This window comes from Lygodium microphyllum, chromosome 28 (genome assembly GCF_053477565.2).
Source record: "Lygodium microphyllum isolate KBCC chromosome 28, Lygodium_microphyllum_v1.1.10, whole genome shotgun sequence".
Lineage (NCBI taxonomy): Eukaryota > Viridiplantae > Streptophyta > Polypodiopsida > Schizaeales > Lygodiaceae > Lygodium > Lygodium microphyllum.
Window position 1 is genome coordinate 72,189,563 of NC_141162.1, and position 124,402 is coordinate 72,313,964.

At 38.0% G+C, this 124,402-nt stretch overlaps 1 protein-coding gene and 1 long non-coding RNA gene across 9 annotated transcripts; one reads left to right on the forward strand and one right to left on the reverse strand.

Annotated features, from left to right (window-relative positions):
* Positions 1–77,470: 77,470 nt before the first annotated feature.
* On the reverse strand, positions 77,471–109,340 carry LOC148011587 (uncharacterized). Of its 3 annotated transcripts, none has more exons than XR_015689351.1 (3): positions 108,718–109,340; positions 108,300–108,398; positions 77,471–77,589 (listed from the first exon to the last, which is right to left on the reverse strand). It is a non-coding gene; the product is annotated as an uncharacterized LOC148011587 (long non-coding RNA). The 3 variants fall into 3 exon arrangements; XR_015689350.1 differs by lacking the exon at positions 77,471–77,589 and adding an exon at positions 106,284–106,543 and having other exon boundaries at positions 108,300–108,389; XR_015689352.1 differs by lacking the exon at positions 77,471–77,589 and adding an exon at positions 106,284–106,543 and having other exon boundaries at positions 108,300–108,389; positions 108,714–109,340.
* An 881-nt stretch (positions 109,341–110,221) lies between these two features.
* Positions 110,222–117,479, forward strand: LOC148011588 (uncharacterized). 6 transcript variants are annotated; one of them, XM_087670544.1, is made up of 4 exons: positions 110,225–112,312; positions 116,767–116,859; positions 116,950–117,017; positions 117,105–117,479. In XM_087670544.1, the coding sequence occupies exons 1-4, from the start codon at positions 111,491–111,493 to the stop codon at positions 117,226–117,228; spliced, it is 1,107 nt and encodes a 368-aa protein (XP_087526670.1). In that variant the 5' UTR covers positions 110,225–111,490; the 3' UTR covers positions 117,229–117,479. The 6 variants fall into 6 exon arrangements, 4 of the variants coding, with proteins under 4 accessions (XP_087526671.1, XP_087526672.1, XP_087526673.1 ...); XR_015689348.1 differs by lacking the exons at positions 116,950–117,017; positions 117,105–117,479 and adding an exon at positions 114,231–114,346 and having other exon boundaries at positions 110,222–112,312; positions 116,767–116,856; XR_015689349.1 differs by lacking the exons at positions 116,950–117,017; positions 117,105–117,479 and adding an exon at positions 114,231–114,317 and having other exon boundaries at positions 110,222–112,312; positions 116,767–116,786.
* The last annotated feature ends 6,923 nt before the right edge of the window (positions 117,480–124,402 follow it).

Consider the following 124,402-nt stretch of genomic DNA (forward strand, 5'->3'; position numbering starts at 1 on the left):
CAAAGAATCTCAAAACATTGGGCAAACATCCCCAAATTATTTGGGTATCAAATATCAAGCCTTGGGAGCATCATATAAGCTAAGAGCATGACATTTTCTTGTTATAAATCAACTCAGATTTATAAAAAATTATATGATCAGAACTTGGAAAATATGACATCATCATTGCATCCAAGTATGCCAAAACCCCAATTTAAACTCTTACCTTGCCTAAATCGGGTTCCAAATGCTCGAGATATAAGAAAAAATGGGATTTTTGAGCCAAATTTTGAAACATGTGCAAAAAAAAAAAGAGCTACTATTGTGGGGCCTACTGGTTATGCTAAGGATAAGGGGGCAAATGGGGGCATACAAGGTACCTAATGAAGCCAATGAACACTTGCAAAGAGCCTATGAGGGCCGAGGAGAGGCGGGACATGAAATCTTAGCTTGGGGGAAGAAGCCATGGCTGACATTGAAGCTCCAAGCTCTAGGTCTTCAAACCGGGCTGAAGTAATGTCGGCCCAAGCTCCATGATCAAGCTTTGATCCAAAGCTCTGATACCAGTTGAAGGGGATGCAATGACAGTGGAGAAGGAGAAGAGAAAGATGCAGGAGAGAAGAGCACACACAATGTAGGTATTGTCCAACTAAACTGACAGCCTTATTGCACTATCATATTATATATGAATAAAGAATGAGTGGTCACGGTATACACAGACATGCTCAGAGGCCTTTTACCCCAACATGGTCCTCAAATCTCCTAGTAGAGGTTTCCCAAATAGTTTTTGTGGATTCAGTTATACTAGACACTATGCTAATGTCTTACATGTATTAAGTTAATCTTCTAATTCCAAACGATAAGGATATAACTTGGTATGTCAGGGACGTTATTTTGCAAGCTGTTCTTTATGTCTGGCATTTGGAGTTATAGATGGATGAAAATTTTCAAGCCTATTCTTCCAAAGTGGTTGTATGTCTTGAGGTTTCTTAGCATTCCATGATAGAGTGTGTGGTATTGAATTAGAGACAATTGAAAGCTTTTGCATGATTACAAAATACTTACCAACTGAGGTAGGATCTTTTAGCTCATGTTTCTAAAAAATCCCCTTTTGATAACTCCTTTTTTGAAGCTTACAATCACCGATATGTTCTAGGTCCATCAATGCCTTCCTTGCTTATATTACCAATAGATGGCCCACAAATTTGATTCTTATCTACCCATACTTCAATTGACTCCCCATGTTATTTCTTCTCTTCTTTTCCAACTACAAGGTGCTCCCCACATTCCTATCTTTACTCATTTTCTAGTCATTATGGATCGTGTTTTCTCCCCTATTCCTATTGTTCTCCAGTATCTACTACATGTCTTTTCACTTTTCTAGCGTATTTCTTAACTCCTTTCTTATCCAATTTAGTTAAATTACATGAATCTCTATCTTTAACCCTTTCTTCTTTTTACAATTTGATCTATCCATCCCTTCATCCCTTGATGCTTGTTTCTCTTCCACCATCCACATCTTTTATTCCTAGTCCCCCTCAATTGTTGATTAGTAGTCACTCCAGTTTTGATTTGCAGATATAGAGATATAGAGGGTAGAGCCAAATTGATTCATTAACAAGACCTCAGATTAATTGGCCTATGATTCCAAGGGATTGGTAGACTCCTATGCAAGCTTATCAAAATTATTTGCAATTTACCAAGATCTATGATTAATCTACTAATTCTTTAATTAGATTAACTACTCATTTTACATGTTACCTAGTGTACATGCATCATCATTCTCATAATGACCAAAAGTCAATACCAAAGTTGTGTATGAATGCTAATGTGGATGTTGATCCTTGTCAGGAGCCTATCAGTTGGATATCTTGTATTTCCATGCTCTTTGTCTTCTAAGTAGATATCTTGTTCTTGTGGGGAGGATGTGTTGTTTGTAATTCTTTTAAAATCCTCGCAAGACATTTGTGGATGAATCCCTTTTCATGGATAGGTTCTAAAATCATTAGGCTTTTAAACGAGAATATATTTATTGATAATTTCTTTATGGATGTAATTGGTGATTGAGCTTTAATGGAATCTCTTTCCCTTCTCCCTTATTGGGGTGTCATTTAGATTTCTTTGTGTTATGTGTTAATGTATGGATATGTTTGATTTATGTTATTCTAGAGATATGGATCAAGAAAGCAAAAAAGATTTGAAGATGCCGATTTCGTGATATAGCTAAAGTTTTGGCAACTTACGGTGGAATGGAAAAATCTCTTATATCCTTTACTAAATTTTTTAGTTGAAAGCTAAGAATTGGGTTATGCTTCAAGGTGTTTTCCTTTCATCAATCTTTTTGATAGATCTAAGTCATTTTGGAGCTTGATGGGATCGAGGTTGGGGGTCCATGGATACTGATCAATTGAAGTTTGAGATAGAAGTATTGAGCTAGTTTTTAAACTTAGTATTCTTTCTTATTTCAAGGTCACGAGAACACTCCCTGATTAAGTATGGGGATATGTTGAGGGTTGAATTGACCTATTTTTTTGGACTAATTTTTGTTATTTTTGTGAGACAAGTGGCTAATTTTATGATGAATTGATTGATTTTTGTTGAGTTTGAAAGTGTTTTGGAGTATATTGAGATGGATTGAGAAGGTTTGAGAAGATCATGATGGTTCTTGGTTGAGATATGATGTTTCGATAGGTTCTGTAATGTGTCTATTTGGTTCTAATAGGGTCTATTTTGACTTTGTTTTGATTTTTTTTCTTTCTTTTTGTGAGATTGGGATTGCAAATGAGTCTTTTAAGGAATGATTGAGAGTGTTTTGGAAGGTTTTGGATGGATTGAAGTGGTTTTGGTTTGAGTTGTATGGTTTTTATGCATTTTGTAGGCCTTCTATGGTGTTTTGTAGAGCTTGTGTATCTGGTTTGTAAGTCTCTGTTTACTTTTATATGTGTTATGATGGATGGATGTTTAGCTTGGGGAATGTTTTGTAATCTTGAAAGAGGAAGAATACAAGCTTGAAATAGCTTGAAGAAGCAGAAGAAGTAGCTAAAGAAGACTTGAAGTGAAGACTGCAGTGATAGTGATAGTAGTGAGCTTCCAAGGGACATTGTAGTGGCTCTGGTGACTCTTCATATCAGGAATACCTCTTGGGAGGGGTATCTATGACCAATAGAGGATTATTGAGAGTTATTATTTGTTATTCTAATGTACTATTTAGAGAGAGAATATGTGTGAGAGAGAGAGAGTATGAGAGATAGCCAATTTTCTATGAGAAACAATGTATCTACATGAGAGAGATTGAGAGAAAGACTATGAAGACCATAAAGATGATGAAAGATGAATACTATGTGATGAATTCCATTCAAAGTTGATCATTTATTTGTGTCATTGTGGTTCTTTGATGGTCTCTATGAAGAATATGTTGAAGACGTATTGTGATAACATGGGAGATTTGCTATATGATGTTCCGTGAAGATTGGTGCTCTTTTTCTTCTTGCCATTGATTAACATATGAAAAACATGCTTGTTGGTGTGACAAGATAGATTTTCTTACAGTAGTTTCCTCATTTTCTTGGTGTTCCTCTTGGGGCTCCATAATGAAATATCTATTAGGAGTACATACTTTGGGCATTAAGTAGCTATGTATTTGCAATAATGAAAGAACACATGTTGGTAATATAAGATATAAATATATTAGCATAATTTAATAGTATCCCAATAAAAAATGTAATAATATTTTTTAAAATTATCCCAATATAGAGTTTTAATGTAATAAAATGAAAACATAATTTATGACACCGCAATGAAAGTGTAGAGCTCCTCCAAATGTAGAGGGTGATGATGCACCTTATGATGTTGGACATGATTGTGGGGGAAAGCAAGAGAGATGGAATGAAGATTGATAACACCATTCTTGTTTGAGGAGAGCAAGTCAAGATGGAGAAACTCAAGAAGGATATGTCTAAAAACGTGTGCATCCACAATACAAAGATGAAAGAAGGCATTATTAGCTCTGATAAAAAATGTAACAAATTCTTACAGACCTTTCCCTAGCAAAGCTTAAAACCAAGTTTGTAGAGTACTCTATTGCAAAGCTCTTTGTTAACTTATGGGTAATAACCCTAATGAATATGAGTTTGCAAAGTGGTTTTTAACCATCTTCCAAAGCAAAGTATCTATTCACCAACATAGATTCATTAATAATGGATTTTTCTTTAGTCTTCTTAGTTCTACACTAGATTGTGAGTATGTTCTTTGCAACATTGTAAGGTTTGCTAGAAATTTAGCCTACGTTATTCCATGTATGCTAACTTTTCTCCTAATGATATATACTTACATATGAATGTCCACTACAACAAATGAAGGCTTTAGCTTTGAAATATACAACACAAATACAAGCAAAAAATGGTTTCAAAAGTCAAACCCCACCATTGGTTTACTTATTAAGAAAAATATCAGAAAGTACATCAAAATAGTCCTCAATATAAGCATTGGAATACATGTTATATAGCCACAAGTATATTGATGATTATCTTGATACTAGTTTTGGCATATTATCTTGATACTAGTTTTGGCATACTTTTTTAACCTCATTCTAATGATAAGATACATTATATTGACATGTCTACTAACGTATATAGAGATTTGAGGGGGGGAAATAGTGATATGGCCCTCTAGGCATTAGATCCCTATTGTCCTTGTTTGATATCCTATTCGTCATGGATTGTTGTTTAAGCTTGTATAGTATCCCAAGTACTAATGAAGTAGTATTGCAATATATAAATGAAGTGCTTAAATGTATAACACAACAAAGATATTGTGAAGTACTTGAAAGTAGGAAGATAATACAATGATGTCCTAATAATATGATATCAATAGATATGTATAAATCCAAATGGTGCAATTGCAAAGAACACAACAAAGATAAGTCTATGAGGTACTTGAAAGTAGGAAGATAACACAATGATATCCTAGTAATATGATATCAAATAGATATGCATAAATCTAAATGGTGCAACTACAAAGCTCACAACAAGTTGTCTATATAAAAATATAACTCCTAATGCTAGAACTAGACATATATATAGTAGAGAATGATGAGATCTCGAATTGGAGATCTCATTATGATGCAAACCCCTCAACTTGACATTATAACAAGAACCAAACATAGATTATGAGAACCGTTGAATAAAACATAAAATGCCAACTTGTTCGTATATGATAATTGGCTACCTCTTCTCTCTATGATAACCATAGCTTGTCCATAAAAGTAATGTAATCCCATGGTGCACTACACACTCTATCTTTGGCTTTGTCACCAAATGACTAGTGTAGACATGCTAGAAAAAACATAAAGAGACAATGAATATTAGATGAAATAGAAATAATAATGAATTATTAAATTCAAGCCTAGAATATAGAAACTCAAAACGTAATACTTACAAAGTTTGCTTTGAAGGAAGCCCAATCCACTGCTTCCAAGATGCGATGATGACTGTACTACAACACGTGCATGTTGCCTCCTTTTGTTACCTCCACTTGTTGGAGCTTGCCTTTATCTCACCCTTGATCTTCTTCCATTGGTCCCAATCAAGCCACCTAAGCTTTTCTAACAAATCACAATAGGCTTCATGTGCCTTAGATCAAAGATGGACTAGGTGTTTGCAAGTGTATGTTTATATAGAATCATTTGAAAACTAGTTAGTAGGGTAGGAAACTATGGAAACCTATCATGGGGATTGTGCATGATGTAATATTTGTGGATGGGTCATGGTCTCTCCATTTCTGTGCAATGTTATGGTGGTACAAAACTTCACAATAAGCTCATGCAACTAAGTAGCCATACTAATCGAAAAAGAAATATGCTAGTCCAAGGGAACTTAATGTGGACCATGCATGACTTTCCTAGATATCTAAGCGTACAACACATACCTATGGATTCTTGAATAGTTAGTGCTAATTATGAATAACATACCTTTTTTAATCTAGAAGGCATCAAACATTCCATTACATCATATATTCTCTAAGGTGATGTGGTGTTGTCATCTAATAACTATTTTACACTCTTTGTATTGGCAAGGTACTCTCTAAATGAGAAATCTCTCATTCAAACAATTGGATTAAGCCTCCTCCAAACTAGAAGTCAGCATATCTATATAAGAGTAGGAAGTGTTGAATCTTATATAAGCTTATTACCCCATTCCTTTAAGGTTATGGTACCCTTAAATCTAAGTTTATTGTAACTTTTAAGTTTGTGTGAAATAGGCTTTTTAGATGCATAGCTTGAAGAAGCCCTCACACTAATTTAGTGTATGTGTAGTGTGAATCTACTTTAAGAATAAGCAAGGATTTTTCTTTCAGGTAGATTAGCCTAACCTAACTTGGGCTCTAGCTCATACATAGCCTAGTGTAGCCCTAGCCTATGTCTAGCATATGCTTACTCTAGGTACATGTCTAGATTTTGCTTACAACTATCATAAGCCTTAAAAGTAATTAAGCCCTATTCCAAAAATATAAGAACTTTTTAAAGAGCTACACTAATCTTAATCCTAATCTTAATTTTTAAATAGATAACCCTATTTCTAATCCTAATCCTATTTAGGAACTCTTGGAAATAATTAAATGATAATCCTTGTACTATTCCTAATGTTTATCCTAATCATGATTAAAACCTTGTAAAAATATTAGAATTCAAACAATTATAATTTTATTAGAAATTATTTAATCCTACATCAAATAGTTTTATTTATGTACTACTTAATATTGAAGCACATGCATTAAAAAGAAAGGTCATGTGTCATGCCTAATGTTAGGCTCGATGAAGACACCGACATTGAAGGTGTCTCCCTTTGGCCCCTTTGTACTCCAGGTCTCCCTCCACTAGTATGTCATGTACAAGCAAGTTTATAGTTCAATTTCAATCTCATAAATCTCTCTCTCTCTCTCTCTCTCTCTCTCTCTCTCTCTCTCTCTCTCTCTCTCTCTCTCTCTCTCTCTCTCTCTCTCTCTCTCTCTCTCTCTCTCTCTCTCTCTCTCTCTCTCACTCTCTCTCTATCTCACTCTAACTCTCTGTCAAACCTAATACATTAAAGAGAAAGTAAGTAAAACAACATTTAACCATAGTTTTCCAATCAAGAAAGGGTTAAAACAAATCACATTGTCATTTTTCCTTCTATTCATAATCTCACATATGCACATCATGCACACACACATACTTCCTTACCCTACATTAATTTTGCATTTAACCACCATGGTTTTTCGAAGTTTTTGAGGCCAAAATGGCCACATGAGGCTTGAGAAAAAGGGTGGGGCACCAATGTATGGTCACAATAACCAAAATTGAAGAGATGTGGCCAAAAAGTGAAAATGCATAAGCCTTAAACATTAAAAAAAAGAAAAACATGAGGTGAAGAAGTGTGGAAAACATGCGCCATATTTCTTGTAGATTGTTCATTGATCTCTCTCATCTTGTGTGTCTTCTGCATCATCTAACATGAGAAACTGATCCTAGTCACACCAAGATCTACAATCATATGTATTGCATTCACAATGAGATGAAGAATTCAAAATGCTAATTTAAATCTTTCTCTCTCCTCCTCCATAGCCATTGAGATGCATTTGTATGAGAAGGGGGATGGGAGATTGAGTATAAGACAAGAATGATATGCGAAGTGCAAGTGCTAACACATTATTGAAGCATTATGGAGGGCTTTTAAGTGTAATAGTGACTGTGGAGAGCATCAACGATGTTGGGGCACTCATCTTGTTAAGTATGTGTTTTAGTCTTCCTAGGTGTTAAGTATAAGTACTCAAAATTGAGACATAATTTGAATATGAAATGAAAAGCAATTTTAGTAGGAAGTGAATTCTTAATTTTCATTATAATTTTTAGTCAGTTATTTTTTATTTTTTATTGCATAAATAGAAAAAAATTATGGAAAATACATAAAAATAGAAAAATTTTAAAAATACCAATAACTAGGAAAAAATAAAGGACGCATGTTTAAAGTTAAAAACATCAATTTATATTAGTAAAATACAATTCATAATTAAAAACAACATTCTAATGCATGAAATAATGTTCTGAAAGCATGGGAATAGTTTGAGTTTTGTTTGTTGGCTTTGAGTTATAAAAGAAAACTTAAAACCAATCCTTTCATAATTAAAACAATCTATTTTTTGATGTATAATCATGGTCAAGATGGATTTGTCTTATTTATTTGCCCTAAGATAGCATGAAGCGGGAGAACTCGGTGCTTTAAGGATGTGTATCATAGATATAAAAGTGAAAGGGTTGTTTGCTTCACTTGCATTTTGTTTTTTCTTAAATATTAATTATGCATAAATCATACACTACATGCATTTAAAGCATTCTTTGCATATACCATTGCATAGCAATTTTTTTCACTTTGGTCAAGTGCAAGTGAGGAAATTCAAGCTCTTCTAGGTACATGGGTATCCCCACATCTACAATGGTGTCACAACAACCACCTTCGATACCCGCTTAGGTAGTCCAAATTCTAGTAGGTTCAATGGCCCTACTTGCTTTAGGGTACCCATCGCCTATATTTAACGGAGATCCAAATGAGAATACAGAATTGCATATTATGGATTTCTAGAAGCTGATGACTAGCTATCAAGTGAATGAACAAGCACATCATATGATGCTCTTTAGTATGACCTTAAAAGGGAATGTAGCCCAATGGGTTATCACCTTGCGATTAATTTAATTACCAATATGCAAAATTTTTAGACTACTTTTCGTAGGGAATTTTCCCCAAAAAAGGGCGGGCACTACTAGCGTATGTCCTTAATGAGACTCTAGGTTAGGAGTTTAATAAGAGTATACAAGTGTATGTTAAAAAGCTATACGAGGTCCTTTGGCACTTGGATGCAACTATTCCACTGTCTCTCTTGCTACTAAATTGTAGTTTTTCTTGAGAGGGTTGGATTTCACAATCCAACTACACTTGAGTAATACCACACAAGGATATTGATGTAGCTATAATTGCAACAAAGGGGGGTAAAGTGTAGAATCCAAGCTGCTTATCTGGCAAGACGGCAATCCCTCTCAACTCTTGGAGTGGTACAAATGCAATGCTAACTTGTTATAATCCATTACTTGCATTATTAGTAGTTTTATGAGCTCAAGAGAGGGGTCTAATCAAGGGTTTCTACAATTGCTAGCTTCTGGGATGCCAAATGCTATCCAATCAATGCCTATGATGTCTATAAGCAGTGGTGGGTAGGCTCATGTTGTGAACCAAGGGCTATACAAGCAACCAACCCCTTACAAATAGTTAAATCGAGTGTGGAGATAGCGGCTAAGGTTGTTAGTTATGAGTCTTCTACGTGTCATATCGTGTAATACCATTGATTCAATGTCTATTCCCACATCTATAGTGGCAGCACAATGGCCTTTTTCACCCATTGAGGTGGTCCAAATTTTAGTAGGTACAATGACCCTACTTACTTTAGGATGCCCATCACCTATATTAATGGAGATCCAAATGAGCATGTAGAATTGCATATTAAGGATTTCCAGAAGCTCATGTCTAACTATCAAGTGAATGAACAAGCACATCATATGATGTTGTTTAGTATGACCTTAAAAGGGAATGTGACTCAATGGTATTATCACCTTGCAATTGATTTAATTACCAACATGCAAGGGTTTTACATTTCTTTTTGTAGGGAACTTTCCACCAAAAAGGGTGGGCAAGATTGGCTTGCGTCCTTAATGAGACTCTTAGGAGTTTAGTGAGAGTATAAAATCATATGCTAAAAAGCTATGCGAGGTCTTTCAATGCTTGTAGGTAACTATTCCACTACTTGCTACTGCCAGGCTATATTTTTTTAAAAGAGGGTTGGGCTTTAGAATACAACTACACTTGAGTAACACCACACTTAATGATATTGATGCAACTATAACTACAATAGAGGGGGTAGAGTCTAGAATCCAAGTTTCTTGTGCAACAATAAAACAATCCAGGTCAATTCCTAGAGTGGTACTAAATGTAGTGCTAATCAATTGTAATACATTACTTGTATTATCTAGTAATTCTATAAGCCTATGTATAGAAGGGGAGTGGATAAAGTTTATCATCAATATGTGATGTTCGAGAATTTTAGAAGAATCCATGATTCATCAGATGATGGTCATTTTGTTGGATGGCTTGCTACCTAAAAGGCCTTATGTGCTGGATGATAATGCTGACAATTTTCCAATATGCATTTGAATATGTGAAACTTGTGATATTTACTGAAGACATGACACTTGGGAAAGCCCTAAAGTGGCCTCTTAACCCCATTTTGGTGACATTTCCCTTTCAAAAGTAGGGTATTGATTTCATTGGACCATTGCATTCTTCATCTACAACACATAAGCGATATATTATTGCGGTGACAAACTATTTTATGAAGTGGCCTAAAGCTTGCACCATGACAAAAATAATGCTAAGGAGATGGCAAGTTTTATTCTTGAGAAAATTGTATTCTATTTTGGTCCATCTAAAGAGCTTGTGTATGATTGTGGTATGCACTTTTTGAATAAGGTTATAGAAGTGTTGATTGAGGCTTTGAAAATTAATCATAATAAGACTACACCTTATAACCCCCAAGTGAATGGTAGGTAGAGAGCACTAATAAGAAACTTGTGGGGATTTTATCTAAGACTATATCAGAAGGCAAGTGTGATTGGGATAAAAAGCTTTATAAAGCTATTTGGGTATGAAATACAACCATTAAAAGCTCAAAAGACCATATTCCATTCAAGTTAGTATACGAGGAAGAGTTGCCTATGGTAAGCTCTAGTTTTGATTTTGATCATCATAAGTATGAATAGGATCCACATGGCATGGTGCATCAATGAATCTTTATTTTACACATGGTACTTTGATGAAACTTCTAAAGGGCCAGACAAGTATGCGAGTGTAGGAATTGTCATTAAGGACCCTTGCATAAGAGTGACCATGAACATGGGTGTTTATCTTTGTGATGTTTTTACGAACAACATGGCCAAATACAAGGCCTTATTTATTGGGACTAAATTTTGCAAAACATGGTGGTATTTTCCATTTGTTAGTGAAAGGTGACTCGTAATTAATGATCAATTAGTTGAATGAGACCTACAACATGTGAGATCCCATCCTTCCTATGTACCATTGTGTTGCTCTCGATGTGCTTGAGATATTTGTGCTGTTGATTTATCAATTGATCCCTTGTCAATAGAACAATTTTGTGGATTTCCTAGCAAATTATACCTACATTGAAGATGTATTTTTCAAATGTGGTCTCAAGGGTCTTTTCTGATTATTTGATGACATTAGCCTAGGGCTATGGAGATTGCTTGCTAAAATGTCCTCTTTTGACTAACGATGGGTAGTGTGGGTCATGAGTTAGGTGGTAATAGATCACCTTCTGATTCTTTCTTTGTGGAGGCACAGGATCATATATTGACATATCCATCAAACACCCCTTGCCATTTATGTAGGAGGATTGGCCAATAATTTGATGCATCTAGTATAGGGGCCTGATTACCCATTCCTTAGTCTAGGGGTTGCATATTAGGAGAATTTTATAGGGATCAAGGGAATGTTCTTAGTGCTATTGTGCTAAAAGTTATGCTATCTAGATGTATTTCATTAGGCAAAGGTGACCATTGCATTTCCCTCCTGTGGGTGCTTTAAACCTACAAGTTGTTTGTTAGTATCTTTTGTAGGTTAGTTCATTTGCAGTCAAGGAGAGTCTTACAAGCTACAATCATGATCCTTTTTAGCACTAGATGTCTCTATCACCTTGTCATTTGTTTATTTATTGTTTCTTTTGTGGCAATGGAGAAGGGATTATGTGAAATAAGTTTCATGGATCTAAAGGTGAGACTTAGATTAGGGTTTGAGTGGGCTTCCTATGGAGATGCCTCTATCAATTCTCCTATCTTGAGGGTGCTCATAAGTAGAGCATGAGTGTCATCTTAGCTAACTTGGCAAGAAACATTACCTTCAATAGGATAATGTAATGTGCTGCCCCAGCTTTCCTTGGCGGTACATTCTTAGTAGCTCATCAAGAGATGTCCTAGGAAGTGTTGTTCGAGATTTTGATAAAAACCTTAGAGTTCGCTAACTAGGCTTGCTTGAATCTACCCTGCATTGGAAGTTTTGGCCACTCCCATGAGGATCGACTTGAGTTGTCCTAGCCAATCTATTACTAGCGAATAATTAGTATTAACGGATCCTAATGTAATGCAAATCAGGCTTTCTGATTTTCTAATGGTCCAACAAGTGTAATTTTTATTCCTTTTTAGAAAAGCTCTCGACTTACCAAGACCACCTAACCATAGGTCTGGATATCAGGCTTTCTGGTTTTCTAATGGTCCATCAAGTGTAATTTTTATTCCTTTTTAGGAAAGCTCTCGGCTTACCAAGACCACCTAACCATAGGTCTAGATCTGCCGTCAGGGGTCCATCCTCCTACTTCCCTTGAGAGAGTAGTTTTAGTTATCTAATTATCTATTGCTTTAGGTTCAACATATAAAAATAGCTTCTCTGAATTATCTCTTGCTACAAATTTGTTACATGCCCTTAATTCACGACAGAAAAATAGAGTAAAGCAATTCCTTCTTAATAGTTCCTTTTAAAAAAATGACATTTTACAAATATTTTCTTACTCGAAGGTATTATTCTGTCCAAGTTTCGTTCCCCAACTAGTATTGGAACTTCCAAGAGACACTATTTGGAAATCGAAGGATAGTTGGCAATTTGTAAGAGCCTAAGGATTTTGTGACCAGAGCCCCCTGGGTACCCTCACCTCCTCTTGCCGACTAGAGTTCTCTATCACAAGACCTTTCGCATCATGACTGGTCTATTCTCACTAAAGCAAAACAAAAGAGAAAAACACATTGGAGTAGGTTTTACTCACATTGGTCTTAGGGAGTTCTAGTGCCATTAGGAACACTATCTCAGCCCAGTGATCTACACTCAGTCATCCATCTTTTAGCTTGATGATTTTTTAAAAGATTAGTACCTAGCTTGCAATCATAAGCATCTTTATTTTGAAAGCATTATACTTAAACTTCTAACATGTTTGTTTCCAAGACAAATCTTTTCTTTCCAAAACTCAATAATATCAGGACAAATTAGAATAAGTGGCTAAATTAACATAAGTGGCAATACTTGATAAGATCGAGACAATTTAGCATAAGTTGCAAAATAACTTCGAGATAAATTAGCATGAGTGGCAATACCTTCCAATAGTCTTCATGGACTTTCTCTTCCTTGGGGATTAGTTTGGATTGAATTTAAGCAAGAATTTCATACTTGAGGATAACTCCCTTGGAGTTTTGTGAGTCTTTGCCTACAATAAAAGAAAATCTTGGTTGCTTTAATTACAAACAATATTCTTTAGTAATTTCATCTCAAGGTCTCTTATATACCGAGGATTAGCATTCGTGATTACCCATTGGAGATTTCGTTTGATCAACACAAAAATCAAAAATATTAAATCTTTTAGCGATATAGTACCTCCCTTGTACTCGCCTAGGTTCATCTTGTATAGACCCAAGTTACCCCTTGGAATTCACGATCAAGAATTTCTCAAAGAAATTATATGCAAGAATCAAATAAAATCTTATTTTACACATGCAAGTTTTGTTGCTTGTTTATGGGATAAAGGTATGCTAGTTATTTTTATATAAGAAAAATTGTACATGAGGATCCATGAAGAGTGATTGGTTGATGGTATTTGTGACTTTGTTTGTAATCTCCATACTCGCCATTCCATTTGTAGTATTGTGTCTGCAATGTTATTGGTAACTCTTGCCTCCACAACCTTCATAACTTTAATCGCAAGATCACAAAAAGGGGAATTTGGCAAAGGAGCTTGGGGGTAATTAGATTGACAGAATTTTGATTTGATTGGGGGGAGGGGGGGGGGGGGGGGGGAGCGATTACCAAGATTTTTGAGAAATCAAGAAATGTCTTGATTTCACAATGGAATAGGATAAAAGGGATGGAGGAATTTAATTTGAGAGCTCGGGGAGTATCCTCCTTGTCTTCTTGATGAGAAATTCCCGTGCTCGCGCTTCTCTTGCCCCACTCCCTCTTGCTCTATACTCTTGAGAAAGGCCTCACCTCTCTTGCTCTTATTGCTCTCAACAACTCCCCATGCCTCTTATTTATAGCTAAATTGGAGAAGCAGGGTTGTAGCTAAGAAGAAGAGCTCTTTATGGAGGGGATCTTGGCAAAATCAGCAATCTGAAGCTTTCAAGATGCAATTTGATGCTGTGATTTGATATTTAAGATCTAGAGAGGCTACCAAAGATGCCATGTCTGATTCACCTGGCTCTCAGATGATCTTGCTTCATCTCAAGCCTCTCATTGAATTGAGGAGAGGGGGAGATTTCTGGAGTTAATTGTTGAATCTCTTGAACTGAAATCAGACTTTTTGGTACAAAATTGGAGATGCCAAATTGGGGGGAAATATTGTGTCATTTTTTTTCAAAAAAAAAGAGAGGGGGGGGAGTGGTGGCCAGATCTTCGTTATCTTCCTCTCTTAATCTTCTTCTTTTTCTTCATAAAGCTAAAGCTTTAGAGCTTTTGTGACTTATTCAACCTGCCAAGTTTAAAATGTGTTTGGTCAATTCAGAACTTACTAGTCATAACTACCATGTATATGGCAATCCTCATATAGAGATATTTGCAACTGTATCAAAATCCAAAGGTGTTGGGTTTACAAAATTTTGACTATTTTTTTTCGAGACTTCCTCTATTTAATGGTCTAGAATCCTTCAAGTATAATTGTAAGAAGTTGAAAATTTTTGAAATGAAAGTCGAGATATCATATCCTCTCCTCCTTAGAGGAATTGAGACATCCTCATCTCGAATGAAACTGGGGATATTGGTTACATAGTGATTCATGGTCAATCCAAGTGGCATCTTCTTGAGGATATGCTTTCTAGTAGATGAGATATTCTCTAAGGATTTTGCTTCTTAGAGTTTTCTCCCACATGTCAAGTATCTTTTTTTGTTGAAGTTTGAGGATTCCTTGATGGGGCATTACAATTTGTTGGTCATTAAGTACATGATCTGGGTTAGGAAGATATGCTTTCAATAGACTGACATGAAATACATGATGTACTTTCAAGTTATTAGGGAGTTCCAGCTTGTAGGCATTTGGACCTAGACACTTTAGCACCTTATATAGCCCATAATACATGGGACTTAGCTTCTTGAATTCCCCAAAATATAAGGAACTTTTCTTTGGGCAAACTCTTAAGAAAACCATGTTACCTTCTTTGAAGATGTGTTCTTGCCTTCATTGTTCGGCATATGCCTTTTGTTGATCCTTGGCAGCTTGAATATATTGCCTTATAGATTTCACTTGTTGATCCATTTCTTCTAGCATTTTTCTAGATGCTTCTATCCATAGGGTAGGATTAGAAAAATTTAATGGTGTAAGACAATCTTGCCCATATAGTGTCTGAAAAGGAGTCATTTGAATACTTTGATGGTATGATATATTGTAGGAAAATTCAACTAAGGGTAGGTATTGGATCTACCGTTTGGGATCCCTATTGCAATAAGCCCTTAGTATGTCCTCAATAACTTGGTTGACCCACTTTGTTTGACCATCGGTTTGGGAATGGTAAGGAATATTGAAGTAGAGCTGGGTTCTTAGAGATTTGAATAAACTCTTCCAAAAGTTTGAGGTGAAGAGAGAATCGCGGTTGTTGATGATTATTTAGGGTAATCCATGTAACTTAAAATTTTTCTTAATGAAAAGTGTGGTAATATTGAAAGCTTTGTAATTTGTTTTTATAGAAATAAGGTGTGTAACTTTTGTTAGCATATCAATGATTACCATTAAGGAATTATATCTTCCTTGTACTAGGGGTAATCCAACTATGAAGTCCATGTTGATATACTCCCATTTCATTTAAGGGATGTCAAGTGGCTGGAGCTTTCCTCGCATCTTGACACACTTGGCCCTAACTCATTGACCATTTAGGTATTTGGTGATATACTTGAGTACATCACCCTTGAGTCTTTCCTAGTAGAAGCTTCTTCTAATTGTATTAAGAGTCTTAGTATAACCAAGATAACCCAAAAATGGAAAATCGTGAGCTTCCTGGAGTATTTTCCTTTTGAGTTCCTGACTTGTACAAATGCATAGTCCTGCCTTGTAATAGGTGTCAAGATTGTGGGAGAGAAGGAAGGAGTCTCACTTGTAGCTTTCTTGCTTGCACAATGGGGGAATACACACAAGGGTAGAGGCTGAAAACAGTTTTCCTCTTCTTAGTTGTGTAAGCCAAAAGAACTCTCTTACAAAGAAATAGAAGAACCCTATATATGGGTCTCAAACCAAACTCAACTAACTAAGGTGGCATACTAACTGAGCCACGAACTAGAGTAGATAAGGATAGCTATCATGTAGCTATTATTCATGGGTGGTGTACCAACCGCGTCTGCAACTGACAAGTCGGTGACATAAATACACAACGGTCACCCTGGCGTATCACGAGTGGAGCTCGATATCTCAACACTCCCCCTCGAGCTCAATCCCAATTCCTACACACCAAGCAGGTCTTTGAACTTGCGGAGCTTCTCTGCGCCCAATGCCTTCGTAAATATGTCAGCTACCTAATCCTCTGTGCTGACATAAACTAGATCAATAAGACCTAGTAAAACCCTCTCCCGCACATAGTGATAATGCACCTCAATGTGCTTTGTTCTAGCATGATAGACTGGGTTATTTGCCAAGTGTATACTACTCATGTTGTCACAATAAATGACAACTGGCCCATCTGTAGACTGATGCATATCATAAAGTAGCTTATGCAATCAAGCTACCTCACATGCAGCCATTGCTGCACCCCTGTACTCAGCCTCTGTGCTCGACAAGGCAACTGTAGGCTGTTTCTTGCTGCTCCAAGTGACTGCAGCACTCCCAAAAGAGAACACATATCCACTGGTAGATCTTCTATTAGAAATACTACCAGCCCAATCAGCATCAGTGTATCCATGCAGTTGTATTTGAACCCCAGTCTCATAAAATAGTCCATACTGCAATGTGGACTTCACATACCTGAGTATGCGTCTAGCCGCATCCAAATGCGGTTTCCTTGGAGCCTGCATAAACTGACTTACCAATCCAATAGTATAACTCAAATCTGGCTTGGTAATAGTCATATAAATCAAACTTCCTACTATGCGTCTGTACATACTAGGGTCTTCCAGAAGCTCACCCGCATCTGTGCTCAGCTTCACATTCTGCTCCAAAGGAACTGAAATAGGCTTACAGCCTGTCATCCCATATTTGGACAGCATGTCCAATCCATATTGCCTCTGCAAGAGTTGTATCCCACTTGGTGATCTAATCACCTCAATGCCCAAGAAATAACGCAGCTCTCCCAAATCCTTCATCTCAAACTTCTGCTTCAATAGCATTTTCACATGAAGGATATCTTCATCACTGTCACCTGTCATAATCAAATCATCAACATAAATGACAAGTAGCATAATATCTTTCTCTGTTTTTCTCACATAAAGTGAGAAATCTGCCTTGGAAATCTGGAACCCAATAGTGACAAGATATTGTCCTATCTTGTCAGACCATGCTCTAGGTGCTTGCTTCAAGCCATACAAGGCTTTCTTCAACCTACAAACAAACTCAGGATGAATAGCATGCACATAACCTGGTGGCTGCTCCATATAGACCTCTTCTTGCAAATCACCATGCAAGAAGGCATTCTTTACATCCATCTGATGTAAAGACCATCCCTTTGATGCAGCCATAGCAATGACTGCTCTTACGGTTGCCATCCTTGCAACTGGACTGAATGTTTCTTCATAGCCAATGCCATATGTTTGTGCATACCCCTTGACTACTAATCTTGCCTTGTATCTGTTCACAGAACCATCTGCATTGTGCTTCACCTTATAAACCCACTTATAGCCAATTGCATTTTTACCTTTAGGCAAAGGTACCAATTCCCATGTAGCATTTGCTTCCAAGGCATCCATTTCTTCATCCATGGCTTTCTCCCATTTTTCTTTTCCCATGGCTTGCTCAAAAGAAGTGGGTTCTGGTTCCTGTATCACCTTGACCATATATGCATAGTGAATGGCTGTAAATCCATCATATTTCAGCCTATCCACAGGATACCTAACTCTGGTAGACCTGCGCAAAGTGGGTTCACTCCCAAGTGCTCTCAAAACATCCCTGGTCTTCCTTACTCCAGGTGTAACAATAGAAGGAATACCCAACTCATCATCAATGCTCTGTTCTCAGCCACTGGATTCACCATCCACATAAGAGTGACCTGCATTCACATCAAACATGCGCTGATCAACCTTCTCTTTTCCTTTTTGTGATACCTGCATACCACTATCTGCATTACTTTGAGAATATTCTCCTGATCTCAATCTGCCTGTCCATGGCGAAGAATGTGAACCACTGCAAGAGGACGCTCCACGTCCACTAATATTTTGTGACTGCTGCTGTGAATTCTGTGCAGCATTACCATTTTGTGCATCTACATCATCAATCATATTTATTGGTTTATACCAGCTACTCATCTCATCAAAAACAACATCTCTGCTCACTGTAAACTTACGAGTAGAAGGGTTATAGCATTTATACCCTTTTTGCTGCAGAGAGTAACCAATAAAGATGCACTTCTCAGCTTTTGGATCCAACTTGGATCTCAACTCATCTGGCACATGTACATAGGCAATGCAACTAAAAATTTTCAAATGAGAAATATCTGGTTTCCTACCAGTATACCTCTCCTCTGGAGTCATTCCATGTATTGCTGCAGTGGGAGTCCTGTTCATTATGTAGACTGCTGTAGCAACTGCTTCAGCCCAATAAAAATATGGCAGGTCTTTTTCATTAAGCATGGCATGAGATACCTCTCCAATATGCCTGTTGTTTCTTTCTGCAATTCCATTTTACTGTGGGGTATGACTGCATGAATATTGCTGCTTTATGCCATGCTCCTGCAAGAACCTTGCAAACTCATTTGAGAGGTACTCTCCCCCTCCATCTGACCTTAGGCATTTTACTTGGAGGCCTGTTTCTTTTTCAACCATAGCTTTAAGAGTTTTAAAATGCCCCAAAACTTCACTTTTCTTTTTCATAAAATACACCCAAACTTTTCTGCTATAGTCATCAATAAAACTGACAAAATAATGACAGCCTCCAAGAGATGTAGCTTTAGTAGTCCACACATCAGAGTGGATTAATTCCAATGGCTTCTTACTCTCTTGAACATGTCTAGGAAATGGTTTCCTTGCCTGTTTTCCAAACTGACAGGCTTCACATACCTTATGCATTTCTGCAACCTTGAATTTAGGCAATCCTGCAACAATATTTTGGGCATGCATTGATTTAAGTCGCTGTACATTAACATGATCGATGCGTTTATGCCAGATATCAATATCTGCAACTACACCGGTCCCATGTGTAAACATTGCTGCACTCAATTCAGACATGTCTGCATCCAATGTAAACATTCTGCCCTTCTTCTTTCCTTTTGCTATCAAGCGATCTTTATTTTTCATATCCTCAACAAAGCATCCATGAGGATTAAATCTGACCTGCAAGCCCTGCTCAACCATTTGACCAACAGAAACCAGATTCTTGGTGATATTCGGGACATGAAATACATCGGACAGGTATTTCTTTTTCCCATCGTACATAGACAAAGGAATTTTTCCAATCTGCACAACCGAATGTGGCAGTATCATCACCAGTCTCCACAAATCCTGGTTTTTCCATTTTCCTTGCATCCTCCATCCATTCTGCATGACCTGTCATGTGGTTTGATGCACCTGAGTCAACATACCATACATCATTGCTTTCTTCTGCACTTGTCACAGAATTGTTCATGTGCTGCACCATAAACAAATGCTCATTTCTGTCATCACCCTGTCTACTAGAAGATGCATAATTCCCTTGTTGCAGTTTTCCATTCATGATGTCATTCTGCTTTTTATAGCAGTCTTTAGCCATATGACCCATTTTACCACAATAGTAGCATTCAACATTATTGTTTGCATTTTGGCCTCTTTGCCATCCACCACAACCTCTTTGGCTCCCCCTGCCTCTAGAGTTACCACGTCCTCCTCCATAGGATTGGTTTTCTTGAGTTTGCTGCATATTCTGATTTCTACCACGGCCTCCAAATCGGCCTCCTCTACCTCTACCTCTACCTCTTCCAGCATTTGAGTAGAAGACAGTTTCTTTTGAAGTTCCTCCTGAAGAAGATGCACCACCATTTCTCTGCTCCTCAGAAATTAGAAGAGCAATTAACTCCTCAAAATCAGGAAATCTTTCACGAACTGAAATGGATGTCCGAAACTGTGCATAATCCTTTCCTAGACCATTCAAGGTCACAGAAACTAAATCATCATCTTCCACTGGCGACCCAATGGAAGCAAGTGCATGTGCAATCTTCTTCACCTTCATGTGGTAGTCATTGATGCTCATACTTTCTCTTTGCACATTATGCAACTCTTTCTTGAGCTGCATTTTTCTGGCTTGCGTATTTATGCTATACATTTTTAACAGAGTATCCCATGCCTCCTTTGGCGTACTTGCATCCTGAATATGCACAATCATAGAGTCTGAAATACTGATAGACAGCCAATACATAACTTTCCTAGCTCTCTCATGCCATGCTTTGAATGCCTGCATTTGCTGTTGATTGGGAACATCAGGAAGAACTGGTTCTTCTTCATTTCCTGCAACAAATTCCCAATATCCTTTTCCCATAAGGAAATTCGTCATTCTAAACTTCCATGCTTGGAAGTTGTTCTTGTCAAGCTTTTCAGTGACAATCTGTGAAAGAGAATCAGACGCCATTATAGAACACTGCAAAAAATTCTGTCACTGTAAAAAACACAGCTTCACCCTCACAAGGGTAAATCTGCAAAACTGGCGAAAGTGGTATTTGACCACACAGTCACTTCCTACTGACGATTTTGCATCAACAGGCAACAGGGATGATTCTGTAACTCCCAATGTCTCTGCACACAAGCATACGATGCAATTTCTACATAAACTTTTCACCGACCTGTAGGACAGTGGCTGCACAGCATAAAACTGGGCCTTTTCCTGAGTGCGTGCAGAAAACTTCTGCCTCCAAAACAAGCCTCGAAATGGCCTCAATTTAAAAAAACAGGGTTCCTGAGTACCTGAGACAATGCACTCCTGCAATTTTCGGTTGTGCTACCTACAGAGATCTGCTCCCAAAATAGAAAATGAAAGCAACACTGCTCCTCTTACCAAACCACCGCGAACTTGGCTTGCTTTCTTGAGCTCCTTACCACAAACAAGGCTCTGATACCATGTCAAGATTGTGGGAGAGAAGGAAGGAGTCTCACTTGTAGCTTTCTTGCTTGCACAATGGGGGAATACACACAAGGGTGGAGGCTGAAAACAGTTTTCCTCTTCTTAGTTGTGTAAGCCAAAAGAACTCTCTTACAAAGAAATAGAAGAACCCTATATATGGGTCTCAAACCAAACTCAACTAACTAAGGTGGCATACTAACTGAGCCATGAACTAGAGTAGATAAGGATAGCTATCATGTAGCTATTATTCATGGGCCACGGTGTACCAACTGCGTCTGCAACTGACAAGTCGGTGACATAAATATACAACGGTCACCGTGGCGTATCAGGAGTGGAGCTCGATATCTCAACAATAGGCAAGCTCCTCATTTATGGAAAAATCTTAATACTTAGTCTTGAGTTTTTGATTTGAATCATTGATGGAAATTTCTCTTAACAAGTTCTGATAGCTTGGATCCTTGGTTGCCTCTTCTTTAGCCACTTCTATGAGACGGTTAGTGGGCATCAAAATCATTATGGCAAGAGTTCCAGCCTTAGAGGGTTCTTCTAGGATTAGAGCATTAAGGAATAATTTACGGCTTAGGGCATTTACAATCACATTCTCCTTGCCTGGTCTATACTTGATTTCAAAGTCAAATTCTTGCAAAATCTCAATACATTAAGATATCATCAAAGAATATGAGGACGAAGTTATCAAGGTAGGGCTAGAAAATGTCTTGCATCAACATGTTAAAGGTGGCACGAGTATTTGTTAATCCAAATGACATCACAATAAACTTATAATGACTGTACCTTGTGTTAAAAGTAGTTTTAGGGATATTTTTCTCCCTAATTTTTATTTGATAATATCCTAATCCGAGATTGATATTTGAAAAGACATTTGCTCCCTGGAGTTGGTCAAGCAACTCATATATCCTAGGAATTGGATATTTATTTTTCACTATCACACTTGGTTTAATCCACGATAATCGATACAAAGGTGGAGTGTTTGGTCTTTCTTTTTCTAAAATAAAATCGGGGCTCTCCATGGTGAATTACTCTGTTGGATGTATCACTAGTCTAATAGCTACTTGAGTTGTTCTTTCAGCTCAATGGCTTCAGGAATTGACATTCGGTAATGTCATTTGGCGACGGGGGTAACGCTTGGAATAAATTGAATTTCATAATCTACTTCCCTTACTGGTGGGAGCTCTGTCAGGTCATCTGAAAAAACATCCGTATATTCTTTTAGCTAAGATGGTTGATCTTTGGCTTCACTATGCTGCTCAGCCTTGTTGAGTTTAATTAGATAGATGGGTAATCCTTTCTTCAATCCCTTTACTATTCGGGAGGCTTTAGCTAGTTGAACCTTAGGGTTTTAGGGTTTTCTGCTTCTCCCAGAGTGGTTACTTGTTTTTCCTTTGAGTTCTGAATGTGATTTGACCATTTTCGCAATGGAAATGGGCATTATTTGGAATCAGCCAATCCATTTATAACAAACACTCATAAGCCTCGAGGTTTATAATTCAAAAGTTCATTTTGGAAGAATTGCCACCTAAGCTAAATTCTACCATGCTAGTTTGTTGTGTTAATAGAACTTCTTTGCCATTTGCTAATTTCACAAGCATTCTAGGTGCGAAAATAGTAGTGATGTGCATTAGCTGCGAGCACAGCAGGAAGGAGCAAAAGCAGAGGGGTACTTCAAGTGTGATAAGGGTAGGACAATGTCAAGAATCGCGTGGTGGGGGGACTTGCTCAAGATGCTGCGCCGAACACACACAAAATGCACAAGGAGAAGCTCACTCAAGAGACAAGAAGAGAGATGGAGGCCAAAACGTTTTCTTGCTGATTTCTTCTTCTTCTTCCACACGCTTTACAATGTACACAAAGTATAGATAAGATACAACATAAAAGGAAAGTGGCCTACTAAGTCAAACAATGCATAACCGACTACACTAGTCGACTGGCGCTATAACTATGCCAGCTGTAAATAGGTGTAACAACCTGAATATAATAAGTAATGAGTCAATGGCCATGTGAGAGTCATAATGACCACCGACGTGCTAAGTGTAGACATGTGGACCCATCTAACCAGGCAGTCCATCATCAATGTCCGCATGTGTTGAGCTTGTCATCTCAACAGACAAGCGACAACATTGTTGGCTGGGGAGGAGCTCGATCTCCACAATGGCCTACACACCACAAAAGCCAAGGTGGACTGTGTGGGACACATGTAGGAAAATTGGTTCTGTTGGTCTAGATGCTGACCACTGCAAGGTTTGGGTTAACATCAAAGAATAGAGTTTTGACAATGCTCAGGGTGTCCATGGGAATTTTACCAAGAAGCCTGAGGAAATTGGCATTGGTGACTAAGGTCACATGTTTGGGTATGCAACAGATGAAATGGAAGAATTGATGCCTCTAAGTCATGTCCTGGCTACCAAGCTTGGGGAAAAGCTAACTGAGGTCAGAAAGAATGGTAGTTGTGTGTCCTGATGGGAAAAATCAAGTCACTATTGAGTATAAGAATGATAATGGTGAAATGTTAATATCAACCCAACATGATGAAACCATTACCAATTATGAGATTGCTGCTGGTCTGAAAGAATATGTTATCAATCCAAATAAAATCCAAAAAATTCATGTATCTCGAAATTCATCTCATGTATGAGAGTGTGTCAAACCAAGCCCATGTACCCATCACTGTGTTCACTTGTAAAAGCATGAAAAAAAGCGATTGTGTCAAGAAGACTGAAGCAAAAAGGGAAGTACCATACACCAACAAAAGGGATAAGAAGCACAACGAAGAATGCCAAAGAAGCATAAAGAAGAAGATACTTTTCGCTGCTACAAACAAAATGTTTTGCAAAAATTTTCCATCGTGGATCTTGTTTTCCCTTAGTGGATCTTCTTCCCATAGTGGATGTAACAAACCCTACCAAAAAATATAAAGTTTCAAGCTTGACCTAACTAAGTTTTCCAAAGAGCTAGTCTCCTAGTCCATGTTCGCATATAGGGGAGGCAAATGCCAGCAGGTGTAGGAACTCATCATTTGAGGGGGGTGTTGAGAATAGCAAATGATGCTTTCCCATAGAGGCTAGATGGATGCTCTGAAGAGGCTAAAAGATAGACATATGATGTATGCTCTAAGAAGAGATGATAGAATCCCATAAGCACAGTGAGGTACAATGGTACTCTCCAAAAAGCTATAAAGATATGTACTTGACACTCATTTAAAAAAGAATGGTACTTTAAGTTTGAGTCACTCAAGATTGTGTTTATGAGTCCAATATAATCTATCTTGGAACCTAATTCACTTGAGTTACAATTCCTCATTTTGATAATATATTGTGTGTTTAACTTGCGTCCACCATAGCTGATCTAGTTTTAGGTCCCTATTTTTCAACAAAAATGACGTGGTAGGGATTGGCGAAATCCCCATTATAGAAACCTTAAGAGAGGTAACATCTCATCAGTTTGGAAAAAAATATATTTTATAAGCTTATGTTGAATGTTGAATTGACTTGGTTTTTTGGTTGATTTTTGTTATTTTTGAAGGCTAAATGGTTGATTTTTGATGGATTTTGAGTGATGAGTAGTTGTTTGGGAAATGTTTGAGAGTGTTTTGAATGAGAATGATTATATTTTGGAAGGTCATGTGATTCCCAATAGAGATATGAGGCTCTGTGATGTTCTGATAGGTTCTGATAGGTTCTGTTTAGCTTCTATTGTGTTCTGATTTTCTTTTGTATGAAGTATGATTAATGATTGATAGAAGTTGATCTTGTTTGAAAGCTCATTGAATGGTTTTTAATAGTTTAGAATGGTTTTAGTATGAGTTATGTGGTTTTGATGTGTTCTGTTGACCTTTAGTAACCTTTTGTTGAGCTTCTGTAGAGCCTATATTTCTATTCTATTCTGTATGCTTCTGTAAGTGTTCTGTGGAATATCTTTGAGAAATTTTTATAGCCTTAGAAAGAGGTGAATTTAAGTTTGAAAGAGCTCAAGAAAGTGGAAGAAGTAGTTGCTGAAGACTCAAGAGAAGACTAGAGTTAAGTGATAGTAGTGAGCTATGAAGAGTCACTGTAGTGGCTATTGTGACCTTTCATATCAGACACACCTTTTGGAAGGGACATCCATAACCAAAGAAGGATTATTATGAGTGATTATTGAGTGTTGTAATGAGGAGATGATGTACTATTGATTGAGAGAAAAAGAGAGAGTCAGAGATAGCCAATTCTATGTCAGACAATGTATCTATAATACTATGTGATATTTTTCTATAAAAAGTGGTGTTTCTTTTGTATTTTCTTTGTTGATCAAAGAATTCTATGAATAATATGAAGAAAATGATGAATTTATTGAAGTTAAAGCCATGGAAGAATTGTTTCTATGATGTTGCGTGAAGATTTCTTGCTAGTGGTCTTTTCCTTGTTATGGTTCTCTAAAGAATGAAACAAAAGCTTGTTGATGTTACAAGATAGACTTTCTTGCAATAGAAATCCCTTTTCCTTAGTGTCTCTCTTGGGGCTCCATGTTTTTGGCGCGCAGTTGCGGAAACTTGCCATCAACAAGGATTACAAAAGGTTGAAAATGATGGAAATGACATTGCCAAGAAAAGAAGAATTCAATGGATGTTTGCAAAGTTTCTTCTTTCACTAAAGAGTTGAAGATTCTTATTACAAAAGCCACTTTCCACAAGAAGTTGATCTCACAATGACGGAAACATATTACCATCATGATGCAGGCTCTATGTGGTGGACTATTTCCTCTTCCTGTTGAACCATCAAAAACTTGCATCTTGGTGGCAAATTTTTTAGGAACAAACTGAAGTGTAGAAACAAAGAGAATGAACATCCATGAAAGATTTGACATTTATTGAGAAGTTTTCAGACATCATCAAGTGGGAGATTGTGAAGAAAATTCAAGAGTCATGGTCATTGGAGGTTCACAAAAACAAGAAAGAAAAGAGTTGGAATTTGTTTGTAGATGGTCAATAGCAAGACATGTGGGATGCATGGTGCACTAACAATCTCATGTTTGTCCAATTAGCAACCCACTGAAAGTTGGTAGACAGAGTGTTCTTCACAACATACACTATTGAAACCATCAGAAGCTGGCATTATTATGATGATGGTACAATGATCCTCAGAAGGAGTTTTGATATCTTCAAAATAGAATATCTCCCAATATGTAGTGGGTTGAAAGTTGAATTCAGAGACGTAGAAAATAAGGAAGTAGAAGAGATGTTGGCCAGAGAGTCCTCCAACAATTGAATCCCCTTTGATTCTATTTATTTGAGTACATATCAACTAGTTGAAGCAAACCCCCTGATAAATGACACAATCAAGAGGCAAGCACTAGAATGAGTCCAAAAGTATGTGAGAAGAGAGAAGGCAAGAATCAAGACTGAGAACAAGCTTGCAGTAGAAGCCTCCTTTGATGCCTTAAAAGCACTCTTTACAAAAGTTCCCATGGCGACTCAAGGTCTCGTTCCTAGTTAGATTCGTCCTGGGAATATTGATGACAGGTCAGCAAATGTAGTCCCATTGCTAATTTTTAAGGGAGAGTATAATGAAGACCCTGATCTTCATGTAGCAGAGTTTATGGTAGCATGTGTAGCTAACAATGCCAGAACCCCCAAGCATTGGTTAGCAATATTCCCCGCCACTTTCAAAAGTGTGGCATTTCAGTGGTATGCGAGACAAGTAGCATGAACTTTTGGCACATGGGATTGGCCTTCCTCACTAAATTTAGGCGTGAAGGTTTTGAAGAGTGGATGCGAGAGGAGTTCATGAACCTAAGTTAGTCCTTTGGAGAAAGAGTAGAAGCTTATGTCTCGCGAATGGAATCCATTGTGAAGAGATGGACCAATCATCATTTGGATGAAGACATCTAGAAAGGAGTGTTTCTCAAAGGCCTACAACCAGAAGTTCACAAGTTTGTGGAATTGAGAAGACCAGTTAATCTGCAAGTTGCAGTGGAAGGTGCAAGACTATATGATGAAGTTGAAGCAAGGTTTTCAATGACCTTAGGAAGAGAAGTATTACCTCCTCCCATGCCAGGAATGGTATACCCACCAAATGAGGTTCCAGGGACAGTTCCCTATCCCTAGTCCCAAATGCAAACAACGCCGCAATACAATATACCTAACCCATTGTGGCTATTGCAAATGATAGTGCCTCAAATGATGGTTCAACCACAACAACAATGGCCTCAAATAGTTCCTCCAATGACGACTCAACCACAGTGGAACCCTACCCACTAGAACCAACAACCCCACGTCTCAATAGGAGCTCTGAATTAGAACCAGAACAAAGGACCTCTTGGATCAACCCAACCAGTGTATGCGGTAATTACAGAAGCTTCCCAAAACCCTACTACAAGTACTTCATGAGGTGAAAATTTGAAGGATTATATGTCCAACTAAGTCGCAAGTATCAAGAAAGAGCTTATGGATGTGATTATAGAACATATACATACACTAAATGTGAATACCGCCAATATATCCACTCCTGCAGGAGGTGGAAGAGATGTGATGTATTCTAATACATGGTGCAAAAAGTGCATTAAGCTAGACATTTAGCCATTGAATGTACCCAAAAACTAACAATTCCTAGAGCCTTCTATTCATATTACTTGAGGAAGAAGCATACAGAGGATATCTACTCTTTGAAAGAGATGCACGAACAAAGAAATAAAGCTGAAGACGCAAGATTTAAGTTGCTGGAATCCAAAAATGACAACGTAGGACATGGAACCAAAGCCTAGGAAGTTTGGTCCTAAATTTGGTTCAAAGAGATTTCCCTCTCAAAATTACATAGGATGACAGCCAGAGATCAGAAGTGGAGTGTTACAGATGCAGGGAAAAGGGTCATATCTCACCAAATTGTCCAAACCCTAGAAGGTCTATGGATTACAAGTCCTTATGTAGTCGATGCAAAGGAGAAGGATACATTGCAAAAGATTGTCCAAGTCCCAACCCCTGTGAAATCTACTTCTGATACCCAACAGAAAACCCAAGAACTTGCTTCCAATTTGGTGGAATTGGAAGTTCCTGCAAAAACGCGTGCAAAAAGAAAGGAGAACCTATAGTTCCAAAAGAGAATGCTCCCTCTACCAAGACTATGAGTTCAACCTTCCTCAGAAAAGTAGAACAATGCAGTCCCAAATAAGGAAGTACATAGCACTACAGAGCCACAGAGAGCTGCAGAGACAGTTGCAGAGATAGAACCAGAGGTCCAAGAAATAGAGGATACAGAAGCACATTCTCATGAAGAAGAAGTGCAGATATTTTCGCTCCTAGAAAAAAAGAGGAGATAAAAGTGGGTATGGCCCCATTTCCTAGCCGATTGGAAAAGCCTGTGGATCCTATCAGAGAGTATGATTTGGTCAAAGACCTAGACACTTTTAAACCAAACTTAACATTCTGACAGTTGTTGATGTTGTCTCCTAGCTGTCGAAAGAAATTCAAAAGCATACCGACTAGAAGAAGAGGCTTAAGAATTGTTCTCTCTATAGTGACCAAGGCCAACAAAGCCTCAGAACTTGTAAAGAAAGTAGATGTGGCTAACGCCTTCTTGGATCCTAGAACGCCAGAGATTGGCATATGTATTGAAGGGTGCTTTATTGCAGATGCATTAATTGATGGAGGCTCATTAGTAAATATAATGACATATGTGACAATGAAGGATCTAGGAATGCAACCTACACATTGGCTTATTAGATTAGCAAACCAGAGCAGAATCAAATCGCTAGGCATCCTCCCATACATAAATACAACCCTCATAGGAAGAGACTATTGGCTGACATATCTGGTGGTCAAACCAAATTCCTACGGGATCTCATACCCTCTGCTGTTGGGAAGACCTTGGCTTTTTGAAGCAAGAGCAAGGACGGATTGGTTCAAAGGAACCCTAACCCTCGACAAAGGACCCAACAAAGTGATGTTAAGGTTGTATGGATCACAAAAAGGCAATGGATCCACATCCATCGAAGTCATAACTAACTCCTCCAATGAAGTAACAGATGGTACATCAGGAGACGAAGAGGTCGTCAAATAGATATTTCCCAAGAAAACAGAGGCACGGTCCCTAATAGTGGGCATTGTAAGCCAACTATCGAAGGAAGCAAAGTCCTTGGCCATGGGAGAATACCTCTTTCTTGAACCTGAATTGACTTTTGAAATCACCTCCGACAGTGAAACAGAAGCATGGATGTACTGTTCTCCCTATTACATGGTAGTCGCAGAGATAAGAGCAGAGATAGAGGCGGAGATAAAGACATAGATAGAGACAGAAATAGAAGCAGAAGTAGAAGACATAACAGAGAGCTTGTTTTTCTCTTATAGAGCACCCACAGATGTAGAAACAGAATCTGAAGAGGACAAAGGTGATAATGCAAAAGAAGATTATGAAAGCGAGCTAGAAGGATCTATCCTACTCACAGAAGGAAAATATGAGGAAGAAGTTCATGAAGTTCCTAAAGCCTTAGAAGCAGAATATCCCTTTTTCATTCGATAAAATGATTGTGATACCCTTTGGACTGATTAATGAGTCACATCATAAGCAAAGCCTTTGTAAGAAATGGATTAATAAGAATAGGCCTTCCTTCGACAGTGGCTCTTGTCATCCAAAGTTACCCTTCCTTAAAGAAGATGATGATGATGGACCTTACCAACAACCCCCAACCTTGCAGCTCAAACAGAATGCAAAAAGTTCGTGTTATGTGACGTTCTTAGATGCATCTTCAGAAGATGAATCCTCGAGCCAAGAAGTAATTTATCCCCAATCCAAATCCGAAACCCCAATGATACCCTTTCAGCCTCCCAAAGAGCGAGCTAGGCCTCCATTAAAAGAGAACATCAATTCTAGTGCGTCATCAGAAGATGAGACCACTCCCTTGAAGGAGTCAGATCTTTACCCAAAAGCAGTTCATGGGACATTTATCCGTGAAGTGGAAGGTGAAAAGAAATTGACGTTTGTGGATGTTGATGGTACTAAATGTCACCTGAAGGTGGGTCTAAATCTTCCAGAAGAGGAACTACTAGTCTTGCGAGACCTACTAAAGGAGAACTTAGATGTGTTTGCATGGTTGTATAAAGATCTAAAGGGGATTGATCCCACAATATGCCAACACCACATCAACCTAGAACCTGATGCCAAACCAGTGAGGCAAAGACAGAGGTGTATGAATCCCAATTATTATGCTTTGGTGAAGGTTAAAACTATTGAAGCCCCTTGAAGAAGCCGAGTTCATTTATCCAGTGGCTAGCAATGAATGGGTTTCGCTCATTGTGGTAGTATCCAAGAAGAACAGGAAACTTTGACTTTTGAAAGCTGAATTCCAAGACAAACAAGGATCATTTCCCTATCCCTTTTATAGACCAACTATTAGACACAGTGGCATACCATGAGCTCTATTACCTCTTGGATGAATTCAGCGGATATAATCAAGTCCAAATTGCAGAGGAAGATCAATCCAAAACAACCTTCACAATAGAATAGGGAACCTATGCTTACAGAGTGATGCTGTTTGGGCCTTGTAATACTCTTACTATTTTCCAATGAGTGATAATGGATGCCCTCCAGAATCATTTACATGATTTGATTGAGGTGTATCTCGATGACTTCTATGTCTATAGCCTAATCCATGAGCATTGGGGACACTTAGAGTAGTATTTTGACCGATGTCGAGAGTATGGGATTTCTCTCAACCCCAATACATGTGTATTGGGTGTCTCATCCGGAGTCTTTTTGGGTCATATTGTCTTTGCACAAGGGATAGCAATAGATCTTGCTAAGATTGAGAAAATTACCACCTTGACATCCCCAACCAACCACAAACAATTGGGGGGATTTCTTGGTCATGTGGGCTATTATAGAAGATTCATTGCACACTTTGTGATGAAGGCAGCCTCTTTGCATAAACTCTTGCGAAAAGATGTCGAGTTTACATGGACCATTGATTATGACAAAGCATTCCACATCTTGAAGCAATGTTTGATTGAAGCACCTATCCTGCAACCTCCTGATTGGATGAAGGAATTCCATGTGCACACTGATGCGTCAGTTGAAGGCCTAGGTGCAGTTTTATGCCAAAAGGGCCCCCTCTATGTTAGATCAACCAATCTATTATGCAAGTTGGAAAGTAACCGATAAAGAGCGAAACTACACAATGATGGAGCTTAAGTGTTTAGCAATGGTGTTTGCTTCCGATATTATCTGATGTCGATGCATTTCAAATACTATATGGACCATGAAGCCATGTCCTTCCTAATGAACAAGGCCGACATGAAGGGAAGAATGATGAGATGGATCCTTCTATTTCAAGAGTTCAAAATTGAAGTGGTTACCAAACTCGGTCACTCTCATGTTTTGGCTGATCACCTTTCGCGTATCCCTCAAAGTAATGATGAAGAAGAGCAAGATGATCCAGACCTTCTTGATGCTTCTTTGTTTCTAGTTGAAACAGCTACCCATGGTATGTAGACATAGCCAATCTTTTGGCAATCCAACAATATCCCCCTGGCATCTTGAGCCATGAGAAGAAGAAGCTTATGTTTGAATCAACCCCCTACACCCTACTAGGAGGTGCTCTGTACGGTAAGGACAAAGTCTTGCGAAGATGTGTTGTAGGAGAAGAGGTTGGCATAGTATTGAAAGCATGCCATGACGATGAGCCCTATGGTGGACACTTTGCAGGAGAAGCGATAGCCAGAAAAGCCTTACTTGTAGGATATTAGTGGCTGACCCTCTAGAAGGATGCCTATGATTACTACAAACGGTGTGATGCCTGTCAGCGAATGGGAAGGCCTACCAAATCTAGTGCCATACCCTTGCAACCCATTCTTTCCCTAAAGCCATTCAAGAAGTGGGAAATTGATTTTGTGGGCCCCATTGATCCGCCAACCCAGAAGGAAACAGAGTAGATATATCCTAGTCTGTACAAACTATGTAACAAAGTGGTGTAAAGCTAAGGCCTTGAAATGGGACGATGGTAAATAGTCTTGTTTCTGTACGAGAACATCATCACCCATTTTGGCAGTCCCCTAGATCTTGTCAGTGACACAGGTACCCACTTTCTTAACAAAATCATGGAAGAATTGATAGAACTGTACAAGATTCTTCGTCATAAGTCCACACCCTATTAGCCCAGAGCCAATGGCCAAGTTGAAGTTACTCATCACATCCTCTGCTCAATTCTAATAAGAATGATAGCCGCACATCATCTCGTGATTGGGATGATCGAATTAAAGAGGCCCTCTAGGCGTACAAAACCTCCCATAAGGCAACTATAGGACAAACTCATTTCCAGTTAGTGTATGGAACAGAAGCTATCTTTCCTGTTGAACTCGAGCTACCCTCTCCTCTCTGTGCGTGGCTATCAATGAACGCTTGGGAGATGTTGAGTCCATACAACACCGTCTCTTGCACTTGGAGTGTTTCAATGAGATGCGCAGGATGGCTCTATAGTGCATGGAAGCCACACAGGCTCGCAGAAAATTCTATCATGATAGCCTCATCAAGCAGAAGGAGGTCAAGGAAGGCGACTTAGTCCAAGCTTAAGATTCTCGATTTGGCAAGTTTCCAAGCAAGCTTCAACAATGCTGGATGGGTCCTTATAAGGTACTTGCCATCAATCCGAATGGCTCAATCCAAGTCCAAACAGTTGATGCTTCAGATGATCCCTTTCTTATTAATGGCTATCCCCTCAAGAAGTATTACCCCCCTGAGATCCTAACAATCACCGTTGATAGCTTCCTTATTCCTTGTACGAAGGTCGATATGCCTTTACCTAATGCTCCTGACAACCGTCTTGCTGATCCTGATGATGTGGTTTCATTTTGATAGCCCCTCGCAGCCATCTTCTCCTCCTCCTTGGGTTCCCTTGCTTCTGATACAACAAAGGTGGCAAGGATGGTTCTGATACATGGCGTTTATGCCAATCGATGCCTCAAATACAATAACAAAAAAAACAAAAAATATCGATCCTGATAGAAAAGGACTTCGGTCCCTGTCATGCCAACCTATTCTTCAAGAAAATGTGGAAACACCGTTGGGATTAGGACAAAAGAACATTAAAAAATAAAATAAAATAAAATAAAGTTGTTATGGGAGACAAGGAAGCAATTCCTGGTCATAACAGGCCTCGTTCCAAGACAAGGCGACACACACACCCTTGGACGGGAAGCTGGCTGTGGAAAAGGTGGTAATACCCTGCGGTCCAAGATTGCCAAATCTCTAGCTAAACTCTTGTAGACGAAGTTTTCGAGCCACCTCCCTTGGTGCGCTAAATATTGTAACCTCTCCAATGCTTCTGATTCCTACAATAGACGTCATTTCCAACATGTAATACCGGCGTCGAACTTGCTGACTACCTCCCTCGGTATGCCTCTTCATCAGTTGATCCACATTGATGCCATCAACTAGATGAAGCTGATCTTCAAGGACAAATCTCGAGTGTCATGAGTTTTCATCCTAACCGGATGGGGGTGTGAGAGGGTTGCCCTTTGTATTCATTAATAGAGTGTGAGACAGAGGGTGGGGTGAGTGACTAGTCCTTGCCCTTGATATTCAACAGAGAGGTGAGATGTGTGAATGGAGCGTCACACGCATGGGAGATGGGCCTCTCAATGCACAAAGCACAAAATTTTTCCTATACACGGCACTATAAGGCTCCCTGGCCTTTCTTCTTGCATCGTATGTCAGCACATGGTGAGATGCACAGTTGCACCATCAATTGTGCACAAGGCGTAAGCGTGACTAGTGTTTCCTCAATCAATTATCAAGAGGTGAGGATTGAGAAACGTTATGACACTTGGAGTCAGGTACTTTTTCGTTTTCCTATACACACATGGGATGGGTTTCTGTCATCACCACATGACACGTCACCCGTTTTGTGCACTGCACTATCAGGTTCCCTGGCATGCCTTCTTGCATCTATGCCAGATGGGTTGAAACGCATTCTTGCACCATTAACTGTGCACATTGGTATACTCCCTTTGAATCATTTCCCCCTTGTTCCATTCTAAATTAGGTGTGAGTTATAGGTTCCCATGATTATTTATTGAGCAATGTGGGAGTTGGGGTGAGCGACAGTGAGCTGAATATTAAACCCTTCATCATCACTGAGGCGGATTTCACTGATAGAGCTACCTCCCTGGGTGCTGTTGCATGATCCCTGCCATGTTGGATATGTGCTGTAAAGACACTCTAGTACCTTCTACAGATGACTGTGATACCGCACTTGCCATCAACAATTACCGTGAATTATCTGCAAAATTGGGCCAAGTGTTTCTAACCCTATTCCTTTTTCTGTTTTCAAGTGGTGGTCATGTTTTGAGTGTGGGGACGTTGCCGTCTAGTCGAATGTCAAGTGTTAGGTCCCTGCTGCTCGGTTTACCCTTCCCGTTAAAGTCTTAAGTGTGGGGATGTGTCCTTGCACGTCTACCAGACATATACTCATGCATATCCTAATTTTGATCATGCATTTATGATACGATCAGATTTTACCTTGATGGGGTCCCTTTCCCACCCACCCATCCTCTCTCACCCCACTTCAGGACATTCCTCCCTTGTTTTTCACGATCCCTTGATTTGATGAGTTTCCATGTGAATATACCCTACATTCACCAAAACCCATATCCAACCTTATAGCCCTGTTTGTCCCTTCGAATGGTACATTTTTTATTTTCATACCCCCTGTTCTGATCAACGGTCTACAAGTTATTAATTTTTGAAGAATTTTACGTCACGTTGACGTGTTTACATGTGAACGTGATTTTTTTGCTTCAGAATAGCTAATGGATATGAAAATCGTGCCCTATACCTTCCATTTCACATTTTTCCTTTTTACAACTAGCCATTCCAATGTACGATTTGTCTGTTATTAATTTTTGCGAGTTTTCATGTCTTTTTCATGTGTCTTTTCATCCTTTTTTCATGCGAACCTGCCTTATTCTCCTTGAATAGCTTTGCCTGACTCGCCTTCTTGCCAATTATTCCTTTTTACTCCGCCCTGTTCTGACTTCTGAATTTTTCATTATTAATTTTTATATGTGTTTTCGGACCTCATTTTATCGTTTTTTCATGTGAACACCTCCTCATGCCCTCGAAAACGTGTTATGACCTAATCTCCCTATCATCCACCCTTGTCCTGACATTTTTCCTTTTTATTGTCTTCTATTTCGATGCACGGATCTTCCACAAGTAATTTTCGCGTCCGGTAGCAGATGCGTTTTTATTGTTTTTTCCATGTGAACGCGCTTTACCTTCCTTGAAATTGTGTTTTCCTATATCCATCGAGTCCACCACCTCATTGTGGACCTTTTTTTTCTTTTCATCTCGTCGAGTTTCGACTTAGGTATCCCTTCGTATTCAATTTTATGTCCTGTTTCGAGTGTATTTTTGTGGGTTTTTCCACGTGAACGGGTCTTATCCCAGTCGGAACCTTGTTTTGAAGTGTTAGGCTAATTCGACACGTTGTCTTGCCCACTTTTCCTTTTTCTCGCCGCACTTCATTCCATCGGATGAATTTTTTGGTATTAATTTTTGTGTGTTTTAGTGCCTTGAGTTTTTTTTTCATCTTTCACACATGCCGTCCGTATTTTCAGGTTTGGACACATGTCTCCGCGTCTATAAGGTCGTCCTTCATTCATGCATCCACTCCGCCCGCCATTTTGATCTTGGGACTACACATTTTTTTACCCCTGCGCCCGCCTTCAAGTGCAAGACGGGAGGGGTTTCTTTTTTTAACTTTTAACTTTAAAAAAACACACAAAACAAAAACAATACATAAAATTTTAAAAAATTTCCTCCCCTCTTCCGTTCGTAACCACCCCTTCCCCCCTCTCTCTCCTCTCTTCTCTCTCCTCTTCTCTCTCTCTCTCTCTCTCTCTCTCTCTCTCTTTCTTCTTCTCTCTCCTCGACCCCCCTCTCTCTCTCTCTCTTCTTCCTCCTCTTTCTCCTTCTTATTTTTCTCCCGCTTCCTCCCTCTCCCTTTTTTCTTCTTCTTCTTCTTCTTCTTCTTCTTCTTCTTCTTCCTCCTCCTCCTCCTCCTCCTCCTCCTCCTCCCCCCCCCCATTTCCCTAGCCCCCTTTTACCCACCCCCATTCATAGTCACCGACGACACGATCATGGGAGTTCGCAAGGTCGTGTGCACATGTGGGAGTTGTTGTGACACATCCAAGAGTTGTTCACCATTGTTCAAGCGCGAGGATGGGTGTTTAGTCTTATCCGTGAGATGTGCGTGCATGTCTGTTCACACGTAGCTGTTCACATGTAATCGCATATCCCCATTTGTTATTATAAAATTGTCCAAAACCTTCAAAAATATATAGCAATCTTTTAAAAATTCCTTAAAAAATCATTAAAAATCTAAAAAATTTCCAAAAAATAGGAAAAAAACTTTGTCAAATTGGGCACTTTCTGAAATCCTTTTCCAAAATGAAATGATGGTAACTAATTTTTGAAAATTCAAAAATTCATTTCAAATATATTTAAAATGAACAAAATTCATTAAAAATCCATTAAAATCCATAAAAATAAAAAATTAATTCAAAAAAATATTTGAAAAAGTTCAACTCTTTTTTCATGCTAATGAATGATAAATGGATATTCAATTCCTTAATTCATCACTTAATGATTTTTTTAAATTCATTGAAAATCATTTTAAAATGCCAAATGCTTGAAAATTTATCAAAAATTTTGAAAAATGGCCGATAATTTCCAAAAAATATCAGCAAGCTTCTTTTTTATATTTTCCATCTTTGAAGCTAATTCGATCACAATTTGAAAAAAAAAACCTAATTAAAAACTAAATTTTATTTAAAAAATAAAGAAAAAAGAAAAAAGAAAAACAAAAAAAAAACAACACACAAACACTAATAACAACCAACCAAACCAAACAGGACCATACTAACTTTACCTTGATATTTACTCTTTTTTTAATGAGGTGTCACTTTTTTTTTTTCAGTTAGTGACCTCTTTTTTGGACTCATTGTATCTTGGGACTGATACGTGCACATTCAGTTTCTTGCATACACACCCTTGCTAGGTATTTATTTTTATATTTCTTGTTTTATTTATTTTTGGTTACCCCAAAACCATGATTATTTATTAAAATGAACTTTAATCATCCACTTTTTCACGCGTGCTCGCGTCAAACACACATTTTTCTAATAAATAAAATAAACATGCCGTTTACTTAGCACATGCTTCGTGCGCTACAGACACATCTAAGTTTATTGAATTTGCATTTAGAGACCTCAGTCTGGGAAAGGAGATGTAATTCCCTTTCTATGTCAAGATGTTCAGCATTCTATTGAGCTCTCAATGGCTGCCTATATCTAGCAGCTCTTTTCCTCTTGCAGCTATGACGAAGTCCAACAAGCCAAAAAGGACTTGACAAAAGCAAATGCCGAGCTAGCTTGTGCTCATGAATGATTTTCTAATCTTTGTACCCAAATGGAGCAGCAGACTAAGATAAGTGAAGCTCAGAAAATGGAAATTTCTAGTTTGCACAATTAGTTGGCTAACACTAAATTCCAAGTGGTTAATGTGACTGAGGAAAGAGATAGATTGTTGAAGGAATCTCAAGAGCTTCATGCTTTGCTAGTAGCCATCCAGACAGAGGAGCTTAAGATAGCAAATACCACCCTAAAACAGAGAAAAATCCATATTCAGTAACTTAACGATCAACTGGTTTAGTCATGTTCTTCTTCACAAAGTCCAGTTGTATATCCTATTCCTTATTTGTCCCCTGCAGACTTGGCAGTTCTCCAAAAAGAGGCCACATTATACCCTTTGTTTCAAGCTAAAGTTGAAAGGCTTCAGTCTAGGATGGACTTATTATGGTCATCATTTGAGCAATTTCAGGAGTATGTTCCTCTCGACCATTCCTTTTTTGTCCACTATTAGTTGCAGAAGTCGGCCTTCTATAGTGGAGCGTGGTCTTTTGATTTGTTGATAGAAGTAGTCTGCATGGTCAGTGAAGACTCTATGACTTCAAATACAATGTTGATGCCTTATATCTATTTAAGAGGTGATCTGTTGATTCCAGATGATGAAGATCTAGCTTGGAATGTAGGGGATGTGGTCTTACAAGTTGGCTTGTATGTCAAACATTTGGAGTTTATGATTGATGACATGTTCCAGTGCTATTCTTCCAAAGTGGATGCTTGCCCTAACACTTTATGGCATACAATGATTGATTCTATTGTCTTGAACTAAAGACAGAATAAAGCCTCCACTCATATGCAAAACATTAACCAACTGATTTAGCTTATCTTTTCGAGCACCATCCATTTGATTTATCCTTCTTTGATGCTTACCATTGCTAATCCATCCGTTCATACCTTATCCTATTATCAACAAATGCCCCATTGATATGATGCTTGTTTTTTCCTTTATCAATCCAACTCAACAATCATTTTACCTCTCCTTTTTCAATCTCAGAGTGCTCCTCAAATTTCAATCTTTACCTATTGTTCTTTCATAGGAGATCAAGTATTTTTCCCTTCTCTATCTTGTCCTTTCCCATCTATACATATTCCTTTCACTTTTCCTACTTATCAGTTAACCCCTTTCTTAACCAATTCACCTAAGTTTCTAGCTAATCCTTCTTTAGCTTATTCTTCATTTTATGATTTTGTCTACCCATATATTCATCCTCTTTTACCCGTTCCTCTTCCATCTCCTACCAATTCTATTTCTCAAAACCCTCAATTGGTTAGTGGGTATGAAGGGTTTAATCAACAGATTCTAAGAGGATGGGGATGGAGACCGCAGATTAATTGGCCATTAATTCTAGGGGAGTGAACAATTGCTAGTCAAGCATACCAAAATTATCTCCATTTTGCCCAACAATATTCAAAATCTCCAAATCCTTTAGTGAGATTGACAGCCCACTTTGCTTCGTACCTAGCATATATGCATAAGCATTCACATAATGATCAAAAGGCCATTTCAAAGTTATGTATGAATGTCAATGTGAATATTGATTCCCAACAACTGGATGTGCTATATTTTCATGCCCTTTGTCTGCCTAGTAGATACCTTGTTTTGCTAGAAAGGATGTGCTGCCTTCAATTCTTCTAGAATCCTCCAAAAACTTTTGTAGATGAATCCTTATCCGTGGATTGTTTTCATAATCATCAAGCCTTCAAGAGGGATCATCTTCACTGATAGCTCTAAATGTATCTTTTATGTTTCTTAATGATATATCTCTCTTTTGAAGGTGCTAATCAGATGGTTGTTTTGTGTTTGTGATGTTTTAATTTCTATATGATGCGTTCGTGGTGGTTGAACATTGGATTTGTTCGAAAGCTCTCTTTTCGACTATTGGTAGTGATGATGATGGTGGATGAAAAGCTTAAGATGCAAAGCTAAAGAACCTCTTATATCCTTTACAAATTTGTCATGACTTTCTATTGTTGATAAGATATGTTAATGGATAAAGGTATTTTCCTTTCATTGTATCCTTTCTTAGATACATGTGATAAGTTGAAGTCGTGGTTGGGTGGTTTATTGAAGATGCTAAAGAAGATTGAGTTGAGATTCTTTAATGAACTTGTATTCCCTTTTTCTTAGGTCGCGAGGACGCTTCCTTAGATATGTTGAATGCTAAATGGACTGGGTTTTTTGGTTGATTTTTGATGGATTATGAGTGATGAGTAGTTTTTTTGGAAGTGTTTGAGAGTGTTTTGAATTATATTGATTACATTTTGGAAGCTCATGATGATTCTTAGTAGAGATGTGAGGCTCTATGATGTTTTGATAGGTTCTGATTGGTTCTGATAGCTTATGTTTAGCTTCTGTTGTGTTCTAATTTTATTTTGTATGAAGCAACGATTAATAATTGATGGAAGTTGATATTGTTTGAAAGCTCATTAAATGGCTTTTGATAGTTTGGAATGGTTTTAGTATGAGTTATGTGGTTCTGATGTCTTCTGTTGACCTTCAGTAACCTTCTGTTGAGCTTCTGTAGAGCCTCTATTTCTGTTCTGTTCTATATGCTTCTGTAAGTGTTCTGTGAAATGTCTTTGGGAAAGTTTTCTAGCCTTAGAAAGAGGTGAATATAAGTTTGAAAGAGCTCAAGAAAGTGGAAGAAGTAGAGCTGAAGACTCAAGAGAAGACTAGAGTGAAGTGACAGTAGTGAGCTATGAAGAGTTACTGTAGTGGCTCTGGTGACCTTTCATATCATACACACCTTTTGGAAGGGGCATCCACAACAAAAGAAGGATTATTATGAGTGATTATTGAGTGTTGTAGTGAGGAGATGATGTACTATTGATTGAGAGAGAAAGAGAGAGTCAGAGATAGCCAATTCTATGTCAGACAATGTATCTATAAATGAGAGATTGTGAGAGCAAGCTATGAAGACAATGAAGATGAATGCTATGTGATATTTTTTCATAAAAAGTGGTGTTAAGTACTCATGCAAGATCTATATCCTAGTTGAACAGACCCAAAAACATCCTACCAAATTTGGAAAACTTGTATAAAAGTCTAAAAATATCCTATTTAAACCTATAAGCCCTATAACACCCTCTTTTAACTTGTAATCCATGTAATCCTTGCTTAGATAATTGTAAATGCTGAAGTACCCTATGGGAACTGATGTAGGGATGAATCTTTAACAAAGTACTTCATCTCTAGCACTCCTCATCATTGTACCTATGTGAAGGAAGGAGTAAAATGGGCTCACTACATGGGCTTTGAGACTTGGGGGTGGGCAAATTGTCCCCAAGCCAGGTTGTGTACTCCTTGGGGATCATCAATGTGAGGGAGGGTCATCTCTCTTTTGTATTACATCTCACTCAACATATGCTTTTCCTCATTGGTATTTTCAACACAACAATCTAATTCTAAGATAAGCAACCAACATGAAATGCAATTCTTGAAAGAAACTTTTAGCTCCTTTCATGATATGTATTAGATCAAAAAATGAAATTGTTAAATACCAATACAAAATTTCCATCAAAATACCAATACAAAAATGATATCTAATTTTGATGGCAAGAGAAGGCAATGACTCATTGCTTGACTTACCCTTTGATAATGGATTTTTCATTTGTTTTGCTATGCACAATCGGCCATCAACAAGTTCTAGGTAAGATCAAAATACCAATACAAAATGATTATTGAGCAAAGGAATTCAATGAAATACTTCGGTAAATTGAGTGCTCACTAAAACGAAGAGGGATGCCTAATCCATACACGTAATGAGCTTCATAAAATGCATGATTAATTCTGTCTTATCTTCCTACAAGTTGATAATGGCCCAACAAGAGGATTAAAGAAAGAGAGAAAGAGACTAAGAATTGAGTACTTCTTAATGGGTTGATAAAGATTGAATAATCCAATTTTAGCTTCAAGTAGCTCCCATAGATCAAGAAGCTCCAATAGGAGCCATGCAATCCATGACTTCAATGCTTTAGCTTCCCATTGAGCAATCCTTCAACTTTGAATACATTCAGCTTCCTTAAGCCCTCAGTGATAAGAAATTTGCAAGGTTGTTGATGAATCCCCAAATCCAAGCATGTAGTCTTCAAGATGCCTCCAATGCAACCAATGCTTGCAAAATCTCCATGTATATGTGCTATAGATAGGATTCTTAACCTCCAAGAAGTAAAAGTCCTCTATCTTGAAGCCTTGTTGATCAAGAATAAATGATGATTGCTATCCATGAACATTTGAGGAAGAAGAAATATTAAGAAAGAGGAAAAATGGCTCCATCTTGACATAAATAGAAGCCCATGGCTAGTAACTAAGGCTTAGGAGCAAGAAGATAAAGAATCCTTTCATAATCTTGAAGGCTTTTCACCATAGAAGCTGTTGCCATGTTTTTGCAATATAGCTAGGGTTTGGGGAGGTGAAGAAGTATGCTCAAAGAATGAAGAAGAAGCTTTAGGGTTCTCTAAAGATGATAGACACTACCATTGGCAAGAATTACAATGATCAAACCCTACTGAAGATGAAGAAATGACATGATGTCAATCAATGCAAAATACACCAAAAAATGCACTAAAATGGTTGGTTGCAAAGGTTGATCTCTTCTAGTTGAAGTGTAGTTCATGAATCAAGCTTGATGCAAAGAGTAATTTCCCCAAGATTTGATGGAGAGAATGAGTGATCTTTGAGCAAGAAGAAGGATCCTTTGCTATCCACCATGAAATATCTACAAAAACTTGAAGGGAGAAGAGAGAGAAACCCTGTTTCCCGAAATATAACTAGACTTCTAATAGTGGCTAACTCGTGTGACCTTGTCTTTAACAAAAATACTTCTAGAATAGCTTAAAATTGAAAAACTTGTGCAGTAGTCTAGACTTCTTTTTTGCCCTTCATGCTAGTTCTAGGTGCACTACTTTTTAGTGGTGCCCACCATTATAAAGTAGTGCTATTTTTTAGTAGTAAGTGCCCGTTTTCAATAGTACCAATTATTGATGAACCTCTTTTAAGTGATTAGCACCACTTTTTAGTGGTAGATCACTACATATTAGTGATAAGTACCACTTTTCAGTGGTTTGAACCAGTTTTTAGTGATAGGCACCGGTTTTTAGCATGCCGAGTATTACTATTCAATGGTAGATTACCACTTTTTACTAGCACATATCACTTTTAAGTTAATGGTGTGCACCACTTCTTAGCATCCTAAGTATTACTATTCAATGGTAGATTACCACTTTTTAGTAGCACGTATCACTTTTAAGTGGTCCTAATCATTTTCAATAAATCTCTTTTTAGTGGTATGTGCCAGTTTTTAGTGAAATGTTACCACTTTTTAGTGGTTAAAGTCCACTTTGTAGCCATGGAACACCACTTTTAAGGGGTACTGGAAATTAAACATCACCACTTAAGAGTAGTTTGAGAGAGAGAGAGAGAGAGAGAGAGGGTTTAGCCACTTGGTCAAATCTTTACTCATTTGAAAGTGGAACCTGGGAGATTCCCAAATTCTCTAATATGCTAGAGTAGAGAAGAAGAAGAAGAAGAGCAAAGCACGCACATACACACACACACACACACACACACACACACACAGTGTGTGTGTGTGTGTGTGATATTCGGACTTTGATTTAAAATCTTCATGACTTCTCATAGAATGGATTTAAAGAACTCTACAATCATTAAATAGAGAAGATCTTGAGCCAAAAGATGGAAGGATCGTAACACGACATTTTTCTAGATTGACAAGGAATGTAGCCACATGTCACGAAGTTACTGCGTGAATGAGAGTTATGAGCCATATTATTCATTAATGTCAATGTCTATAGTATGGATGCTCCAAAAATACTAGAATTTTGGATGAAACTAGCATATTTTTTACATTGTTTATTGTAAATATCCTAAAAACCTATGGAAACGTCTAGAATAGGGTGTCATGCAAAAAAAGCAAGTGGATTTTTTCAGCCATGCAAAAAGAAGGATTGGCAAAATCATGCGTGTTGCGATTACAGTTTATAGGCAGCAAACAACGCTCTAAATTGGGAGAAGAAGAAGGAGTGATTTGGAAGAATTTTGAGTAGGTATCCTAAGGTTTTACCCCCCTTTCTAAGCCAACAGAACCATCAGATTACATCTTGGAAGCTTTAGATTGTTGATTTTGGCAAGATCCCTTTCATAAAGAGCTCTTCTTCTTAACCACAACCCTTCTCCAACTTAGCAATAAATACAAGCCATGGGGAGCCGTTGAAGATAGTCGGAGCAAGAGAGGATAGGCCCTTCTCAGGGGTATAGAGCAAGAGGGAGTGGGGCAAGAGAAATGCAAGCACGGTAATTTCTCATCAAGAAGATAAGGAGGATATTCTGTGAGCTTTCAAATCCAATTCCTTCGTCCCTTCTATCCTATTCCCCTATGGAATCAAGACTCTTCTCGATTTCTCAAAATTCTTAGTGATTGCTTTTCCCTTCCCCCCCCCCCCCCCCCCCCTTCCCACCGTCAATCAAAAATATTGTTAATCTAATTACCCCCAAGCTTCTTCACCAAATTCCCTTTTTTGGTGATCTCACGATTAAAGACCATGGCCCCGAAGAAGAAAGCTACAAAGGTCGCGTAGGCAGGAGCTACCAATAATGCTACAAACTAAATGGCGAGTACGAGGATTACAAAAGAAGCCACAAATACCATCAACCAAGCACCCATCATGGATCCTCATGTACTATTTTTTTTAAATAAAAATAGCTAGCAAGGCTTTATCCCATGAATAGGAAACATAAGTTGCATGCGTACAATAAGATTTTGTTCGATTTCTACATGTAATTTCTTTAAGGAATTCTTAACCATGAATTCCAAGGGGTAACTTGGGTCTAGGTACTGTGTCCCTAAAAGATTTAATGTTTCTAATTTTTTGTCGATCAAATGAAATCTCTAATGGGTAATAATGGACCCTAATCCTTGGTGTATAAGAGACCTTGAGATGTAATTGCCAAATGATATTGTTCATAATTAAACTAACCAAGATTTTCTTTTCTTGTGGGCAAGACCCACGAAACTCCAAGGGAGTTATCCTCAAGTATGAAATTATTGCTTAAATTTAGTCAAAACTAATCCCCAAGGAAGAGGAATTCCAAGAAGACTATTGGAAGGTATTGCCACTTATGCTGATTTGTCTCTAAGTTATTTTGCCACTTATGTTAATTTATGTCGATGTTATTATTTTTGGAAATAAAAGATTTTTCTTGGAAATAAACTTGTTAAAAAGTTTATGTATAATGCATTCGAAATAAGAAGTTTGTGATTGTAATCTAGGTACCGATCTTTCCTAAAATCATTAGGCTAAAAGATGGATGATTGAGTACAGATCACCAACTAAGGCAGTATTTCGATGAACATAGAACGTAGAGACTGAGGCAATGTTCTTGATGATGCTAGACCTCCCCAAGGCCACTGTGAATAAAACCTACTCCAAAGGATTTTTCTTTTTTTTTGTTTTGGGTTAGTGAGTTTAGACCAATCATGATGCAAAAGGTCTTGTCATAGGGAGCTCTAGTTGGCAGGAGAAGGTGAGGATACCATCGGGGCTCTGGTCATAAACTCCTTAGGCTCTTATGAACTACCAACTATCCTTCAATTTCCAGATTGTGTCTAGAAGTTCCAATACTAGTTGGGGAACGGATATCGGAGAGAATAATACCTTCGAATAAGAAAATATTTGTAAAATGTCATTTTTCTAAAAGGAACTATTAAGAAGGAATTGCTTTACTCTGTTTCTATGTCATGAATTAAGGGTGTGTAATGAATTTGTATTAGGATATAATTCAAAGAAGCTATTTTTATATGTTGAACCTAAAGTGTTAGGTAATTAGATAACTAAAACTAATCTCTCGAGGAAAGTGGGATGATGGACCCCCAACAGATCTAGACCTATGGCTAGGTGGTCTTGGTAAGCCAAGAGCTTTCCTAAGAAGGAATAAAAATCGCACTTGATGGACCATTAGAAACCAGAAAGCTTGATTCGCATCACTTTAGAATGTGTTAATACTAATTAGCTGCTAGTAATAGATTTAACCAAAAAAACTCAACTATGGGGTAGAATCAAGCGAGTCTAGTTAGCAAACTCCAAGGGTTTTATCAAAAACCTAGGCAGCACTTCCTAGGACATCTCTTAATGGGCTACTAAGAACGTACCACCAAGAAAAGCTCAGGCAACACATTACAATTGGTATAAGAGCACATGTTGATGTAGGACATGACACAAGTAGATAAAACTAGTTATATTTACAACATAAAATATCTTTTCCCTTAAGTAGTGAAGTCTTCTCTTGTTGATATATATTCTTGATTTTTGGCAGAAAGAAGAACCTTGGGAACGATTCATTATTTTCCAAGTTATGTTTGTGTCAGCAATGCACTCCTCTAGCTTTAGCTGGAGAAACCAAATGATGCAAATATTAGATCGGATATACAATCCTTCACCCGTGTATTATGAAAGGCGATGGATGTTAAGTGGAGGGTATTGTTACACTGACGCAAACCATCTTGCTTACCTCTATTATAATTTAAAGAGATTAATGTGGATGGAAGCCCTTAAGGTTGCCAAGATTTATCTCTTCTATGAGGCCAGAGTAAACTCAAACATGTTCATTAGAGGGTGATAGGTCAAACTAAATCGGTACATCTATGAGGAGGTTACAAGGGTTATACCGACTAATTTGGTCATGGTTGTAGGACACTCTTAGTTGCTACACAACTACAAGAAATATGGATTACCTGATCTTCCTCTGAAATATAGATTTTTGGATATTTATTCTCGAAATCCTAATTACTACGCAATGGATATATCATAATGCCATGCATAGATTGCCTTAGGAAAATCTTTTCCAAAAATAATATGAGCTCCCGAGTTACTCAAATAATGTATTCCCTTCCTATTGACATAGATAATTATTTTTTTCCCATCAGTTTGTCTCCTTGATAAATAAAAAATAGTATATACACTTTTTTCCTTGATTAAAAATTAAAACTCTCTTTTGAAATATAAACCCTGATCATTGTCAAAAGAACTAGTACATAATTTTCCTCCTAGATTAATGAGGTAGAGTAAGCAAGTGAACATATTTTTTTTAAAATATGGTTTGAAAGAAAACTGATTATAAAATTGCATAATTCTCAAAATGTCACCCTGAATCTCAATACTAGAGAAGCTCAAGAGAAGAGATTTCTTCTGAAGTAGTACAAGCCATCGGAGTTTGATGGTAAAGGAAGGGACATTCCAACTAAAGCAGAAACATGGATAGAATCTATGGAGGACTATTTCATTGCTGCAGGGATTGCACCGTCACATCAAGCCATGATTGCCAAGCTGAAACTCACAAGAGATGCCCATCCTTGGTGGAAACAATGGTGCAAGGACCAAAGAACGCCTGAAGGCACTATCACTTGGGACAAAATTAAGGATGCAGTACATGTGAGATATCTTCTATCCACATATCAAGCTCAGAAGATGAACGATTTCTTTAATCTAAAGTAGTTAAGCCTAAGCCTAGAAACCTACCGCTCCAAATTTGTAACACTTCTAAAATATGCACCTACAATGGATGTTTCATAGCAAGTATCGAAAATTTGCAATGGTCTAAATCCACCCCTGAATATGCGTCTTGAATCAATGAGACCATTGGATTTACAAGATGCATTGATTCAAGCAGCTCCAATAGTTCAAGAAATTGAATAAAGGCCAAGAAATCCAAAAATTTGGAATAGAAACAGTCAGAATAAGGGCAACTTCCAAAGCTTATGCAAAAAGAGGCCAAGGATAGTACCAACCAAAAAAGACGAAGAAGGCCAAATCAAATGCAATGGGAAGCTTTATACCCATAGAAAGGAGCAATAAGACTTCAAGGTGTTTCTATTGCAAGGAACCAGGACATTTCAAGAGGTAGTGCTTGAAGCTTGTAGCCAAGGTCAGTTTCGCAGGCAAAGCCAAGATGCCAAGGGAAAGGTCACTGGAATAAACCTAAAGGAGATCAGTAATGATAAAGATCCCACGATCGAATCGAATATGGAAAGAGTTAGAGTACATGCCACTCTCAATAAGTAGGGTCCAAATTGCCAATTCTTAGTAATTCAAACACCACTAGATTATCAAGGTAAACTCTTTCGAATTTTAATCAAATGTGGAAGTACCCACTCTTTCGTACCACCAAAATGTGCAAAAAGGCTTGGTATAAACACTATTCTCACACCTAGAATGCTTGTGGAATTAGCAAACGGAAAAGAAGTTCTATTAACACAACAAACTAGCAAGGTAGAATTTAGCTTGGGTGACAATTCTTCCCAAATGAACTTCTGAATTATGAACCTCGGGGCTTATGAATGTCTGCTAGGTATGGATTGGTTAATTCCAAATAATGCACATATCCATTACAGAAAAGGCCAAATCACATTCCAAAACTCAAAGGGAGAACAAGTAACCACTCTGGGAGAAGCATGAAACCCTAAGGTTCAGCTGGCTAAAGCCTCATGAATAGTAAAGGGACTGAGGAAAGGATTACCCGTCTATCTAATTAAACTCAACAAGATTGAGTAGGATAGTGAAGCCAAGGATCAACCATCTTGGCTAAAAGAATATGCAGATGTTTTTCTAGAAGACCTGACAGAGCTCCCACCAGCAAGGGAAGTAGATCATGAAATTCAACTTATTCCAAGTGATGCCCATGTCGCCAAATGGCCTTACCGAATGTCGATTCCTGAAGCCATTGAGCTGAAAGAACAACTCAAGAAATTATTAGACCAAGGATACATCCAGCCAATTAATTCACCATGGGAGCCTCGGTTTTATTTTAGAAAAAGAAGGATGGAACACTCTGCCTTTATATCGATTACTGTGGATTAAACAAGGTGACAATGAAAAAAAATATCCAATTTCCAAGATAGATGAGTTTCTTGACCGACTCCAGGGAGCAAGGGTCTTCTCAAAGATGGATCTTAGATCATGATATTATCAAATAAGAATTCGGGAGGAAGATATCCTTAAAACTAATTTTAACATAAGGTACAGTCATTATGAGTTTATTGTGATGTTGTTTGGGTGAACAAATGCTCCTACCACATTCAACAAGTTGATGCAAGACATTTATCGACCCTACCTTGATGACTTTGTCCTCATCTTTTTTAATGATATCCTAATGTATTCCAAGAATGAAGGAGACCATGAACCATAGCTTCGAACAGTTCTTGAAACAATGAGAGCCCACAAAATGTATGCTAAAAAGAAGAAATATGCTTTCTTCAAGAAGCAGATTGAATATCTAGGATTCATATTATCGACATATGGTATTTCAATGGATCCTACCAAGGTCCAAGATGTACAAGACTAGCCACCCTCGACAACAGTCAAGGAAGTGCGAAGCTTTCTACAGCTAATGGGTTGGTATAGAGTCTTCATTAAAGAGTCAAGACTATGCCTAAATTGTTGCATTTCTCATTAACCTACTCAAAAAAGTAAGTCTCCATTAAATGGATATCTGGCAAAAAATCTAGCTATGAGAATCTTAAGCAGAGTTTGGTAACCGCCTCTATCCTAAGGCTACCCGACCTCAACAAAGAATTTGAAGTCATAACTGACGCAAGCTCTCTTGCTTTGGGTTGTATGCTTATGCAAGAAGGACATCCAATAGCCTATGCTTAAAGAAAATTAAATATCCACAAAAGAAACTATGCCACACATAATCTAGAATTACTTGCTGTAATTCATGCCTTTAAACTATGGAGACATTACCTGCTTGGTAATAGGTTTTCTCTAGTCACTGATCATCAGAGCCTAAAGTGGATTTCTACTCAACCAGATCTCAATATGAGACAACGCTGATGGATTGAGACCTTGCAAGAATTTGACTTTGAAATCAAGTATAAACAAGGCAAGGAGAATGTGATTGCAGATGCCCTAAGCCGTAAAACATTCCTTAATGCTCTAATCCTAGAAGAACCCTCTAGGGTTGGAACTCTTGCCACAATGATTTTAATGCCCAGTAACCCTCTCATAGAAATGGCTAGAGAAGACGCATCAAAGGATCCAAGCTATCAAAACTTGTTAAGAGATATTTTTGTCAAGGATTCAAATCCAAAACTCAAGATTAATTATGAGATTTTTTCATAAACGAGGAGCTTGCCTATTACAAGACAAGACTATGTATTCCTGCAAGTTAGGAACTCAAAAGGAAAATACTTTGGGAAGCTCATGATTCCCCATTTTTGGGTCATCTTGGTTATGCTGAGACTCTTAATACCGTTAGAAGAAGCTTCTACTTGGAAAGACTCAAGGGTGATGTACTCAAGTATATCACCAAATGCCTAACTGTCAATAAATTAAGGCCGAGCGTATCAAGTTGTCAGAAAAGCTCAAGCCACTTGACATCCCTCAAATGAAATGGGAGTATACTAGCATGGACTTCATAGTTGGATTACCCCAGTACAAGGAGGATATAATTCCATAATGGTAGTCATTGATATGCTAACAAAAGTTACACATCTTATTCCTGTAAAAACCAATTACAAGGCTTCCGATATATCGTTAGGCTTTTCATTAAGGAAAATTTTAGGTTACATGGATTTCCCTAAAGAATCATTAATGACCGAGATTCTCTCTTCACCTTAAACTTTTGGAAGAGTTTGTTTGAAGCTCTAGGAACCCAGCTCTGCTTCAGTACTACTTACCATCCCCAAACCGATGGTCAAATAGAGCGGGCCAGCCAAGTTATTGAGGACATACTGAGGACTTATTGTAATAGGAACCCAAATGGTGGATCCAATACCTACCCCTAGTTGAATTTGGCTACAATGCACCATACCATCAAAGTATTTAGATACTCCTTTTCAAGCACTATATGGGCAAGATTGTCTTACACCATTAAATTTTTCCAATCCTACCCTATGGGTAGAAGCATCTAGGCAAATGCTGGAAGAAATGGATCATCAAATCAAAGATATAAGGCAAGATATTCAAGCTGCCAAGGATCGACGAAAGGCATATGCCGATCAATGAAGGCAAGAATGCATCTTCCAAGAAGGTGGCATGATTTTCTTACGAGTTCGCCCAAAGAAAAGTTCCTTATCTTTGGGGGAATTCAAGAAGCTAAGTCCCAGGTATTGTGGGCCATATAAGGTGCTAAAGTGTCTAGGACCAAATGCCTACAAGTTGCAACTACCTAATAACTTGAAAGTACATAATGTATTTCATATTAGTCTATTGAAAGCATGTGTCCCTAACCTAGAGCATGTACTTGACCAACAAATTGTAATGCCAAGTCAGGAAGTCCCCGAACTTCAACCAGAAAAGATACTTGACATGTGGGAGAAGACTCTAAGAAGTAAAACCCTTAGAGAATATCTCGTCTAGTGGAAAGACTACCCTGAAAAGGATGCCACTTGGATTGACCATGAATCACTATGTAACTAATATCCCCAATTTCATTCGAGATGAGAACATCTTGATTCCTTTAAGGGGGAGAGGATATGATATTCCAACTTTGATTTAAAATCTTCCTGACTTCTCGCAAAATGGACTTAAAGAACTCTAAAATCATTAAATAGAGAAGATCTCGAGCAAAAAGACTCGAGGATCATAACCCGACATTTTCCTAGATTGACAAGGACTGTAGTTACCCGTCACGAAAGTTACCGCATGAACGAGAGTTATGAGCCATATTAGTCATTAGTGTTAGTGTCTATAGTATGGATGGTCCAAAAATACTAGATTTTTGGACAAAACTAGTATATTGTTAATATTTTGGATATTATTTATTATTAATATCCTTAAAAGCTATGAAAATTTCTAAAATAGGGTGTCATGCAAAAAAGCAAGTGGATTTTTCAGCCAGTTTGGGAGATTTCATGCAAAAATAAGGATTGGCCAAATCGCGCTTGTGATCGCAATTTACATGCAACAAACAACACTCCAAAGGAGGAGAAGAAGAACAAGTGATTTGGAAGATTTCTGAACAGGTTTACCCCCATTTCATGTCCTTCTCAAGAGTATAGAGCAAGCGGGAGTGGGGCAAGAGAAGTGCGAGCATGGGAATTTCTCCTCAAGAAGACAAGGAGGATACTCTGTGAGCTCTCGAATTCAATTCCTTTGTCCCTTTTATCCTATTCCCCTGTGGAATCAAGATTGTTCTCAATTTCTCAAAATTCTTGGCAATTGCTTCCCCCCCGGTCAATAAAAATTTATCTCAATCTAATTACCCCCAAGCTTCTTCGCCAAATTCCCCTTTTTTGCGATCTTGCGATTAAAGACCATGGCCCCAAAGAAGAAAGCTACAAAGGAAAAAGCTACTAATAACGCTACAAACGGAATGGTGAGTACGGGGATTACAAACAAAGCTACAAATACCATAAACCAAGCACTTGTCATGGATCCTTAGGTACTATTTTTCTTTCATAAAAATATCTAGCATGGATTTATCCCATTAATAGAGACAACAAAAGTTGCATGCGTAAAATAAGATTTTATTCAATTCCTACATATAATTTCTTTGAGAAATTCTTAATCGCGAATTCCAAGGGGTAACTTGGGTCTGTACAAGATAAACCTAAGTAAGTAAAATGAAGGTACCGTGTCCCTAAAATAATTAATATTTTTTATTTTTGTGTCGATCAAACGAAATCTCTAATGAGTAATAATGGATGCTAATTCTCGGTATATAAGAGACCTTGAGATGCAATTGCCAAATGATACTATTTGTAATTAAACTAACCAAGATTTGAAATTATTGTGAGCAAGACCCACGAAACTCCAAGGGAGTTATCCTCAAGTATGAAATTCTTGCTTAAATTCAGTCCAAATTTAGTCCAAGAAGACTATTGGAAGGTATTGCCACTTATGTTGATTTGTCTCTAAGTTATTTTGTGACTTATGCTAATTTGCCTCGATGTTACTATTTTTGGAAAGAAAAGATTTGTTTTGGAAATAAACTTGTTAAAAAATTTATGTATAATGCATTCGAAATAAGATGTTTGTGATTGTAAGCTAGGTACTAATCTTTCCTGAAATCATCAGGCTAAAAGATGGATGACTAAGTACAGATTGCCAACTGAGGCAATATTTCAGTGAACACAGAATGTTGACTGAGACATTGCTCTTGATGGCGCTAGACCTCCCCAAGGCCAGTGTGAATAAAACCTACTCTAAGAGGTTTTTCCTTTTTTGTTTCGTATTAGTGAGTTTAGAACAATTATGATACAAAAGATCTTATCGTAGGGAGCTCTAGTCGGTAGGAGAAGGTGAGGATACCAGGGGGCTCTGGTCATAAACTCCTTCGGCTCTTATGAACTGCCAACTACCCTTTGATTTCTAAACTATGTCTAGAAGTTCCAATACTAGTTGGGGAATGCAACTTGGAGAGAATAATACCTTCAAATAAGAAAATATTCATAAAATGTCATTTTTTTGAAAGGAACTATTAAGAAGGAATTACTTTACTTTGTTTTTGTGTCATGAATTAAGGGCGTGTAACGAATTTGTATCAAGAGATAATTCAAAGAAGCTATTTTTATATGTTGAACCTAAAGTGGTAGGTAATTAGATAACTAAAACTACTCTCTCGAGGGAAGTGGGAGGATGGACCCCCGAGGATCCAGACCTATGGTTGGGTGGTCTTGATAAGTTGAGAGCTTTCCTAAGAAGGAATAAAAATCACACTTGATGGGCCATTAGAAACCAAAAAGCCTGATTCGCATCACTTTAGAATGTGCTAATACTAATTAGCTGCTAGTAATAGATTTAACCAGAAAAACTTAGGTTGATCCTCATGGGAATAGCCAGAACTTCCACTATGGGGTAGACTCAAGCGAGCCTAGTTAGAAAACTCTGAGGGTTTTATCAAAATCCTAAGCGGCGCTTCCTAGGACATCTTTTGATGGGCTAGTAAGAACGTATCACTAAGAAAAGCTCGAGCAGCATGTTACACACACACAAAGGAATTGTAAAAATATAAAGTTGGAGAGAGAGAGAGAGAGAGAGAGAGAGTGTGTGTGTGTGTGTGTGTGTGTGTGTGATGATGGTAGTGGGTGAGCATGTGGTGGTGGTGGAGTTGGTGGCATTAGGGCAGTGGTGGTTGTAGTAAATAGTGGCATAAGTGGATTATGTTGAACAAAAAGTAGGGGGAGTGTTTCCAAACAAAGGGCACCCCAAAATCTTGATTGCCCTTCTTCCTTGTTTTTAAACCTTTTTCTATGTCACATTATATATACGCTTCCAAACTAGTAGCATATTCTTCTTCCTTACTCTTCTTCCCTGTCTTTAAACCTTCCGTTGCACCATCACCACTAATTAACCCTCCCCCTTCCAATCCATGTTGTCACCTTTGTTGCTAGTACACTTTTCTTTCATTAACCTTAATCAGATCCCCTTCTAGGAAAACATGGCACTCTCTTCAAAAGTTTCTTATAGCACATGCACAACCCCATCTTCTCTTATCCACATCAATGAATAAAATAAAAGAAACATAAGATTTAAGAATCGTAAAAACAAATCAATTCTCTTAACCTAAATATGGAGAAAAAAAAATCTCATTGATGCATTCTCTTAGCCTAAATATGGAGAAAAAAATCCAATTCAAGAGGATATACAAAGACTTATGTGCAAACAATATTTCCTTTCTTTAATTACCCTTTGGAGCTATATAGGGTAGTTTTTTTTCTTTCTCCATTGTGCTGAGGAGTTTTGTTCGTAATTCCATGTTGAAGACAGAATCCTATCCTTTGAGGAGTAGTCAAACTAGGAGATCCCTTTATCTAGTGATAGTAGTTCTAGCATCTCTATACCCTACCACAATTAGGCGTCATCATTAAAGTTATTTTGCTAACAATCTCACAATGTTTTTTAAATGTTTGACAATGGTTTTTTCTTCAACATAGTTTGTGAGGATGCTTCATTGATTTAGTGTGGAAGAAAATGACGACACTTAGAAAGGAAAAAAATAAGAGCAAAGATGGTATATACAAGCAATATGCTTCCATATTTTACCTATAATAAATCATTTTGTTATAAAATTGCTAAAATTGAGATGCCACACATGAGGGTCCACACCCATCTTTTTCCACTAAACTAATAAGTGTGTGCATCTTAGAGATTGAAGAAAATTCAAAAACTCAAAAGTCTTAAAAAGAAAAGTTTAAAAGACATTATAATAAAATAAAATAGGAAAGGTTGTGTGTGTCTTTTGGGGAAAAGGTGGAATGGAGTACATGAGTGGTATTTTGCCTCTTCCTCTCTTTCTTGAAGACCAACATTTATTCTCTTTTTTGTATACCATAAAAATTTAATTTTTCCTCTTTGCAAAATTTCTTTCTCTTTCCTATTTTGTCTCTATTTCCTATTTCTCCTCTCTCTTCCCTTTGAAAAAGTTCTCTCTTCCCTAGTTTTTCTCTTTTTGTTGCATAATGATAAAAAATCTAAAAGAAGATGATGACAAACATGATAAGTCTTTTCATTTTAATAAGAGAGATATTTGAGGTTTGTTTTAAGTTGTCAAATCAGTGGCTAAGCCATGTGCATAATTTTTGCATGCTTTGCCTTGGTTTATGTCCATTTCTTATCATGCGAGTATCGCTTTCACATAGAAAATCTGTAAGAAGTTAGGAAGACATGTTTTGGGTGAGAGATTATTGATAATACCTTGTCACACTGACATAGGTGTAAAAGTTGTAAGCCATGTAATTTTTGGGACCTTTTTGACAATAATACAATTATCGTCTCTCATCTCACCTCTTTGCTTAGCTTTCATGGTTTGTCTCTCTTCTTTCCTATATTTCTAGTATTTCTCTCTCCTCGTCACTCATTCTCTCTCATTTTTCTCTCTCTTATTCTCTCCTTTCTCTCACCTCTCAACCCTCTTCCTCCTAATAAAATCAAAAGGCACCTATTTGTATTGCATAAAATAAAAGCTATTTGAAATAAGTTGTCTATGTAATATAGTTGATCTATCTTAAATACACCTAAATGTTATAGGTTGACATTTTGGTAATACTTTTGTTTTAAAAAGATGACTCTATTTATTTAGCTCTTGAAACTCATTAACATACTTTATTTCTAGATCCTAAAAACTCATTTTGTTTATCATTTAGGAGATTGGAACTCTTTAAAGAACATCAAGAACATGAGGAAAAATTTGCAAGAAAATCTAGCTTGTAGAATCAACAAGTAATATCTCCATCTCTTTCTATCTTATAATCAAGGAAAAAGAACTAAGAGAATAATAACCATAAGAGCTAGAATCACACAACTTCATAGGATTATAGGTCCCATAGATTTAGCTTTAGTTATATCACTTATTCTTCTTCAATTTCATCACGAAGAGAGAAAAAGCATTAAAATGCTAATTTTCACACAAGAATCTAACAGTTCATGTATTATCTTCATTGTAATCATCATAATCATTCTTCCACAATCTCTAATCGATAGACAATGTTTGATGGAATTTGGCTCTCTCTCTTTTCACACATGCTCTCTATCATGAATATAATTGAATTATCCTTCTTCTTCTTTTTGCAAAGTCTTGCCCCAAGTGGCATCTCTTGGTATGGAAGGACATGAAGGTCATTACAATACCCTCTCATAGTTTTCCAATGATATTGTCACTCAAATCTTCATTTAAATCTTCAAGTAGCTTTGTGTTTAGCTTAGCTAGCTAGAAAGAAATCCAAATCCACCACTTTTCAAGGATGAAAACACTCTTGAACTTTCTACCCCTCATATAAAAGCAATCAAAGGTATAAAAAGCTTAGAAAGGCTTACAGAACTCAATAGACATCAAGAATTGTCTGCAAAACCTACATCAATCACTAAATTCCCATTAAAAAGAATAAATACTAGCTCGAACTCACACATCCACAGTATACACTCATACAAGAGAGGGAGACATTACCTTATAAAGGTAAAAAGAAGCAAATAGAACTAATACTCCAAAAGATAGAGTTAAACTTAAAAGTTGTAAAGAACTTTGAATATGAATAATACATATTTTCAATCACTTTATACCTCATAATACACATCCAATCATTTTTAACATCAATTCAAATATCTCAAAATCCACAAAAATATTATCCAAATAATAGATTTTCAACTTAAGAAAAAACATAAAATCATGCAAACATTTTATATTCCCAACATATCCCAACATTTATAATACATAGCATCCTCATGACCTTGAAAATGATAAGTAAAAGAAAACCTAATAAACTAGCTTTCTTCACAACTTTGTCATCAATTTTTTACAATATAACATAACCCTACTAAGTCCTTAAAACTTATATAGAAATCATTTAAATAAGAAAAACACAAGATCCATTAACCCACAATTCAATCACAAATAAAATAGGCAGACTTGTAAAGAATATAAGAGGATTTCCACAACCAAAATCTCAAAATTTTTAGTCTTTAGGCCAGTGTTTCAAATAATCCTATGAACAAAGCCATTTTCTGTGAGGAATGATCAAAGAAGGAGAATCACCACCCCTTGAATGCATCTTGAGGATCTAGAGGTGTGGAAGTCAGAGGATGTGAGGTGCCTTTCCTAGGGCCTATAACATAAAGGAATCCTCTAATGGTCAATTGAAACTCTAAGTCCATGTGTAACACCATCCATGCTTCCCTTAGAAAACAAGAAATTCTTCAAATGGGGACATCCAGCACTCATTTGATGAGTATTTTTTAAACAAAACTCAACAAGATGTATCCATTGATCCTAAGAGGCTTGTGTATTATGAAAAAAGTATCTTAAGTATGTGCTACTTGTTGAAAGTGGTATGAGGTATCAAATGGACTCTTCCTTTGAACCATAGGAGTCCATTTTTCCACTTGAAGTTGGAAAATTCTTCCCAATTACCTTGTTGTAATCTCTACATCATGTTAGTAGCATGTTCATCCATTAAGCACTGCTCTTGGATGTCTTGAATCCAAATCTTTTTTGATAACAAAAATAGAAGAAATCAAGCATGCCCATATCCTAAAAAATGCATCAACCACTATATTATCTTGTCCATTCATGTATGACATCTCAAAATTGTAACTTGGAGAGTAACTAACCACATTTGTTTGGGAGATAGGTTGATTTGTGAAAGGAAATATGTAAAAACCCTATGATCTGTCTTAACCTTGAAGTGGTTTCCACAGAGATAATGATATCATTTCTTAAGTAGTGTCAAACACCTTCCTTACATGATTTAAATGCTCATCCTTGGATTTACTATATATGACGCTATCATAAAAAAAGACAAGAACTATCTGGAACAAGAATGGATATAAAATCTTATTCATGGGAATGTGATAAGTGGCTGGAGCATTTGATAGACCAAAAGGCATCACAAGAAATTGATACAATCCCCTCTCAATTTTGAATGCGGTCTTGTAATCATTCCTCTCTTTCATGTGAAACTGATGGTAATCTTGAATGTAGATCGATCTTTGCAAAGATCTTAGCATCCTTGAGTTCATCTAGAAGTTCATCATCAATGCATGGAATAGGATATCTATTTTGAATTGTAGACTTATTTAACTCTCTTTAATCAATGCATATGCAGAATGTCCCATGTTTTTTTGTGACTAAAAGTATTGGAAGGTAAGCTAACCAAGCTATATCAAACCCTTTCGCTCCATCTTAGTACACTCAAGATTTGATAAAATGTAAGGAGGTTTATAAATGCACCTGGTATTAGGAACTAAGTTAATCGGGTGATCAACCTCTCTCTTGGGTGGTAATAAAGTTGGGATTTGAAATATGTCTTTGTATTTCTCCAACAATTTACTCAATGTTAAATTCTTCTTCTTTTGAGCAGGTGTGGGCTGACCTTCATTCTCTTTAGAAAGAAGAATGGTGAATAGGAAAGACTTGGCATTGATTTCTCTTTTTAAATTCTTCATGGGAATGAGCTCCATATGCTTGTGATCTATGCTATGCAAGGTAATTGGAAATCCATTTCAAGAAAATTCCAATTGCATGGCATTCAAATCCATGGTAAATCTACCAACTATTTTTTGTCCTAATCACATCCAAGTACTATGTTAATAGGTCCCATTTTCAAGGCTATCAAATCCTCTTGTATAATGCATGATGATGAAAACACGATAGGAGTGCATGGGTACACTTCATGGCTAGCTTCAAAAGCCACATTAGCAACTTTTACCCTTAATGGTGCTTCCATATCCTTAGGTAGTAGCTTTAGCCCTTCCAAAGATTCTGTATTTATAAAACTATATGTGCTGCTCGTACTATCCACAAGAATATAGGCAACCTTTCCATTGATAAGACCTTTGAGCTAAAGAGTATTTCCACCTCTACTACTCGTCTATGCATAATGAAATATCAAATAAATCATAGAGAACCACCAAATAAAAAGAAAACCTGTCTATCAGATCATAGAACTCTTCATTTTCATCATTTTCATCTTCATGTGACTTCTCAGCTATAACTAAAGTTGACACTTGAAAGAGTTCACTCTCGTTCACTTCCTCATGAGATCCTTCTTTTATGATCATGTTGATCTTTGCTCCCTTTGACTTGCACTTTGTCTTATGGTTAGGAGTCTATTTCTCCCCACACTTAAAGCATAATTTTTTTTTATACATCTCCTTTAATTTGTCATTAGATATATGCTTTTCTTGTGAGTTATTTGTTGTAGATTTTCCTCCAAAATCTATCCTTTTAAAATCTACTTTAAAATCAACATTAGATCTTGGATTCATTCCTTGTTTTGTGCCATAAACTATAGGAAAAGTTGGAACCTTGTTGTAACAATTTTGGAACATGTCCTCTTGTCTAAATGGCTTTCTTTATTAGTTGAAATACTATCCCAATGTAGAAGACAGATTTGAAAGTGTATTTTTCACAATTTTGGACTGAAATGATGACATGTCTCTACCATACTTTGGCTATACCATTCAGAAAGTTGAATTGCTTCATGGATATTCTTGGGCTGCATTGTACCCACCTTCGAAGAGAGATGTAAATCAAGCCTGTAGATGTACTTATTCAGCTTGGCTATGTGTGTGACATCTTCTACATACATGGATAAATTCAAGAACATATTGGAGTAATCTTGCACAGACATTGCCCTTTGCTTCAAGTCATACACTTTCCTTTGCAAATTTTCCTTCTCCATTAGAGAGACAAATATATCAAATATTACTTGAATTCATTTCATGTACCAAACTCTTCCCTAATCTTTTATATATGCCTCTACCAAATGTGGGCATAGCCTTCGAGGTGAAGAATTGCATAATAAATTTTGGCTTCATTGCTCCTTGGGTAAAGTGCAAAGTACATTTCAAGCTTGTTAACCCATTTTTCCCATTATGTAGGTGAAGAATTATCTCCTTTAAATTTCGCAATACTAATATTCTCTTTATACTCATGGTCATTGTATGGGGACTGGGCTATCCAAGATTATTGTCTCCAAGAATCTTTATTCCATGAATGTTTCCTTTAATAGGGCTATCCATTTTGATTGATACTAAAACCTTGGTGAGGTGATTGATCGTTGCCATGATTAGAGGGTATTTCAAATTATTGTCACTCTCTTGGAGGTTGACCATGCATAAATATTCATGCACCCTTAGGTCTATCATCAAGATCGATCTCTACTAATCTTGTCATGGTAGTAGGTTAAGGATAGAATGACTTGTAGAAGGGATCGCATCCATGCTCATCATCTTCTATGTTTGCATCCTCTTCATGCCTAGTATCATTCCTTTGGTTGAAATGAGGTGTTGGGTTATGCTTGGGTTGATATGTATCTTTGATTTTAGAAGACTCTCCTCTCTCAAAAATTATGGGATCAAGAAGCAGAGTAGAATTTGGATCCTTTGGGGGTGGAATGCTACCCAGTATAAGTTGTGTTTCATGTGTTTTGCTTTCCAAATTCTTAATAACAACAATTAGCTCATCAAATTTGTTGTCCATTGATTTGTTAAGCATGTATATAACCCCAAGAATCCCCTCATTCATGCTATTCAACTCCTTAGAAAATTGTTACTACCCTTGAGGACCTTGAGATTACATAAAACTCTATATTTTTAGGATGACTCGATTGAGCATTAATAGCACTAGTATCCTCATCATCTTCTTGGTGCTGATTTAGTTAAAGGTCAGACCCATTAGGCTTAGATTGGTAAGTCAATACATCTTTATTAATGGTTTCTAAGATTTTATATTTTCTTTTGTTTTTGGTCATCTTGAATGCAAATCTATCTATGGTGAACAATAGTCACAAAGAAGGCGATAACTTTTGATTCGAGTATCCAAACAATGTGATTTTTGTCTTGAGACCTTGGCAAAAAATTCCTATCTAGCTATGATCATCAATTTCCATTAAAATTTCATTTACTGATCTTGAAACCAAATTTAGTGGTCTATCCAAAACTATTTTGCCACATATCTAGACCCTATTTGCATATGTAAAACCATCAATAAGTGATCTTTCTTGTACCAAACCCTTGGGAATACTAAACTAAACTTGTAATAGGGTACTTGTATGACTTGTAGCACCACTCCCAAAAGTGGTAGAATACCTAGGAGTACCTATATAAGTTTATAATACCTATTTGAAATTCCTTGTTTAGCCTCGTTTTACTGTAAACCACTTGAAAATGATAAATACCACCTACAAGTGACTGTACTAATCTATCATACCCCTATAAAGTGTAATAAATGCCTTATTTTAGCTCCATCAAATTGAAATCACATTGTAAGATCTGTAATATTATAAGGTAAAATGGAATCATTGTTGTAGGCATGCCGAATGAAGTCCAAATTCAATGCCACGGTACCATCTTCATCCCTTCACCGCATTGTACTTGTGTGAGGGATAAAATGGAGGGATGGGAATCTACATGGGGCTTTGGAATCTTCATTGTAAGGGAGAGTCACCTCTATTTTGGCCCACAACTCACCAAGTATTCCTTTTTTTTACGGGCATTTTGACATTTCAAAGGCATAATAGACTAATCAAACAATCATGAAATGCAGGGGTAGAGGTAAACCTTTGTCTCTTTCAATGGGATGCAAGTGGAAAATGGGTAAATGGATTGAAACTAAAAGGAAAAGGATAGGAATATTACCCTCTTGCAGTGACTCACTGCATTGCAATGATTTTCCCACTTACCAACTTATGATTTTCTCACAAGATACATAAATGATTAGCCAATCAAGAAAATTAGCTTAGACTATAAAATGATAGCATTCAACCAACATATTACATCAATGGGATTCAAGCATTACTTCAAACAACCATAGGAGAGTTCTATATGCTACCCAATCATGAAAATTTATCAAGGATTACTCCTAATCCATCTTTCAACAATTGGAAAGGCCAAGCAAGAGGATAAAAGAGAGATTAGAGAGTATAAGAATTAATGGTACCTTGATATTTGATGAAGGTGGTTGTTGAAGTTGAGATGAGAAATTCCTCCTTGATCAATCATTGATTCATGTATGTCTCTTGTTGTAAATGATCAAGGCTGATCAAATTCACTGATATAGGGTTGAATCCTTACTTAGAGTCTTCAATAATAAAAGTTGTAGCCCCCAATCCTTTGGTGTAAGCTTTGTTGATGAAGAAGTATTAGAAATTTGAAGCAATTCTTGAATATTGAATGTTGTCCATGTTAAAGAGGGTGAAATGTCCAAGATCCTTCCATATATCGACAATGCTAATCAAGATTAAGTGGAATAAACCTCCTCTTATATCTTTGAAGTGATTTAGCACAAAAGTCCCATGAATAGGAGCACAATAGACCAATATTTTATAAAGATTTGATGATGCCCTATTTGCAATGAAGGTCAAGAGAGAAAAAACTCATCAAATCTTGATGAAATGATGAAATCTTTGATGAACCTTGAAGCATAATAAGAAGGAGTAGCCCTGAAGTGATTAGAGATCAAAAGCCCCTTGAAAATAGGCAAAGGTTCATGATGCCTTGTTTTGTTAGAAAGAGATTGGAGATAATCTTCAAATGATTGGAGGATAATGCTTCAATCTTGAATCATTGTTGAATGCTGAAGGTTTAAAAAAGTGTCTATGAAGAGATTGTGTAAAAAGCCCCTTGAAATAGAAATATTCAAGCAAAAAATATTTGCTGTCTAAACTCATAGCTAGGATTTTGAAGCTTCAAGAATGTCCAAGAAAAAGTTGAATCTTGTCCAATGCTTTAGAGAAAGTAGTTGTAGGCCGAAATGAAAATTTAATCAAGATTTATGCAAGATTCCATGGAGATAGGAGATGTTGTCCACCCTATGCTCTCAACTTCAATGCTGAAGAATCAAGCTACCATGTTGAATGCATTCCATCTTACTTACATTAGGAGTCATCCATGGATCAAAATGAAGAAAATGAAGCAAGCATTACTAAGATTTGAAGTATCAAGTTCAAGAGTATTGTAGTCGTGACCAAACCATGTGATGCCTTTTGGACTTTCAAATAATCTATTCACTTTTCACGTAATTATGAACAATATTTTGCAACTCTTTGTGTTCAAAATAGTCCTTGTTTTCTCTGATGACATTCTTATATATAGCAAGTCCAAAGAAGAGCATTTAAGGCATGCATGAGGTAGTTGACACATTGAGAAGACACAAACTCTTTGCAAAGGAGTCAAAGTGTCCTTTTATGGAGGATGAAGTGGAATACTTGGGTCACATAGTCGATGTGAGTTGGATTAGAGTGGACCCAAAGAAGGTGGAATGTGTGAAAATTTGGCCTACCCCTACTAATTCTACATCTTTGAGAGGATTCCTAGGATTACCATCTCTCTACCAATGGTTCATTAAAATTTATGCACATGTTGTAACTCCATTGACCAAACAGCTAGAAAAAGAGGCTTTCTTTTGGGACTCTCTAGGAGACAAAATCTTCAGTGAGTTGAAGTCACTCCTAATTTTAGCACCTATTTTGGTATGTTCCTAATTTTTCTTAGGAATTCACTATATGTTTGGATGCGAGTGGAAGAGGACTAGGGGCTATTCTATACCAAGATTATGGAGTCATTGCCTAGGAAAGGAGAAAACTTGATGATAAGGAGTGCCAACTTTATGTGTATGAGCAAGAGATGCTTGCAATTCTTCATGCTATCAAAAAATGGCACCACTACATCTATGGTGGCCATTTTAAGATCAAGAGAGATCATCTTGTGTTGAAATACTTCCTTTCACATCCTACTTTATCTCCTAAGCAAAGAGAATTGTTGTCTACACTTTAAGGGTATGATCTTGAAGCTCTCTTACATAGCAAGTAAAGGCAAAATTTTGACAGATGATTTGTTAAGTAAAGAAGTCACTATGATGAAAGAATTTTAGCAAGGAAGAGATGAAGAGTATCCTAATTTTACATGGCATAATGGACTTTTATGGTACAAAGGATGGATTTATTTAATGTCCCAAACATCTTTCAAGTATTGTATTTTGCAAGAAATGTATTTGTCACCATCGGTGGGTTATCATGGGATATTAAAAGACATTTGAGTTTTTTATTGGAGGGGTATTTAGTGAGATATTAAAGATCATATTATGTAATATTTATCGTGCCAACAAAGTAAAGATTGCACACTTTTCTTGGTGGTTTTCTTCAGCCATTACCCATTCCTCAAGGGAAGTAGATTGACATAAGCATCGGTTTTCTCATAAGATCACATGCTACAAAGTATGAATGGAATAGCATTTATGTGGTTGTTGAGTATTTAACTAAATTAGTCCATTTCACCTTAACTAAGGTCCAATTTTCTACCAAATAAGTGGCCAATCAATTTATGAAAGGTGTTTTCAAGCTCCATGGAATAGCATTAGAGATCACATTCAATCATTATACTAAGTTCATGTGGGAAACCTTTGGCAGAGCTTATTCTCTTCTATGGGTTCCCAATTGACTCCTAGCATGGCATATTACCCCCAAAAGGATGGGCAAATGGAGTAGTGATTGGAAGTCTATCCTCATCATTTTTGTCAATGATAAATGTCTTGGGATCAATGGCTACATTTAGCTCAATACTCATCATATGTGTAATGACCTAATCTTATTAATGAATAAATATTTTTCCTCCATTTTGTTTTTCCGTCCCCCTCAAGTAGATATATTTTCCCTAGTTATGACATCAAGATTTCTTTTTAGAACACATATCAATTTTTTCCCATTTGTAATTACAAACATTAGAATTAAGTTCTGGAAGGACCCCACATGAATTCCCATAAGGATCATACGTGAACAGAGATCACGTGTGAATAAGGAGATAATAACTTAAAGTTTTATAATAAAATCTTAGGGAGAATATAGTAACATTAAAAAAGACTGCACATGAACCTTCCACATAGAACTTCCGTTTCAACTCACATGAAAATCACCCCCAATAACACACACACACACACACACACACACACACACACACACACACACACACACACACACACACACACACACACACACACACACACACACACACACACACACACACACACACACACACACACACACACACACACACACACACACACACACACACACACACACACACACACACACACACACACACACACACACACACACACACACACACACACACACACACACACACACACACACACACACACACACACACACACACACACACACACACACACACACACACACACACACACACACACACACACACACACAAATACATTAATATAAAGGTTAAAGTGAGAATGAGAAGTTGTATGCATGAGTGATATATGCAAAGCACATGGATGAGGGCAAGAGCAAATAACGCAAATCACATAATAACAAGTGCTAATATAATAATTTTTTTTAAAAATCTTAATTAGTTATTTTTTAAAAGTTATCCCCCATTAATTCATAGTAGTAGTTTCCCCTATTTGTGAGGATATCTCATACTATCCCTCTCCTAATCAATACATGGAATTTCTCATTAAAGACAATTATATGTTTTAATCTCCTCTTACCACACGTTGCCATGTCAAAGATCCTATGACATAAGCAGAATTACACCCCCTATTAATGAAGATATTTCATAATTTTCCCTCTCCTAATTGACATGTAGCTTTTGCACTAAAGATAAGATTTTATTCTCATTATGCCACACATTGATATGTCAACATCCCATGATATCAACAGAATCTCACCCTCTCTCTCTCCTCCCCTATAAAAGGAGATCGATTAGAGAGGAATTGGCAAGTGGGAGACAAATGAGACGAGAGCAATGTGAGGAAGAGAAAATGATAAAATACTTTCATATTTGAGAGAGTATGAAAAGGTGCAATCTAAATTTCTTGGCCTTAATTCCTACTCATTTTCTTTTCTTCTCATCCATCATCTTATTATCTCATAAGATTTGCTTCCTTTATCCCATCCTAACTACTTCCTTTATTCTATCCTACCCACTTCCTTTTTCTCCATCCATCATGTCCCCTGTGCAAGAAGGTCAACATTTTAATTGAGGCAGTCTCTCTTACATGGCAGGTTCATCTTCACTGATACACACAAGAAATGGTAGTGAATGACGCTATTTATTCCAATGTACAAAATCAAGTACTCTTTTGTTTAAGTGTTTGTACATACTATTTAAAATAAGCCTTATTATTCCTAGAAAATAATTATAGATTATCCACCTATTTAATAGATAAATTTTTACGTTTCTAACATACACATAAATATAAGCTTTAATCAATTCACTGATAATAAACTAATAGATAATTCTATTTGGAGTTTATTTACAAGTATACTCGCGGTAAGACCTCATTCAAAATGTCCAAACTTGAGCAAATAGCTAAATTCAATGGTGAAGGTTTTCACGCCTCGAAAGAAAAGACAATGTACCATCTCATGAGGAAAGACCTTTGGGATCTATTTGAGGATGATACAAGAGATGCAGATGGCAAGAGTGAAGATAATGAAGACAAGTTCATTGAAGAATTCTAGCTCAAGACAAAAGAGTGGAAAAAGATGAACAACAAGGCTCTATGCATCATTACCTAGGGACTATCCGATGATGTATTGTACCATATCTCAGGCATCAAAGATGCAAAAAAGGCATCATTGGGATGAGCTTGACAGGATATTTGGAACTCAAGCTAAAAACTCAAAAGTAAAATACTTATGCAATTTTATAAGCTAGATGCAACGGATAGTTCTTCTATGACCATGCACATTAACAAGTTTAAGAGCCTAAAATTCAACTTGCAATTTTAAAGAAGAACATAGATGCGGATGAAGCCATAGCAATGCTACTAGCAAGTGTAAATTAAGAACCATATGAGAACCTTATGTCTACCCTAAGTAATGTTCCTAATCTCTCACTCAAAGACATTGGTCCTTCTCTACTTGATGGAGAAAGTAAACTTAAAAACAAGGATGAAAAAGAAACCATCTCCAAGGACAATCTCTTGTATGCCGAGGGAACTTATGGAGAAAAAGGACGTCGATGAGGATTCAATACCAACAAAAAGGATTGAGTCGCATGTCATTATTGTGGTAATACTGGACATATGGCCAATGAATGTTTCCATAGGAAAAGAGCACAATAGGTGCAAAATGGTAATCATCAAAATCAGTTCATGAATGAAGAAGATGAAGAAGATGCTTCTATTACTACCAACAACAACTCTAATAGATTGTTTTAAAGAAATTATCTTTCCCATAGTGGATCTTATGTTTTCCCATAGTGGATTTTGTTTCCCTTAGTGGATTTGCTTTGTAAAAAAAACCCTTGCCAAAGATGTAAATTTTCAATCTTTAACTTGATTAGGTTGCCTATGAGCTAGTCTCCCATGCCATGTCATCATGTAGGGGGAGCAAAAGCCAGCAAGTGTAGGAACTCATGATTTGAGGGGGGTGTTGAAAGATATGACAAATGATGTATGCTCTAAGAAGAGATGCCCTAAATCCCATATGCACATTGCAGTAGAATGCTACTATCCAACTACTATAAAGCATTGTACTTGATTATCACTTTCAATGAGTAATGCAATATCATGATGCTTTGTACTTTCAGTTAGTGTTATTGTCATTGTCAATCTCTTGCACGAGATTGTGTTTATGAGTCCAAGCTTCTATATAATTCAGTTGTGTAACAATTGGTCTATTCATTGTCCATGTCACTATGAATCTAGTCTTCATCTTCCAACCACCATAGTTGCCATGCTCTAGATCCGTGTTTTTGACAGGCCATATTCCCCATTGTTAACCACTTCTCCTTGTTTTTGTTATTTAGTTTTTCTCCAAACTATTGGCTACCATGATGCAAGTTTTTGTGGCTTGAGAAGATAGTGGAACCATTCCGACATACAAGGCTTGCATTAGGATGATATTGTATTTTCTCTCAATATCTTGTGGAAAGTGGCCTTGGAAATGAATTTCTTCAATGTTTTTGGGGTAGAAGGAATTCTACAGTTCTCCATTAATTTCTTCTCTTTCCAATAGTGCCACTTCTTCAAGTTTTCAGTCTCTTTGGGTGCTTGTTGATGACAATTTTTCTCGGCTGCATAGCAAAACATAAAACTCCCAAGAGAACACCAAGAATGTAGGGAAAGAAATATAAGAAAGTCTATCTTGCCTCAACAATAAGCATGCTATTAATATTTTTATGGAACCACATAAAGAAAAAAATAGAAATAACAATAAGATCTTCATGTAGCATCATATAAAGTATCTCCCACTAATTCTTCTTCTTCCACACAAAAGAACCAAATCTACAACATGATAAAAGGCAAATATGAAAGTACACAACATATGCACATGGATCACTAAGTATGAACCCGTTAAGAAAAGAAGAGGCAGCTATTATAGAATCCGAGATACAAGCTTGACTTTCTTATATATTTAAAATATATATGGAAAATATTATGTTGGCACACAAAGAGAGAAAAGATGAGAGAAAAGAAAGATGTAGAGAGAGAGGTAGAGAAATTGACAACACACTAGGGACTGGAAGATGGGCCAATCCCCCCCCTTGTGGAGTTATATTATTGACAAGGAGCAAGCTTATCCGTTACACATAAGCTAGTTCTTACTTGTAGATCTTGGAAACAAGATCACGGTTCCTTGCACAATATACAACGGGCTAACACTTGCACGACTTAGAAGTTGGCACCTTTTGATCCTTCTTGAGTCTCCTTCTCTCCTACAAAATATGTGTAGGGCTCTCCTCTTAGCACTTGATTTCAATAGAGCTTCCACAACACTTGCACATTCTCTTCTCTTCTTGGAACTTGATTTCAACAGAGCTTCCGCAGCACTTGCACCTTCTCTTCTCCTCTTGGAACTTGATTTCAGCAAAGCTTCCGCAATGCTTGATTTCAGCAAGGCTTCCACAACACTTGCACATTCTCTTCTCCTCTTGGATACATGCAAAGTGATGCTTCCTTCATCTCTCCCTTACACCCAAGGAGAGCCTCCTCTTTTATAGGATTTCAAGAGTTTCTCTTCTTGGAGAGAGAGTTGAGTTGACCTTCATGCAAGATGTGGTTGTTCCACTCTATAGCACTAATTTCGAGATATCTTTTTCTGTGTTGTTTGGATGAAAAAACATCCAACACGAAAGTTGTAGATCTCGCTGTTTCCGATAACCCTAGTGGTCCGTTTTTAGAGATCATTTTTCTATTGTGAGATATTTTAAAAATGTATTGTCCAAAAAATAGCTTTTTAAACTATACTCTTAACTTGTGATCCATGCAACCACCTTGAGTCATAGATAAGGAGAGCTCATTAGATTGCCTTGGACCTCAACCTTAAGATTTAATTCTACACAAAAGCTTGTCATTTTAGACCTTAGAAAGAGAAAATCACTTCTCTCCTCACGTCCAGAGGATCACGTCTCTCATCTTTCTTAGTGAGAGAATTCCCTCTCTTGTCTTTCTTAATGAAAGAAAAGACCTTAAACCTTGACTTGTACGGAAGAGGATGACCCCAAATGAATGCAATGCTCATTACACATAAGTAAACATTCCCAGGCGTCCCTGGATGCACACATAAATACATATACACAATGCTAATGCACTTCCTCTTCTTAGAAATCAATCCATCTTCATTTATGTATATTTCCTTGGTTCTTGTGTACACTCTTACACTTGGCAGACACTTCTTTCCCCTTTATAACTTGTATTGCATGTACTAGATATCCCTGTCAGTCATAGTGCTTTGATCACCCCATTAAGTGATGCACTAGGAATACTGGTCTCTAAATGGTCTTGTGGCCATGCTAGATCATCATCAACACTTAAAGAAAGTGATCCATTAATGTATTGACATGAATTTATTAAATAGAGAATGCGTAATAAGCAATCAATTTAGTGACAGTGGCATAATGAATGTGCCACAACCAAGGATGGACTATGTGGGTGTCTCTAGGTGTAGAATCACTGGTGTATTCTCATGTCGGTCACCTAACATGCTAGTGAATAATATCATGCCACATCACCAAGGCACATAGTGGATGCCAACTCATGTAGAGCTCGACATTTTGACACTCCCCTTGAGCTCAGTATGAGCTTGTGAAATTCAAGCATAGTCTTGAAATGTTGAAGCTTCTCAACTCCCAAGGCCTTGGTGAAAATATTAGCAATTTGATGCATGTGGTGCTAATATAAACCAAGTCAATATCACCTATTAGAATTTGCTCATGAATGAAATGGTAATGGATCTCTATGTGTTTGGTCTTTGCATGATAGATTGGGTTCCTAGCCAATTGAATGCTACTAAGGTTATAACAGTAGATGATAACCTTCTTATCCACCTACATCCCCAAGTCACTAAGTAGCTTGTGTAACCAAGCTACTTCACATGATGCAATTGTAGCACCTCTGTACTCAACTTCTATAGTAGTGCTAGAATAAGATAACTATCGGTCGTTTCTTGCTACTCAGTGAATCGCATCTTTGTAAAATCTACTCTCAACTTTAAAGTCTAAAACTTACAAGAGACTTTGCAACATTTGGTTTAACAACTATTGGTGCCACACCATCCAAGATTTGTGTTGACCACTAAAAAGTGGTTTTGCACTACTAAAAAGTGGTACTGAACCATTGAAAAGTGATAGTGCATTGTTCAATGGACCATGTCTTTATAAAACTAACCCAACTCTAAAGCCTAAGACTAATTTTTAACTTTGCAATATCTATTTTAACAACTTATGGTGCTACATCATCTAATATTTGTGCTAGACCACTGAAAAGTGGTTTTGGACTACTAAAAGTAGTACTAAATCATCAAAAGTTTTATTGCATCATTCAATGAACCATATCTTTATTAAACTTAACCAATTTTAAAGCTTAAGACTAATTTTTGACTTTGTAACATTTAATTTAACAACTTATGATGCTGCACTATCTAAGATTTGTGCTTGGGGCCACTCAAAAGCGGTTCAACACCATTAAAAAGTGATTATGAGTCACTAAGAAGTGGTCTTACACCACTAAAAAAGTGCTCAAAAGTGGTACAAATGATGTAGCTTTTCACAGTACAACACCATTTAGAATTAATGTTGCATAATGGTAAAAAATATTCTACTTTTAATGTGCCATCATATCACTCAAAAGGAGTGTGGAGCCACCCAAAAGTGAATTTAAATATTTAGAACTCAAAGGATATGAAAATACATAAAAGTATAAAGGTCTATATATTTATAGAGAAGTATACTACATGTTATCCACAGTTCATAGTACATTTCAAGCTATCCAAAGGGCATAAATACATTTCAAGCTATTTAGAGGGCATAATATAGTTCATTTACTATTTTGTGATAGTACAAAGTGGTTATAAACATGAGTAGACAAATGATCCTTGGGGTTGTTGAGGTAGATGCTCTTTGTATATTGCAAGGACTCTAGGGGTGTTGCCCATTTGCACAACCATGGTGGCAAGAGCATGTGGGTGAGATAGTATGGGCCCTACTATATGGCCATGGAATTAAAAGTGGGAGGGTTTATGCAATTGTCCCAATGGTTATGGAGGTTTTTGTACCTATACTCATCAACTAGCAGTAATATTGACTCTAGATCTGAAAAGGGGCCTTTAAAGATAGTGGATTATGACCAATATCCTTCGTAGCGTTGGGTATTTTCTCAAAAAAATTCAACTTCTCATAGTGCCACTCCAAGAAAATATCTACAAAGTAATAAGCCATATCATTGAAAATTATGGCTAGTATGACTTCATGTGATGAAGTCAATGTTGTACACAAGCAAGGGCTCCAAAGCATCACATTAGTAATTTTCCCGAGATCTCACAAAAATTCTAAACATCCTACCTATGATAAATCCAAAGCTACTTTTTCACTCTTACAAATTCAATGCACTTTGAGATGGGAGGTTCAACATATGTCATTGCCCCTATTTATTTATCTTTTCTTGAAAGATATTTTTTTATTATAGCAACCCATTTAGATCAAGAATGATACTTTTATTGACCCTACAAAAATATGAAACCAGATATCCTGCCATCTAGTTAGTCCAATGAAATTCCTTGATCATGGATGAACAACAACTAAAACTTATTTCACTTTATCTACCTACATTTGGGCATCTATTTGAGTATCATCAATCAGTTTGTCTATCACCTCTTCTAGTTCTTCAATCTCTCACTAGAAGGGAACAAAGATATATCAACAATTGTTTTCAACAGAAATCGGTGGCATTACTATCTATGACACAAATAGAAATGTAAATAGTGATGCATTTTGTGACACCTTTTGCAATGTAGATAGCGATGCCAACAGTCATGGCATTCTGAGAAAAAAATAAGGCCGAAAACTCCATCGTGGCATTTTTACTACAACAAAATGAAAATGAGTAAAACATAGAGGGAGAGAGATTGAAATTTGAGAGAGAGAGAGAGGGGGGGAGAGACAGAGAAATAGATCATTATGGCCGTAGCTACCACCATTTGCAAGGAAAGAGGAGAAGACCACGAAGAAGAAAAGGGAGGGAAGTCATGAAAGAAAAGGGTTTCTTTGTTGAGTCTTTGAGGTAGGTGCACTATTTCTCCTCTCTTTATTTTTGTATTTTCTTCTCTTCTCTTTATCTTCTTGTTTGTGAAGAGATGTATTGAGGAGAGAGAGGGAGAGAGATAGAGAAACAGAGAGAGGAAGGGAGGGAGAGAAACAAAGAGGGAAAGTGAGCGGGGAAAGATTTTATATATATATATATATATAGGAGAGAGAAAAAAAGAAATACAAGGAGGGAGGGAAAGAAAGGTGGGAGAGAGAAATATAGAGAGAGTGAAAGAAAGAAAGAGGGGAGAGTGAGAGGGGAGGGAGGGAGAGAAAGTGGAAGAGAAACACACACACACACACACACACACACACACACACAGCTCAGAGAAGTTACTATATGTATATCCTTTACATCACATGCATTTGAGGCCTATTTATAAATATATTTATCCATGATTTTTTCTTGAATAAAACATAACCATTTTCTATTCAATATATAAATATCCTTTACATTATACCCTTCTATAAGTTAAAAATGTATACAAATGGTATTTTTAAAATACCTTTATTTGAACCCACCTGATGCACACATATATTCATGAGTAACTTACTCGAGATAGGAAGGGAGGGAGAGGGGGGGGAGAGCAAGAAAAATAGAGAGAGAGAGAGAGAGAGAGAGAGAGAGAGAGAGAGAGAGAGAGAGAGAGAGAGAGAGAGAGAGAGAGAGAGAGAATGAGAGAAGCCAAGAGAAACGGATAGGGGATACAGAAACAAAGAGATAGAGAGAGGGGAAAGAGAGAAAAATAGAGAGATGGGGAGATTGAGAGAAAGTAATAGAAACAAAGAGATGGTGGAAGAGAAATAGAAATGTATGGGGGAGAGAGAAAAATAAAGAAATAGAGGGATGGAGGGAAAGAAAAAAACAAAGAGTGGAAAAAAATCAAAAAAATAAAGAGAGGGAGGGGAAACAGAAACAGAGAGACAAGGAGAGGGAGAGAAAAATAAAGATGCAAGAAAAGAGGGGGAAAGAGAGAGATAAAGAGAGGGAGGGAGAGCAAAAAAATAGAGAGAGGGGGTAAAATAAAGATGCAAAAAGGGAGGAAGAGGGAATAGAGAGAGGAAGAGAGAAACAAAGAAAGAGGGGGCATGGAGAGAGAGAGAGAGAGAGAGAGAGAGAGAGAGAGAGAGAGAGAGAGAGAAATAGAGAGAGGGTATAGAAACAAAGAGATAGGAGGAAAGAAATAAAGATACGAAGGGGAAGAGAGGAGGGGAGAGAATAAGAAATATAGAGGGGAGAGAGAAAAATAAAAATAGAGAGGGAGAAAAATTACAAATAAAAATTTAAAATATACAAATAAAAAATAAGAATAAAAAATAGAGAGAGAGAAACAAATAAAAAGGGGCAAAGAGAGAGATAAAGAGAGGGAGGGGAGGGGAGAGACAAATAGAAATGGAGAAGAGAGAATAGCGATGCAAAGAAAGAGGGGGTAAGAGAGAGATAAAGAGTGGGAGGGGGAGAGAAACAAAGAGAGAGGGTGGGGGGAGAAATAAAGATGTGACGGGATAGAGAGAAGTATATTGTCTGCCATGACATTGAAAAAATGGACAACGATGAGAGCCGCAATGTTTAAGATCGCGAGGCATATCTCAATCAATATATCCCATATCTTTGCACTCAACGCAAGCTTATAATGTGATAAAAATATCACTTATTTATAGACCACATGCGATGCTTCGATGAGTTTCAATTGAAAATAATCGATCAAGCATTATTAGACTTTGAGTTAACATTGAGCAAAGTGTGTATCATTCATGCATTGCAATCAAACTCTAATTGAAATAAACTTCAATAATGTTCAATATGCCCTACAAATATCCATAAGGAGGTGCCGGTCCATCTCAAGCAATACACTTATTACGGCCCATAATAAGAGTTCATGGTCGTACAATGGAAAAAGCACTCAAGTCGACATACCTGTTAGAGGACACTCTACCGACTACACTGTCAACATTAGAAGATATTGGTGACTTATCTAGACCTTCCTCAAATGTTGGAGTCTAAGATGAAGGCTATGATCGATGCATTACTACCCATGGATATGGGTCATGCAATCCATTAAGAGAGGAGGCCTCCATACCATTATATGATGGATGTTGAGTATCTATCTCATTTAAGGATGCTCCTTGCACTCCTAGGTATATAGGCAAAGTACGGATGGAGCGATGCAACTGTGATGAAGTTGTTCAGTTACATATTACTTTCCCTTGTCTTGATAAATAGATAAGAACAATTTTTACTTTCTTCAAAGATGTTTGGATATTTTTCAAGCTACTAAAATGTCACATACTGCCATCTAGAAATATGATGCTTGAGTCTCATGATGATGCATGACAAGTGTTGTGGAAGCTTGGCATAGACTATAATAAGATTCATGCATGTATCAATGATTGTGTACTCTTTCAAGGAGAATACAAGTCCATGGAAACATATCCAAAGTGTGATGCTCATAGGTATCACCAAGACCTATAGGGGCAAACCATCCCTTAGAAGGTCCTCATATACTTTCCATCATACCACGCATCCATCACATAATTTGCATAGTAGGCATGGTGAGTTTGATAATGTGACATGTGCAAAATAGGTCAACAGATGGAATCCAACAAATATCAGTGGACTTGTGAGCATGGGATCACATTGAATCACATTTTCAATCTTTGCACAAGAACCAAGAAATCTTCAACTCGGTCTTGCTATGGATGGTATGAATCCATTTGAACTTTGCTCGACTTCTTATAGTGTGTGGCTAGTTATCCTTGTGAAATACAACATCCATCCCAATATGGCTTTCTATAAAGAAGGGACGCCTGATCCTTAGCTTTCTTGTTTCTTGATACTACAAAGTCAAGAATATGGATGCCTATCTCCATCCATTAGTTGATGAGCTTAAGATTTTGTGGGAGAAGGGGATTATTGTGGAAGACATGAGCAAGCATATTGGGAGGCAGTCCATTAACATGCGAGCTATTGTTATGTGGGCCATACAAAACTTTCTAGGATTTGATGAGTGGTCAAGTATCCATTCTTGTTGTTAGTATCTCACATTGATCATTTATATTTACATTGACTAGATATAGATATTATGATAAGCATGGTCACATTGGGTTACCATGAATGTCCATTATGTGGACTAAATTGGACTCCAGAAGATTGCAGACCATGAAGAAGATAGTCTATCTGGGATACACCATATTGTTGTCAGAGGGCCATGAGTTGACAGAAACATTCATGGGAAACCTCCCACACAAATGAATGCCCAAAATTGGTATGAGTGGAAGATGGTCCACGAAGAGCCGCTTCCAAGTAGAATGTGACAATTTTCAGTTTTCTATGAGTTACCATGTTAGACCCATTTACAAATCAACCATTTGTTGTATTCCATGCACATTTTCAAGAATGTTGATAGCTTGTTATGGGATCATATCACAGGAAAGAGAGACACCTTAGGGGCATGAATGGATTTGAAGGAGATAGGAAAGATGGAGGCGCTTTGGCCACAAATTAGCTTTGATGCTCATGCATAACTACCTCGTGCTCCTTGGGTCCTATCCAATAAAGAGGATCACATGGTGGATAAGGTTTTGTATCCAAGTAAAGAGATTTTGAAGGAAAGGGCTTCTAGCAATTGTAACTACTTGGGAGAGTTAACCCCTCAAATTGAAGTCTCAAAAGAGACTCATGTAGCCTATAGTCCCCTTTGAAGCTCTTGACTTTGCTTGCTCTATAGACTTTTATAGCACATGGTCCCATTGTAACTTCCTATTTAATTTGTAATGCCAATTATAATGGAATAATGACATTCTATTTTATCTAGTTTTCATTATTAATTTACGTCCATTTATTATTATAATGGTGCTATTTTTGTAGTCAAGGTATACATTTCAACTTTACTTTTTCTTCCCTCTGGTATTTGAAGACAAAGGGGGAGATATGCCTAGGTGGATAGTCATTCACATTGAAGCGCACAAAATAAATGCCTTGGATAATAGTTGTCTAAAAGCTATAAGTCTGAAAAAAATTTACAACACATTTATATTGCAAATGTAGTTTAGTTCAATGAATAATTCAATTCAATGGTTAAGTTTACAGTGTAAGTTCTTTTAAGTATCTCTCAAGGCTTTGTAGAAACATGATTTGTAAGCTACAAAACTGGAAGGATAGTAGACACTACAAGATACAAGCCATATAACGATGTTTAAAGCAACAAAATTATTCATTCAAAAAATTACCCCTATTATCAATATAACCATCACTATACATGCCTCTCTGAAATCATTGCAATAGGTGTCACAATTTGCATTGCTATTTGCATTGCAGATTATTGCAACACAAATAGTGACACATATTATGATACAATTTGTGATATAAATAGTGATGTATATATGATTATTTGTAATGCTAATAGTGATAGTTATAGGGGGGGGGGAGATGGGTGATAGGGCTTGTGCTAAAAAATGTTTTATAAATCATTTATAGGTTGAATATACAAATGTTGCCAAAACACATGCATCATGAGATGGTAGAAGAAAAATGTTCATTGATTTAATTTCCAAATAAGTACAGTATCGACAAATGACATCTCATAAGACTACATTTGACTGATAGGGAGTAAAATCCAAAAACATATGGATGTATCAATAAAGATCACAAAATGCAAGTCCATACAAAAGATGAGAAATATATTGAAGGAAACCAACATAGAAAGAGCCTGCATAGACTATAGGGCTAAAAAAGGAAGGGATACGTACTCCACAAATCCAAGTGGCTGTTATAAATCCTCCCCATCTGAGAGCTCATTCCGATATAATGGAGCGTTGAACGGAATCTACAATATAAAACAACCAAAGATTAATTTATGTAACATAATGCATTACAAAAAAGCTAGAAACTGAAAATAGGGAAAATGCATAACTTATTGGATCACTACGTGCACATAATCTATCGATAAGAGAAGTGAGACCATGCTTCTCTACATACTAAGAGTCTCCAAACCTGTGGAATCATGGTTTGTGATCAAGTGCTACAAGGAAAATAAAGTAGCATTATAAGAAATAATATTATTAGTACAAGTACTACACCAAATAAGAAAGTTAACATAACCAAAAGAAAACTTACAAATACTCCAAATAAGTTCTATATCTATCACTCGCAAGATGATGCACAAGCCTTGCCTCCAACTATGCCCTCACCGCCTCACACTGTTGCCACCACCATCGTCCTAGAGAGTCTACGGCCTCCTCCCCTAGTCTCTTCCAATCCTCTGCATCCAATCACTTAGAATTTGGAGTACCACTCTTAATTGCCTTGCATACACCTGATCGTCTATGCAATATATATGTACACATATAGTCCATCATCGATCTAGTGGAGAATAGATCAATCGTTATAGGTACTAAGAACTCCTCATGCAAGGATGCGATCACATACTCCTTGGCTCCCTTCGGTATGATTTTTTAATGGTCTAAAATATTGTACATAAATATTTGTTGGCACAACTCTCTCATACATGCCATCACCCTCCTCCCCTCAACATTCATGATCATGGTACTGGTTTTCTCATCCACAATACCCATACCCTAATGGGGTGGATCTAATATGTGCCCTCTCCCATCTGCAACCACACTCATGGGCATAATCAAGAGACCCCTATCCATCTGGTATATCTATAGGGGTGTTATCTCTCTCAAAGTAGTATCCATAGGGGTGCCACCTACAAAAAGTTGAGAAAAACCTAGAGTCAAGGGAGTAGATGTCCCTATAGGTGTAGCAATTCCTAGAGGTAATATGTGTCAACTCAATCGATGGGATAGAGACATTGCGTCCGTGTCTCCATATAATCTACCTGAGCCATCCTCTATAGAATTGATATAGGAGCAAGGAGTAGCAATTGGACAAGGGGTCATAACATCTATATCTCTACAACACCCCCTAGAACCATGCCTAGAATAATGAGGAGAGGAAGTTTGTGGCTCTCCAAGACACCCACTACAAGCACCACCTAGACAATTAGGATAACTGTTGGTCTACCTTATCTCTAAAGTGTGCCATTTGATCTGGAGACATATACATAAAGATCTCCTACAACTCGTCATCTATCATCCCTTGGCTCATCCTGCTCTTCAGATCATCTATAGTGACTTGCATAATCAAATTAAAGATGTTAGCACATTCAATATAAGGGTGAAGGTGAAGTGCGATAATATATATTTGTAAAGAAGGATAATAGGTTTAAAAAACATGGAATAAAATATTGATAAAAGTGAATAGTTAACAAATTCGACAAGTGGACATAAATACAACTAGTCCTATGGCTCCATGATAAGCTCTTGGCATAGACCAGTATACACTCAAAGGTCTATGTATAGGTCCCCACATAAAGAGGAGTCTACTTCATTCTTGAAGTATTATTATACTTAGACTCTTTGCCTAGATTTCCCATGGTTGTCTGTCTCCATGTTTCAATCCATCCTCATGCTCTATCTCCTCCTACGATAGCGACTTCTCTACCTACATACTCTTGTCATATATGCTAGGAACATTTCTTTCATCATACACTCGACCGCATCAAGGCATCGATGGCACAATATACCACTAATGACATTGTCGTGGGTTTGGGTAGAAGATTACATATTCACAATGACTTGGCAAGACAAACATGTCACGTAGATTATTCCATCTTTTCTTGGAGTCATTGAATGGTTGTCTGTGTTTCTTCTAATACTACTTTAAATCATTGTACATCGAATATGATTATGGAGAAGCTACGGTAATCTACTAAAAGAACACTTTGCAAGTTACAAAATACTCCATCTCATCCACTATAATCCTTGGATCCATGGCATGTTATCGACTTTCTTGCTCAAAATTGGCCATGACCCTAGAGTTGGTTGTGGAGTACATCTTGTCAATGCACTCAACTAAAAAATGTCGCCCACATGACCATGGTGCATTATAGATTTTGTAATGTATATTAAATGCCTATGTTAGTTGCTACTTATAATTGCTAGATACAACAACAAAGACAACACATAATTACCTTTGGAATGCATCTCTTCAAGAACTCCCACTCTCTTTAGAGACTTCCACCCCTTGGCATGAAGGGTCAATCAAGGCATCATACAACCATCTCATAGACATGAACCACTGCATCTCTTCCATACCCTTAGGGTACCAAATTGGCTTGCTAGTATGTACTATGCCAATATTCTAATCGAGCTACCTCAGGTTCTCTTTTGGCGGCCTACTCATACTTCTTGAGCCATTTCTCCATGAATGCATGGTGCAACATACAAAAACAGTTCACTTTCTCATCCAATGCACCATCCATCCTCCTCTCTATTCCATTTCTAACCACCACATCTCTTATTAGTCGATCATCATCCTTCAGTGTCCACAACATCCTATTATTTGTATCAACCATTGGTAGCCACTCCGAAATATACACTAGTGCCTCTGACAATAGCCAATCTTCAGTCATGTTATCATGTAAACAAGCTTGTTGTTGCACAAAGCCTTTTATGGTTTTCATGAAGTGCTCCAAGAATAACATCCATCTGGTATGGATCGGCGGTCCTACAATCTCCATTTCTTTCACAAAATATACTAAGAGATGAGTTTGCATCTTAAGGATACTTGCGGGTAAGTAAGTGTTTCTCAAAGAGATAGATTGTCTCCACTTCTCCTTGCCTTGTGGACTCAATGGATGATGACTTGATCTCCTTCTGTGAGATCCACTACACTAAATTTGATGACTTGTCAATCATCAAACGTATCTATGGAGTACGGCACCCTGAGATTGCAATCGATAATATGAACTTCTACAAATTCAATACATTAAAGACTATTGGTTGACACAATGTAATGACATACTAGATTGTCTTGCTACTAAGGCTTGGATAGACATGGCATATCTTGTGCCAATGATGGGATTTGCACATGTAATGGTATTGTCTTTAGGGACTCGAGGGAAGTGAATATACTTGTAGAGAAGTAATATGCTTAGTGGCACCACTATTAAAGTATCATACATTTGAATCCACACTAGACATATAAAAATCGTATAAAGAAGATTCATAACTACATACTAGATGTCCATTTTGTATCATTTCTAACACTTGTAGATTTTGATCTAGAAGTAGAGGGATGTACAACAACCATACTGGTCTCTTCTTATGAAATTTGCTTCTTTTTCAAATGCCTTTCTACCTTACTTTCATTGTTGCTATAATGGCACTAAAATGACTAAGAAATGGAGAGATAAAAGTGCAAGTGACTCAAAGAGACAAGACTAACCAAGCCAAGCTTCCTAGCCTATGTCTTGACCCTAAAGTGCCCTAAGTGAATGTGAGGGAACTAGAAGAAGTGCTAGGGATTAAAGATGATGACAATCCACCAAGACCACTGGATGTACTTGAGGACCCCTAAGTGTAGTGATATGATTATGAGAGTGATAGGAAAGTATTAGATATTGAGAATTTGATTATGAGAGTGATTTTGGCATGCCATGTTATTAATGTTGCTAAAGTGCTAGCCAAAGTGTTGACCTAGGAAAACTGGAGAATGAGTCTAATGGGGGGACCATTGTTGCTGATGAAGAATCCTAATGAGCAAGAGTCTTGGAGTTTTTGGAGGAACCATTCATACATTCTTCTGTGAGGATGGCTTTTGAAGTGGATGTCGAGGTAGATTCTACCTTGCAAAATCAACTTCTTGATATTAAATATCTTCTTACATGTTGTTGAGGTTGATTAAAGCTTTTTACATATCCATGTATCTTTAGCATATTTACATTCTTTAGCTCTCCTTAGGTATTGTTTGCTTTGGTGCCTTATTGATGTCGCCTTTAAGCTTGAGTGTATTGCTTATCAGATGTTTTGCCTTCCAATCAATTAAATGAAAGTGCAATTACATGTTGTTGATTCTAGCTCAATTTTTTTAAATAAAAAAAGACCAAAAATTAAAGTTTTATCACATTACTTGTGTCATCATTCATTGATTCATAGCTCATTCCCCTCTTTGTGTAAGAATGTTACAATGGTTTCGAGCAATTTAGGGGGTGGGTTCTTGGGTGTGTGTGGAGATTCTATTTAGATAGTTATTTAAATAATTGTTTATTTATGTACAAGTTAGTGGATATAGCAAAAGTTTCTTTATTGGAAATAATATTTTCCTTTCATGTTACACCTTGTGGGTATTTTCTATTAGAATTTGCTATGATAGTTTGAGCAATGTACATGGTTTCTACTAATGTGTTTCTTGAGTTTATTTACATAACTAGGATCTCTTGGATTTAGGAGGTGTAGAGCTCTTAGCTGGGTTAGAAACAACCTTGGACTATTGTTTGGCAACTACAAATGGAGCTTTTTTCTCTTTCTAAGAACTTTCTTCTTTAGATTAAGTAGTGTCATTGGGAGGGGGTTGTTTCATGCTTCTCATTGGCATTTGAGAAACCATTAGCTTCTCTTATGGAGTGACAACTATCCTTGGGCTATTGCCTATCTTTCCAAAATGGATTTCCTTCCTTTAGACCTAGGATGTGGTTAGCAAAGGTGGCTATGTAAACGGTTTTCACAACTAGATCCATCAATTTCTTACGTAGTACCCTTGAGCATATAGTAGAACTTTGGGGATCCATCAAGGAGTTGTGATGACGCTCTCTCAACATTTCTAACGAAGACCTTTACTTTTTATTATGTGGCCATTTTTTCTTGATAGAATTGTGGCTATCTTGTGGCTCTTATCAGAGCTAAGATGTTCTTTTTTATACTAGAACTAAGTGATTCCTTCTTTCTACTTCTACCATGCCAAGAACCTTATTGTTATTCCTTGTTGAGCTTTTTTTGGACTTGGAGGCATTTTTCTTGCCCTTTCCTTGAGTGCTGGAAAGGGTGCCTTTCTTGAAATCGGTGATTATCTTGATCTTAGGTAGGGTCAATTTTATGTAGTATGCTTTATACTCCACTTCACGTTTGGTTGCCTACTTGAAAGTCATTCCAACAAGGACTTCCTTTCCACCTTCTTAGTTCAGAAGCACATAGAATATGATGGGTATGCTTTCAATTTTTATGATTCTATGGATTTTACATTTTTCTAGAAGTGGATATAAAGATCCCCCATATAGACTAATTGTTGCATCAATCAGCACAAGATTAATTGTCTAATTTTAGTCCATGCATCACAAGTTAAGATGTGATTAACTGATCCTTAGTCAATTAGAGCTTCAATGAAAAGCTTTCATTCTGTGATTATTTTGATCCTACAATAGTTAGCTGGTATCAACTCTTTGCCTTTAGGTTGATGCTTGTGGCCTTGACCCATTCAATTAAGATGTTGCATCCTGTGGACTTATTTTGTATGCTAGTGGATTTCTAGAATCCAAGGCAATCTCAATACATGTGAGTAATGTTATAGTCACTATTTCTTATGTCTTCTTGAATTTCTGATGAAGATTCTTGTTTTTGAGGGCAATCCTTTGAAATGTGTCCTCATTGGTGGTAATTCCAATCCTCAACCCTTTGTCTCAAGTCTAAGTTTTCTTCTTTTGAGTATTTTGTAACCTAGCATCATAATTGGAATAGTGCAGTGATCCATGAGGATTGCATTACCCTCTACATCGTATGTCATGTAGGGATTTATATACTCCTCTTTCTCGATCAGTTCCTCCACATAGTGGACCAGTGTGTCACTGAGAGTGTGAGTGATAATAGGGATTGGCAGCCAAGGTATGCCTAAAGGCTTGATTTCCTCTCTCTATGTAATTGGTTTCTGTTTAGTGGATGTTAGCATGGCTAATTGTGAGGGCCTATTGAAAATAGATTTCTTCATGTCAAAAACATCCATATTTTGTGCAAACTTGAGGACTTGAATACTCAGATGGAAAGTGATCACTCCTAGAGTGAGTGCACTAATATTTTGTTGATATGGCCACACCTGCTTCAAGGCATCACTGATTTTAGCTATTTTGGTTTTGTGTTGTTTGAATGCATTGATGAAATCTTATACTACACTAAGCTCCGAATCTCTTCTAATGGATGCAACATTGTCTCCTTACCTATCCTTCTTATCTAGGTTTCTCTCTCTATGGAAGTCAATGATGCACATGGCTTCATAGATACACTCATCTCAAGTTCCTTTCACTAGTGCTTTTGTGATGGCATTGATATTTGGCCTCTTTGTAAGATTGTAGATTCATGAGTCATATGATGAGGTTATCACCATATATTACTTCCATAAATTGCATGATCAACAAGTCCTTATTAAGGGTAGAGAAATAGGCTTTCTCATTAGAATCTATCCATGTGAACCATGTTTTTCTTTTCTCACTCAAGAAATGCCCAAAAGCCAAAGCCTTCTTTTCATTTGTAGTGAGATTGTGGGCCTCACACACCTAGTCAATTTACTCTATGAAGATGTAGGGGGTCATTCCCTTATTTGTACATTTTAGACACTTTAGGTGGTGGGCACATTAGTGCATTTCTTTTTTTACAATTTTGGCCATTTTTTAGTGGTTTGACCATATTTAGGGTTTTCCCTCCTTTTGACCTATATATAGGCAAACTACCCTCCCACTTTCATTATCCATTATCCATTATTGATCCTTTGTGATCAGCCAACCCTTCTCATTCTCTTATCCCCCTGCTACCTTTTGGCACCCACACTGATACATAGAGTTGTGTATTGGGGTTGATTGTTGCAGCTTTGTACCTTTAGTTGTCACATTCACATTATTCATTCTCTCTCATGTGTTCTCTTTGTCTCCTTCTTCTCTTCGTGTTCACTTTCCCCTTTTTTTTGTGCATTCTCACATGGTATCAGACCCACATGTGGGAGCCAAAGATCTCAAAGAGGAGTGTGCTATGTGCGATAAAAGTTGCCAGGTGTCATCCCAATGTGTTACGAACCTTGTGCTTGGAGTCAAACAGAGCAGGGTGGCCTATTTCTAACCTGTTTTTAGGCTACATATACTAGGAAATATTTGTGTTTTGCGGCCTTTACCAAGCTAGGAGACACAATTATTGCACCCATGAGCAGCATCGAATAGGCTAGGCAATCGTTTTATTGGCTGAGTGACAGCAAAACATACCTTTATTTTCTATAGGTAGCATGCATTACACATGCTACAAAAGCAGGTCCTGTATTACATGCCTTTTTGTGCAAGCAGTCCTTGTATCTTTGTGTTTTGTGAATGCATGTAATAGATCCCCCTAGATGACATATTTGCAAGCTAGTTGACACTTGTTCTCTATTAGGTAGTCTATTTATAGATGGAGAGCATCCTTTCTTTGCTATGTTTCAAACTGACTGGCCTTTTTTTACTAGGGTGCCTTCTTTTTTGTGCTAGGTAGCCTCCATTGTGCAAGCCCACATTAGGGTAGATTTGCATTTATTGTAAGGACTCATTTTATGAGTACTCCTAGTCCTTGACCAACCTTTAGATTGACTATGTTTATAGGTTGAAGACCTACTTTCCTCTACATTCACTGCTCCCTTGCTCTACTTGGCATGGTGTGTTTCCTTTGGCATCAAATACTCCTTGTCTACCTTCCCCCAGTTAGTCTTCTTCTATATGGTGGCCTAATGGATCTCGATTATCCCAAGAACAACTCTTACTGGTCATCTTTATTCTAGTGACAACATCTTCTTTTGTTTTCTTGCATGTACTTTATTGAAGGACATCTATGAGTGATGTGTATACTGTGGGGGATCATGTCGTTTGAGATCTTTCAAACCAACCACCATCTTATTACTCTTTCCCATTATATTTTTTGGGGGCTTCTAGTCCTTGATTGGCATTGATGGCATCTCTTGAGTAGATGCCAATCCTACCCTCTCTCTTGGCATTCGACAAGCTGGATGGAATGAACTACCCTCTATGGTCGTGCTGCATGGAGTGTCTCCTTGACGACTATGACCTTTGGGATTTTTTTACATTCCCTATGCCTTGACCTACAGTGGATCCTCATGATGGTGTGACTATAGATTCAATAGCTTGATGGGATCAATTGAATGCCAAATATCACTATTCTCTCCTTTTGAGTTGTATAGATTTTGTGCTCGTGCATGTTAGACATATCCACACCAATGTAGAGATTTGGAGGAGATTGGCATCTCTCTTTTGAATCTATACATTTGGACATCAATTATCTCTTGAGTTGAAGCTGCGATAGCTTTTTGTTTGCAGATTCCTCTATGATGAGGAATCTGATCCATAAGATGGAGGAGCTTCAAGATGAGCTTTCATTCCTTGGTACAAACATTTATTCAAAGGACCTAGCTATGAAACTTCTATCAGATCTTCCATCACCAGGATATGATGTGTTCTACACCAATCTTCTCATTTCTTGTAGCCAATAGACTCTTACTTGGGAGGATCTAGTCCCATTGGTGATGTAGTAAGATACACATCATAGTGAGACAGCTTGTACACATGGTTGTGCTTATGTGACTTTATCTATAGGTATAGGACAAGCCAATTAGAAGAAAGGGAGAAGGAAGAAGTTGGAGTCATCTTATGACTCTAATATTCTTTTGTGGGGAAGCTTAGATGATATCTCATGTGTCCTCATTGTGGGAAGACCTCACACCCCAAGGAGAAGTGTTGGAGGATATACCCTCACCTTTTTCCAGGAGTGAAGGGTGGATCTACATTGGAGCCTTGGCTACCTCCGCTTCGTCACCCACTATTTCCATTGAGTCAATGTTTCTACATATTTATTAGGTGGAGGAGCCTTCTTCTATTCTCTTGACTTCTCAATAGCCTTAGGTCCTTAACAATGGTGCATTGAGTTCTATGACTCCTTGAGGTACTTTGTTACAAGATCTCTATATGTTAGAGGATATTTTCATTGCTTGTGACATTTCTTGGATGCCTATTAGTGGTGTTGACACCTTGCCTCTATTGTCTAACCATCTATCGAGCTCCATTTTTTAGACCCTACATGTTCTAGACTTGGGTCTCCTCCTCTTAAACATGGACTTCCTCATCTCAACACACGTGCTGTCTTCATGGAGCCAATTTTCTTTGTTGAGGATTCTTCTATTGGAGCTATGTTTGTGACAGGTTGGTAGGAGAGGAGACTATCTATGCACCATTTCCCTCCAAGGCAGCTTTCTATTGCCAAGCCTATTCCCACTTGTGCACCATCTATTCCATAAGTTCCATCCTATCCCCCACCATATCCTTTAGTGGTTCCCTTGTACCTCCCCTCCCTTTCAAAGTGGAACAATATTGGTAATGCAGCTATGGATTTCTTGGCCCTTTGTGTTTAAGAGGGGGCTTCCCCTAATCATGAAGAGGTGCTTCAAGGTTTCCAATCTACTTTGGGCACTTTTTTTATGCAACTACCCCTTTTCTTTTTCACCAAGCCACCATCCCCTATCGCTTAGCCCTTCGTCCCTAGTGTTTCCATGCAGCTTATGGTGCCTTCGATAGTTTCTCACTATTGTCTCATCATTAGGTTAGCACTTGGCTCACCCATCCTTGATTGGAGTTTTCTGGAGTGATCGGTTTGAAGACTCTCCATTTCCGTTGCCCTTTGGTGGCCTTCCATTTGATCAGATATTTATATGGAGAGAGGGTCTTGCTCCTTGGCTTGCTTTCTTCATCGATGGACCACATCAGCATTGGCACTCTTCTTGCCACCCTCAGTGCCACCTCTCCTATGGCCTTCCACCACATCCAAGATCTGAGAGGGGGTATTAGTGGTTAGGTGTGTCTTTTGTGGTCATCTCCTACCTGTGAGTCTCAATCTGAGTTAGGCGAGGACATTAGAGCTTTGACATTGTCTTTGTCTATCATTTTGTTGTGTTTTAGACACTTTAGGTGGAGGGCACATTAATGCATTTATTTTGTGTGCCTTTGGTCATTTTTTAGTGGTTTGAGCACATTTAGAGTTTCTCCTAATTTTTGCCTATGTATAGGCAGCGTGATCTCCCACTTTCATTATCCATTATCCATTATTGATCCTTCATGATCAACCATTGCTCCTCATTCTCTCATCCCCCTACTACCGTTTGGCACCCATACTGATGTGTAGAGTTGTGTGTCGAGGTTGGCTATTGTAGCCTTGTACCTTCAACAATTGCAATCACATTGTTCCTTCTCTCTCCTACATTCTCTTTGTCTCCTTCTCTCCATTTTCACTTTCCTCTTTCTCGCATACTCTCACAATCATCCATACCAAGGCACAAACATTTCTACTAGATGATAAATCCAGTTTATGCAAGACACTTGAATTCATGGCATGATTTGCATGAATTTCCATTAAAAAAGAACTAGATAATAATTAATAAAAACAATCAACTTATAAGTGCCTTTTTTATCTAAGTTATTTTCACCATCTTGGGGAGAATTCAACACATCCCTTTGAGTCTATGTTTATTGAGTGTTTATTACCTTATTCACAAGCAATCCTCTTTTCTAACAAGGGCGGAAATTTATCAGCACGAATTTTTTAGGGTAACATTAATCTTAAATATCTTCTCCTTATATCCCAATAGGTCCAAAACTTTCCTTAAAATTACCAAGTGATGTCCCCATTGTACATACATACACACACCCTCCATTGCACATTGCTAGGCCTCCTCCTAGCTTACATGCAACTTTTATTCTTTAATTGAGAATCCAAGTCTCAAAGAGTCATTACTCAGTATCTATATGATTATAGTTCTTATGAGCTCTTCATCCATACCTTATCATTATAGTTTTTTAGAGGTCTTAGTCCATGCATTATTATTATAGTTTTTTAGATATCTTAGTGCATGCCTTATAGTTATTATGAGCTTTGCATCCATGCCTTATCATTATAGTTGTTTAAAGATCTTAGACCACCTTAGTATTATTAGGGTTTCCTCTTTCATGATTCACATACTTTATTTCTTCAACAAGTCATATCAGCTTAGATTTATTTATTTTCCCTAATCTTATAATGAGTTTCTTTATATTGGGTTGCTATCAAATGAGTTTCCCTAATCTTATAGTGAGTTTCTTTATATTGGCATGCTATCAAATGGGGGATCCTCTCAAAATAAAGGTCCCAAACTCTAGAGTAGACCTGTATCTAATATTGTATTTTCATCTTAGCTATTATTTGCCTAGACCATTCAACAATATCATGTATTGCAAAAGATCCTACTCATTCACTAAAAATAACATGCTAGATAACATTGGATCCATGGCTTCAAGATTTTTTTTAAATAATCATGTTTGGATGAAAGGGATGTAGGAGACGTGGGAGAGAAGAGCACACACAATGTAGGTACTGTCAACAATGTTATGATAGCCTTATTTCACTTTCATATATATATATGAATAAAGAATATGGGTGGTCATTGTACACGGGCAAGCCCAAGGGCCTTTTACCCCAACAACCTCCCACTAAAAGGACAATGGGCCAGGGAGTGAAAAAACAAAACAAAACAAAAGAGACAGGGTGAGGAATCATGACATCTCACCCAATGCCCAATTGGAAAGCGAGCTATGAAATAAGTGGCGGGAACCTCCTCACAAGAAGATTCAAGTATCCCTGAGTCCATGACATCCAGGAGATAAGCGATCCCATAGGTCTAGACAATAGAACAATCCATGACTGCTTCCCATGAAGCAAGCAACACAACTCATAAGTACACGGCTGTAAAGCATTAGAGTGGCGCATAGCATCAGGGCAACATATAAACGACAACAGAGAGCATACAGACTCTCCAAGGCCAATCATCGAAAGAGGGCCAGCATCCCGGACACAAGTCAAATCGGGTCTCAAGACAGTATGCGGCCTCATCAAAGCGAAAGACTGGCATACGACTGTAGAATCAGCCATAAAGCGCACTGAACACGCATCAAGAGGCTTGAGAGGTGTCTGCGTCTCATAAAAGATAGCATGACGGCTGCGTAGAACTTGCTGGGCATCTAAATCCCAAAACATGTAATCCATAAAGTCACCATCTCCATAACCAAGGAGTATGCATCTGCGTGACATAGGCTCATGTGGCATACTGACAGATGCCTAGCAGCCAAACATCCTCAAGTGATCATAGGAGGGCCTCATGCCACTCCATGCCTCATGCAGAGTAATAACATCCAAAGAGAAACACGACATCCGATTAACCAAGTAGACTGCCGTCATAAGGGTCTCAGCCCAAAAGCCATAAGACAACCTAGCTGTGGTAAGCATAGAAGCAACCTTTGCTTGTAAAGTCAGACACATGCCATAAGCAATCCCATAATACTATGGGTATAAGAAATCAATGCCACATTGCTGATGACAAGAGATCCATAAGCTGGGAGAGATAGCATGACTCTCATAATCCATCTGCAAGCATCTAGGCCTGCTACCAGCAAAATCCATAAACATGTCAAGTATAGTAACAACATCCTCAATCCGTACCAAAAGGTAAGCCCAAACATGGTGGGTAGCATGATCCATGAAGGTCACAAAATATGACGCTCCACCAAGTGACTGGGAAGGCATAGGTCCATATATTGTAACATGGACTAGATCTAGAGCAGCCTCCCTCACACGATCGCCATAAGACAAAGAAGCTCTGCATGGACCATGAGTACAATGAGTGCAAGTAGCATGGGGAAGAGCAAGCTGACAGTGATTAGGCTCTTACTGAGCGTAGGTATATGCAAGACATCACGGAGCATAAGAGAAGACCCATTTGGCAAAGCCAAGTGTATTTCCCCTATACCAATAACATGACAATCCTACTCAAGGCCTAAAGAAATACATCCGTCAACCTCCCTGCAAGAAGAGAACCAAGCTCTATGCGGAGTAACATGACAAGATGCCATACTGTCTAAAAGCCAATCAAAGGTATAGGCCGTATCACTGAGCAAGTAATCTACAGGGTAACATGATGCCAGGAGTCTAGGTTCAGTTGCATCATCATGGGTAACTTCATGCACCATACCACTATCAACAGTGGTCTCACCTATTGTATCACTGACTCTACTCTCATGTCTAGTGTGGTGCAATCTTTTCTGCTCTCTAATCCACTTGAAGCATTTACGCTTCACATGCCCTGTCTTTCCACAATGAAAGCAAATAGAACTTGTAAAGCCTATAGAAGAGGACAACTGCTCTGTAATAGCATAAGTAGGGATGTCCAATACATCCAAGGAGCTCAAAGAATCACGAGAACTCTCATCAGAGAGAACGCGCTCATCAAGAGGATTTTCTGTATGACTAGAAGAGCTGGAAGTCGTCATAGCATATTGCAAAGGGGACTCATCCAAACCAAAAGGGGAGAACACAAAGGCATCAACCACGGATGCAAAAGCTGCCACACGGACAAGCCTAGCAAACAAAAGCATGACATATCCAACCACTATAGCTTGCAGCCATAAAAGCATAAGCATTCCTCGAAGCCATAAATGCATAAGCATTCCCGAAACATAGGAGTATACATAACTTTGCATTGTCTCATACCATGTACTAACATACATGTCCAGTCAAGAACGATAGGTGGCAAATAAACCTACAAGAATCAAGCTCCAATAAAAGCCCAAATATCTGTGTAAAAGCTTCCAAGTAAGAGGCTCTATAAAATACATAACAGCAGACCATGTGCATACACAGGTGGCCATAAAGATCAACTGCTCCCTGACATACACGGGCAATAGCAGCCCAAATAGCATAGATGCCATACAACAAAGAAGTAGGACGACCATAACTGCAAATCCCAAGCACTATCCAAGTCCACTGATTAGTAAGTATCCCGCATATCATCAGAGCATCAAATCCCATATAGCATCCAAGGTTGTAACGAAAAAAGCCAAGTCAATGTCCAACTACTCAAGGGAATACTCAAATGAATGTCGACATGAGTTCAAACAACTGCCATCCACATCCAAAGCATAAAGCATTCACCAAGACATCATAACCCATACTGGGTAGCCTAGGCATAAACCATGTCATAGATGAAGTGCCAGCTGCAAATAAGTGGCAGTCAAGCCCAAAGCTCTAGTCTCAGCTCAAAAGCGTTTCGGAGCATAAACAAGACATGTGGCATAGTCCAAATATATCATGACATCATACCGAGTAGCCAGGAGCACCTCGTGACCAATAGGCATAACTCAAATGTAGCATAAATAGCTTCAGCCTTGAAGTTTCCAGTAGCAAGTAACAGTCCAAAAATGAGTAAAATAATGCTCAAACCAAGCTCAAAGAAAGTAACAACTCATAGGCATACATTGCCTGACATGTAGGCACCAAACCCGGCATAATCAAGCATCAAATGACCATGTAGCATGAGCATAAAATGTAATGATAGGGGGCTGCCCTATTTTGGATGCCTGTGGACTATGTAAAACAGTCAATGGCTGAGCAAGATCAGCTCCAAAACCATCTCACATGATAGGCATACATTCCCACATCATTCGAGGAACATCCGAGACCAATGGCAATATGGCCCAAACATAAAATGCTAATGTAGCACTATTGTAAACTGTGTGTCAACAATCCTAGACTGAAGAAAATCAGCCCACAAATCAATGCCAAGTCAAATTCCAAGTTTCGGGGTCAAATGCCAAGTGTTGGGGGGTCCAATGGATCAAGATCAAGTGCCAATGAGTAGCCAAGTGGGTGGGGAAGCTGGAGAATGATCACATGCTGTCCAGGGCCTGCCAAAAAAATGGCACAAACTATCTTGAAGGGGGCTAATCACGTTTTTGATGAAGGGGGGGCTCAAGGGAGCCACAAGGGGGCTTAATAGGTGCCAATGAAGGCCCAAAAAAAGCCTCAACAAGCCAAGCAAGGTGGGAAGCTTCAAGCTTCAGGGGAAGCTCATCAATGGCTACCCCAACCTGTAAACCCTACTGTGCCTATGTGGATTGAAGAATGAGAGAGAATAAGATCTCATACCTTGTGTAGATGCCGGGAAGAGCTCCGAAGGAGTGGCTCTGATACCAATTAAACGTGATGCAGGAGACGTGGGAGAGAAGAGCACACACAATGTAGGTGTTGTCAACAATGTTATGACAGCCTTATTGTGCTTTCATATATATATGAATAAAGAATATGAGTGGTCACTGTACACGGGCAGGCCCAATGGCCTTTTACCCCAACATTGGAGATACTACACGTGAAGAGCACACCAAGATGCGTCAAATCCTCTTCTAAACATCAAGTGTTGATGTGAGTACAACATCTCCAACACTTGCATTGATACATATCATTTTCTTCTTCAAAGACTCATAGTCTATAGGTGTCTACTATAGAAGAGTAGATAGTCATCAAGATGATAATAATGAAGAGGGGATGTTGGCATGTATTCTTTCTCTCATTCAATTTCTCTTATCTCACTTTTTCTCTCTCTATCCTACCTCTTTGACTCCTCTATCATTCTCCTTTGTGTTTTCTTATTCCCTTTCCTCACATCTTCTCTCTCTCTTTATTATCTCTCTCCTTGCTAACATTCCTTCTCCACCCTTCTAACTCTGACTCTCTACCTAATGCTACTAAGCGTTACTCTCATCTTCTTAGCCTCCCCCAAACTCACTAACGCATCCCTCCCCATATTACTAGTGACCTTCATCTAACAGTTGATTTATACTATCATGTGCTAACCTTCTCTTCTTCATCCCTCATACCATTGATATGCCAACTTCTCTCCTTCTTTCAAGCACTCTCTCCCTCTAATGTTTTCCTTTCCCACTTCTCTCCCTATCACTCCCTCTCTCCTTATCTCACACCTACTATCTTCTCCTAACTACTTCTCTTTATTTATTTTTCTCTCTCTTTATCTCTATCTGTAACACCCTCTATCTCCACCTGTGCATGCATGCATTGTGTGTGTGTGTGTGTGTGTGTGTGTGTGTGTGTGTGTGTGTGTGTGTGTGTGTGTGTGTGTGTGTGTGTGTGTGTGTGCGTGTGTTATGGCTTAATAGTTTGTAGTACCCTCCATGATAAGAAAGGAAGGAAGGGTAAATAAACAAAGGAAAGAAGAAAAATATGGATACCGAAGAGCTCAAGCAAAGGGAAAATGAAACATAAAGTGAATGGTAGGAGGAGCACACACACACACACACACACACACACTCTCTCTCTCTCTCTCTCTCTCTCTCTCTCTCTCTCTCTCTCTCTCTCTCTCTCTCTCTCTGTATGTTGGATAGTCAACCTACTAGCCTCAAGGCCATGGGGGGAGGAGAAGTTTGATTTTTATGTGTGTGTGTTTTGATCATTGTGTCGAGATTGTGGAAGAGAAGGAAGGAGTCTCACTTGTAGCTTTCTTGCTTGCACAATGGGGGAATACACACAAGTTGGAGACTGAAAACAGTTTTCCTCTTCTTAGTTGTGTAAGCCAAAAGAACTCAAGTACATAGAAATAGAAGAACCCTATATATGGGTCTCAAACCAAATTCAACTAACTAAGGTGGCATACTAACTGAGCCATGAACTAGAGTAGATAAGGATAGTTGTCATCTAGCTATTATTCATGGGCGGTGTACCAATCGCATCTACAACTGACAAGTCGGTGACATAAATGCACAATGGTCACCCTGGCATATCACGAGTGGAGCTCCATATCTCAACACTCCCCCTCGAGCTCAATCCCAATTCATGCACACCAAGCAGGTCTCTGAACTTGCGCAGCTTCTCTGCACCCAATGCCTTCGTAAATATGTCACCTACCTGATCCTCTGTGCTGACATAAACTAGATCAATAAGACCTAGTAAAACCCTCTCCCGCACATAGTAATAATGCACCTCAATGTGCTTTGTTCTAGCATGATAGACTGGGTTATTTGCCAAGTGTATACTACTCATGTTGTCACAATAAATGACAACTGGCCCATCTGTAGGCTGATGCATATCATAAAGTAGCTTATGCAACCAAGCTACCTCACATGCAGCCATTGCTGCACCCCTGTACTCGGCCTCTGTACTCGACAAGGCAACTGTAGGCTGTTTTTGGTTGCTCCAAGTGACTGCAGCACTCCCAAAAGAGAACACATATCCACTGGTAGATCATCTATCAGAAATACTACCAGCCCAATCAGCATCAGTGTATCCATGCAACTGTATCTGAACCCCAGTCTCATAAAATAGTCCATACTGCAATGTGGACTTCACATACCTGAGTATGCATCTAGCCGCATCCAAATGTGGTTTCCTTGGAACCTGCATAAACTGACTTACCAATCCAACAGCATAGCTCAAATCTGGCCTGGTAATAGTCATATAAATCAAACTTCCTACTATGCGTCTGTACATAGTAGGGTCTTTCAGAAGCTCACATGCATCTACGTTCAACTTCACATTCTGCTCCAAAGGAACTGAAATAGGCTTACAGCCTATCATCCCATATTTGGACAGCATGTCCAATCCATACTGCCTCTACAAGAGCCATATCCCACTTGGTGATCTAATCACCTCAATGCCCAAGAAATAACGCAGCTCTCCCAAATCCTTCATCTCAAACTTTTGCTTCAATAGCATTTTCACATGAAGGATGTCTTCATCATTGTCACCTGTGATAATCAAATCATCAACATAAATGACAAGCAGCATAATACCTTTCTCTGTTTTTCTCACATAAAGTGAGAAATCTGCCTTGGAAATCTGAAAGCCAATAGTGACAAGATACTGTCCTATCTTGTCAGACCATGCTCTAGGTGCTTGCTTCAAGCCATACAAGGCTTTCTTCAACTTGCAAACAAACTCAGGATGACCAGCATGCACATAACCTGGCGGCTGCTCCATATAGACCTCTTCTTGCAAATCACCATGCAAGAAGGCATTCTTTACATCCATCTGATGCAGCCATAGCAATGACTGCTCTTATGGTTGCCATCCTTGCAACCGAACTAAATGTTTCTTCATAATCAATGCTATATGTTTGTGCATACCCCTTGACTACTAATCTTGCCTTGTATCTGTTCACAGAACCATCTGCATTGTGCTTCACCTTATAAACCCACTTACAACCAATTGCATTCTTACCTTTAGGCAAAGGTACCAATTCCCATGTAGCATTTGCTTCCAAGGCATCCATTTCTTCATCCATGGCTTTCTCCCATTTTTCTTTTCCCATGGCTTGCTCAAAAGAAGTGGGTTCTGGTTCCTGTATCACTTTGACCATATAGGCATAGTGAATGGCTGTAAATCCATCATATTTCAACCTATCCACAGGATACCTAGCTCTGGTAGACCTGCGCAAAGTAGGTTCACTCCAAGGTGCTCTCAAAACGTCCCTGGTCTTCCTTACTCCAGGTGTAACAATAGAAGGAATACCCAACTCATCATCAATGCTCTGTTCTGAGCCATTGGATTCACCATCCACATAAGAGTGACCTGCATTCACATCAAACATGGGCTGATCTACCTTCTCTTTTCCTTTTCGTGATACCTGAATACCACTATCTGCATTGCTTTGAGAAGATTCTCCTGATCTCAATCTGTCTGTCCATGGCAAAGAATGTGAATCACTGCTAGAGGATGCTCCAGGTCCACTAATATTTTGTGACTGCTGCTGTGAATTCTGTGCAACATTACCATTTTGTGCATCTACATCATCAATCACATTTACTGGTTTATACCAGCTACTCATCTCATGAAAAACAACATCTCTGCTCACTGTAAACTTACGAGTAGAAGGGTTATAGCATCTATACCCTTTCTGCTCTGCAGAGAGTAACCAATAAAGATGCACTTCTCAGCTTTTGGATCCAACTTGGATCTCAACTCATCTGGCACATGAACATAGGCAATGCAACCAAAAATCTTCAAATGAGAAATATCTGGTTTCCTACCAGTATACCTCTCCTCTGGAGTCATCCCATGTATTGCTGCAGTGGGAGCCCTGTTCATTATGTAGACTACTGTAGCAACTGCTTCAGCCCAGTAAAAATCTGGCAAGTCTTTTTCGTTGAGCATGGCACGAGATACCTCTCCAATATGCCTGTTTTTCCTTCCTACAATTCCATTTTGTTGTGGTGTATGACTGCATGAATATTGCTGCTTTATGCCATGCTCCTGCAGAAACCTTGCAAACTCATTTGAGAGGTACTCTCCCCCTCCATCTGACCTTAGGCATTTTATTTGCAGGCATGTTTCTCAACCATAGCTTTAAGAGTTTTGAAATGCCCAAAAACTTCACTTTTCTTTTTCATAAAATACACCCAAACTTTTCTGCTATAGTCATCAATAAAAGTGACAAAATAATGACAGCCTCCGAGAGATGCAGCTTTAGTAGTCCACACATCAGAGTGGATTAATTCCAATGGCTTCTTACTCTCTTGAACATGTCTAGGAAATGGTTTCCTTGCCTGTTTTTCAAACTGACAGACTTCACATACCTTATGCATTTCTGCAACCTTGAATTTAGGCAATCCTGCAACAATATTTTGGGCCTGCATTGATTTAAGTCGCTGTATATTAACATGACCAATGTGTTTATGCCAGATATCAATATCTGCAACTACACGGTCCCATGTGCAAACATTGCTACACTCAATTCAGGCATGTCTGCATCCAATGTAAACATTCTGCCCTTCTTCTTTCCTTTTGCTATCAAGCGACCTTTATTTTTCATATCCTCAACAAAGCATCCATGAGGATTAAATCTGACCTGCAAGCTCTGCTCAACCATTTGACCAACAGAAACCAGATTCTTGATGATATTCGGGACATGAAATACATCGAACAGGTATTTCTTTTTCCCATCCTGCATAGACAAAGGGATTTCTCCAATCTGCACAATAGGATGTGCAGTATCATCACCAGTATCCACAAATCCTAGTTTTTCAATTTTCCTTACATCCTCCATCCATTCTCCATGACCTGTCATGTGGTTTGATGCACCTGAGTCAACATACCATACATCGTTGCTTTCTTCTGCACTTGTCACAGAATTGTGCATGTGCTGCACCATAAACAAATGCTCATTTCTGTCATCACCCTGTCTACTAGAAGATGCATAATTCCCTTGTTGCAATTTTCCATTCATGATATCATTCTGCTTTTTATAGCAGTCTTTAGCCATATTGCCCATTTTACCACAGTAGTAGCATTCAACATTACTGTTTGCATTTTGGCCTCTTTGCCATCCACCACGACCTCTTTGGCTCCCCTTGCCTCTAGAGTTACCATGTCCTCCTCCATAGGACTGGTTTTCTTGAGTTTGCTGCATATTCTGATTTCTATCACGGCCTCCAGATCGGCCTCCTCTACCTTTGCCTCTACCTCTTCCAGCATTTGAGTAGAAGACAGCTTCTTTTGAAGTTCCTCCTAAAGAAGATGCACCACCATTTCTCTGCTCCTTAGAAATTAGAAGAGCAATCAACTCCTCAAAATCAGGAAATCTTTCACGGACGGAAATGGATGTTCGGAACTGTGCATAATCCTTTCCTAGACCATTCAAGGTCACCGAAACTAAATCATCATCTTCCACTGGCGACCCAATGGAAGCAAGTGCATCTGCAATCTTCTTCACCTTCATGTGGTAGTCATTGATGCTCATATTTTCTCTTTACACATTATGCAACTCTTGCTTGAGCTGCATTTTCCTGGCTTGCGTATTTGTGCTATACATTTTTGACAAAGTATCCCATGCCTCCTTTGGCGTACTTGCATCTTGAATATGCACAATCATAGAGTCTAAAATGTTGATAGACAACCAGTACATAACTTTCCTGGCTCTCTCATGCCATGCTTTAAATTCCTGCATTTGCTGTTGATTGGGAACATCAAGAAGAACTGGTTCTTCTTCATTTCCTGCAACAAATTTCCAAAATCCTTTTCCCATAAGGAAGTTCGTCATTCTAAACTTCCATGCTTGGAAGTTGTTCTTGTCAAGCTTTTCAGTGACAATCTGTGAAAGAGAATCAGACGTCATTACAGAACACTGCAAAAAATTCTGTCACTGCAAAGAACACAGCTTTAACCTCACAAGGGCAAATCTGCAAAACTGACGAAAGTGGTATTTGACCACACAATCACTTCCTAGTGACGATTTTGCATCAACATGCAACAAGGATGATTCTGTAACTCCCAATGTCTCTACGCACAGGCATACGATGCAATTTCTATAGTAACTTTTCACCGACCTGTAGAACAGTGGTCGCACAGCATAAAATTGGGCCTTTTCTTGAGTGCGTGCAGAAGACTTCCGCCTCCAAAACAGGCCCCGAAATGGCCTCAAATTAAAAAAACAAGGTCACCAAGGGCTAAAGCCTTTTCTCGCAGCATATACTGCCCTCTTGCTTCACCGCGAAAGGCGTCTCAACCTGAGACAATGCACTCTTGCACTTTCCGGCTGTGCTACCTGCAGAGACTTGCTCCCAAAACAGAAGAATGAAAGCAACACTGGTCCTCTTACCAGAACACCGCGAACTTGGCTTGCTTTCTTGAGCTCCTTACCATGAACAAGGCTCTGATACCATGTCAAGATTGTGGGAGAGAAGGAAGGAGTCTCACTTGTAGCTTTCTTGCTTGCACAATGGGGGAATATACACAAGGTGGAGACTGAAAACAGTTTTCCTCTTCTTAGTTGTGTAAGCCAAAAGAACTCAAGTACATAGAAATAGAAGAACCCTATATATGGGTCTCAAAACAAATTCAACTAACTAAGGTGGCATACTAACTGAGCCACGAACTAGAGTAGATAAGGATAGCTGTCATCTAGCTATTATTCATGGGCGGTGAACCAACCGCATCTGCAACTGACAAGTCGGTGACATAAATGCACAACGGTCACCGTGGCATATCATGAGTGGAGCTCGATATCTCAACACATTGATCCATCATGATGACAGAGGGGAGGGGAGTTATCTCTCTCTCTCTCACTCATGCCCTACCTATTAGGCCCATGGTTTGTTAAATAGAAGGGGGGAGGGAGAATCTATATTTTCCTCTCTCGTTCTCAATCTGACTCTACGGGAGGCCATCATCTTGCAGCCTCCCCATGAACAAGATAGAAGTTAGATATAGCTATACATACATACATGTCTATGGGGTGGAGGGGTGGCTTCTAGCCAACCAAAAAAGCCACAAGGTGTTTGTGGAAGGCTAGGGGGAGGGTGATTGTCTTATATGGAAGTAACGGGGAAGGGTGTGTGATGTCCACAACGAGGTGGTGTTGAAAGAATGGTGGAGAGGTGATGACAAGGTGTGAGGGTTATGAGTCTAATGGCCATCACCCCTTCCTTATCCACTTCTCATTAGGTATTACTTTTTCTTTTGTTACTATTTCTATTAGCTTATATAACTTATCTATCTAACTAGTACTAAGGTCACCCAATTGTTTACTAACAACTCATATATCCTAGCTCACTAACTATTTTAACTAGTATCATTAGTAGCTTGAGTAACTAGCTCTTCTAAACAAGGGTAATAATAGCCTTTCCATTCAATATCCTAGATATTGTTTATTCTAGCTAACTTTATGGATGTGTTCGTTGAAAGTATGTATTGTTAAAAAATGTAAAGTTAGGTATATTACATCCTCACCCTTAAAAAATCAAGATTTGTTTATCTGGAGAAAAACTAGGATTTTTTTTTTTGGAGTCACGATTTGATCTACTTAAGTTCCGTAGATTAGTTATTTGTCTTAGCCGATCCATCAATAAATTTTGCTTCGATACCATGTGTGACCTACCTAAGACAAAGTGGCTAAGGCCATCTAGTAGTTGCTTAGATGCTTTTGTTGAGTAGCCTCATTTAGACCCCTTGGGATTTAAAGACTTTATCTTATACTTGCACACATCCCTCAGTGCATACACCACTACACACTAGTATCCCCTTGCACATAGGATACACCATTGCATCTTACTATACACTAGCCTACTTCTAGTGCACACAAGTGCACTTATGCACATCTACACTTGTGCACCCACTAGTGCACATATACACTATTGTGTTTGTCTTGCACTACCTTAGTTAGCAAAGATGATTTTCAGTCAACTATCTAGGTGAGCTTGCACCTGAACTAGAAAACTTGTATATGAAGTTGTAAGCTTCCTTGCCTACCACTCATTTGATTGTATGACCCATGTATAAAAGTAGGTGATGGTCTCATTTAGCTATGGTGTTGAGCTCTTGTATTTGATGCATACCCTTATCTTTCCATTCTTCTTGAGTCTCATGACAATGGGTGTAGTCTGTATGTTTGATTTCATAAATAATTCTTGCTTCTTGCAACTTTTCTAGCTCTTCATGGACATGATGTGTATAGTGAGGATTCATTAGATAGGGTCTTTGTTTCACAAGCTTCTTGTTAGATCTTAGTATTATTTTTGTTTGCTTTAGCAATTGAGATAATATGCCCTTAAGATCTTAGTAGTTCATTGCAAAATTGGATCCATTAGGCAATTCATTGAAAGTTAGGATGTTTGCTTCAAGTTTACTTATGAAAAAGCATGATCACCAAGCCTATTTGTGGGAATGAGATAGCCCTTGGTATAGTTTACTAACACTGAGTTAGGGGCCATCATGTAGAGAGATACTGAGACATAATCCATTTGAGGAGACGGATCATTTGTACTGTGGATACTTCTACTCCTTACTAACTCATGCATTTGCATGCCTCCCAATATTCACATTCCTTCATGAAAGGCATTTCAAGAGTCACAAGTATATAAATCCACTCCTACTCGTCCTCAGGGCACAAGATGTACCTAGTGAGAGGTTGTTGGGCAAGAGGGTGTGCAAGAACACTCAAAAGGCACTAAGGCTTGGGCCAATCACCTTACAGAAACTCGAATGCCTCATGGAAACATGACTTTTGGAAACTCATGCCCTATGATGAAAAGGCCCAACAAACAAAAGCTTAAATTGCAAGGCCTCAAACCCTATTGCATTCAATAGGACATGTAACATGGAGTTAAAAACCTTGGATGGGCAATGCATCAAACACTTCAATAAGAGCTACATTAAACGATACTACCCTCCATTGTTCAAAATGTAAGCTTTGATGGTTACGTGTGTGTGTGTGTGTGTGTGTGCGCGCGCGCGCGCGTGCGTGCGTGCGTGCGTGCGTGCGTGCGTGCGTGCGTGCGTGCGTGCGTGCGTGCGTGCGTGCGTGCGTGCGTGCGTGCGTGCGTGTGTGTGTGTGTGTGTGTGTGTGTGTGTGTGTGTGTGTGTGTGTGTGTGTGTGTGTGTGTGTGTGTGTGTGTGTGTGTGAAAGCACTATATGTGCTAGAGATTGTATGGTATGAGGACATGGATATGAGGTGTGGAGAGAAGTGTGTCACACAGGGACACACATGGAAAGTGAGACTACATAAATGAAACCTCACCTCTTCTATGGTACATTGTATGCAATGCAAATAGAGAAAACTATTGAGTGTGCAATCAATTATCCTTTTGCATGTATATCCATGAAATTTCTTGTCCACTATAACCCATCATGATTATGTTAATTATTTGTATGTGCCATAATTAGCCCCGCATTGGGTTTGCTGATATGCTATCAAAGCAGGCATGGGTTCTTAATCATGGTGTTGAAGTATGTAGGTTTATCTTCTTTATATGTATGTTTATCTTTTAGGATCTTATTAGCACACACAACACATCAATCAAGTTTCATTTTAGAGAGTACTTGCATTTGGAGGAGTAATGAAGTTGCTATTGAAGAATGCACTAGAAATCATAGTTTTTCAGTAAGTACAAGAGGTCATTGCCATCAAAGCTACTATCATGGAGTCAAATTAAGATGAAGATATCATGGGGTCAAAGAAGGTACTTTTGTTCTCATATTTTGATTTCTCAACCAAGGTTCGGGAAAAAAATTTTGAGAAAGAGGAAGTAAATCCTTTTCACCATCATTTGAGAAGGAAGTATCCCCTATTGAGACGGTATCTTATACATAACTTTAACAAATGTAACTATATTTTGAAACATTTGAAGAGGATTTATTTCCTTTTTCCAAAGAATTGAAAAGGATTTTTGTCAAGGTGAACAAGTTCTAGGTTGAAGCGGACCCGTGTTTTCGTGAACCCTGTTCTCAACTAGTAAAAGAATGTTGTGAATGGTGGGATTATGAGTCCCACAACTCTTACAAAAGCGAGTGTGTGAAGGTGCAAATGATTGTTGCCATCAAATGACAAGTGGTGATGGTTGGGTTCACAGCTCATTTAGAGCATGTGGAATGGGACATTGGTGTCCGGTTGACTATTGAGATTTGAGCAAGGAGTATGAGTAGAGATGCATGCTTGTCCGTGGGAGAGGCAAGCAATGATTTGCATCTCATTAGGAACTTGTCACATGAAGATCTATCTCGGATGGAGGAAACAGAAATGCATAGTCAGTGTGACATTTCTCCAAAAGTGAACGAAGAAAGCATGAATGAAATGCGAGTCATAGTGCTGCTACCCTATGTGAAAGAGAAGTAAGGATGGTTACACACCGCCATTGCCCGCCCAATCTGTGCCCAGTTTGTGGGCACAGGAAAAGTTGACTTGGGCCGTCACCTGCTTACACACTGGGCAGTGGACACTTTTCGTTATCAATAAGTGTCCGTCCATCTTCCCTCCACAATAGTTTACACACCGGCCACCACCTACCTGCGGACACTTCCTAAATTGTATGTGAATGAAGGGACGCTACGGATGTTGATCATCATTCTCATAATAATTATTTTTAGAATACTTGATTAAACACTTTAAACCGACTAATAAACCTTTAAAAAAAGTCACCAATAAAACTAAAAGCATGAATCTGAGGTTTTTCCTACCAAAGAACTCCAAGATTATGACCTTATTGCATCATTGCTTTCCGCGCCAATATATTTGTTTCTATGGTGACTACTATTCATGCTTTTGGAAGCTCACTCACTTCCAAGAGAGCAGGGGAGTTGAACCCCTTCGCCATGTTGTTGAGGTAGAGCTCTCTGCGGAAAGGTGGAAAGAGGGAAATTTTTTTAGCACACCACCCCTCTTTCCACCTTTCCACCTGCGCTGCAGATGCAAGGATGACAGAAAACTTAAAAAAATCATGCAAGGATGGGTGATAGTTACTTACTTGGATGTGATTGTGCTTAACAGTATGGGCTGAAAATTACTTACTTGGATGTGATTGTGTTTACTCACCATTGTCTTCGTCGTTCATCTCCTCCGCAGAGTCAGAATCACCAAATATTGTTCTCACATTTGCGCTCTCCCTCTCTTGATACATGGCTCGAGCAATGTTATCTCTTCGAGATGCCCCCCCAAGATGGATTGCCTCTTGTGTTGGCTCTGCTGCTTGAGCTCTTTGTATTGCTTGTGTGGTACCTGTGTTAGTTAGCATAGCAACCTCTGCTAATCCATTTCTCAAACTATTTTGCTGGTCCATGTCTTGATGAGCCGCATTACTTTCTCTATCAAGTTCTGATGTCGCTTCATGTATCCATGCATCATCAAAACCATCTCCATGCACAATGCATATATTATGTAGAACAATGCATGCTGTCACCATCTTTGGGACATTTTGTAAAAGCGTGTCACATCTCTTTAACAATATACGAAATCGCGCTTTAAGGATGCCAAATGCCCTTTCAACTGGCATACGAGTACTTGATTGTATGTAATTCCAATAATAACGTTCCGAAGATAGCCCATCCTTACTACCCTTGAAAGGAGGAAGCATCCAAAAGCGTGCAAGATAAGCACAATCGCCTAGTAGACAGTATTGTCCCAGAGCTTTGTTTGTGCATTGTTTTCCTAGGTCTGAACGTTGAAAAACATTCCAATCGTGCATAGAACCTACCCAGCCAATGTCATAGTCCCAAACAACACAATTGGCTGCCACGCTTATCTGTAGAATAATAGAGTGGAATCCCTTCCTATTAAAATAATCTTCGTGGTTCTCCCTTGGGGCAATTATGGGTATATGACTACCATCTACTACACCAATAACATATGGTATGCCTCGAAGGGCTTGAAATGCACCAGCATATTTTTGCATTTGTTGTGGGGAAGGCCACTTTACATACATACTATGCAACCTAGAAGCACCCAGTGCATCGCAAAAGTCCAAAACAGCCAGTTGTGTAAACGAAGTTGAGACTCCATACAAATCGGCTATTAGTCCCAAACTTGAGCCGCTTGCCAAGCAATGCAGAGCCACACAGACCCGCTTCTCCACAGGTACTGCCCTTCTATAGTTCATATTCTTCCATCGCATTTGTGGTGCTAATTTCGCAACGAGATATTCAAATGTACTCCTGCTAACTCGTAACCTGCTTTTAAACATTCGGTTTGTATAACTCCCCATAAGCCCTTGCTCCATAAAAGTTTGTGGTCTTTGATAGGCCCAACATGACCGTCGATCGTGCCTTCGCTGACCTATCCTGGCTCGACATGCAACGTAACCTTGAGCCATGCACTCCATCAAAGTATGCAATAGCATGCTGTCATCATCCCCGTCATCCAAATCACTCAACAAAAGTTGAAACATTGCTATAACAGTGACTACAACACCGATGACACATATTATCAAAAGACTTTCGTCGTCCATTCACCTGTCAAAAGATTAGACGAAACCTTATGAGACACTTGAAGAGAGATGTGAAGGTAGAATAAAAAACTTGTTTTTTAAAAAGTTCCAAATTCATCTACAATTGAATTCATCATTCCTTTTTAAGACTTTTGATTACATCTAATAGACCAGATACCGAGGAGGCAAGTGTATCCATGATAACGAGCTTGCGCTCTTCAAATGTTTTTTTTTCCTCAAGGTTTGATTTTTGGTTGGCTAACATTGATCGGGCGGTGCTAGCCATGTCACTAAGAGACTCCTCTATCTTTCTACCCTTTTTATTGTGTGCTCCTTGGTTGGTTGTTTGATCATGCATGATCTTCGAAGGCTCATTGGAGCCAATGTCTTCTTGGGTGTTGTCACCTTGATCATTGGAGACTGATGTATTGTTGTCTTCTGACGAAGACAACCCACCAACAGACGAGGCATGTGCATCGCACAACATTGGTACGATTCCACATATATTCATCCACAATATCATACCACTGACAAATGATTCTGCGATCATTGCCTGATATGGCATTGTGAGCCTTATCCTTTCTGTATGACTCATAAACGCGTCCCCAACGTTTTCTGCATGCCCCACCATCTTTGTCAAACTCTGGAAATAGCGATGCTAGCTAGGTGGCAACCTCGGACCATATATCCACTCCTTGCTTCGGTGGCTTTGAGAACTCCACACTCATGGATCCTCGGATGTGAATGAGTTGTACTGTCCATGCATCCTTCCATTGCGCAAATGGTTTTTTTGTGGCTATTGTATGATCTTGTGTCTCAAGACCGTCATTTTGATTCTTTCCTTTTCGTGCCCTCTTTGGTTTAGGAGGTTTAGGAGCATCAGACTCCGATGATGTTCGTCGTGGACGTTGTTTGGTGGCATTCTCAGAAGATGGAACCATTGGTTCTTGAGCCTGAACCAAGTCAACCTCTTCACATGAGTCTTGGTTGGCATCACAAGAACTTATTGCTTGTGGTTCTTGTTGTCATGGTGCTGAGAGACCATGTTGAGGACTATGTGCAACTGGATGAAGAATTACATTATTGTGTACTGTTGTGGGTCTCTCTATACCTAATTGTCTTGGTCGTTGGAAAGGGACGAATTGAGAAGGACGGGGATTGATCAAAGGAGAGCGGTTTGGAAACACATTTACAGGGATATTGCCAATGGCGGTGTGGCTTGGCATGTGGTTTGGAACGCCCACACTTTGGCTCGAAAAGTACATGAAGTCATTATTGGATATTGCATCTTGGCTCATTTGAGACACGAATTGATGATACTCCTCCATGGGAGTGCTCTCTTGAGAATCCATTCCAATCGTCCACCTTACGCATGAAAATTGATTCATCATTTACACTATGTGAATGGACAAACAAGTTTATTGTTCTTTACATAATGCACTCCATTTTTTTTATTTACATTTCAATGATTGATTTCAATAAAGAAAATGAAATGTTATACATATACATTGATTCAAACAAAATGATGGGATGTATGTATAGACAAGAAGTTTTAGCCATTGTCAACCTGTAATAGATACCAAACATATATAGCGGAACTAAGAAAGGATTCATTGCAATGATGAACATATATCAAACAATATGGTTTAAGAACAATAAAGAAAAGGAAATGTTATACATATACATTGATTCAAACAAAATGATGGGATGTATGTATAGACAAGATGTTTTAGCCATTGTTAACCTGTAATAGATGCCAAACATATATAGCGGAACTAAAAAAGGATTCGTTGCAACGATGAACATATATCAAACAATATGGTTAAAGAACAATAAAGAAAAGGAAATGTTATACATATACATTGATTCAAACAAAATGATGGGATGTATGTATAGACAAGAAGTTTTAGCCATTGTCAACCTGTAATAGATGCCAAACATATATAGCGGAACTAAGAAAGGATTCATCGCAACGTAATTAAGGCCAAGTAATTTAGCCCAAGTACCTAGTGAATCATGTTTCAACCCAATAATAGTCACTACTTCCAATAAAGAATAATTAAGGCCATACAACCACTACTTGTCCGTATAACCACAACCTTTGCACAATCACCATCAGATTTGCTGATCGAGTAAATTTAACTTAAAGTTTAATTACACCCATTAGGTGCAATGGCATAGAATCCAAAAGAAATTAATGTTGATCACTATGAGCACACAGAGACCAATCAAGCAAAAGGCAAGAAGAGAGCACATTTTTCTTGTAGGGTGTGAGTACTACCATAGACAAGAGGAGCCACAACACAATCAAGTCATGTGCTCAAGTGAACATCTCTAAAGTGCTCAACTCTAGTCCACTAAAATACTAGGATGGCTCTTGACTCGAGTGACGATCACTCGAGACTTCATATAGATACTCTTAACCCGAGAGCAACGTGCACTTAAAGTATACCCTTTTACATATGGATAACTAGTGTGTACCCCATTCAAGCCCATACCCTTTTACACTTAAGATTGTAAATGAGGTTGTAACCTAGTGGTTCTCAAGGACAAGAGAGCCAATGGGGTTATAGCCTAGTGGTTTGAGTATGGGTTGAGTGCTGAAGGTATGTAAGTTCAAATCTTAAGTTCTACTTCTCGAGTGTTACAAAACATTATGTGTGTAAAGATGTCTTCAGCCTTCAAGGTAGTTCATATTTTCTTAAAAGCCCTAAGTGCTATCTTATAGACTAAATGGATATGTCAAAGGCATTTTCAACATCTGACTTACACAATCTACAGATTCCTTGTGCCTTGTTTTATTTTTTATATATCATACCCTCCTTATAACTAATGCTCTTATCATAGCATACAAGTACAATGCTTTCTCTATTATGAGCTCTCTCTTCCCCCCAAAATTGCCTACTAACAATATGGTAATAAATTCTGAAACCTTAATGTAAACATGACTTTCTCAAACTTCTTCTAATGTCATTCCCAAAACAAATGCATGATATCTTCTTCCTTTTTGGAGAAGAAACCACACCTAAAGTTAATGCTGCAAACTGGTCAGTCAAGGTCAATAGAATCACCTGTGAAAACATTACCAGGGCAATCAAAGAGAGAGAGAGAGAGAGCATACCTGTGAATGTTGTGAAGTACCGATCTGATAAAGACCTCTGCCTCCGAGCCAGAGATATGAGAAAACCCTCAGTTGAAGCTTGCGAATCACCTGCGAAGCCTACAAATTATATGCAAGAAATTGGCCATGATCAAACCTGAACTCGTTAAATTACATGCAAGCAATTGGCCATGATTAAACCCTGAACTGGTTTCTGGAAGCAATAGAGACTTGGCTGGATGCATCATCATGAAATATGCCTTCCCACCTTCACGATGTGAACATTTTCATGCGAAGAGAGGGATGATGAATCCAGAAAAACACAGAGAGATGAACCTTCACGATGTGTACATTTATGCATGTGGTGAAACGGGCAACATAGGGAAGCTCATGTGTATCAACGGCTCCCTGTGTGTCAACGGCCATAGGGTGCACCTACCTGGAGCCCACTCATGTGGGCAGAAAACAGAGCTCTGATGAGCATGCAGCAACGGAAACGGGCTGCTACAATGGGCTGCGCTGCAACGGAAACATGCAACAGGAACGGGCTGCTACAGCAACGGGAATGGTTCCGGCAACGGGAATGGTTCCTGGAGCCCACTCTGTCCTGGAGCCCACCTTGGGGCCAACAGAGGAGGAGCAGCCAATCACGATCGATGTCTCCAGGCGAGGACGAAATAGAACGGGGGAGCTCCCCCGCCCTACGGAACGCAGAAAGGGGGCGGGGGGAGCATTGAAGACAGAGAGAAGGCGACGTGCCGTGCGCCCCCAGTGTGTAAGAGGGAGGCGCCCTCTTTTAGAAATCCGGCCTTTTTATTGGCCGGATTAGGTATTCTTGGGCGACCACGGACCGGTGTGTAATGGCCCTAAGGCCCAAGGGCTTGAAAGTGAGGCGCCAGCCGCATGTAAAAACAAACAAAGATGTAGCATAGGGCATCCCGTTGTCAAACCGAAACTCTCTGTGTGGACACATGAAACAGACGTGATGCTGAGACATTACCAGCAGCGAGCATGGAATAGGAGTTGTGGCCCAACACTCCAGAGAGACCTTGTGGGTGGAAGGATGCGTAGTGATGCCGTGGAGGCGCCTGCATAGCCAAGGGCGCATAAAAACACAGAGTGGACGGAGTGCTGCAGATTAATTGGAAGCAGGGAAGATGTGAAGTCGATTTAAAAATAACTATCAAACACGCAATTCTGAGAGTTTAGAGGAAGCAATCACGACATCAACCCGTCGGAGAAAAGAGAAAGAAAGAGTGCTTATGTTGAATGCAATGCAACCCTCATTCAATGAGATGCTGTATACGCGAAAAGAAATGCTATATGGATGGGACGTGATAATACACTTACAGCCCTCAAAATGATCAGGGCAAACGAGGATACTCCTGAAATAGCTGCAAGGCTTACGCAACTTGTTCATTGCCCCTCCATGGAACCAAGAGATATGTCATCAGTTTGTATTCTGTATAAATATATTTTTTTTTTCACTTCTACATATTTGTTTGCTATTGTTATATCACTTCTATTTTAATACTATCACTTCTAAGTACATAATTTGAATTGTTTAATAAGTGTCACTTTTTTGGTATGCTTGGATAGGGGTTTATATAAGAATCTATGTTTTATAGGATAGCAAACATGGACAACAAAGATGCATTTGTAAGATTTTCTGCACAAGTCAGAATATGCATGAATATATGGATCACTTGTAGCAACGATTATTTTGACACATATTTTGATGCTCTTTCTAGTGCCCCAACAAATTGATACCAAGGATTATCATGAACATGTAATTAGAGAGAGTCAAGAAGATTCCATAAGAGAATGCTATGATGAGGCATTTTCCTTTAAAGAGAGAGAAGATTATATGTGTACTTGTGTATGTGTTTAATTCAACATGAGAGAGAGAGAGAGAGAGAGAGAGAAAACAAAGAGCCAATATAAAATTAAAGATGACATAATGACACTAAGAATGGAGGTCATTGGAAAAATGGCAATCCTTATTATGCAAACTTTAGAAGCCATGCAATATTTTTGAAGCTTATACCAAAACTTCATCACTTGATATATAGATGGAAAGTCTCAATAACTAGATTCTAAATTTACTATCTCCAACCAAATATGTGCATTGGAGATCCAATTCCCAAAATGGCTCCACATTTCCCAAGTTGTTGAAATGGGTGACTATACAAAATGCAAAGCAACCAAAAAGAGAAGTATGCTACATAGCATCCATATTAACATAAAAGCTAAGATACCAATTCACGCAAATAAGAGTGAATCAAGTGACAAAGTTGATGTTTTCCAAGCCTTGCAAGCAATATTGATTTAAAATTTTAACATTGCTGAGTAACAATATATCTTGAGCACATTATTCAATGTTGCTAGGGCCTCCTACATCCTATAGGGAGACTTCATCTACAAAGACAATTCCTTTTTGAGGTTAGGTAGGATATACTAATTGTAAAGTGGCTCAAGTATTACTATATGGCTTCTAATGAAAAACCTCACTTAACATCCCAACTTAGTTGGTAGGTACTAGGAGGTATTCACCTCATAGAGTATGGCGTCCCAAATTCTATGTTTAGGGAAACACTTGGGAGATGTGATTTGACATGTACTTACATAAAATTTAATAATTGGTCAACCTAGGCTACTTCTATTAGATTTGAGTTTCAAAAATTTGTAAAACTTGCTATTAAATTTGAGTGTCAATCCAGGCTGCTTGCTGTTAAATTTTGAGTGTCGAGGTTTCCAAAGTTGTCAAAACTTATGGATTTAATTAAGGCCTCAAACCACCCGTGAGAGTTAAAAGAGGCCCGGGGAAAAGTCTTTGGGTTGTGCCGGGACGGGACATATGCTGCCCTGGTCGACTTCCGTATCGCAATTTGAGCGAGCAACAAATGGAACATATTATAGTTCACAAATCCAGAACTTTAGGTTTTAATAAGTCTTACATTGGATCGAGATCATAGCCTTATACGTCCTCCAACCATGAGATCGTGACTCGTGAGGTTGTCGCAGCACGATTGAGCAAGAGTTTATTTGTAGTTTTCCCACACCGTTGATTAGTACTTTTCCCTGGTCTCCAGACTCTTTTCGTCCATGTTCGACAGTCAGAGATGATCAGTAATTGACTTGCCAAGAGCTCTCTCTCTCTCTCTCTCTCTGTGCGCGCGGTACTACTATCAGTCCTGCCCAGATAACCTAATATGCCGACAGGTTTCGCATTCGGATTTAGCTTGGTAGGGCTGAAGCTCAAGCACACCCGCTGGGTGTTGCGATCGCACGGCCTGCAGCCTCTCATGACAGAGCTAGACGACGGCTCCACGATACACATATGGGCGCCAGCCACAACAAAGATCAAGGCTGGGATGGAAGAATCTTTAGACGAAAGCCACAAGTCATCAGACGAATGCACGATGTCATCCCAGACGACCACGCAGGACGTCAAGAAGAAGAAGCCGGCGCTGGTGCTGCTGCATGGGTTCGGGGCGGAGGGCACGATGGCATGGGAGGCGCAGATTGGACGGCTGAGCAAGCGCCACGATCTGTACGTGCCGGACCTATTGTGGTTCGGGAAGTCGAAGGGGCCGGCGGAAGGGAGCAGCGACGGAAGCAATAATAATGATAATGATAATGATAATGATAATGATAAATGTAACGGCGATGATAAAAGAACGAGGCTGTATTCGGAGGTTTGGCAGGCGGAGCGCATCCACGCGGCGCTGCGGGGGAGGCTCGGGGTTGGCCAGGCCGTTGTGTGCGGGCACAGCTACGGGGGCTTCGTGGCTTACCGGATGGCCCACCTGTACCCGGAGTTCGTGCGGCGCCTGGTGCTGGTGAGCTCCGGCGTCATGATGGGGCCCGCCACGAACGACACCCTTCTCAAGAGCGCGGGCGCCGCCCGCATCGAAGAGCTCCTTGTCCCGCCCAGCCCCGCCCACCTCCGTCGCTTTCTCCCTTTCGTCCTTGGCCCCAGCCACCAGCTCCCCGCTTGGCTCCCCAACTTCATCTACGAGGACTTGTTCCAGGTATTTATTGAAACTCTAGTAAGCTAAGTTTCTCAAGGAAGATAGTCCGGAAATCTATCTAGCCTTTTAAGTCAAGTCTTCCAAGTTAAGTGAGCCTGGTCTAGAATTTCATGGAGCTAGTCAATCTCAAGCTCCATGGGTTTTCTTCCACAACTACTTGGGTTGGAACATGTCTTGGTGGCTCAATAATTTAGAACAAGCTGAAGATGAAAACATGACCTCTGTAAAACTCTATGTTTCTCTTCTTACATGGTTTCACATGATATCTTTTTAAGTTTTGGACTCATGAGTCACCACCCAAAAGTTGTTGCATTTTTAAGGTATGAGTCTATGACGCCAAAAGATGATGCTATGACTATCAACCCTAGCATCTTCTTCCTTTCGATGGTTTACCCAGTGTTGATGAAGGACTTTTTCTTTCCCTGTCTAGTAGAAAAAAAAAGGAAGAGGTTGAAACATCACTGGCTTTGGGGAGAACATATCAGGTTTTATAACTAAAAGGTCAAAAGCATAATTGGTTTTCCATCAACACAAACTTGGAGATCCAACCAAGGAAAATACACTAAAGAATGATTCTTTCAAACTTGGAGATCCAAGTGAGGAAAATACACTAAACTTTAGAGAATGGCTCTTTGTGAATATTGGTCCTCCCTCCAATGCACACAAGATCCTCAAAATAATCCTCACTTAGATTTAAAATTTTGAGCTAGTTTTTCATGAGCATAATGTCTAGACTGTATATTTTAAAAGAGGAATCAACAGTCATTCTTCTAACATTCAAATCATTCTTTAAAAGTATGCTCTTTTTGAAACTTGCTCCAACTTTACAAGGAAGCATACTTGTATTTTCTCAAACCTTGCATTGGAGAGGGCAAGTGGAGTAAACCTCTACTCAAATCTAAACCTCTACTCAAATCTCCTTGATGGTTTTTTTCCCCTCTACTCCTTCCTTTTGTTGTCCCTTTCTTCTCTCTCTCTCGTCCCTAACACATTCATCACCTTGTGACATGAGGCCACATTGTTGACCCACAATCTTCAAGAGCAAATACTAAGAGACTCCCTTTCTTTAATCTTTTTTAACTCCCCAACAAAAGAGAAAGGCACTACAAGCTATTATTGATGATGTGGTCCTTCTTCAATAAGTTAGTTGTTCCATGGACATTCATTCTATAATAACTTAGTTATGGCCTTTCCAACCACTCTATAATAGATCCGAAGAAATCAAAAGCTCCCATTAATTTTAGATAGTAGAATGAAGAACGATGTTTTTATCTCTCTGTTTTCGCAACGAAAACAAATTAGAAATTAATGATTTATAATAGAGTTCAGGAGTTTTTCCCAATGGGATCCGCTCAAAGCATTACCTAATTGAATCAAATTACTGATACGGAAATGAATATTCTTGCATTCATAGCTACTGCACTCTTCAGTTTAATTCCTACAGCTTTTTTACCTATTCTTTACATTCGAACAGCCGCTCAGAGTAACTAACTAATTTATTGAACGTTAAACTGCTATCTGTCCATGGGCAGGTGAAGGGGAAACAATAGTCGGGGGAGGGGCAAGCATCGATTATCTAATTATAGAACAAACAGTAGACTATGCTTCTACTTCAGACGAGTCGTTCATAGGTTCAACAATTTGTGACGAACCGCGAGCTCTCCCCCTGACTCACATTCTGACCTGTTAACAATTAAGAACCTATGATCCGTTTCAATCTAATTGAATCATGTTTTCACATAGGAGAAATACGGTTTAATTGTTTCGCAATTACTAGTTTTAGATGGATAAACTCTGAGGATTCGAAGAATTTTTAAGTACAAATATATTGATATCAGGATCAATTTCTAAGAATAATAATTAATATTGATCAAGCTTTCTTGATTTTATCCCCTTCTTATGATTCATATGGAATTAGGACCCGGAGCAGCTATTGGAATTGGGTCAATAGCAACAGGTGTATCTTCGTATGCTCTCGGAAAAGGGGAACCTGGTGTATCTAGAGGTGTGATCTCCAGCATACCTGTGCAATTGGTATCCCACAATATCCTCAACTTTTTTTTTTTGAAAAGGAGAATGTGAAACTTGAATGTGAAACAGAAATCATAAAAAGTTTTGATTTATGACTAGATGGAGTCAATATGATTGTTCATACTTCTAAACTGATAAGAAGAAATTTAGAATGTTCCAACTATTCTCTTTCCCAGAAATATCTTTGGTTTTGTTTTCTCATCTCTGGAGGAAGAATCCATGCATGTGATATCAATCTAGACTTCTGAGTTTTTCAGGCACAATAAGTTGTGTCTAAAGATCCGTGGGGTCGAATAGCCAATGGGGGTTTAGTAAGTCTAAAGATAGAAACGTTTTGCAAATGGACAGGTTTGTAACGAACAAGACGGATCAGAATGGTTGGAAAGGGCATGCCTAGCTATCTATACCGACCCAGACTCTAGAATTGCCAAATTACCCAGTTTGTTCTATCGAGAGAATATCCAAGAAGTTTTACAAAGAGACTGACATGGACTAAAAGTAAATTGTAGACTACTTTGCGGAGGAATTCCTGTCTTTCAAGGTTGGCGATTAGATCCTATCCTATTACCATCCAAAATGCTTTCAGGCGGGACTGCAGCGTTTCTCATAATCGAGAACTTACGCCTTCATGCCAAAGAAATGGAACAATTCAAAAAATTAAATGACCAAGCATTCATTGTAAATTGGTTGACAAATCATAAGTGGCTAGTTACCCTGGGCATAGTGAACACTTGCATGGACCACAAATTGGATCTGAAGACTATATCCCATTCGGGGTGGATAGAAATTTTCTGTACTAAATATGTCATCCATGAAAACCAAAAGGGGGAAATGAGAGAATCTGGGGAGATGCAACTAGCTAATGCTAAAGTCATATTTTCCCAGACTCTTGAAAAAGATTAATGATTCATTGTAACCCACTTCTTCCCCAAACTACATGTGAAAGGGAGAATGTAAAAATCACCATTGAAGCTGCCCAAGCCATACTGACTATATCCGTATATACTATCCCTATTTTCTCAACTTTTCCTGGTAAGAAGAAGATATGGAAAATACGTAAATAACCATGTAGTTACCATTTTTTCCATATAGAGACTTCCATGTTGTATACATACATATTTTAACAAAATGTCATTGTTTATCAAAATATGTCAGTGTATCAAAACAAAGATGGATGGTCGGTCGGAGATAAATATAAAAGTATTGTGATTCAAGCCTAAGCTATATCTAGCATGAATGGTAAATCTTTTTTGCTTTAAAAAAAGATTGAATTGATCAATTGATTCTTATTTACTTTTTGAATGTTGGCGATAGTCTGTATTGAAATCTTCAGGTTCGAGACCCCTTTAGTTCTCAAATACGGATATACTGCAGATTGGGATTGATTGTCATATTCGAATATATCTAGTGTGATAGGCCATAATTAATCTATGGAGCATCTCAATTTGTGTCTGATTCATTGACAAGAAGAGTCAATCCCGTTCAAATGACAAAAAATTGGATTAGGCGACACCCAGATTCGAACTGGGAACTAAAGGATTTGCAGTCCCTTGTCTTACCACTTGACTACATCACCCCTTCTGATCTCATCAGATTTTTCAATCCTATTAAGATCTATTCCTGAAGAATAGAAGCAACAATTGAAAGAGATATTAGAAACTGAAAGAGATATTAGAAACATAATAATAATTTTATTATATATATATATATATATATATATATATATATATATATATATATATATATATATATATATACACTCCTCATTTGACTTTTTAAATTTCTAGTTTTTGGTCCTACCAAAAAGGTAGGATAGTAGCACCACATGCCCCTTGAGCCAAGGTCATTAAGGTTAGCCTTTCAATGCTTCCATGCAGCATCTAGTTGATCCCAATGTAAATTTTGGTATTCATTTTGAGTTTTGGTCTCCCTTTTGTAGTATTTACCTGAGTTTTTTGGTTATTTGGTAGCTATGGAATGGTTACATCAATTATTTTTTCACATAAGTTGGTATGCCACTAATGCTCTTACATGTAGAGATATCTTATGAACCTCCTATTTTATTCAATCCTTTTCACTAATTTACTCAATTATTTTATTAATTCCACATTTTCAAATGAGCACATCAGTACTTGCTCATGTTGTATTCTCTACTCTTTAGTTTCTCTTCCTATGGATTGTAGCTACTCTATGGCTTTTGTATTCATTTGCAAGTTAAATTAATTTTTGCATGCTTTCATTGTTAGATTCTTTTTACTAATTTACTCACATAATTATTTTAAAATGAGCATATCAATACTTGCTCATGTTGTATTATCTACTATTTAGTTTCTCTTCCTATGAATGTAGCTAATCTATGGCTTTTGTATTCATTTGCAAGTTAAACCAATTTTTGCATGCTCTCATTGTTAATTGTATGGCAGACTATGAGTGGAAACCATGACAAAAGACTTGAACTTGTAAAACGCATTATCCTTGGGAAGGAGAATGCCCCACCCCTACCTAAAGTTGAGCAAGTAATGTTTTTCAATGCATCGCGTTATTTGTATACAACATATATGATTGTGTAGGTGAAAGACACAATTGTTCATAATAAACTCATGTAGGATGCTCTGATCATTTGGGGAGATGAAGACCAAATCTTCAATATAGATCTAGCTTACCAACTAAAAGAGTAAGTTATCAATTATACCTTGGAGTCATTTGAAACTATTTTTTAACCACTCTTTTCACTTGTGTCTCTCCTTTTTCTACATTGCAGCTTCCTTGGAAACAAAGCGAAGTTGGAAATTATCAAGGGAGTGGGACACGTGCCACCTATGTCAAAACCGAAAGAATTCAATTTGATTGTTGAGAGATTTTTAGCTAATGGAATCCCTTCATAAATGGAGTTGACAAAAGTAAGATTCTTTAGCTCATTATTGGTTTAGACAAAGGTCAAAAGGAGAGAAATATCATTATTTATTGGCAAATGTAATACCATGAGTGCCTTTTTTATGTAAATATTCTAAATTTGAAGGAAAAGGCACAACCCAAGCAAGCATTCACTATTATGATTGAGACCGGATTGAGAACAATTTCTTTAGTAGACTTTTGTCTAATTGAATCTTAAATTAAGAATAGAGAAAATTTTGGCATTTGCAAATATTTGAGAACTACACATCAAATTTTAATCCATTTTTTTAGCTTTTTTGTTTCTTTAACATATATAAAAATGCTCTATTTATATGAAACCTAGTATTATGGTTTGAGGGGGCTTCACATCTCATTTTACATGTGTGCCTATTTTGACCCTTCCCTTCGTCTTGTCATGCACCATGTTGCATGTGTATTCAATGCAGATGTGTTTCGCCACTTTTCGTTATTATGCACATGGATTTGTTGCCTAAGAGATTTAGCCAATACAATAGCCTTAGCATTCTCCAATGTGATGGAGCAATCAAAGGTGTATCTATAAAACCAATCAAACATTTCTACAAGGTAGCTTTTTTTTATGTGACCACCTGCATAACAAGTGTTCTTGAAATATACACCACAAGCTCGGTAATGAGACTTTTTCATACCTTGGGTGCTCCACACTTCCAAAGATCCATATTTTTCCAAAAAATATGATCCATGAGCATATAATATGTACTACATAGGTATGAAGCATTGATATTAGATTTGGAGCATCAACATATCCAAATATTAAAGAACATGCAAGTAGTAGAGTTGGAAGGTGTACCATGTAGTGGGTCATGTCGGTTTCTCCCCATGCATTGACAATTAGTTTTGTAAAATCATTTATCACTATATGAAATTCAACTTGAGTAAAATAATCTATTCATGGTTTTAGCATTATACACACTAGCTTATCAAAAGAATACCAAACCAGTCATTCTTAAGACTAGGGTCTCTTTCCAAATCTATAATGTATTTGCATAAATCTTTCCACAGCTCCCACTTTAACTTTAATGGCTTGCAAGTCATATTGGTTAGGAATCTCTTTGCCTTTATTCCACTCATTGATATTTTTGGTCCTACGTCATAACTCTGGCCTAATGTTTTATGGTCATTTTTAATCTTTACCTTGCCTCCATGTACACCAAATGAATTTAATAGCTCCTCCACTTTCTCAATAGCAACTTCACGTATGGAGGGAGGCTTCATTGTGTATACATAATTGATATGCAACTTCAATAACTTGTCAAATATATGCGTGAGGCAATGCAAAGTGCAAAAATTGACATTCTCAATGTTAATTGGAAATATGGCTTTCCAATTCTCATCAAGGCGTGACCTATTTGGTGGTGCCTTTCTATTGCAAGCTAGTGCTCCTCCCTTCCTAACAGTATCTACAATCTCAAAAGAATGGTTTGTTTTCATGCAAAATGGGCAAGGGAATGATATTGATGCCTTAGTTTCACAATTGAGCATACACTTTAGAGTCTCGAGATTGGCTCCCAAGTGCCACTTAACATTGGAAGTAATTGACGTTTTCTTTCCTTATAACCCATGGAAGTTTGCTTGCACCTTTGCAACATTGTTTCTGCAATGTTCTTATTGTTCTCCATTTTCTCGAAAAGCAATTTTAATGAAGCATTCTCCTCCTCCAAGGTTGAATTACTTTGTGTGTCCATTACTATGTCTTGTCCCTTGTCTTTATATTACATCAATTCTTCTTCAAGCTTCTGCACTTTGATTTGTTGATCTTGTAGTAGGGCTTTTTGCAGCACATTTAAAGAACCTCGAGATTGTAACAAAGATTGATGAGTGCTATATAATATTCATTGATAATATTATGTATATGAATATTTTCATCTAAGTGTTTGCAATAACCTAGTAGACCATTTTCACCATCCCTGACAAATGTAAGCAATGAAGAAGTGGAATTGAAAGGTGGATTTGACCTAGTGCTAGGATCATTAGGATACAAAGAACCATCCACCCAAAGATCAATGTTTTTCTTTCCCTCTAAATGATATTGGGAAGCAATTGTTACATCTAGCCCATGCTTGCTATATGGGACTTTGCAATACCATACTCTTTATCTATATGAACATGCAAATCCACCTTTCTCTTATGATTACTTATGTTCCTAAGTGATATCACTAGAGCTTGTGAGAAAATAGAGTAGATTAAGTTTTCATGGGATAATACTAATTTGGAAGGGCTAGAGGACAAAAGAAAGCATGAAAAATATTTTGATGCATATATAATAGGTTAAGCACCACTAGACATGGAAAATACCATATTTTGAGAATGGAGGGAGAAAGTCACTTTTTGGAGTCAAAATTAGTCCACCCTACTAATATGGAAATTAGGATGAGTGGTGGAGTATTAAGTAGATATGTAACTAACTTTGCAAGGTCCCATGTATCACATGTATGGGCATTAAAAAATATGAGCTGATTTTGAGGGTCTTCAATGCAAAAAAGTGTATAAAAAATGAGTGTTTCAACTTGCAATATAATTGGGTGTCTTTTGAGAAATAGAAACCTATTTTTGTGAAAAATTATAAAATTTTATTTTTGGGATAAAAATAAACCCAAGTTGTTGATGTGTCACTTTTGGAAGAGTGGTGTTCCCTTCTTGGAGAATGAGTTGGCGTAGAGGGCCTTTAATGCCAAAAAGTATATTAAAAATGAATATGTTAACTTGCAATATGATTGGGTACCTTTTATTTAAAATTTTACTTTTTATAAATATTTATCAAAAAATACTTTTAAGGATAAAAATAAATCTGAGTTGCTGATGTGGCACTTTTGGAAGAGTGGTGGTCCCAACTTGGAGGATGAAAAGGGCTAGTCACTCTGGTGAAAAGAAAGGGAAACCCCCCTCCTTTGTAGGTAGGGTCCACCACAAAAAGTGGGTGGAGCCTAGGAATGTAGGGGCTAGGGCACAAAAAGTCATACAATGATGACCATTAAAGGGGGACTAATCTAAGATTAAGGATTCCTAATCAATTTCTTATGAGGCCCTTTTTGATTCCATATTCCCCATAATGGTATTTATATTGGAATATTTTATTAGCCATTTGGTTTTGTATTTGAGGATTGGATCTCAACCATGTTGGAACTTTTGTAACATTATGGATCTACGCTTTAAGAGAAGAAGAACATTCCACTATTTCCATAGGAAAACTATAAAAGTATGCACTTTATATTAGTTCTTAATGCAAATATATTACTAACACAAGCATCTCTATGCTTCATGGAGTCTCTAAAAAATATGTAAGATAACATGGGTTCTTGAAGTCTAGAAAATATAGTATATAGAGTGGTTATTATGTTGAGATGAAAAAACTTTCATTTAGATAAATGATATATTTAATCTTCAATATGTAAATAGGAGGGTTCAATAGCACCATTGAACCAAATATTATATAAGGGTTCCATGTAAATCCCCCATCTCCATGCAGTGTATATGCCTCCGGCTGCTCATGATCCTTAGCTTTCTTTGAATAGGTTAGGATATCTTGAAGAAGACAATGACAAATTCGTCAAGATAGGGTTGAAAGATGACTTCCATTAGCTTGTTAAAGATTGTAAGTGCATTGGTTAATCCAAAATATATCACGATGAATTCGTAATGGATATACCTTATGTTAAATGCAATTTTTGGAATGTCTTCTTCTTTGATCCTTATCTGATAAGAACATGATCTTAAACCAATTTTTGAGAAGATATTTGCACCTTGAAGATAGTCAAGTAGTATATCTATCCTTATAATTAGATACTTGTTCTAATTAGATACTTGTTCTTGATCATCATCTAGTTTAGTCCACAATAGTCGATGCAGAGACAAAGGGTTTTGTCCTTCTTGTTTTGGAATAGTAGTAGGGCTCCCCATAATGATTTACTTGGTCTGATGTATCCTTGGTCCAAGAGTTGCTTGAGTTATTATTTCAACTCAATGGCTTCTATAATAGCCATACAATAGGGTCGCTTTGCTACTAGAGCAACTCCTGGTATTAGCTTAATCTCATGATTAACTTCTCTTCATGGGGGAAGGCTCTTCTCCTAGTATTAGCTTAATCTCATGATCAACTTCTCTTCATGGGGGAAGGCTCTTCTGGAAACACATCTACATATTCCTTTAACCACAATGGTTCTTCTTCAACTTTCTTTTCTAGCTCAATCTTATTAATTTTAATTAAGTAGATAGGTAGTCCTTTTCTTAGTCCCTTCACGATTCAAGAAGCTTTTATTAGTTGGATTCTAGGATTTTCAGTTTCTCCCCGAGTCATTAGTAACTCTCCTTTTTTATCTAGAAACGTGATTTGACCCTTCTCTCAATGTATATGAGTGTCATTGGGGATTAGCCAATATATTCCTAACAAACACTCGTAAGCTCCTAGATTCACAACTGTGAACCCCATGTTGGAAAGATTGCTGCCTAAATTAAATTCCACTCTTCTAGTTTATTGAGCCGACATTGCCTCCTTTCCATTTGCTAATTCTACTAACAAATTAGATGCATGTGTAGTGTCTATTTCTAGTAATTTTGTACACTTTATCAAGATAAAGGAGTGGGTTCTACCACAATCAATCAAAATCTTAAAAGGCTTTACCTTGATAGGTTGTGGGAGTTTGGATCTCTAGGAACTAGTGTTTTGGGCCCTTCTTGTTGAGAGCAACATGTATTGTTACTCTTTCCATGTCCGCTTCTAAAGCGGGGTCTTCACCTTCATCGATTCCCTTAAAGGTTATTCCAACACCTTTTCCTTTTTTTGTTAAAACTGCTCGATTCTGGCCACCACAAATTTGTCCTTGGCGGATTGTTTGGCCTAACTTTGGGCATTGTCATTTGAAGAAAGTGGCTGGGTTTGTTTGAGATGGAAACACCTTGGTGTCTCTTTGTTGCCAACTGCAAGTACAAAGTTTTCAATTGCACTTGTCTTGGCCTTCTTCCTTTGACAGGTTTGGTATTATATTGGACCCTTTTGACATATCCACACGGTCCTTTGTATGGAGAATCCTATCCCCAAATTTTTTCACTCTTTGATATTGTTTATAGCTCTTAGGTAATGGGCATTACTCAAATTAATGTATCTTGTAAGTAGAATGGGCGCATTGCTTTGAGACGAGTATCCAAAGGAGGGTTTAGTTTGTGGTAAATATTTGATACTTGCTAGGTGATGTCCACGGGTAGGGCATACTTTAAAAGGGATACAAATCTAGAATAGTAGGCTTTCAAGCTCAATCCAAATTGTTTTAAACTAAAGAATTCATTCATCTTTAAGGTGGGGTTTGTCAGTGGGAGATATCACCCATGTACAACTTCCTTCAGCTTTTCCTAGGTGATGGTAACTTCTAGAACCCCTTGGTCCTTGCACCATTGGTTCCACCAAAGTCGAGCTTCACCTATCAGTTTTAGCTTAGCTATCATTGCTTGATTAGGAGAAGCATTGCACGCAGCAACAAAGTAATCCCCCACAAATTAAATCCAAATTTTTGCTTCAGCTTTGAATCTTTTTCTTTGCCATCAAACTCGAGTGGTTTGATTTGCTAGAGAATGAATTTCTTCTCTTGCCCTTCAACCAGGGTAAGCATAGGCATGGAAGAGGTAATACCCTAGGATTGTTAACATTTGCAAGATTAGATGTACATTTTTAATGCTACAATTTTCGTCTCTCTATAAGCTTTTCAATAATTGAATCCATGATTTTTAAATTTATAGCATAAGCTGGGGCTCTCATGAAGTCACACAAGGGTTTGAACAATTCCTAAGAGCCTAAGATTTTACTAGCCATAGTCCCCCCTTGCACCCTCAACTCCCCCTGCCCAAAGATCCCCTACAAAATGACCTCTTGCCAAACAGGTCGATCCAAACTCTCTAAGGTTGTAAACACCAATCCCCCTTAGTGAAGGGATCTGCAGCTAGCCTTAGGGAGGCCTTGTACACTTTCCTTTTATCCTATTATAAATTTGGTACAATAGGATTTTAACTTAATTAAATCAAACTTTCTAAATATATCAAGAAAACTTGTATGCACCAATTGCAAGCACAAGAAATTCATTTTCAAGCAATATTTCTACACAAACAGGGAGGCAATCGGAGTAAGGTTTTAGCCTAGTGGTAATTCTTTCCAACTTGATCTCATTCCCTTCTCTCATGTTTCTCTTAGTTTTCCTTTGGATTTTACTAAGTTCCCTTTGAATCTCAACTCTAATTATTCATTCTTTGTTGGATCTTTTCTTGATTATTATTAATTTTTCTAAATTAGTTTGATCTTTGCTCTAAATATTTCTCAACCTAAACCTTTGTTGAAGGTTGGTTGGTTGACTGTATTACGAGTCTTGATATTTTTCTAGACTTCTATATGTTAGGATATGGCTAAGATTTGTCTTAACTTGTGGAAACTAAGTTAGAAACCTTGGAATCTTGATTTTTACATTGGAAACTATGTAAGCTAATAAGGTGATTATTTTACTTTAGGAATTTTATGCTCCTATTTTCTTAAAAGAGAACTATATTGGCTTTTTGATTACTTCATGACTAGGGTTCGTACTTCACATTATTATTTTGGTAAGTGAATCAATGTGAATATCCTAGGCATCTAATGGTTACAAATGAAATTTAATAAATTCAACTTGACTAAACAAGTGGGATTTTCTCTATCAAAGTGGGTACTTTTATTCAACGAATTTAATTACCTATTTTTAACTATCTTAATTCATATTTTTCTATATTTACATGATTCGTAAGGTTAGGAAGCAAGGATATTACCACTAAACTTGGCATCATCTTTGATGCATTTATTACACTTTTCTCTTTAGGCCATTCTTGCGAGGTGTATGCAAGGTACTTCAAGCTAGAAAGGAGGGAAAATATCCAAGTTATTTTGCTTTTTCATCTCGATTTCCATTTTTGCAATCATAAAAAGAGAGTTGTGAGTTCCAATACTTCAATCGATAGGGTTTGATATTTATTAAAGGGAAAAAATTGATAGTCACAAGAGAAGTGTAAGTTGAACAACATGGAGGGAAATCCAACAAGCTACAATAGATTATAAATTCTCTTGCAATCCATTGATTGGGGAGGTCAACAACAATAAACTTGAACAACAATAGAGAG

Bases quoted from the DNA above. Each gene is read 5' to 3' on its own strand.
- LOC148011588 (XM_087670544.1), top strand. From the start codon at position 111,491: ATGCCGACAGGTTTCGCATTCGGATTTAGCTTGGTAGGGCTGAAGCTC. The intron at 116,860-116,949 runs GTAATGTTTTTC...AAACTCATGTAG, and splicing joins CCCTACCTAAAGTTGAGCAA to GATGCTCTGATCATTTGGGG. The intron at 117,018-117,104 runs GTAAGTTATCAA...TCTACATTGCAG, and splicing joins CTAGCTTACCAACTAAAAGA to CTTCCTTGGAAACAAAGCGA.